This window comes from Salmo salar, chromosome ssa06 (assembly GCF_905237065.1).
Source record: "Salmo salar chromosome ssa06, Ssal_v3.1, whole genome shotgun sequence".
Lineage (NCBI taxonomy): Eukaryota > Metazoa > Chordata > Actinopteri > Salmoniformes > Salmonidae > Salmo > Salmo salar.
The window spans coordinates 75,901,098-76,021,269 of NC_059447.1; the positions used below are offsets into that span (position 1 = coordinate 75,901,098).

General features: G+C 43.8%; 6 protein-coding genes across 11 annotated transcripts; 2 read left to right on the forward strand and 4 right to left on the reverse strand.

Annotated features, from left to right (window-relative positions):
* Positions 1-4,756: 4,756 nt before the first annotated feature.
* Positions 4,757-28,833, reverse strand: LOC106608095 (leucine-rich repeat and fibronectin type-III domain-containing protein 5). Of its 2 annotated transcripts, none has more exons than XM_014205801.2 (6): positions 28,161-28,833; positions 10,752-11,668; positions 10,281-10,455; positions 9,730-10,069; positions 6,584-6,884; positions 4,757-6,466 (listed from the first exon to the last, which is right to left on the reverse strand). In XM_014205801.2, exons 2-6 carry the CDS (start codon positions 11,640-11,642, stop codon positions 5,852-5,854), a joined length of 2,322 nt encoding a protein of 773 aa, XP_014061276.1. In that variant the 5' UTR covers positions 11,643-11,668; positions 28,161-28,833; the 3' UTR covers positions 4,757-5,851. The 2 variants fall into 2 exon arrangements, with proteins under 2 accessions (XP_014061276.1, XP_014061277.1); XM_014205802.2 differs by lacking the exon at positions 28,161-28,833 and adding an exon at positions 25,351-26,136.
* Positions 28,834-34,167: 5,334 nt separating this feature from the next.
* Positions 34,168-36,113, reverse strand: LOC106608094 (sterile alpha motif domain-containing protein 15). Its single transcript, XM_014205800.2, has 3 exons — positions 35,691-36,113; positions 35,390-35,488; positions 34,168-34,527 (listed from the first exon to the last, which is right to left on the reverse strand). The coding sequence occupies exons 1-3, from the start codon at positions 35,760-35,762 to the stop codon at positions 34,357-34,359; spliced, it is 342 nt and encodes a 113-aa protein (XP_014061275.2). The 5' UTR covers positions 35,763-36,113; the 3' UTR covers positions 34,168-34,356.
* A 376-nt stretch (positions 36,114-36,489) lies between these two features.
* On the forward strand, positions 36,490-62,148 carry mmsa (Methylmalonate-semialdehyde dehydrogenase). The gene is given in 12 exon segments (NM_001142716.1): positions 36,490-36,638; positions 44,166-44,207; positions 44,368-44,442; positions 49,194-49,355; positions 49,482-49,560; positions 49,864-50,166; positions 50,480-50,601; positions 51,211-51,400; positions 51,623-51,804; positions 60,659-60,838; positions 61,158-61,256; positions 61,420-62,148. Coding segments are annotated over 12 exon segments (1,575 nt in total). The 5' UTR covers positions 36,490-36,599; the 3' UTR covers positions 61,522-62,148.
* A 12,480-nt stretch (positions 62,149-74,628) lies between these two features.
* Positions 74,629-89,459, forward strand: LOC106608092 (ectonucleoside triphosphate diphosphohydrolase 5). Its single transcript, XM_014205798.2, has 13 exons — positions 74,629-75,158; positions 75,420-75,499; positions 75,614-75,757; positions 75,895-75,970; positions 76,466-76,501; positions 83,057-83,145; positions 83,383-83,462; positions 83,587-83,648; positions 83,934-84,035; positions 84,407-84,550; positions 85,493-85,549; positions 88,225-88,340; positions 88,508-89,459. Exons 1-13 carry the CDS (start codon positions 74,906-74,908, stop codon positions 88,589-88,591), a joined length of 1,323 nt encoding a protein of 440 aa, XP_014061273.1. The 5' UTR covers positions 74,629-74,905; the 3' UTR covers positions 88,592-89,459.
* On the reverse strand, positions 88,437-103,477 carry LOC106608091 (zinc finger protein 410). Of its 5 annotated transcripts, none has more exons than XM_014205796.1 (11): positions 103,387-103,477; positions 102,286-102,337; positions 102,004-102,136; positions 101,629-101,817; positions 99,161-99,400; positions 98,746-98,908; positions 98,395-98,576; positions 98,016-98,105; positions 97,322-97,441; positions 96,964-97,083; positions 88,437-89,914 (listed from the first exon to the last, which is right to left on the reverse strand). In XM_014205796.1, exons 2-11 carry the CDS (start codon positions 102,316-102,318, stop codon positions 89,814-89,816), a joined length of 1,371 nt encoding a protein of 456 aa, XP_014061271.1. In that variant the 5' UTR covers positions 102,319-102,337; positions 103,387-103,477; the 3' UTR covers positions 88,437-89,813. The 5 variants fall into 5 exon arrangements, with proteins under 5 accessions (XP_014061271.1, XP_014061269.1, XP_045576970.1 ...); XM_014205794.1 differs by having other exon boundaries at positions 101,629-101,820; XM_045721014.1 differs by having other exon boundaries at positions 103,363-103,462.
* A 2,865-nt stretch (positions 103,478-106,342) lies between these two features.
* On the reverse strand, positions 106,343-110,792 carry LOC106608090 (CLOCK-interacting pacemaker). Its single transcript, XM_014205793.2, has 3 exons — positions 110,480-110,792; positions 109,709-109,916; positions 106,343-109,530 (listed from the first exon to the last, which is right to left on the reverse strand). The coding sequence occupies exons 2-3, from the start codon at positions 109,818-109,820 to the stop codon at positions 108,518-108,520; spliced, it is 1,125 nt and encodes a 374-aa protein (XP_014061268.1). The 5' UTR covers positions 109,821-109,916; positions 110,480-110,792; the 3' UTR covers positions 106,343-108,517.
* Between the last annotated feature and the right edge of the window lie 9,380 nt (positions 110,793-120,172).

Here is a 120,172-nt window from a genome sequence, read left to right on the forward strand (position 1 = left end):
CACCACCCTCCTCACCCCTGCTGACCACCTCCTCACCACCCTCCTCACCCCTGCTGACCACCTCCTCACCCCCCTCCTCACCCCTGCTGACCACCTCCTCAACCTCTCCTCACCCCTGCTGACTACCTCCTCACCCCCCTCCTCACCCCTGCTGACCACCTCCTCAACCCCTCCCCACCCCCCTCCTCACCCCTGCTGAACACCTCCTCAACCCCTCCCCACCCCCTCCTCACCCCTGCTGAACACCTCCTCAACCCCTCCCCACCCCCCTCCTCACCCCTGCTGAACACCTCCTCAACCCCTCCCCACCCCCCTCCTCACCCCTGCTGACCACCTCCTCAACCCCTCCCCACCCCCCTCCTCACCCCTGCTGACCACCACCTCAACCCCTCCCCACCCCCTCCTCACCCCTGCTGACCACCTCCTCAACCCCTCCCCACCCCCTCCTCACCCCTGCTGACCACCTCCTCAACCCCTCCCCACCCCCTCCTCACCCCTGCTGACCACCACCTCAACCCCTCCCCACCCCCCTCCTCACCCCTGCTGACCACCTCCTCAACCCCTCCCCACCCCCCTCCTCACCCCTGCTGACCACCTCCTCAACCCCTCCCCACCCCCTCCTCACCCCTGCTGTCCACCTCCTCAACCCCTCCTCACCCCTGCTGACCACCACCTCAACCCCTCCCCACCCCCCTCCTCACCCCTGCTGACCACCTCCTCAACCCCTCCCCACCCCTGCTGACCACCTCCTCAACCCCTCCCCACCCCTGCTGACCACCTCCTCACCACCCTCCTCATCCCTGCTGACCACCTCCTCACCACCCTCCTCACCCCTGCTGACCACCTCCTCAACCCCTCCTCACCCCTGCTGACCACCTCCTCAACCCCTCCTCACCCCTGCTGACCACCTCCTCAACCCCTCCCCACCCCTGCTGACCACCTCCTCAACCCCTCCCCACCCCCCTCCTCACCCCTGCTGAACACCTCTTCACCACCCTCCTCACCCCTGCTGACCACCTCCCCACCCCCCTCCTCACCCCTGCTGACCACCTCCTCAACCCCTCCCCACCCCCTCCTCACCCCTGCTGACCACCTCCTCAACCCCTCCCCACCCCCCTCCTCACCCCTGCTGACCACCTCCTCAACCCCTCCCCACCCCCCCTCCTCACCCCTGCTGACCACCTCCTCAACCCCTCCCCACCCCTGCTGACCACCTCCTCAACCCCTCCCCACTCCCCTCCTCACCCCTGCTGACCACATCCTCAACCCCTCCCCACCCCCCTCCTCACCCCTGCTGACCACCTCCTCAACCCTTCCCCACCCCCCTCCTCACCCCTGCTGACCACCTCCTCAACCCTTCCCCACCCCCCTCCTCACCCCTGCTGACCACCTCCTCAACCCCTCCCCACTCCCCTCCTCACCCCTGCTGACCACCTCCTCAACCCCTCCCCACCCCCCTCCTCACTCCTGCTGACCACCTCCTCAACCCCTCCCCACCCCCCTCCTCACCCCTGCTGACCACCTCCTCAACCCCTCCCCACCCCCCTCCTCACCCCTGCTGACCACCTCCTCAACCCCTCCCCACCCCCCTCCTCACCCCTGCTGACCACCTCCTCAACCCCTCCCCACCCCCCTCCTCACCCCTGCTGACCACCTCCTCAACCCCTCCCCACCCCCTCCCCACCCCTGCTGACCACCTCCTCAACCCCTCCCCACCCCCCTCCCCACCCCTGCTGACTTTTCTTCTTTCTGTTTTTTTCTTTCTGGTATCTCCCTCTTTCTTTACCCCACACTCTCTCCCTCTCTTTCTCAAACCAACCCCCATTTCTCCACCTCTCCCTCTCTCTTCATCCATCTCTCTTTCCCTATCCCCAGAGACTGAGTCGAGGTCCGGGCCTTGCTCCTTCGCTACACATTTTAATCATCCATAATGAGAGAGAAATAATAAATACAAGTGCCTTTCGCTCCAGCCTGGCCTGTTTGGCTGACATACAGTACCAGTCAAAAGTTTGGACAAACCTACTCATTCCAGGGTTTTTCTTTATTTTTACTATTTTCTACATTGTAGAATAATAGTGAAGACATTAAAACTATGAAATAACACATAGTAACCAAAAATAGTAACATAGTAAAATAATCATGTAGTACACATAGTAACCATAATCATGTAGTAACCAAAAAAGTGTTCAATCAAAATATATTTTATATTTGAGATTCTTCTTAGTTGCCACCCTTTGCCTTGATGACGGCTTTGCACATTCTTGGTATTCTCTCAACCAGCTTCACGAGGTAGTCACCTGGAATGCATTTCAATTAACCGGTGTGCCTTGTTAAAAGTTAATTTGTGGAATTTCTTTCTTTCTTAATGCATTTGAGCCAATCAGTTGATAACCCTATTTGGTAAAAGGCCAAGTCCATATTATGGCAAGAACAGCTCAAATAAACAAAGAGAAATTACAGTCCATCATTACAATAAGACATGAAGGTCTGTAAGTCCATAAAATGTCAAGAACTTTGAACGTTCCTTCAAGTGCAATCGCAAAAACCATCAAGCGCTGTGATGAAACTGGCTCTCATGAGGACCACCACAGAAAGGCAAGACCCAGAGATACCTCTGCTGCAGAGGATAAGTTCATTAGAGTTACCAGCCCCAGAAATTGCAGGCCAAATAAATGCTTCACAGAGTTCAAGTAACAGACATATCTCAACATCAACTGTTCAGAGGAGACTGTGTGAATCAGGCCTTCGTGGTCGAATTGCTGCAAAGAAATTACTACTAAAGGACACCAATAAGAAGAAGAGACTTGCTTGGGCCAAGAAACACAAGTAATGGACAGTAGACGGGTTGAAATCTGTCCTTTGGTCTGATGAGTCCAAATATGAGATTTTTGGTTCCAACCACCGTCTCTTTGTGAGACGCAGAGTAGGTGAACGGATAATCTCCACATATGTGGTTCCCACAGTGAAGCATGGAGGAGGTGGTGTGGTGGTGTGGGGGTGCTTTGCTGGTGACACTGTCAGTGATTTATTTAGAATTCAAGGCACACTTACGGCTACCACACACTTATGGCTACCACAGCATTATGCAGCAATACGCCATCCCATCTGGTTTGAGCTTAGTGGGACTATCATTTGTTTTTCTACAGGACAATGACCCAACACACCTCCAGGCTGTGTAAGGGCTATTTGACCAAGAAGGAGAGTGATGGAGTGCTGCATCAGATGACCTGGTCTCCACAATCACCTGACCTCAACCCAATTGAGATGGTTTGGGATGAGTTGGACCGCAGAGTGAAGGAAAAGCAGCCAACAAGTGCTCAGCATATATGGGAACTACTGGTTGAGAGAATGCCAAGAGTGTGCAAAGCTGTCATCAAGGCAAAGGGTGGCTACTTTGAAGAATCTCAAATATAAAATATATTTTGATTTGTTTAACACTTTTTTTGGTTACTACATGATTCCATATGTGTTATTTCATAGATTTGATGTCTTCATTATTATTCTACAATGTAGAAAATAGTAAAAATAAAGAAAAACCTTGAATGAGTAGGTGTGTCAACTTTTGACTGGTACTGTATGTGCAGCACATATTAATAAACCTTTACTGTTCAACGCTCTACTATAGTTTACCTGAGAGTTTGAAAGCGAAGGTAATGGGGGGACTCTCTTTCTCAAGGTCCAGCTCTAATTCAGTGAGAGAGCCAGTCAGACCACATGTAGATATATATCCGCCATCAAAACCGCAGATTCAGCGCACATATAACAGCTCTCTTTCTCTCTCTCTCTCTCTCTATACACTGTCCCTGAGTCTGAGGGCAGAGGCTCTGTCAGACTAGCAACGTAGATGTGCGGGTGGGGAGAGGGAAAGGAGGGAGGGGGGTGACTAGGAAGGCCTCTTTCCATCATCTGCTTCCTGTTGCCTTTGAACAAACACAGGAGCCGAGAGCGGGGGGGGTAAAATGCTTTAAGATTATACTGAACCTTAATCTCATTTGTTTTTCAGTCGTGACTCGAGATTAAAGGTTGTTTGTAATGGAAACGACCTGTTTGTTTACATTTTCTTTGTTTACAAACATTGAAGTGAAACAAGCTTCTGTTTTGGGGTCTGATGGGCTACAGTTGAACTAAGCTGATGGGGCATTTATAAATTATATTCTTCAAGAATCAATGGGTACATTTCATTAACACAGAAGTCCAAATATTGATAAAGTAACTGCAGAGCGTCCCTTTAAGAAAGCAACAATAGAGCTTGACAGCTTGTAGTCCTAAAAAAACTGAAATTATTTACCTCTGTTTTGTTCAGTCATTACTATGAGCAAAATTAATGGAGAAAGAATAGGGTTTTGGAATAAATGCCGAAAATAAGATCTGAGGTTAACACAGGCTTATGAGATCTTATACGTTTTGTTCTATAAGATAATATGTCAGTTAACATGACCTTCATGAATTATGAAGACTTTATGTGCGTTGTTTTTAAATTACAGAAATGCTTCAAAAGTCACAAAAAGTGATGTTAGCTGATGAAGATTATGTCATAGATCAAAACGTTTAAGATCTCCTAAGCCTGTGTGTACCACAGACCTTATTTTCGGCATTTATCCAAAACCTATACATTTTCCCAGAGGCTTTGTTCAACGGACCATGGCGGAGTTAGTGCCTACAAATAGTCAACATTGCTCTCTATCGGTACCTGGTAAATGATGTCACAAGCATATCAATAACTGTACAGATATCATAAGGTTAAAACTACATCAGATTCCTTTTTCTCATTGGTTTATTTATACTGGTAAACATCAAACAGAAACAACAGTTAAATCAAGAGCTGACTTCTCATACCATTTTGTGGCTTTCGTTTTGTCTTCACGACAAGTCAATTTACAACGATTCTCAGCCTGGCATGACAAACGATGTTTTAATAATAGTAAAAAACATGAAAATGGACCACACATCCTTTATCGCTCGTCATCCTGTCTTTGTTTCAACTGTCATATCAGCTGTGACAATAATCCTATGAACATAAGTCTTTGTGTAATTATGTGATAAAAATGTATTGATTCAAACAAGAGGGCAGTATTAAGCTCAATCGATGCCGGCGGGTAACATGAATGCTGCATTGTGCTGTGTGTCTGGTGCGGCTTGATGAAAATATCCAGCTCTGTCGCCAGACTAAATGGCACCATATTCCCTATATAGTGCACTACTTTTGACCAGAGTGCACTATAGGCAATAGGGTGCTATGTCACACACAGCCTGGGTACATTCTGTTCTACTCTTCTGTCTGGGGCGTTCTGCACATTCACAATCCCTCCAAACGCCACTGATTTAATTAAGACGTCTTCAACTGTCTGGAAAACTGATGTCTACACAGTGATTGTAATCACTTTAAGTAACAGGCAATGTATGATCGTATGATACCAGTATGGACCAGTATGATCGTCCATCCCTTTCTCTCCCTCTCTCTCTCTCTAAATAATGCTAGACTTCCAACTGCATTCAATACCATGTGAACACTTACGGGTGTATCGCATAATACGTTAGACAACTTAACAATTTTGTACATGAAGTTGCTTTATACATTTTTTGGTGCCTTTCTTCAGTTCTATCCAAAGTCAATATAAAGATGACTTTGAGAGGATATTTGCTTTAAGGTCGAAAATCAAATGTTAAACATTTGCCCTTTAAAACTCTGTTCGGCTGCCTTGTCTTCAGAAATACAAGAGGAATCTGTGGGTCTTGCAGATAAAAGACCACAGTAACAGTCTGAACAAGGTATAAAGTCACTGTCTGCTCCACCACAGGCCACAAAACCAATCCAAGAAAATAAAAACCCTAGAAATCTGTCAAATCCTGATCATAGAGTGCTTTCGAGAAGCCACTCGGATCCATACAGCTTGTCTCTGCTTCTGCGTATGTTTGCCATTGCACTTTCCAACTGGGGCAGTTCTCCACTCATGGACAGACTGCGTTTGGAGCGCACACCCCCACCAGGCTTTGGCTGCTGCTGCTGTACCAGGCTGAAGTAGCAGCACTCCTTGTACGAGTCCATGTTCAGAGAGTGCCGCCGGTTCACCCTCACGCCCCCTGCTGGCACTGTCATGTAATGGCGGGAGGACCCTCCAGGGGGGCTTGGCTCTCTTGCGACCTTCGTCCATTTTGTGGAAACGGCAGAAACAACCATTTTAGCTTCCGCTGAGTTATTCCGGTTTGTGTTCTCTAACTCCACATCTGTCTGGCAGTCGGGAATGGAGAGCATGATGGATGTGGTGGTGGTCAGGACTGGGGGTCGCTGCTGCTTGAACAGCTCAGGGGGAGGAAGGCCCACCCTCAGATACTCCTTATCCACCTTCTCTGGTTTCTCCAGACAGAGAATCTGCTTGGACAGAGACTTGGACATGGACTTGGGGACGCCGCAGCCCTGGAGCTGACCATCACTGCTCAGAGACCGGATCTCACCCATTTCCAAAGCCTTATGAAAGAAAGAGATTTTATTGATCCCCAGGGAGAAATGACCTCATCTGCTGTACAATAACAACAGTACAGAGACAGTAGTAACAAAGAAAATAGCAATACTCAATACTCCTACCTTATCCTCATCACCTTGGTTACAGACTCGGTACCTCACTATGAGGAAGATGATGAAGGCTAAGACGGACGCCACGATGATCCCTCCGATGATGACCACGATGGTCCCTCCCAGGAACTGGGACTGCATGAAGTGGCAGCGGAGGTACTGGGGATCGGTGGTGAAGCGGATGCACCCCACCACCCGCGTGGCGGTCAGGGAGGTCACCAGGTCGTCGTAGATGGCCAGCACACACAGGTCGTACTGTGTACCGGCAGCCAGGTTGTTCACCAGGATACTCTTACTGCTCGGAGGGATCATTCTGAAAACAGACAGAGAGAGATAGTGTGGAATGAAACAGTTGAGAGCATACTAGGGCAATTGCAGACCAATTATAAATCATATTGCAAGAAGTGTTCAGGGATGAGAGAATGTTATGTCTCGGATTGTAACAGAATCACAATGAAAAGTTGAATTGCTAATGTGTTGTGAACGGGGTGGAAGATAAAAAAGAATACTTCATTGTCCTAATTGTGGAAACGGAGATTCGTCTTTTTTATTTTTACCCAAGCCCCTGAGACATAAAAACACCCAGTGAGAAGTCGGAAGCATGAATAATTGTATGCACACCCATTTCTCAGAAGAGACAGTCACAATAGGTCCAATGGCTCAGTTGTTGGGCCATGGCGCTGTATGCTTGAAAGACCAGAACTGTGTGTCATTCATTCACAAATGGACCTCATAAACACAATGTATGTAGAGTATGTGTAGACCAGGCCTGTTCAATGTCCGTCCTGGAGGGCCAAAACACTTCTGGTTTTCATCCTCTCCTTCTAATAAGGAACTAGTTCAGACCTAGAAAACCAGGTGAGCTCAATTAACTACCAGGTAGAAACAAAAAACAGAATGTTTCAGCCCTCCAGGACTGGAATTTAACAGCCCTGACGTAGACTGTAAGTCACTTTGTATAAAAGTGTGTGTTAAATGGTCATATTGTGTCATGAATATAAGCTTCAAATATGGAGTGAAAGGGTTGCCAGATGAAAGAGCCTTGTGTAGACTGGTTTCTCAGAAGAGGCCTGAAAGATCTTCTAAGGCTTTTTGTAACATGCTGCTTTCTCTTTCATCTTGGCTTTGCCCTACAGCTCAGTGCTGACATTTTGTTTTCATTCTGTTGATTAGGTATTATCATTGGTGTACATGTTGTGTGTACTTTATGCACACTGTTACCTAGGTGACTTTGTAAGTCACTGAATAAGAATGTCAGTAAATTAATTACTTTGCACAATTAGAGAAATAGCTAATCATGAATGAGAATTTGCACATTTGACATTCATTTTAAACAACATAACAGTCACTCAACACCAATCAGGAACTACTACAAAAGACCATTGTGCCTGGTTCTTGTTAGTTCTCATTCGAGCCTGGTTCTGAGCGTTTAAATGAGGCATCAATATCAATCATCAAGGACTCCAAAAACTGTCCCTATATACAGCAGCGGTGCGTGGGTAAAATCACTGGGGAAGCCAAGCCAGGAAAATAGCTATATTACAACCTTCTGTATGTGTTGTGATAATTGTGTTGTTTGCTCTATAACCTTTTAGTTCATATCCCTTGCCACCGTGATATATAGGTCTAAGGCCGAGACAATAGGAAGACACAGTGGCAGAATAAATTCAACCACACCTTTGTTTCATCACAAAACCGGAGAGCAAACAAACAGTTACATGACCTACTACAGTATGGTCAAGCAAGTTAATGTTTCCTACATTTTCGGACTACTAAACAACTATTGATTTAGAACCACAGAGAGTTGCAATGAAAAAGGAGCTGCCTCCACTATTCCAGCACCATTTCAACTTCAATATTTCAACATCATCAAATCACCTATAGACCTTAGACCTATAATTTTTCCGAATCCACATAAGCTAAATATGACAATGTATGAATCTACAGTGCATTCGGAAAGTATTCAGACCCCTTGACTTTTTCCACATTTTGTTACGTTAGAGCCTTCTTCTAAAAGGGATTAAATGAAGAAAAAAATCCTCAATCTATACACAATACCCTATAATGACAAAGCGAAAAATGTAATTGATTAGACATGATCTGGAAAGGCGCACACCTGTCTATATAAGGTCCCACAGTTGACAGTGCATGTCAAAGCAAAAACCAAGTCATGAGGTCGAAGGAATTGTCTGAAGAGCTCCGAGACAGGATCGTATCAAGCCAGGGATCTGGGGAAGGGTACCAAAAAATGTCTGAAGCATTGAAGGTCCCCAAGAACACAGTGGCCTCCATCATTCTTAAATAGAAGTAGTTTGAAACCACAAAGACCCTTCCTAGAGCTGGCCGCCTGGCCAAACTGAGCAATCTGTGGAGAAGGGCCTTGGTCAAAGAGGTGACCAAGAACCCGATGGTCACTCTGACAGAGCTCCAAAGTTCCTCTGTGGAGATGGGAGAACCTTCCAGAAGGACAACCATCTCTGCAGCACTCCACAAATCAGGCCTTCATGGTGGAGTGGCCAGATGGAAGCCACTCCTCAGTAAAAGGCACATGACCGCCCGCTTGGAGTTTGCCAAAAGGCACCTAAAGGACTCTCAGACCATGAGAAACAAGATTCTCTGGTCTGATGAAACCAAGATTGAACTCTTTGGCCTGAATGCCAAGCATCACATCTGGAGGAAACCTGGCACCATCCCTACGACACTATGAGATGCAACAATTCAAGTTCTTTCTGTTAATGACGTTTGGCTTGTGATTGGTGTGAAGCCAAATCCAAACTGGCTTCCCTTTACACTTTTTTTTTGGTGCACCAGGACCATTCACAGTTGAGCTCACTTAGTTAAGCTGATTAGCTATTATTTTATTTTAAAAATTATCAAGGGAAGTCAAATGTTCGCTGGCTTCATTTGTATTCAATGCTATGGATGGCAACAATGTCATATTCTTTTTGACCAGACAGCATCAGATAGACGGCCTACACATACTGAGACATAGGGACGCTGTTTCGCTCGCTCGGATGGTTTCTCCTGTGAGATACATTCAGCCTCTTGTGAATTGAAGGAAAATTATGAAACACAAAAAGGGACGAAAGATAAATTAACTTTTTTCTGGGTACGTGTTTTGGGGAAGCCTGGCTTCGCCACTGCCTATATAAGCTCACCTGTAAACCAGAGAGTCATCGTAGGTTCCGTTGTATTGGATCTGGAACATTCGAATGCCCGGTATACTTCTCTGGAAGCTGAACCTGACCAGGGCCGAGGTAGACGTGGCCTCAGCGATCACCACCTTCTTCTCCTGGCTCGTCTTTGTGTTTCCCAGTGGCACCACTCCTCCGCCTTCCCCACCACCACCTGTCCTCGTTACCGTGGCGATATCAGAAGAACCTGGGTCCTGTTCCTTCTCCACAGTACTGTTGGTGATGTGTGGGAGTTTAGCGATCACCAGGTCAACAGTTTGTTGGGCCTCCCCGGCCGGGTTGGAGGCAACACAGATGAAGGAGCCTGATGGAGCGATAGAGAACATTTATTTGCTTTTCTGTTTCCTTTCAAATGGGGGAAGCTAAATGTAACAAGAGAACAGAGTTCATCGAAGGATCATTTTTATTTGTATTAAATGGTCTGAAAAACTGGCCTCAGGGGCTGTTAAAACCCAAAGCATACAAACAGAAACACTCAATATAATCACCATAACAGACATTTCAATGACACCCACCTGAGTCCTTCACAGTGCTGATAAGGATGTCCAGGGTCCCATCACTGTGCACTGCAGCCCGGGAGGAGTTGGACATGAGCCGGCCGTCTGGGGCGATCCAGTGGATGATGGGGTCTGGATCGCCCCTGGCCTTACAGCGCAGAGCTACACTCTGACCCTCCAACGCTCGCAGCTCCTAGATGGTGTTAGGGTAAAATATATTACTTACTGTGATAATTATTGAGTTATCACGACAAAAGCAGTTATCATGATTTGCAATAGCACGATAATCAATGTTAGGCAATCATTGCAATAAAAGTGGTTATCTTGGAAAGGGAGGACATGATCAATATTTTATTATTGATCATGTTATAAAACAAAAGATGTGTTCAGTGACACGCTTGATAATGCATTTTTTGTCAGTTATCATGATACTGTTATCACGATACTATTTACCAATGATGTGTTGTGACTGTATAATCTCAGCCTTACCTGGGAGTGTCTGGTGATAAGAGGGGGCTCACAGAGGAACTCTTCTTCAGACACAGTCCAGAAGTATCGCCCAGCCAGGTGCTGCGGAGCCGCACATGTCTCCAGATCATCCTCCCTCCTCAGCCTCCTCAGCCACAGCAGCTCACAGTTACACCTCAGTGGGTTCCCCCCAAAACTCAACGCAAATGACGTCGGACCCAAGCTCCCTGATGTGGCTAAGACGCCGGCCCGTTGGAACACTGGGTCTGGCGGAAGCTTCTGGAGCTTGTTGGATGTGACGTCAAGGCGTTTAAGCTTCTGCAGGCCAGAGAAGGTTCCCTCAGGAATGTAGCTAAGCATGTTGTGGTCCAAGCCCAGGGTGTGGAGGCTGGTCATTCTCTGGATGGCCACCCAGGGGGCGCTTTCTAAGTTGTTGTAGGACAGATCTAACTCCTCTAGAGCTGTGAGATCATTGAAGGCCCCGATGTGGATGTGAATCAGCTGGTTGTTGTTGAGAATGAGATGTTGGAGCTTGGACATCCCACTGAAGGTGTCGTTGGTGAGCCTCATCAGACGGTTGCTGTCCAGATGCAAGGCTCTGAGGTTCTCCAGATCTTTAAAGGCGTGAGGCGAGATGGAGCCGATGGTGTTCCGAGACAATGTCATGTCTTGCAGTTTGGTCATGTTGGCGAAGTCCCGTCGTTTGATGCTCGTAACAAAGTTGTCACCCAGACGCATCTCCACGGTGTGACGGTCGATGTCGGGCGGGACGAAGAGGAGGCCCTTCTTGTCGCAGAGGGTTGCTAGGTTGGGGTTAAGCATCTGGCAGACACAGCGTTTTGGGCACACCTGGACCTTGTGGGCTTTTACAGCCATGCCAAGTACCATCACGTAAACTAACAGGGTCTCCATCAGGCTTTGCAGTTAGGCTAACACACCTGGACAGATAAGAAAGAGAAAGCATTTTAATATCCTACATGTTGAATGGAGATAACCCCAAGACACTGATCTACGGTCATTTCCCCCCAAATAGAAGACAAGAGAGAAAGTATTTTAATAACGTGCAAATTGGATGAAGTTGCACCAGACTGATCCAAGGTCAGTTTTTTCCCCTGACAGGATGGGAGCATTTGCCGAAGTAGAGACCGGAGAGATAATATTGTTTTAGTTTCTTTGGATACAGCTACACTTCCTGGATCCTGGGGTCCAGGGGTCCAATCAAATCACTAAACAAAGCCGTCATATACACCCACACAAAAACAATGAAGTAGAAACGAGAGACAGAATTTGATATTTTTATTTGGATTTCCATTAGCTGTTACTTTTTCCAGAGCTACTCCAAAGATATTTATAACTAACCCAAGACAGACCAGAGCCTGTGATTTCCAATGGGAGCAAATTAATCATAGTGGGCAGAACAAGCAAGGAGATGGGCAGAGCCAAGCATGAGCTAGTGAGATCCTATTGGCGCATTCCAGCATTTATTTCCATATTTCTGTTAGGGAACACCTACTCTGTGAAGTGCACGTGTGCAGTAACTCAATTCGCTCTTGCACTCCTGAACAACGCAATGTTTAGAAACTTTGGCAAAGGGTAAAGTCTACAAAGCAGGCTCTGCTTTGTTTGTTATAGATTCTAGTTTTCGAAACAGAAAAAAACTGCATGGAGATCGAATGTTTCGTTGATGAGAAAATTTGCAGAATGTCGGCCAAAATCCATCTTTCTCTATCTTCTCCAAATGCCTGCCACTGGGCTTCCTTTCATCACAATGTTTGGCAGTGAGTGGAAATGCCAACCGGATGCTTCACATTTATACATCTGGTAAAATATCTGGCTTATTGGTCTATTTGTGGCTACTCTTCCTGGGATTCAGACAAAACAATCATACAACAGGTGTCACACCCTGATCTGTTTCACCTGTCTTTGTGATTGTCTCCACCCCCCTCCAGGTGTCGCCCATCTTCCCCATTGTCCCGTGTGTATTCATACCGGTGTTCTCTGTTTGTCTGTTGCCAGTTCAACTTCTTTGTCAAGTCAACCAGCGTTTTTGAATCAGCTCCTGCTTTTCCCCAGTCTCTCTTTTCTCGTCTTCCTGGTTTTGACCATTGCCTGTCCTGAGCCTGCCCACCTGTCCACTCTGCCTGCCCCTGAATCTGAGCCTGCCTACCATCCTGTACCTTTGCACCGTCTCTGGATTAACGACCTCTGCCTGACCCTGAGCCTGCCTGCCATCCTGTACCTTTGCCCTGTTGCTGTAATAAATATTGTTACTTCGACACGGCCTGCATCTGGGTCTTACCTTATCCTGATAGTACGAACTGGCCATGACTAACCCAGCAGACCTGGGCCAGCTGCGCGACGCCATCTCCTCCCAAGGAGCCACCATTGGGAGGCACGAGGAACTGCTTCGTGGCCTTATGGAGGGGTCCAAACGTTGGCTCAACGCCATGACCAGGCATTGAACAGTTTGCTGGAGCAATTCCATGGGCTGTTTGGGAGGTAGCCTACCACGGTGGTAACCCCACAGCCCCTCAGTAACCCAGCTGCTAGCAGCAACATCTCATCAGCCACTCCACCTTCTCGGGAGCCCCGTTTAACCCCCCCGGAACGCTTCAATGGAGAGTCGAGCACCTGTCGGCATTTCTATCACAGTGTGCCCGCATTTTCGAGCTTCAGCCCTCCTCCTTCCCCTCGGATCGTTCCAAGCATCACGCTCATGTCCGGGAGGGCTCTCATGTGAGCTACTGCTGTATGGGAACAGGAGCCGGCCATATACGATAGTCTGGAGGGTTTCGTGGGAGAGGTGAAGATGTTTTTTTACGCCCCGTTCTCCAGGAGAGAAGCTGCCCGGGAGCTAATCCAGCTTCGGCAAGACTCTTGCAGTGTGGCTGACTATGCGGTGGATTTCCGCACGTTGGCAGCGGAGACTGGTTAGAACTAGGAAGCATTGTTCAATATGTTACTGCACGGCATCTCGTAGGAGGTCAAGGACGAGCTTGCTGCTCGGGAGTTACCTACAGATCTCGATTCCCTCGTCGCGTTGATCATATGAATCGATGAGCGATTATGGGAACGACAGAGGGAGAGGAAATTCGACTTTGCTCGCATGTCCAGGGATTCCACCTTGCCTCCGAGTCGTCATGGAAGTTCCCGACGATCCTGTTGCCGAGAGAACCCGAGGCCTCCCGACTTTCCCTGAGAGTCAAAGGAGACGGCTGAGTCACCGCTTCCCGAGCCTATGCAACTACGTAGAGCTGGGCTATTGCCAGCGGAACGGCAATACAGGATCTACACAAAGAGTTGTGGCTGGAAGGGGCGGAACTGGCTGGAAGGGGCAGAACATCCATTCATCGTATGGACCGACAACAAATATCTGGAGTATCTCCTCATCGCCAAATGCCTCAACTCATCCCGATAACCGGATATTCTTGCCTGATGCAGTCTACTCCGCGGTCCTGGAGTGAGCCCACTCCTCTAGACTGGCCTGCCACCTGGGGTCCCACCAGACCCTGGCATTTGTGCGACAACGCTTTTAGTGGCCCACCATAGTCCCTGACGTCTCCGCATTTGTCACTGCTTGCACAGTGTGTGCTCAGAACAAGACTCCTCGGCAAGCTCCGTCTGGCCTTCTGCAATCTCTGCCTGTCCCTCACCGTTCCTGGTCCCACATATCCCTGGATTTCGTCATGGGTCTCCCCCCGTCTGAGGGCAACACTGCCATCCTGACTGTGGTCGGCCAGTTTTCAAAGGCCACCCACTTAATTCCTCTCCCCAGACTACCCTTGGCCAAGGAGACGGCCCAGCTCATGGTGCAGCACGTCTTCCGGATCCATAGACTGCCCATGGATATGGTCACCGACCGGGGTCCTCAGTTCTCGTCCCAGTCCTGGAACACCTTCTCAGCAGCAGGGGTCCAGCATACATGCCAAGCCCTAGGTGAGTGCTGTCAATGGCGCAACCACCGAACTAAAGTCTTTCACAAATCTCCGGTAGAAGTAAGCAAAACCCCAAAAACACTGGACTTGCTTGACTGTGCTGGGCCGTGGCCAGTTGACCAACGATTCTACCTTTTGGGAGTCCATCCGTACACAGCCCTGAGACGATGTACCCCAGGAAGGAGATCTGAGGAATGGAAAACTCACACTTTTCGACCTTCACGAACAAGTGGTGAGATAGGAGTCTTTGAAAAACCTGTGGAACATGTTGGATGTGTTCAACCATGGACCGGGAGAAGATGAGGATGTCATCAAGGTACACAAACATGAACTGGTGAAGGAAGTCACGCAGCACATCATTAACCAGGGCCTGGAAAATGGCTGGAGCATTTGTAAGTCCAAACGGCATGACACGGTACTCATAATGTCCATTTGGGGTGTTGAACGCTGTCTTCTGCTCGTCTCCCTGTCTGATGCGCACCAGATTGCACGCCTTTCGTAAATCCAATTTTCCAACTCTCAAAGGCTGACAACATAAGAGGAAGAGGGTAACGGTGCTTCATGGTAATGTTATTTAAACTCCAGTAATCGATACAGGGACGTAATCCCCCATCCCTCTTTCCAACAAAGAAAAAACCCGCTCCTGCAGGTGAAGTGGACGGCCGAATAAAACCAGCCGCCAGCGCCTCCTTAATATAATTGTTCATGGCTGCGGTCTCTGGACCTGAGAGAGAATACAGCCCTCTTCTCTGAGGAATGGTGCCGGGCAGGAGGTCGATGGCACAATCGTAGGACCTGTGAGGAGGCAGTTCGCTGGCCCTTCATTTTCTAAAGACCTGACCCAGATCCCAGTAATCCCGAGGTACGCGGTTGGCCGGAAGCAAGGTGCGTAATGTGTCAGCAGCTGGAGACTGTATCTGACTCGCCAGTATTCTCCCATCTACTGACGAGTCATCCCGTTTCCCGTCAGCTCGGGACAGGAGGCACGGAAATGTCCAGACTGTCCACAGTATAGACAACGTTGCTCGTTAATCCTGTGCCTTCTCTCCAGAGCGGAAAGTCTTGTGCGTCCCAATTGCATCGGCTCCTCTGAAGGATATGAAGGAGAACCAGAGCCGAATTGAGAACTCTAACAGGGTACAGGACAAGCAGACGCAGCATAAGGCAGTGGAACAAACTAGAAATCGACTCCCTCAGCGGAACCCGAAACACTGGAAACAACTCGGAACCCCTCCTTCCTGTCACGACGACGTTCCCAAAGCCGGTTGTCAATCCGGCTGGCCAGAACGATAAGCTCCCCCAGAGTGTCAGGGTTGTCCAGGGAAGCCAGTTCATCCTTGAGAACCTCACTGAGTCCGTTCAGAAAGGCTGAGGGAAGAGCCTCTGTCTTCCAACAGCTCTCAGCGGCGACCGTCCGAAAGTCAATGGCGTAATCGGCTACGCTCCGGCTGCCCTGCCGAAGCACAAGGAGTCTTTGAGCAGTGTTCCTGCCACTGATGGGGTGATCAAAAACCCTCTTCATCTCCTGTGCGAAGCTTTGCCAATTAAAACAAATGTCTGATTGCTGCTCCCATATGGCTGTGGCCCAGTCCAGAGCAAGGAGATGACGTATGCCACTCTGGAACACTCTGTGGGAAACGTTGATGCCTGCAGCTTGAAGGCCAGCGAGCATTGGAGCAGGAGCCCATGACACTTCCGAGGATGCCCCTGATAGCGCTCCGGTGCCGGGAGATGGGGGTCCCGAGGGGATTCTGAGCTGGTAGGGAGTGGAAGGTTAGGAACAGCCACAGATGCAGCAGCCATCTGCTCCCATCTGTCCTGTCTGCAGAGCAGACACAAGAGTTCTTAAATCATCCGACAATATTTGCAGCTGCGCCTCATGGCGACCAATCGCAGTTCCATGGTGGGTGAGAGCCGACTGTAAATGGTGGAGTTCGGAATGTTCCTCGGACGACTGAGAAATCTCTGCTGGGTCCATTGTAGGCTTAGGTCTACTCTAGCAATAATGCTAGTATGAACTCGAACCCAGGCGCAGAGAAACACAGCAAGCAGAGATAAGGGTAAATCCAGAACTTTTACTTAGTCTTAACAGAAACAAGGCAACCGCACAAGAGCACACTAATAAAACATGAGCCCTAAGCAAAGATACAGGCCAACTGAGGAACCTAAATAACAAGGCAACCAGGGGAACAGAGAAGGTAATTAAACACAGGTGAATCCAATAAGTTATAATCTAGAAAACAGGAAACAGGAAACTAGAAAACAGGATAAGGGTGCCCTCCAGGGATAACCTAAGGAAACAACAATCAAATAACACAGAAACTGTGACACTTGGTGGTTCCAAACTTCTTCCATTTAAAAATGATCGAGGCCACTGTGTTCTTTGGGACTTTCAATGCTGCAGAAATTGTTTGGTACCCTTCCCCGGATCTGTGCCTTGACACAATCCTGTCTCGGAGCTCTATTGACAATTCCTTCGAACTCATGGCTTGGTTTGTGTTTTGACATGCACTGTCAACTGTGGGACCTTATATAGACACGGGTGCTCCTTTCCAAATCATGTAAAATCAATTGAATTTACCACAGGTGGACTCCAATCAAGCTGTAGAAACATTTCCAGAATGATCAATGGAAACAGGATGGACCTGAGCTCAATTTCGAGTCTCATAGCCAGTGGCGATTTTAGCATGTAAATCTAAAAAATCAAAAATAAATCTGGAATGCATGCCAGCAAAGCCACTACACAACACAACACTAAACAATACATTCATTGCACTAGGGCCTACATAACACTATCCCAACTGCAGAGTCCCAACAGCAGTCCCAACACCTTACCACTGCTACATCTGACTATCAGCGGAGCCTTGTCTGGCAGTGAAACAGTTCATTCAGCCTAATTTACTGCCTCTTAAAAAACATAACTGATATGGCTGACTTGTTAAACAAATGTGATGTCTACTGACAATTGAGATGTACAAACTATGGCATAAGGGAACGACAAGCGGATAAGAGACAATCCGTAATTTTGATTAAGACATTAATGAGCGAGCTAGGACGGACGTAGTCAATGTAACTATTTGTTCAGCACTTTTGAAATGTACAGCGACAGAATTCAGAACATGGGCCATTCTTACAGTGTTCTCCCTGTAAACCAAGTCAGAAACGTAGGATAAATAAAGGGGGAATATAGGCAGAAAATGAAACCTCTTACAATATTCAATGATTCCATTTCTCAAAAACAGGTTATAGGCTAGATGTGCACCACTAAGTCAGAACAGTAGGCGAAATTAAGAGGTGAAAATAGACCAAATTATTAGGATGAGGCACATGGGCTACTAACATTTTACTACACAACATACACTTCGTATTACTTTCTTAACTACAGTAAACACATCTCCCTGGCATATTACATAATTTATGCAGCAGCATACAAGACATTTTTGGACTCACCTTGTTGTGCTGTAACCACTTGAACAGGAAGGTGGTGCGGTGGTCCTTCGTGGGCAAATTTTGTCATCAAACACAGCGATATCATTTTAGAGAGAGCAGAGCACACACTGTCTCCCTGATCTGACATTCCAATGAACACCGCTGCTATGACTATGATGCATCAAATTCCCTTAGAGAACAGGTTTATGACCCTGTTTTATAGATATTTTTACCACTGCTGAGTACAACAGTTATAGAAATGTGTTGCCTCCCTGTCCTGTGTTGACTGCTTTGGTGGCTGGTGCTGGTGAAAGGGGTGTTGTTGCTCTAGCAGAGAAGTCCAAAGTAAAGTCAATGACAAAAGGACTGTGGTGTAATTGTTAAATGGACAAGTTATGACTCCTTAAGCATGGCAAATGATCTTGACCCAAAGTGGTTGTGTGTATATAAGGGTTTGCGTGTGTGTGCGTTTGTGTATGTGATAGAGATATAGTGAGTTAGTATGCATGTGTGAGTGTGTGTTTATGTGTGTGTGTGTGCCAACCAGCCTTCTGCTGTGCAATGAGGCGGGGCGGACCTGCTACTTTCCGACACAAATGGCACTGGAGACGTGATATTGATTCACTCCGTAGAGATGGGGATTTTTTCACCTGTGAAAACTCAGCCAAACATGAAGAGAACGGTTGCGACAGTAATCCCTGCTAATTTCGTTTTGTAAGGACAAATGGACAACCCCATCGCCGAGACATGGGGAGCAGCAGGAAACCCATTTCCGAGCCTTTCTACCTAATTTTGCCTTTAAAACTTCTTAGGGATAGCCCCTTTTTTTCCATTTTCGTCTAAAATGACATACCAAATCTAACTGCCTGTAACTCAGACCCTGAAGCAAGGATGTACATATTCTTGGTACCATTTCAAAGGAAACACTATAACACAATAGATCTGGTAGAAGAAAATACAAAGAAAAAAACAACCGTTTTTTTTCTACCACCATCTTTGAAATGCAAGAGAAAGGTCCCAGTTCTAGCCATCACTCTGGTTGTAATTCTGATGGTGTCCACAAGATGGCAGCAGCTGGATAACTTGAAGCATGAGCGAACTACATGATATTTTGTGTGAAGTCACCCAGGTACATTTGGGCAAATCGTAAAGGAGACACTGGCATTCATATTACATTTTTCTGCAAGAATATCGTCAAATCTGTAAACTTGGACTTTGATTTAGCTTTTCCAGTATTAGTAGCCCTATTATAAGTTCAACATTTGCAAAACAACCAGTTTTCATAACTTCATAACTGAATATTCTTATAATTTTTGTCCAAAAGGAAAAGGCATGCTGTCGCAAAAGGTTAGCACCTTCATTTTGCAACAGACACGGATATTCCTGTAGAGCCCAGCTCATTGGCTATCTAGCTAGCTTTGTTTGACCGCGATTGGTGCTTATTTGACAAAGATACAGTCGATAAAATGAAGACCGCCCGCGTCATCGGCGTGCCATGAAGGAGTCGCTCTCTGACCAAATATGGTGTCATATAGGATATACTACCCCCCTAATGATATAGAGAAGTCTGGGTATGCTCTAGGATCTCTGAGGAATACATACAAACGCGATTTGACTGGTTGAAACAACGTTTAGGGTGAAATTTTCACAGAGTCCTTTCTTTGCAAATTGAACGACTGGAAATTCAAAATTGATCGTGCATGCTATATGGACCTTTTTAGGATATGAAATAGGATTTCATCTAACAAAAAGACACGTTATGTTATCTCTGGGACCCTTTGGATGATAAATCAGAGCAAGATTTCAGAATGTAAGTACACATTTCACCTTCAGAGGTGAATTTATCAAAACTATCGCGGTGAAAAAAGTGTTTTGTTGTTAGGAGCTCTCCTCAAACAATAGCATGGCATTTTTTCGCAGTAATAGCTACTGTAAATTGGACAGTGCAGTTATATTAACAAGAATTTAAGCTTTCGGCCAATATAAGACACTTATATGTACCGACATTTGTTGTTTCTCTAAAATCTGCGATGGTGACAAAAGGCGCTGCATGATTTACAACTGTCCCGTTGACGGGACGCCGATCCCTTACATTGGGGTTTCTACACAGCAATTTGCATAGCAAGCCACACACATCACCTAAATGAACATATAACTTGATAATCAATCAATTTTTGAATGAATAATTTACTCAATCTTAGAATGTTAACCCTTAGAAAACATAGAGAACATATGCTCACACACACACACACACACACACACACACACACACACACACACACACACACACACACACACACACACACACACACACATGATCACTACTTGTCTTTGTGAGAGGTATTGACTAGTCGAAAGCACAGAAAACACACAACTCAGACACCCATACATACCCCACAAGACATGCCACCAGGGGTCTCTTCACAGTCCCCAAGTCAGAGCATTGACTACATGGAACTCTCTTCCACATCAAGTAACTCAATCGAGCAGTAAAATCAGATTTAAAAAAACACCTCATGGCACAACAAGGACTGTGAAGAGACACACACAGAAACACACACGCATACACACACACACTCTAACACATGTTCCTAATTGAAAGCAGCTTGCTAGACAGCCTCCAGCTATACAGAGACACTCAGGGGCAGCAGCAGCATACCATTGTTCTAGTAGAGGATATCTACTGTCTGCTTTCCCTGGGGCAGTGATCGCTCATAAAAAAAGCCTTATGCAGCATCATACACACACACACACACACACACACACACACACACACACACACACACACACACACACACACTTCCTTCTGCAGCAGGCCCAGTCAGGTCACGAGGGATCTGTTTTCAGATGGTCTAACGTATGCTGGGGCTCATGTAGAGAAAGCTACTGCATCATCACACTCTGCTGCTAGGCTGGGGGAGAGAGAGGGGGAGAGAAAGAGAGAGGGGGGAGAGAGAGACTTATACAGGATACTAACCTCAACATTAAAACCTTCAGTCAAAATCAAAATTCCATACCTAAAACCTTGATTTTGGACAAAATTACAATACAGTACCCCTGGATGTTAAAAATAACCCTGCAAGGAATATGTACAAAAAAAAGCTCCACAAGGACAATTCAGAGACACTATTTGCTGACTGCTACGAAGAGGGGAACGTAAGCAACTTCATTTTCCACGCAGACCATCCCCTGGCACAGTGCTATATTAACCAGACCATCCCCTGGCATGGCACAGTGCTATATTAACCAGACCATCCCCTGGCATGGCACAGTGCTATATTAACCAGACCATCCCCTGGCACAGTGCTATATTAACCAGACCATCCCCTGGCATGGCACAGTGCTATATTAACACAGACCATCCCCTGGCATGGCACAGTGCTATATTAACACAGACCATCCCCTGGCATGGCACAGTGCTATATTAACACAGACCAACCCCTGGCATGGCACAGTGCTATAAGAGCACACTACCCCTATGTCAAGAGAGAGGGTATTGGCCCAGGATGGAAACCATGAATACTAGACATTGAGGAAATTGAAACAACCTCTGTCAACGTGTACAAGTCTGGGACAGTAATGGTGCAGGGCATCTTCATACATTTCCAGCAGGAATTTTACGGGATCAACGAGAGAGCACAGCAGGAAAAGCTCTCGCTCTGTGATGACTCCCCCATCCTGAGTGAATCTGATCTCTTCAAACTGTCCTGCAGATGAGGAGAGTCACCCCCCAGCACTGAACACACCCAGGTCCCACAACTGCACTGCTCCCCCATCATTGAGAGGGATACATTCACAGAGCTGGAGAGAGACATGGTGGAGCTCAGAGAGCTAGTCCACACAATACAGACAGAAAAAGCCCACAAAACAGACCAGCACAACAACACCCCCCAAACAAGACCCGAAGGGCAGAAGGTGGAGATGGACGGCTGTCTGAGAGAGCTGGCTGCTATATGGACTGAGGGGAGAGAACTTCGAGAGGCACACGTGGCACTGAAGGACGAGGTCAGAAAGCTGAGGTGTGACAGAGAGCAGAACAGCCCACCACAGACCCGGACCACAACCTCAACACCACAATGGTACAGACAACAAGGACCCACCAACCCAACAGACCCCACCCCCCCTAACAGCCCTCCTGTCAGCTCCCCCGATAGCCCTCCTGACAACCCCCCCACATCCACTGAGGACACACAAAAGCCAGAGATTGTGCTCCTCATTGACTCAAAGAGAATAAACTTTTTCCCAAACACAAAGTGGCTAAACTCTGGTGCCTAAACACTAGGCATGCCCTGGAGCTATTGTCAGAGGACAGACTAGGGTCCCCAGCCACATCATAACTCACACGGGCACAAATGACCTGAGGGCCCAGCAGGAAAGGGTGTCAACAGCACTCAGGGGAGTGACTGAAAAAGCTTATTCCACTATCCCCAACGCACAAGTGGTTATCTCCACCTTGCTTGAAAAAATAAAGGAGAGCCGCACTCTCTCGGAGCTCAGATGCAAAAATGTAATGTCCAACATTTCGACAGACAAGCTGTCTTCGTCAGGGTATATCTCCACCCTGCTACCACAAAAATACTTTCACCCTGCCACCATACAGCAGGTGAATACAAGCATTTCATGAGACTATGCCTCAAAACCTAATGTATACCTGGCCCACCACTCCACCATGGACTTAAATAGCTTTTATGACCAGGTCCATCTCGACATGGCAGCAATCCCAACTTTTGCCAGGACGTCACCTTCAACCGTAGCCCCAGCACCTCACACAGGAGCAACAGAGCAACAGACACCCCTCCCACACCAGTGAGACACCCTCCCAGACCGGCAAGACCCCCTCTCGAAGGACCTGCAACGAGAGAATCCACACCAAGAGGATCTACACCCAAACCACAGCAACACCAGCCACACCCCAAGCAAACCCTGGCCACACCCAATATAGCCCCCCCCATATCAGACCTATGCCCCTTCTGCCCACTCCATGCCCCCCACCCCTGCGGCAAGGACCTCAACATGACAGCAGGACATATGCCCAGGCCGTGAGCAGAGCAACAGGCCCAACCCCCACTATTACACCCGCCCAAGCCCCATCCTGCGACCTAAGAAGTTGCCCTAGAGCACACAAAAAACTATACATACCTCGGCCTAAACATCAGCGCCACAGGTAACTTCCACAAAGCTGTGAACGATCTGAGCGAAAAGGATAGAAGGGCCTTCTATGCCATCAAATGGAACATAAATTCGACATACCAATTAGGATCTGGCAAAAAATACTTTAAGCAATTATAGAACCCATTGCCCTTTATGGTTGTGAGGTCTGGGGTCAACTCACATACCAAGAATTCATAAAATGGGACAAACACCAAATTGAGACTCTGCATGCAGAATTCTGCAAAATATCCTTTGTGTACAACGTAAAACACCAAATAATGCATGCAAAGCAGATACCCGCTAATGATCAAAATACAGAAAATAGCCTATAAATTCTACAATTACCTAAAAGGAAGCGATTCCTAAACCTTCCATAACCAAGCCATCACCTACAGAGAGATGAACCTGGAGAAGAGTCGCCTAAGCAAGCTGGTCCTGGGGCTCTGTTCACAAACACAGACTCCACAGAGCCCCAGGACAGCAATACAATTAGACCCAACCAAATCATGAGAAAACAAAAATATAATTAGTTGACACATTGGAAAGAATTTACAAAAATGCATAGCCTTGCTATTGAGAAAGGCCACTGAAGGCAGACCTGGTACTCAAGAGAAGACAGGCTATATGCACACTGCCACAAAATTAGGTGGAAACAGCTGCACTTCCTAACCTCCTGCCAAATGTAAAACCATATTAGAGACACATATTTCCCTCAGATTACACAGACCCACAAAGAATTTGGAAATTAATCAAATATTTATAAACTCCAATATCTATTGGGTGAAATACCACAGTGTGCAATCTCAGCAGCAAGATTTGTGACCTGTTGCCTTCCCTGTGGCTCAGTTGGTAGAGCATGGTGTTTGCAACACCAGGGTGGTGGGTTCAATTCCCACAGGGAACCAGTACCAAAAAAAAAAATGCATGAAATGTATGTATTCACTACTGTAAGTCGCTCTGGATAAGAGCATCTGCTAAATGACTCAAATGTAAAAGGGCAACCAGTGAAGAACAAACACCTTTATAAATACAACCTATGTTTATTTATTTCCCCTTTTGTACTTGTTGTTTCATATTTCTCAAGGAGAAACAGATTAAGGGCATGATAGCATTCCAAATACCCTTATACTGATCTAAACACTTTCCGATTTGTTGACCTGGAGGGAATTGTTCACCACATTAGATAGTTTGATTAAAAACATTCCTTAATTAAACTGTCAGGTTGGGTTTAAATGGTTTAAGTAGGTTAGACCTGATCACATCATCCTGTGTGTGCGCGTGCCTGAATGCGTGCGTGCGAGTGAGAGACAGAGAGAGAGTGAGTGAGAGTGTGTGTGTGTGCCTGCGGGTTTGTGAAACAGAGACTGTGTGTTTGTTGAAATAGCAATTTATATCAGTGTGTCTGCCAACCTTCATGCCAACGCGATTAAGGTTGGCAGCTCTTGGGTGACATTCTTGATACCATGGCAACAACGAAACAACACTTTGGGCTGGCACGTATTTAAAGGTTCATTCTCAGACAACCCAATACTGCATAAAGCCAGTACTATTGTATTTTATTAACCTTTTGGATTCCAATGCTACTATTGCAGAGAGGTATACTACGATTGAAGCTAGATCTACTCAGGGTTTTCTAAAGTTAGCCAGCTTCAGTTAGTTTCACATTCCAGCTCAGGCTTTATTCGTAATACGGCAGTGGATATTGCTTGTCCGCCTAACGCTAACTATAGCAGTCTTGTAACTGCGTGTGCAGGTCGCACATAAATAGTCGAACCCAACTCTTCATTGAAACAAGCGAGTCAGTGCCACATTTTTTGTATTTGTGCCGAAATCAAAATGAGAGAAGTTGTCTTGCAAATTCAGCAACTAGGTGTGAAATAGGCTTTTTGAAGTGTCGTCTTTACTTTATTACTTATCGTTAATGCCGTCTTTGGTGTGCTTATCAATGCACCAGCACCTTTTTCCCTCACTTCTATCAATACAAAATTGTATTAAGGCTCAAACAAGTTTTACTGTGTGTGAAGTTTCAAATGCATTCCCAATTGATAAACGTCTAATATGATAGGTATTCCTCAAATGAAGGAGGATGATAATGCAATCTTTACCAGATGGAGGGGATCTGATTCCATTGGTACTCAAACAAGGGGCCAGGTTTCCGGTCTGGAAGCACGCTTTGACTGCACCTACAGTATTGTTTCGGTACTGCAGTTTATCTGAATCACGGCCGAGAAAGACAATTCCCATTGACAGTCCCATAGAGGTCAAATTTGAAAATTCCTAATAAGACACTTTACTCGTCACCTTTGTACACAAAACATGCATTGAATTATTCAAATGATTGTCGCTGAGGCCGATTTTTTTCCCCCATCACTCACAACTGAAGATATTAACATTTTATATTCATGCTCTGATGTCATGACCCCAGCTAGCCAGTGTCCGTTCTGGTTGGCTTGTTTAGCTGTCGGCGTGCTCTGTCAGAGTCCCGGGGCATGTTCGCTAGAGCGCAGGCAGAGTAATCCCACTAAGAAAGATGGCAACAACCACGAAACAGCATATGCGAAGGTGAGTAGATTACATTGACAACAAAGGTCGGGCATCTTGGAGGCAGTCTCTAGTTGTTATTATACCTCACTGTCCTCAACTCGCAGCTCAGCCACTTCATTCAGGATAAATGGAGTTAGCCCTGTGTTAGCCTGCCCGGGAGCAGGTTAGTTCTGAAGGATTCGTTGCCATAGAAATGTACCTGGCTAAAAGGTGAGCCACTTCCGTTGTACCAGTTATCCAGAGTTGAACTCAGAGTTGACCAAAGTTACCTCACTAACTCCTTAAACCATGTGCATAGTATAGGGCTCTGGTCATATTCATAGATAACTGCTGGTGTTTTGTTTGCCATTGTGGTCCTACTTTATTGATTTCTGAATGATGGAGGAAAAAGTGAATTACATTTAGGGTGGCTGAATGAAGGGGGTGACTGAATCAAACTGATCTTATAGGTCTTTCTCTCTGACTTACACACACACACACACACACACACACACACACACACACACACACACACACACACACACACACACACACACCGTCAGACACGGAGGCATAAAATAATGCTTCATACCTTCCATTTTCTTCCCACTGATATAAGATAAGTAACCTGGCTGAAGTGAGCTTAACCCTGGATGTAATGAGCTGCGGGCTACGTTCTCTAGTGGATGAGATCCCAAAGGGCTGTGAGGTCTGGGGTGTTGCTGGTTCAGTTTCACCAAGGAGAAGGGAATCTTAGCATGCGGAGTGAACAGGCCCCGCTGTATCAATAGAACTGCCTTCAGAGCTTTCTGAATTGTTCATTGAGGTGTGAGCCTTCCTTTTCCCTTTGGCCTGAAGATTCAAAAATGCATCTGTTGTTTTTCACCTTTTAGAGAGAATGGCTTATTTCTCCTGGCAAAATACATCCAATCCTACGGGCCGAACGATCAATAGACCAACTGTTTACTTTCCTGTTGAATATGTTGTGCTTTCAGCAAGCTACTGTGGCGTAGGCAATGTACGTTTGGTCGATGTGCTCATTCTGCTTAAGCCCAAGCCACAGCTCTTTTTATGGGTTGGTGGTGGAAGGAACTATACTACTTTCTATGCACATCTCTCACTTTTTAGACTACGAATCATGTTTGTGAAAGACATAAGCATTGTCTTCAATGGGAAGGCTATGTGGTGATGAATATTGTTAATGTGTGATATTGAATATAGAAAGTGATCAAAGATTAAGTCGCTCTGGATAAGAGCGTCTGCTAAATGTCTTAAATGTAAATGTAAAAATTAAGTTGTAGCCTTTCTGGCAGTCAGCAAACAGAATCAGTGAAATTAGGCATTCAGAGGACATGGTGTGCCAGTCACAATGGTGCCTCTCAGGCTCCCATGAATAATAAGATAGATGATAACCAACACAGACACAAAAATAAGAAACACGTTTATAACTCATTAGGGTCACATATTCACATATCAGAGACCCGTATCAACATAAATCTGTTTGACTAACCTATACCTTGTCCAGGCGTGAATTTGGCTACTTTAGTCAATCCAGGATCATTTATTATATGCTATATAACAACATAACAAGTGAATGACAAATGCCTCATTTTCATTTTAGTAAGGGACGTTTATGCCATTAATTAAGCGTGGGCATATTTCCTTCTCTCTTAGCACTGCAAGTTATCTTGGTTGGACTGATAACAACTCATATCATGCCGAGCACGAGCGCAGTCATTTCATATCTTAATTCAATCTGATGTGATCCACCATGCATCTGTAAGTGGACAAGACGATAATGGGTACATTACATGATTCTCAATTTCACCTAGAAAAAGAAAATAAAAACCTCAACATGCAAGCAAGGGGGTTCTATAAATACACATTTAATCTGACCGCGCCTTTCTCATCATATGATGGGAATTTTTGACCTTGCAGTGTTATAGTTTTATGGGGCTCCCGAGTGCCGCAGCGGTCTAAGGCTCTGCATCTCAGTGCAAGAGGCGTCCTACAGTCCCTGGTTCGAATCCAGGCTGTTTCACATCCGGCCGTGATTGGGAGTCCCATAGGGCGGCGCACAATTGGCACAGCGTCGTCTGGGTAGGCCGTCATTGTAAATAAGAATTAGTTCATAACTGACTTGCCTAGCTAAATAAAAAAAATGTAAATAAGCTTTTCAACCATACTATTTAGGAGATTACTCACGTTTTCACATAGCCTACTCCAGCGTGAGAGAGGCAATTAGGATGGGAGCCTCATTGCACTAAAAACCGTACCGCTGCTCCCCATGCAATTTCTTCAAATGCGATTCCCCAAAAGAGTTCAACAGCAATGTGATGCAGAGGCTAACGTTTAATGTATGGTAGGCTATAAAATATAGGTAAAAGTTTACCTTGAAGACGGAACATCAGTTATGTTCGATTTAGGGTAGTACCGCGTACATTCTTCCCCAAATGCTGTTATGAGCGCCAAAGCATTTTGACAGAATTCTGTGTAATGTAAATGGGGTCCCTTGACTCAGGACGCAAAAAAATGTGCGCTGGATCCTACAATAATAGTCTGTGACAATGGCCTTCGAAACCGCCGATGCCCTTCAAGAAATCCATGACCAGCATACAAAGCAACATTCCAACGCTTTTCTTCCCCGGTTTATCTTCGTGGAAAATGCTCACTGGAAGTTGCCTATCTAAAAAAAAAAAAAAAAATGCAGGTGAATAGGGTCCCGCTATCGCTTTGAGGGTGCAGCTTTCCAGCTTCAACACAGTGGCTTGACTCTGCGCATTCCACCCGCATGCACCGTTTAGCAGAGAAAACGCCTTTGAAGAGACAGGCAGCTATCTATTCGGCGCTGTCTACTGACAGCGGGTGCTGAATTCGGATCGCGTTACAGCAGCCAAATGTTTGCATCGCTTTTTGTCGGAAGGTCCGCGGATGATATGCTGGCTCAACGCGACCTAATTCAGACGGACACCCCGCCAGATCCAATGTGTCCTCCGGTCTGGACGTCACAGAAGTCGTTGACTACTGTCAACCTTTCCCCGCCACCGAGCCAGCTCCATTTCGCGGGTGACTAGAGGTGCTGTGCTTGGAATGGTAATAGAGGGTGCCCCCAGCACTAGGGACCATTTGTGCATTTATCCAGACAGATGCAGTGCTTCCCAGCACAATCTTAAAACTGTAGTTTATTGATTCATTAATTTAGTCAGAACTCAACTGCACATCTGACAATGCAGTATCCCTATAGTATGCAAATATATATATAAAAAAAATGAATTACCATCTTATTTATCATCACAAATAATTATGAGCTCACCACATTTATGAGCAAGCACTAAGCCAATTAAGCTCAATGATTTGATGCAGTGAGACATACACACACACACACACACACACACAATCTAATTGGTGCATAATAAGAATAGATCTGCTGCAGCTCTGCAAACAAATAAAGCACACAAATAACAGCAACTGTAGTTTAGGCACCTGTGGTTAGGACTCTATATCTGTAGTTTAGGCACCTGTGGTTAGGACTCTATATCTGTAGTTTAGGCACCTGTGGTTAGGACTCTATATCTGTAGTTTAGGCACCTGTGGTTAGGACTCTATATCTGTAGTTTAGGCACCTGTGGTTAGGACTCTATAACTGTAGTTTAGGCACCTGTGGTTAGGACTCTATAACTGTAGTTTAGGCACCTGTGGTTAGGACTATATCTGTAGTTTAGGCACCTGTGGTTAGGACTCTATAACTGTAGTTTAGGCACCTGTGGTTAGGACTCTATATCTGTAGTTTAGGCACCTGTGGTTAGGACTCTATAACTGTAGTTTAGGCACCTGTGGTTAGGACTCTATAACTGTAGTTTAGGCACCTGTGGTTAGGACTCTATATCTGTAGTTTAGGCACCTGTGGTTAGGACTCTATAACTGTAGTTTAGGCACCTGTGGTTAGGACTCTATATCTGTAGTTTAGGCACCTGTGGTTAGGACTCTATATCTGTAGTTTAGGCACCTGTGGTTAGGACTCTATATCTGTAGTTTAGGCACCTGTGGTTAGGACTCTATATCTGTAGTTTAGGCACCTGTGGTTAGGACTCTATAACTGTAGTTTAGGCACCTGTGGTTAGGACTCTATAACTGTAGTTTAGGCACCTGTGGTTAGGACTCTATATCTGTAGTTTAGGCACCTGTGGTTAGGACTCTATATCTGTAGTTTAGGCACCTGTGGTTAGGACTCTATAACTGTAGTTTAGGCACCTGTGGTTAGGACTCTATAACTGTAGTTTAGGCACCTGTGGTTAGGACTCTATATCTGTAGTTTAGGCACCTGTGGTTAGGACTCTATATCTGTAGTTTAGGCACCTGTGGTTAGGACTCTATAACTGTAGTTTAGGCACCTGTGGTTAGGACTCTATAACTGTAGTTTAGGCACCTGTGGTTAGGACTCTATATCTGTAGTTTAGGCACCTGTGGTTAGGACTCTATAACTGTAGTTTAGGCACCTGTGGTTAGGACTCTATATCTGTAGTTTAGGCACCTGTGGTTAGGACTCTATATCTGTAGTTTAGGCACCTGTGGTTAGGACTCTATATCTGTAGTTTAGGCACCTGTGGTTAGGACTCTATAACTGTAGTTTAGGCACCTGTGGTTAGGACTCTATAACTGTAGTTTAGGCACCTGTGGTTAGGACTCTATATCTGTAGTTTAGGCACCTGTGGTTAGGACTCTATAACTGTAGTTTAGGCACCTGTGGTTAGGACTCTATAACTGTAGTTTAGGCACCTGTGGTTAGGACTCTATATCTGTAGTTTAGGCACCTGTGGTTAGGACTCTATAACTGTAGTTTAGGCACCTGTGGTTAGGACTCTATATCTGTAGTTTAGGCACCTGTGGTTAGGACTCTATATCTGTAGTTTAGGCACCTGTGGTTAGGACTCTATATCTGTAGTTTAGGCACCTGTGGTTAGGACTCTATATCTGTAGTTTAGGCACCTGTGGTTAGGACTCTATATCTGTAGTTTAGGCACCTGTGGTTTGGACTCTATATCTGTAGTTTAGGCACCTGTGGTTAGGACTCTATAACTGTAGTTTAGGCACCTGTGGTTAGGACTCTATAACTGTAGTTTAGGCACCTGTGGTTAGGACTCTATAACTGTAGTTTAGGCACCTGTGGTTAGGACTCTATATCTGTAGTTTAGGCACCTGTGGTTAGGACTCTATAACTGTAGTTTAGGCACCTGTGGTTAGGACTCTATATCTGTAGTTTAGGCACCTGTGGTTAGGACTCTATAACTGTAGTTTAGGCACCTGTGGTTAGGACTCTATAACTGTAGTTTAGGCACCTGTGGTTAGGACTCTATAACTGTAGTTTAGGCACCTGTGGTTAGGACTCTATAACTGTAGTTTAGGCACCTGTGGTTAGGACTCTATAACTGTAGTTTAGGCACCTGTGGTTAGGACTCTATATCTGTAGTTTAGGCACCTGTGGTTAGGACTCTATAACTGTAGTTTAGGCACCTGTGGTTAGGACTCTATATCTGTAGTTTAGGCACCTGTGGTTAGGACTCTATATCTGTAGTTTAGGCACCTGTGGTTAGGACTCTATAACTGTAGTTTAGGCACCTGTGGTTAGGACTCTATAACTGTAGTTTAGGCACCTGTGGTTAGGACTCTATAACTGTAGTTTAGGCACCTGTGGTTAGGACTCTATATCTGTAGTTTAGGCACCTGTGGTTAGGACTCTATAACTGTAGTTTAGGCACCTGTGGTTAGGACTCTATAACTGTAGTTTAGGCACCTGTGGTTAGGACTCTATAACTGTAGTTTAGGCACCTGTGGTTAGGACTCTATATCTGTAGTTTAGGCACCTGTGGTTAGGACTCTATAACTGTAGTTTAGGCACCTGTGGTTAGGACTCTATATCTGTAGTTTAGGCACCTGTGGTTAGGACTCTATATCTGTAGTTTAGGCACCTGTGGTTAGGACTCTATAACTGTAGTTTAGGCACCTGTGGTTAGGACTCTATAACTGTAGTTTAGGCACCTGTGGTTAGGACTCTATAACTGTAGTTTAGGCACCTGTGGTTAGGACTCTATATCTGTAGTTTAGGCACCTGTGGTTAGGACTCTATAACTGTAGTTTAGGCACCTGTGGTTAGGACTCTATATCTGTAGTTTAGGCACCTGTGGTTAGGACTCTATATCTGTAGTTTAGGCACCTGTGGTTAGGACTCTATAACTGTAGTTTAGGCACCTGTGGTTAGGACTCTATATCTGTAGTTTAGGCACCTGTGGTTAGGACTCTATAACTGTAGTTTAGGCACCTGTGGTTAGGACTCTATAATTGTAGTTTAGGCACCTGTGGTTAGGACTCTATATCTGTAGTTTAGGCACCTGTGGTTAGGACTCTATCTGTAGTTTAGGCACCTGTGGTTAGGACTCTATAACTGTAGTTTAGGCACCTGTGGTTAGGACTCTATAACTGTAGTTTAGGCACCTGTGGTTAGGACTCTATAACTGTAGTTTAGGCACCTGTGGTTAGGACTCTATATCTGTAGTTTAGGCACCTGTGGTTAGGACTCTATAACTGTAGTTTAGGCACCTGTGGTTAGGACTCTATATCTGTAGTTTAGGCACCTGTGGTTAGGACTCTATAACTGTAGTTTAGGCACCTGTGGTTAGGACTCTATAACTGTAGTTTAGGCACCTGTGGTTAGGACTCTATATCTGTAGTTTAGGCACCTGTGGTTAGGACTCTATATCTGTAGTTTAGGCACCTGTGGTTAGGACTCTATATCTGTAGTTTAGGCACCTGTGGTTAGGACTCTATAACTATAGTTTAGGCACCTGTGGTTAGGACTCTATAACTGTAGTTTAGGCACCTGTGGTTAGGACTCTATATCTGTAGTTTAGGCACCTGTGGTTAGGACTCTATATCTGTAGTTTAGGCACCTGTGGTTAGGACTCTATATCTGTAGTTTAGGCACCTGTGGTTAGGACTCTATATCTGTAGTTTAGGCACCTGTGGTTAGGACTCTATAACTATAGTTTAGGCACCTGTGGTTTGGACTCTATAACTGTAGTTTAGGCACCTGTGGTTAGAACTCTATAACTGTAGTTTAGGCACCTGTGGTTAGGACTCTATATCTGTAGTTTAGGCACCTGTGGTTAGGACTCTATATCTGCAGTTTAGGCACCTGTGGTTAGGACTCTATATCTGTAGTTTAGGCACCTGTGGTTAGGACTCTATATCTGCAGTTTAGGCACCTGTGGTTAGGACTCTATATCTGTAGTTTAGGCATCTGTGGTTAGGACTCTATATATAATATCCTTACAATGTGTATCATGTACTGGCAAATTGAAGAACAGCCTTATACTATATGCTAATTTCAGCATCTTTCAACTTGACTATTTCTGCATTATACAAGGCAACATCCTTCTCATGCCAAACAAGGGTGTATGGCAAAGAAAATGACAGGTTGGCTATAACTGCCATGGCACTCCCTGCTTTGCCTCTGGCACCTACTCCTCAGGCTAAAGCACAGGGCTAGCCACAGGCTATTGCTGATGTGTTCATGTAATGGAGGTGCTTCAGTGATTTACAACCTTGCTTGAGACCTGAAGACTTGCGTTAGCTACCTGAGCTAATGTGTAGGCTTTAGATCAGCGGGCTAACATGGTATTGTGGCATGAAGAAGTGATGAAGATGCCTGGGAATGATACCTCTGAGGTCATCTTATCATCTTCTGCACTTCTTCACGTTGAAAATGCACTTAGCACAGGTGTTCTCTGAGTGCGTTCTCTTAACAGGACATATGACTCTTCCTCAGAACAAATACTTTCCTGCCTCTTACCACAGCAATTCATAATACACAAAGTGTCGGGTTTCATCTAATACAGCACTACACTGAGGATCTCTACTGCAGATCAATACTGCCTCATTCAGCGACTGTATACAGGCACGGTTCAGATCAATAAGGACAGCTTGTGCCCAAGGTGTTGGAATGAAGGGATCTGTGGTAATTTCAAGAGCCTTTTGAGTTTTCCTCTTTCTAATACATTATTTTAGAATGCAGGAAACGACATCCTGTTGTTGTACCTTGCATTACCTAGTCAATAAAGGACATTGTAATGAGGAAACTGTGTGCCAACTGTTCATGGACCAATTGAGTATTCATTTCATTCAATAAACCTTCATACTCTGTCGGGCCATGCATAAGTGGAACATAGCCTTAAGGGGCCCTTGGCTTAGAATATTTATCTGTTTTTATGCACACTATGTCAGGAGGTCTAGACCCTTTGGCACAGCAGGTGCACTAACTACAGGGTCATAGTTCTAAGACCTTCACTTTACCAGCTGTTACCCCACAATCAGTTATTACAAATGAAATCATCTGAAAAACTAAATGCACACCCCAGAACACCAATTTAATCACAAAGTGCCTTACAAAACGCTGTCTTGACATAGTGTCTCAACATCTGTAATTGAATGGAACATTATTGTCTCATCATTCACAACTAACGTCATCTTACAAACAACACACTGACAGACAGCTCATTCATTCATGTTTCTTTTATCAGACAGACAGATTCCATTCACTGTTTCCTGTCGAGGAACTGTGTGTAGGTGAAGGAATCGGCCCAGTCCCCTGTTCTGCTCTTCTTCTCCAGGAACAGGCCCATGCTGTCTCTGGGAGGGTCTGCGATGCTGCGGCTCCACAGCGGCTCTGATGTCCCCAGCAGCTCACGCACATGGGCAGAGATGGCCTACAGGGGGGTATAACACAGGGAGGAGGAGCTGAGTCAAACCATAGGCTACTAAAATATATGTGTCACGTTCAATAGGGTACGCTGTAGAACATTCAGATAGAAATGTATTGCATTTTAGAATAGACATGCCCCTCTGAAATGTATACACTCTTAGAAAAAAAGGTGCTATCTAGAACCTAAAAGGGTTCTTTGGCTATCCCCATAGGAAAACCCGTTGAACAACCCTTTTTAGTTCCAGGTTCCACCCTTTCCACAGAGGGTTCTACCTGGAAGCTAAAAGGGTTCTCCTGTGGAGACTGCCGAAGAACCCGTTTGGAATCTAAGAGTGTAGAGTGAGGAAGAAATGGCAGCTCTATTCATAGTATTTCTATCTGCAATATTCAGTTCGTTGCCCACTCCTAATTACAGGGGTGTTCAGGGCTGATAACCCTAACTCCCACAAGCATTAATAATAGGCTATAAATGAGAGCATCACCATGCACATTAGCAGCTAAACTGGACCAGGGTTTATATTACTATCACCTGATGAGTTGGCCTATGAAATATGAATTATTATCTGTGCTGCATCTGATTTTCTACATTTGGCTTTGTATGATATAGTATGTTGTGCGGCCCATCATTAATAAATTAGCCTACAACTGAGATGGGAAGATTGTCCAATGCTTTCTTATTTGGGTTGGAACAATCTTGCACACATTCATGTTGGCGCTCCCAGGAAGTTTTAGTGCAGCGATTACTGGAGTCTAGCCTATTTCTACTTTCCATTCAGACTTTTTAATTCTAAAATAACTCTATTGAAATTAAAAGTAAGTCAAATAAAAGCTTAGAATTTGAAAGCTTTTTAGGACCATCTCCTTACCTTCATATCCTCAAAGTCTGTGATTCCTAATCTTGGCAGATAGCAGCAATTTACATAAATCAGCTTTTTACCTGTGATGAGGTTCTCAGTGAAACAGGCCTGGGGGGATAAAGACAGAGCTGTTGAATAAGTGGCTCTCTATCACCAAAGTAGCCTACGCCTAGACTGCTTCTGTCTAAGCCACATTATTATAAAGTTACTCTGATGTTAGGCTAGCTAAAATAAAACTGGAAAGTTACTTGGCATTGTGAAGAAGTTAGTAACTAAGTTACTAAATTGTTAACTTAATATGTTTACTCACTGTATAATGTGGATATCCTAAGGATCTTATCCATTTTGCCACGTCCTGGCAACTCCAGTGAAGGAACGCCATCTTGCCTGTGTGTCTGTTACCATAGAAACTGACACCTGTCAGAAAGGTGCTAATGTATCTATCTCATTGTTCCATTGGGACATATTCCTTTGCTCGCGCATAAATAACATGTTAGGTAAGCACTGAAATACTTTCAAATGTATCCTGATGTAACTTATTTATAGCAGTAAAACTCAGACCAAGGTCAATATAAAAAGTGTCTGTCACATTATAAATAGTGGAATCCGAAATAAGTAATAAGTAATTTCAAGTGACTAATTGAATATGCTCTATTCTATTTATATTCTACGATATTCAATAATATTCTAATGTATTCTACCATGTTTGAAAGAAGACACTTGTTCTCACGTCTTCGTTCGATAAGAAAAAAACTATGGTGTAAATTAGAATGATGGACTCTACTTGGGATCAATGAAAGAGATGTAACAGAGCACTCATTTTCCTGTCAGCGACGGCTGGTCGCAATCATTAAAGGCCAGCCAATGCGCTTCATACATTTGGGGGAGTTTTTTCGTTTTCGCCTACTGATTGGTTCTTTCCCAAGCTATTGTCCCGCCCAGATTGGGTCCTATTCACGGGAATCACGCATGCCAATTTCACAGATTGTTAAAGCATCTGCTGCGCTGGTTAATGTGGCCCAACCTCGCTGTCTCAGTGAAAGAGCAGATACAAATTTCAGCGTTTGCTCTTTCTACGTCCTCAGCCAGTTTGACGCCATGATTGTGTGACTGTTAATCGGCTAACCTTTTTCTAGTTTCTAGAGGTGTCTGTATTTTGGGTCTGACCAGCTGGGGAGTGCGTACTTTTGGGCTAAAAGCAATCACAGTTGCTTTAACCATGGCAGGGATTCTAGCAAGGTCGTTATGGAGCAAAAAGGTAAACCACATAACTCGTGCAACTTTTCTAAATGCATTGTTTGAAGCTTGAGTGGCTAACTAGCTATCCCGCTAGAATGGCACGTTAGTTAGCTCGCTAGTTGGTGCCACACTTTTCGATGTCGAAACATACACTTATAATTATTTACCCCCCTTGGCATTGCAACATATAGCTATTTTCTGTAGCATGCAATTGGACGAGTTAACGTTCGTTCTCGAGTTCAACTAGCTAGCTACAATGCCACATAGTTAGCTTAGCTAGTCGTCTTGCAGAAAGTTAGACTTTTGGATCTTAGCCAATGGAAACTAAACATTGAAAAGTGATCATTATGTGTTCTATATCGTGGAGCTCTGCTCCTAGTGGTTTACCCCGCTGCATAGGCAGCGAATAGCCTGAAATTATTATGTACACACCTGCAGCCAATAGGAGCACAGGTGACCCAATCAGCCTCCCATTATTACCTTCAGCGACAGTACTGGACTGAAGACGCCTAGAGAGAAGACTCAGGACAAACCCGCTGTCAATTACCTAGTCTCCACGTTGTCCTTCATGAGCATGCCTTTTCCACCCCAAAAGCTCTTTTATTAAGAGCTCAGTGTCGCTGCTCCACTATGGCGGCTACGGACCCACATGACTTATGTTTCGTGGGTTTGCAGCACGCTAGGGGCGGCCACACAGATCCCCGGAATGCCCTAGCTGCACCCTCCTTTCTTTAAAGGAAAGGAAACAGAGGTGGGCATTTTAAGGGAGATCTCCCTCTGGAAGATGCCATGTCTGTGCTAGACTCAGATTCTGTGGCATCATATGACGACGGCGTCTCCGACGAGGACGTTGGGAACTGACCAAAGCTGAAATGACCCCCCCCCCCGGGAGAGCGAGGGAAATTTCACATCCTTGGGCGAGGAAGAGACGGGCTCTGAATTTTCAGCAGCCGCCTCCTATGCAACGCCCTCTCTGCACTCTGACTATACAGGGCTCATTGAGCGGGCCACGAGCCGTCTGGAGATTACACGCCCCATTCCCTCCGTTCTGGAAGTGGATATGATGGTGGGCGGCCCCTACTATGGACAAAGACTGGTGGCTGTGCCTTCGGCACTGGCCATGCCCTCTCTCGCTAAATATGTGGAGGGTGCATGGGAGTCGCCTTTAATGGCCAGAGCGCCGGCGAAGGCGTACACCCCGTTCACCAAAGTGGACGGGAAATGGCCTCAGGAGATCCCTAGGCACGAGGACGCCCTAGCCGCATACCTCGCCCCAGGTTCGAGCTCCTGGCCGTCGTCCAGGAAACCCACACTACCTACGACTAAGGGCCGACTCACAGCACAGCTGGTAGAGAAGTCATTCGCTCTAGGTGTACAGGCTATAGCAGCAGCTAATAATATTGCCCTCCTGGCAGCCTCTATCCTGTCTCACCATGGGTAGGACTGAGCGGACGGGAGAGAGCGCAGCACTTCAGGTGACAACGCCCACTGTTCATCCCCCACCAGGGATGGAGGAGCCAATGTGTCCTTTGTTAATAAAGAATGTGTTCTATCTGACTTTGTCACAAGAGAACCTATTTTCCATAACAAAATTGAGACCGCTCAGGTTCCTTCTACCTTCCTCACCACTGTGTGTAGCACAGCCCACTACGAGTACGTAGCTGAGCACACACAGGAGGACGTTGTGAGTGGTAATGACATGAGGGAAGCGAGACGGACGTTCTTAATAAGCCGTCATGCTATACCTCATAAAAACCCTACACACTCTCAGGAGTGAGGTGGCTAGGGGTTTAAAGAACAGTCTGAGTACACAGCCCCATGTTGGGCCGATGACGCAATCACTGTTGGGAGACGGCACATTAACTCAGGCAGGTGTCCCAGTTAGTATAGCTCAGACCCGTGCTGCGTTCACGGAGGACTGGAACCACAAGGTTACGAGTATAACCAAAGGGTCGGCGCCCCCGTTTCTCATAGAACGTGTCAATAATTCCTCCCCCTTTCGTGCGGGGCCCACCCTGGGCTGTCCCACCACTTTAGTGTCGAGGTACAGCGACAGCTTGGGGCCATAGAGGAATACATGTCCTTCCTACAGCTTCTTGCTCTTCCGCTCTCGGAGCATTACTCGGAGTGGCAGCAAAGCCAGGAGGAGAGGGTGCAGCTAAGTCATTCGCTGGAGAAGGGTTATGCCATCTAATTCCACCGAACTCCTCCCCTGTTTTCGGGCGTGGTGGAGACGGTGATGAAGACGCCAGAGAAAGTAGCCGCTCTTGTGAAAGAGATTACGGAACTTTTGGCGAAGGAGGCGGTGACCGTAGTTCCCCAAGAGCAAAGGAGCAGTGGGCTATATTCGCCCTACTTCCTAGTGCCAAAGAAGATGGGGGGGGGGAATGAGGCCAATATTGGATTTACGCACTCTCAACGAGAGCGTAGCCAAACGGCCCTTTTGAATGCTTACGACAACGTCTGCTGGAATGTGTCCACAACAAAGACTTTTGTAGAAGCATAGACCTAAAGGACGCATACTTTCATGTGCCGGTGCATCTGCATCACAGGAAGTTTCTGCGTTTCGCCTTCCAAGGGGTGGCGTACGAGTATGCCGTTCGGGTACGCCCTGGCACCTCGCAACTTTTCCAAATGCGTGGAAGCGGCATTGGAACCATTGCTTCATCAAGGGATAAGGCTACTAGCCAATCTAGACGACCTACTGGTTCTCGCCCCGTCAGCGGAGCTGGTGATCATACACACGACACAGACAGTGATTCATCTCACACGTCTGGGGTTTGCTGTGAATTGGGAAAAGAGCACGCCTTGGCCCAGTCATCGGATTGTCTACCTGGGCTTATAGCTAGACACTGACTATGAAGGCTCGAATGGCAGATCCTTGGCAGGCTGCCTTGTTGCTAGCCCTATGAAGGTTTTATCCGAATCACATGGTGACGGCGCATTCCGTCATGACACTCATGGGTCTCATGTCGTCTGCCAACTCCGTGGTTCATCTGGGGACTTCTGCACATGCACAGAGCACAGCGAGGGTTTGCCCAACTATCACTGGACCCAGTGAGGCACCGTCATTTATTTTTTTTGGTAGTTACTCTCTCGCTCAGAGCAGACCTGAACTGTTGGAGAGACCCGTGCGTCCTGACGCAATAGGCAGAGTGTCCTCCTACATTCCAGTGTTTTACAGACACTTGTCTGACTGGATGGGAGGGACATGTCAGGCTCTGGCGGTAGGTGTGTGACCTCCCTCGGGACGCCACATCAGCCTCCTGGAGTTGGAGACAGTTCTACTGGTTCTGACCCACTTTGTGTCTACCCTATGGGGTCAGGACGTGCTGGTCTGGTCGAACAACCGAACCACAGCCTACATATATCGGCAAGGAGGAGTCAGGTCTCCTGCACTCCACGGGCTGGCGGAGGAATTGTGGCTGTGGGCTCACGAACACCTTTGCTTGTTGACAGCAGCACACATTCCAGGCTATCAGAATGTCGGAGCAGACCTCATGTCTCGAGGTGGTCCCCTAGACGACGAGTGGCAGCTGCACCTCGACATTGTTCTCCAAATGCAGTGTCCTCTATGGTTTTCCCTAAGAGCCCAGGACGAACCGCCACTAGGGATAGACGCTTTTGCGCACCAGTGGCCAGATGTTCTCCTGTATGCATTTCCACCGCTGTACTGCGTTCTCCCACTGCTAGCCCGCATGAGATCAGGAGGGCTCCGTGGTATGGGGGCTCCGTGGTATGCAGAGATGACTCAAATGTTGATTATGCCATCATGGCCAATTCCACATCGAGAGGACGCGATGTCTCAGGCGGCAGGCATGATAGAGCAATTGCCTCTAATCGGCCAGCCACTGGGGGTTTGGCCCCTGAGAGGGACAGGCTAGAGCGCAGTGGGTTATCTGATTCAGTAATCAGAACCATACAGGGCTCGCGTGCCAGTTCCACATTCAGGACGTATGCCAGCAGATGGAACGTGTTTTCACAATGGTGTGCCAAAGAGAATGTGGACTCCATGTGCTGTCAGGTTGAGAGCGTGCTCTCTTTCCTACAGTTCATGTTTGACAAGCAGCGCTCACCCGCCACCATTAAGGTATTCACTGCAGCGATTTCAGCATTTCATGAGGGGTTTGGCAGAGACACCGTCTTCAGCCACCCTTTAATGAAACGGTTTCTATTGGGAATGCGGCGGCTTAGGCCAGCGGCTAGAGCCATGCTGCTCCAGTGGGATTTAACTTTGGTACTCAAGGCGCTCTGCGACATGCCGTTCGAGCCATTGAATCAAATCCCCCTCAAGATGTTGTCTCTGAAGACGGCACTTTTGATTACCTTGACTACAGCCAAGCGTGTCAGTGACTTGTGTGCTCTTTCGATGAGACCCGACTGCCTTGCCATCAATGGCGACTTGAGCAGAGCGGTGTTATGTCTTAACCCGGCATTTATATAGAAGGTTATTAAGAGCTCATATAGGTCACAGACCGTTGAGCTATGGGCTTTCTCCCCCCGCCTCCCCATGCGAAGCCGAGAGAGGAGAGGCTTCATTGCCTGTGCCCGGTGCGCGCCTTGGCGTGCTACGTGCAGCACACGGCAATGAATAGGTCATCGCCTCAGCTGTTTGTGCGTCACGGTGCTAGTACACTTGGTAGACCACTTTCAAAACAGCTGCTGTCTCATTGGCTTTGTGAAGGAATTGAGACAGCTTATGAGGCGGCAGGGCGGCCACTGCCTCAGGGCGTCAGAGCCCACTCGTGGTGTAGCGGCGTCTGCGGCCCTTTTCAGAGGAACAGGGATAGAGGATATGTGCAGCGGCGTCTCGGTCGTCATGTCTCCTTTTATCCGATTTCACCTGTTAGACATGTCGTCTAAGTCTCTAGCTCGTTTTGTACTCAGTGTGGCTGAGGGGAGAACTTGAGTTAAGAAAAGATGCAGGACTATTGGGCAGGTTTCCCATTAGATCCACTCTCTTAGTTGTCAGAGAGTAAGACATGTGCCACATGACCTTTGTTTGACACTGTCAGTACAGCAGAGAATGTCTAGACTGCCCACCAGTGTATCACTGTGTAGGGGCGGAGTGATGAGGGAAATAGTGCTGTAGCTGGTGTTACTTTACTATTAGACCGGTCACTGGAATTGATGGAACATTGAGGTGTCATGTATCTGCTGAGGCAGAGTAGTTGGCCCATATTCTATTATCTGCCCACGAATCATTGGCTTTGCCTATAAATTGAGTGTGGTGGGTTACACTAAAGAATCAGTGAGTAGGTCTTCTAAATGGGTTCAGCCTGTACTCAGCTTTGCTGATGAGAAGGCTAGAATTAAGGCAAAAAAGGCAGGATCAATGGACAGGGTTTCCATCCGGTCCGCTTTCTCCTATTAGAATGACTACATGACATGACTCCTGGCTGGGATGGCACAGTAGAGTCATGTTTTTTGTCCTGCCCACAAGTCTATGACTGTGTTTGGGCGGATGGATTAGGGATATAGTTCCTTTAACCTGTTGGGGCTAGGGGGCAGTATTTGCACGGCCGGATAAAAAACGTACCCGATTTAATCTGGTTACTACTCCTGCCCAGAAACTAGAATATGCATATAATTAGTAGATTTGGATAGAAAACACTCTGAAGTTTCTAAAACTGTTTGAATGGTGTCTGTGAGTATAACAGAACTCATATGGCAGGCCAAAACCTGAGAAGATTCCATACAGGAAGTGCCCTGTCTGACAATTTGTTGTCCTTCTGTTGCATCTCTATCGAAAATACAGCATCTGTGCTGTAACGTGACACTTTCTAAGGCTCCCATTGGCTCTCTAAAGCCGCCAGAAAGTGTAATGGGGTGTCTGCTGTCTCTGGGCGAAGAACAGCAGAATTTGTGAGTGGTCAGCCTGGGGACAGTGACACTGGAGATGCGCGTTCATGAGAATTCTCAATTGTTTTTCTTTCAGCCTTTGAATGAATACAACATTGCCCGGTTGGAATATTATCGCTATTTTACGAGAAAAATAGCATAAAAATAGATTTTTAAACAGCGTTTGACATGCTTCTAAGTATGGTAATGGAATATTTTGAATTTTTTTGTCACGAAATGCGCTTCGGATAGTGACCTGAACGCACGAACAAAACGGAGCTATTTGAATATAACTATGGATTATTTGGAACCAAAACAGCATTTGTTGTTGAAGTAGAAGTCCTGGGAGTGCATTCTGACGAAGAACAGCAAAGGTAATCCAATTTTTCTAATAGTAATTCTGAGTTTAGGTTGTCCCAAACTTGGTGGGTGTCAAATAGCTAGCCGTGATGGCCGGCCTATGTACTCAGAATATTGCAAAATGTGCTTTCGCCGAAAAGCTATTTTAAAATCTGACACCGCAATTGCATAAAGGAGTTCTGTATCTATAATTCTTAAAATAATTATGTATTTAGTGAACGTTTATCATGAGTAATTTAGTAAATTCACCGGAAGTTTGCGGTGGGTGTGCTAGTTCTGAACATCACATGCTAATGTAAAAAGCTGGTTTTTGATATAAATATGAACTTGATTGAACAAAACATGCATGTATTGTATTACATAATGTCCTAGGAGTGTCATCTGATGAAGATCATCAAAGGTTAGTGCTGCATTTAGCTGTGGTTTTGGTTTTTGTGACATATATGCTTGCTTTGAAAATGGCTGTGTGATTATTTTTGGCACGGTACTCTCCTGACATAATCTAATGTTTTGCTTTCGCTGTAAAGACTTTTTGAAATCGGACAGTGTGGTTAGATTAACGAGAGTCTTGTCTTTAAAATGGTGTAAAATAGTCATATGTTTGAAAAATTGAAGTTATAGCATTTTTGAGGTATTTGTATTTCGCGCCACGCGATTCCACTGGCTGTTGACTAGGGTGGGAAGCTAGCCCAGGGAAGTTAACTGATGTTACAGTACTATTTGATTTGGGAAAAAAAATACGGATACAGTTTTGAGTTCATCTATCTGCTTGTACAGATTACTATGGCTCATATTCTGTTTTATCTGCCCCACTAGTCATTGGCGGTGCCTCTGGACTGAGTAGTGCGGATTAGACCGAGGACACAGTCTGTTTTCACAGTGTGTTAAAGTATTGCGGGATTTGGTCGCAGCCATTACTGGACCAGACCTTTTCATTAAGTTGGGAAGTGTTAGGTTCAGCAGGGAATATATTTTGGAGCGTTGCGTTCCACTTTAAAGCACTAGGAGTCCTATGGGCCGGAGCTCCACGATATAGAACGATAGTTACCGGAGTGGTAACTCCAGGTCTATGAGTGGAGCGGAGCCCCGTAGGACTTAAGGCCCTGCCGACCCCCAGTCTCGCTGAAGATCATTTTTCGGGAGGCTGATTGAGGGGAAGCGTCCCCTTATATAGGGACATCTATCTCCTATTGGCTGCAGATGTGTGCATCATTTTTTTTCTCAGGCTATTTGCTGCCTAGGCAGTGGGGTAAACCACAAGGAGCTGAGCTCCCCTGTGGGGCTCCACTCATACTGTAAAACTAGAGCTACAACTCCGATAACTATTGTTTTCTCTTGTTTACAGGCACCCCTTCAGATGGGTCGCATGTGTTATTCATCATCCGTGGTGAGTTAACATCATGCAATCATAACTACATTTATGAGTGTTTGTAACTACAGAAGACTTGTATTAGAATACATGCTCATACAATCTAGACATGTACATATATGATGATTTGATATGGTGGATGACCGCATTGTCCCCCTGTGCTTTTGCAACCTTGCAGCCCACCACCAAGTTGTTCATTGACGGCAAGTTTGTTGAGTCAAACACCTCAGAATGGCTGGACATTCACAACCCTGTAAGTATTTCTGCATTAACACACACCACAATGGGAGTTCATGCAAACACTAAAAAGCAATGTATAAACCGGTCGGAAGCTGGAGATGAAGAACTCTTTAGGGGGTCATTTAATATGTATGATTTGGAAAGTGAAGAAATGGGAGCCTATTCTTTGTAGCCAGTTCAATTTAACCTTGACATGTTTATGCACTCACATTCACTAACTCCGGCCTGGGGGGCCTGTTTGCATCTACTTCATGGAAACTTGTCATTGTCTTGCTCCAGGAAGTATGCCACACACACACACTATACATTTATTAAACATAAGAATGAGTGTGAGTTTTTGTCACAACCTGGCTCGTGGGTAGTGACAAAGAGCTCTTATAGGACCAGGGCACAAATTATAATAATCAATAATTTGGCTTTTTATTTTACTATCTTACATGCAGTTGAAGTCGGAAGTTTACATACACTTAGGTTGAAGTCATTAAAACGAATTTTTCAACCACTCCATACACTAAGTTGACTGCGCCTTTAAACAGCTTGGAAAATTCTAGAAAATGATGTTATGGCTTTAGAAGCTTCTGATAGGCTAATTGACATCATTTGAGTCAATTGGAGGTGTACCTGTGGATGTATATCAAGGCCTACCTTCAAACTTAGTGCCTCTTTGCTTGACATCATGGGAAAATCAAAAGAAATCAGTTAAGACCTCAGAAAAAAAATTGTAGACCTCCACAAGTCTGGTTCATCCTTGGGAGCAATTTCCAAATACCTGAAGGTACCACGTTCATCTGTACAAACAATAGTACGCAAGTATATTGGGACCACGCAGCCGTCATACCGCTCAGGAAGGAGACGCGTTCTGTCTCCTAGAGATGAACGTACTTTGGTGCAAAAAGTGCAAATCAATCCCAGAACAACAGCAAAGGACCTTTTATGTTTTGACCTTTATTTAACTAGGCAAGTCAGTTAAGAACAAATTCTTATTTTCAATGATGGCCAGAACGACAGATTCGTACCTTGTCAGCTCGGGGATTCGATCTTGCAACCTTTCGGTTACTAGTCCAACGCTCTAACCGCTGCCGCCCCTTGTGAAGATGCTGGAGGAAACAGGCAGAAAAGTATCTACATCCACAGTAAAACGAGTCCTATATCAACAGAACCTGAAAGGTCGCTCAGCAAGGAAGAAGCCACTGCTCCAAAACCGCCATAAAAAAGCCAGACTACGTTTTACAACTGCACATGGGGACAAAGATCATACTTTTTGGAGAAATGTCCTCTGGTCTGATGAAACAAAAAATATAACCGTTTGGCCATAATGACCATCATTATGTTTGAAGGAAAAAGGGGGAGGCTTGCAAGCCAAAGAACACCATCAAGCAAAGAGGCACTGAGTTTGAAGGTAGGCCTTGAAATACATCCACAGGTACACCTCCAATTGACTCAAATGATGTCAATTAGCCTATCAGAAGCTTTTAAAGCCATTACATAATTTTCTGGAATTTTCCAAACTGTTTAAAAGCACAGTCAACTTAGTGCATGTACACTTCTGACCCACTGGAATTGTGATTAAGTGAAATAATCTGTCTGTAAACAATTGTTGGGAAAATTACTTGTCATGCACAAAGTAGATGTCCTAACCGACTTGCCAAAACTATAGTTTGTTAACTAGAAATTTGTGGAGTGGTTGAAAAACAAGTTTTAATGACTCCAACCTAAGTGCATGTAAACTTCCGACTTCAACTGTACGTATCGTTAGTGGAACTCCTGCGAGAGAGTAACGGTTAATGTGATTGAATGCTAATTATTTGACTAAGCTACCTGTATTTGACATTGTTGTTATTTTGCTGAACACTAGATGTTACATTTTATTTTTGGCAGTGAAACGAGGCTACTAAGGCGAGGGGAGAAAACTCACCCAAATGTATAGACCTGTTGGAAAATATAAATGGACTGTTTGAAAATGTACAAAAATAAAGAAAAATATTATTTTTATTTATTATAATAAAAAAAAAAGTGTATCACATTTTTATTTGGCGTACCCCCGACGGCATTGCGCGTACCCCTGGGAGTACGCATACCCCAGTTTGGGAATACATGTTTTTAGGGTATTTCCCTGCTGAAATGTGAATTCATCTCTGAACCAGGTTTTTCTCTGGGATTTTGCCTGTGCTTAGCTCCATTTCTTTTTTTTGAATCCTGAAAGTCCCCAGTCGATAACGATTACGAGCATACCCATAACATGAACACAGCCACCACTATGCTTGAAAATATGGAGAGTGGTACTCAGTAATGTTTGGGGCAAATCCAATACAGGACAAGAAGTGAATTGCTTTGCCAGATTTGTTGCAGTGTTACTGTAGTGCCTTGTTGCAAACAGGATGCATGCTTTGGAATAGGTTTTATTCTGTACAGGCTTCCTTTTCACTGTCAATTAGGTTAGTGTTGTGGACTAACTACATTGTTGTCGATACATCCTCCGTTTTTCTCTTGTCACAGCCATTCAACTGTGTAATCAGGGCTTAAAATTAACACCTGGATATGCAAGTAGATTTTGGCATTGGTGGGTGAGATGTCTATTTCACCAGCCACGTTGGTGGGTGGTCAGGGATCCACATTGCAAGCATTTCACTCGCAATTGTGAATAAAAATAGTCAAGTGTGATCACATTTATAGTAAAATAAATGCTGCAGTAGCTGTTCAAAGAATTTATGCCGTTTTTGTTTCATAGCTATTAATCGCACAGTCAAAGCACTACGAATGAATAATGCTTGGCTGGAGCCTGTGCGGAAGTGAAGAGCTTAGTGAAAGATTCATTATTAGAAGCGCTGCGCGCAGGCATAAGAGTTGGTCTAATTTAGTTGAAACTAAAGTCTACTGAAGTGAGACTTTATCCTTGTTTCTTTCTATTTACATTTTGTTCACAAGCTAGGTTGTTTTTCTATTTGAGTTTCAACTGCTAGGGAAGAGAAGACAATGCTTCTACTAGTCAGACTCAATCTCACATGCACAAACATGACTCTAGTCGTGCTATTACAGTAACCTCTGCCCTTAAAGGGGCAGGTAAACGTTTTTGTATCTGATACTGTATTTTGGTTAAGACTCAGGTCACAAAAAATGTATCTAAACAATATACCACATTAGTTAGTTACTTACTATTAACGCATGTATTGTTTTAGAAACATTACAAAGCGTGTTCATCTTTTTTGGGGGGAGACATTTTTGAGGAAAAAAAAATATTCTGCCTGTTAAAAAAATGTGTGCCTGGTAGATTTTTATATCTACCTGCCACAGTGGCTGGTGAACCAGAAAGTACATTTTATGTCCTGTCTGTCACTGTTTTAAAGTCACAATTGGCCTCATGGTGAAATCCTTGAGCGTTTTCTTTCCTCTTTGGCAACTGAGTTAGGAAGGACACCTGTATCTTTGTAGTGACTGGGTTTATTGATACGCCATCCAAAGTGCAATTAATAACTTCACCATGCTCAAAGGGATATTCAATGCTAGCTTATTTTACCAATAGGTGCCCTTCTTCGCGAGGCATTAGAAAACCTCCCTGGTCTTTGTGGTTGAATCTGTGCTTGAAATTCACTGCTTGACTGAGGGACCTTACAATGTATGTGTGGGATACAGAGAAGAGGTAGCCATTAAAAAATTGTTACACTATTATTGCACACAGTGAGTCCATGCAACTTGTGACTTGTTAAGCACATTTTTACTCCTGAAGTTATTTAAGCTTGCCATAACAAAGTGGTTGAAAACTTATTGACTAAAGACAATCCAGCTTTTAATTTAAAGTTGGTCAAAATTTTCGACAAAATTTCTGACCAAATTCACATAGAAATGTTAGTTATAAATCTGTCATTCTCATTGAAAGCAAGTCTAAGAAGCGGTAGATCTGTTCTATGTGCGCTATTTCTATGCTTCTCGCAAAGATTCGTTTTTGCATCTTTTACTTTCGGTTTTGTACACCAGTTTCAAACAACTGAAAATACAATATTTTTGTTTGCCGAAATATATTTTCCATAAAAAGGCAAGTGGCTAAAAAATCCAAGGCAATAGCATGGTGGTAGAGCATGGCATAAAAGGCACATTTTCAACATTTATATAGTCATTCTGAATTACGTATACATGCCTCATTACAGATTTTGGTTGATTATAAACCTGATCACTTTCAATTGAACAGTGAGACATCTGATACTTTGAGTACAGAGTGAAAATTCAGTAGTTTAGTAAGTTCAAAATTGGATTGTCAGTCCCTGAGGCATATAGATTGAAAACACATGTATTCATTTTACTAAAGACCGTTTTTAAGTTGTGGAGGCAATTAAGCAGGCAAATCATATGATTATAACCAAACATTTGAGCATGTGGTGGTTGCCGATCTTGTTCGTCATCAGGCTGGTCCTGACAAATAGAACATTTTGAAATGCTATCGGACTCCCTATTCTACATGTCATGACACTTATCCCTGTACACGGTTCATTTTTATCTCAAGTTTCTTAAACTTTACACCCTTCTGGACAGGCCCCATTTAAAAAAATGTTTAGTCATTTAGCAGACGCTCTTATCCAGAGCGACTTACAGTAGTGAATCCATACATTTCATTTCATGCTTTTTTTTATTTTTTTTTGTACTAGCCCCCCTGTGGGAATCGAACCCAAACACCATGCTCTACCAACTGAGCCACAGGGAAGCCACAGATGTAGTTGATCTCTGTTCACAATGACCTGGTCATCTCTTGTCCCTCTTCTCTCCCTACTTCAGGCTACTAATGAGGTGGTGAGTCGTGTGCCCAAAGCCACCTACACGGAGATGCTGGCTGCAGTAGACTCCTGCTCCAGGGCTTATGCCTCCTGGTCCGAGACTTCCATCCTCACCCGCCAGCAGATCTTCCTCCGATACCAGCAGCTCATCAAGGAAAACATTGTAAGGAAAGCCCCTGGTCTGAAATCGGGCCTGCATACATGTTTCTTAATAATAACCGGGTCCTAAAACATTAATGTTTATCAAAGATGATTGGCTCATTTTATTTATTTTCTTCTATGTTTACAGAAAGAGCTGGCCAGGCTGATCACCCTGGAGCAAGGCAAGACTCTAGCCGACGCGGAGGGAGACGTCTTCAGAGGACTGCGTGAGTAGACAGTCCCCTTCAGTAGGCATGGGAAACGGGAGAACATGTTTATTTGAAACGGGGAGATGGCTACTACAAGAACTTGCCCAATAAATGATTATTTTAGTCTTCTCTATTCTGTGTCGGAGTCTCTGTATCGGAGTCTCTGTTTCTCTGATCTCTTGATCTCCTTTAGCAACACACGTATTTGACCCTCTGCCTACACTCTTTCACCCCTACTCTGATCTCTACCTCCACATGTACTGTGTTTGACCTTCAGCTCCCTGGCTTTTCTCACTGTCTCTGCTCCTCTCTGCCCCCTAGAGGTGGCAGAGCACGCCTGCAGCATCACCTCCCTGATGCTGGGGGAGACCCTGCCCTCCATCACAAAAGACATGGACACCTACACCTACCGCCTGCCCATCGGGGTGTGTGCCGGCATCGCCCCCTTCAACTTCCCCGCCATGATCCCTCTGTGGATGTTCCCCATGGGCATGGTGTGTGGCAACACCTACCTGATGAAGCCCTCCGAGCGCGTCCCAGGGTGCACCATGCTGCTGGCCAAGCTGCTGCAGGATGCAGGGTTGCCCGACGGGACCCTGAACATCATCCATGGACAGCACGCTGGTGAGACGGGGTTGTGTGTGCTTAGTATTTATAAAACATGCTATTGAAGTGTGTGTCCTGTTTCCCAGGATGCAATGAAGCAGGCTATGCTGATCATGTGTGTTAGTGCTGCATCTACAAGACCATTCAGACTACTGATATACCTCAAGCATTATGTTAAACGCTTTGCATAATGTGTGTAGGTAATGTATTTAAGTGCTTTAGGGGGAAGGAGTCCATATACGAAAGGTTGTTTGTTTCGTTTCCAAGGTGATTACACCGTGCCATTTTGTGCCCTTACAGTGCCGTGTAATGATGATGCCTCTTTCCGTAGCTGTGAACTTCATTTGTGACCACCCAGCCATCAAGGCCATCAGCTTTGTGGGCTCCAACCAGGCAGGAGAGTACATCTACGAGAGAGGATCCAAGAACGGCAAGAGAGTGCAGTCCAACATGGTAAATATGATGGGGATTAAATATCAATTGGGGATTAAATGATTGAAGAATCCCTTAAGCATTTAGGAAACATGTCTGCCTTAAAAGTGCAAAATGCAGAAATCGCTCCGCCATTTCCCGGTTGCAAAAAATAGAATAATTCACCTAATTTTTGTTTGTGACAAAACAAGTTTGTAGACAATCATTGTACCATCTAAACCGCTGTGAAATATATTTTCAATAACCAAAAATATTGTATTTTCAATTGTTTGTAGTGTTCAAAACCGGAAGACACAATAGCGAAACTTCAGAATGCAAAACATAGAAATAGTGCACATAGAAGATTTACCACTAAACCTGCTTTCAATTAGAATGACAGATCTATAACTCGCTTTTCTATGTGAATTTGGTCAGGTCGCCCAAAAAGTTACATAGCAGCTTTTAAATAGTTTACTGTGGCCTTAAGCATACTGCAACATGAATAGTTCTATCAAGACTGAGCCAATAGATGGCTGTCGATCCTTGAGTTTTGTTTCTTGAGATACTTATTGCTTAGGTCTACTGTATGTCTTTGCACGTTCCTAAAATGTATTGCAGTAAATGTAACAACCCATGTGTTCTGGCATGTAGGGAGCTAAGAACCACGGTGTGGTGATGCCTGACGCCAACAAGGAGAACACTCTGAACCAGCTGGTGGGCGCGGCCTTCGGCGCAGCAGGACAGCGTTGTATGGCTCTCTCAACTGCCATTCTGGTAGGCGAAGCTCGTGATTGGCTCCCAGAGCTGGTGGAGCGCTCCAAAGCCCTGCGCGTCAATGCAGGTACCTCACCCTTTTACCTAAAAGACTCACTAACCCCAGTGTGAATTTAAGACTTGCTAGTGTTTTTTCTCACACATCCAGTTTTCCCCCATTTGAAACAGTACATCCAATATGACCACAAGCTCCAGTCCACATACCGTATCATGCAACGTTTGCTCAGAATTGGAATGTCCATCCTATGAATTCTAATTCCGTGTTTTCTTCCTTTGTGGGTGTATCTAGGTGACCAGCCAGGTGCTGACGTTGGTCCACTGATCTCCCCTGAGGCCAGGGCCCGTGTTGAGATGTTGATCCAGAGTGGCGTGGACGAGGGAGCTACGCTGCTGCTGGATGGACGCAATGTCCACGTCAAAGGATACGAGAATGGAAACTTCGTAGGACCCACTATCATCGGCAACGTTACGGTAAGGGGGGCGGGGTCTATGAATTTTGGTCAGCTGAGTGATTGACTGTCAGTAGCTGAGCTAAAGCCAAGGTTTCCTCATCTACAAGTATTCCGGCTACATTATTACATTACGTCATGTAACTTTTGGTGAACCACCGCACCTCTATACTTAAGCAATAAGGGGTGTGATATATGGCCAATATAGCACGGCTAAGTGCTGTTCTCAGCCAAGGAACAACGCGGAGTGCCTGGATACAGCCCTTAGCCGTGGTATATTAGCTATATACCACAAACCCCCGCGGTGCCTTATTGCTATTATAAACTGTTACCAACGTAATTAGAAGAGTAAAAACAAATGTTTTGCCATACTGTACCCGTGATACTACACTAGACATTAGGAATATATTGATATTACACTAGACATTAGGAATATATTGATACTACACTAGACATTAGGAATATATTGATATTACACTAGACATTAGGAATATATTGATATTACACTAGACATTAGGAATATATTGATATTACACTAGACGGTAGGAATGTATTGATATTACACTAGACGGTAGGAATGTATTGATATTACACTAGACGGTAGGTAGGAATGTAATGATATTACACTAGACGGTAGGTAGGAATATATTGATATTACACTAGACGGTAGGTAGGAATATATTGATATTACACTAGACGGTAGGTAGGAATGTATTGATATTACACTAGACGGTAGGTAGGAATGTATTGATACTACACTAGACGGTAGGTAGGAATGTATTGATACTACACTAGACGGTAGGAATATATTGATACTACACTAGACGGTAGGTAGGAATATATTGATATTACACTAGACGGTAGGAATGTATTGATATTACACTAGACGGTAGGAATGTATTGATACTACACTAGACGGTAGGTAGGAATATATTGATATTACACTAGACGGTAGGTAGGAATATATTGATATTACACTAGACGGTAGGTAGGAATATATTGATATTACACTAGACGGTAGGTAGGAATATATTGATATTACACTAGACGGTAGGAATGTATTGATATTACACTAGACGGTAGGAATGTATTGATATTACACTAGACGGTAGAAATGTATTGATATTACACTAGACGGTAGGAATGTATTGATACTACACTAGACGGTAGGAATGTATTGATACTACACTAGACGGTAGGAATGTATTGATACTACACTAGACGGTAGGAATGTATTGATACTACACTAGACGGTAGGAATGTATTGATATTACACTAGACGGTAGGAATGTATTGATATTACACTAGACGGTAGGAATGTATTGATATTACACTAGACGGTAGGAATGTATTGATACTACACTAGACGGTAGGAATGTATTGATACTACACTAGACGGTAGGAATGTATTGATATTACACTAGACGGTAGGAATGTATTGATATTACACTAGACGGTAGGAATGTATTGATATTACACTAGACGGTAGGAATGTATTGATATTACACTAGACGGTAGGTAGGAATGTATTGATACTACACTAGACGGTAGGTAGGAATATATTGATATTACACTAGACGGTAGGTAGGAATATATTGATATTACACTAGACGGTAGGTAGGAATATATTGATATTACACTAGACGGTAGGTAGGAATATATTGATATTACACTAGACGGTAGGTAGGAATATATTGATATTACACTAGACGGTAGGAATGTATTGATATTACACTAGACGGTAGAAATGTATTGATATTACACTAGACGGTAGGAATGTATTGATATTACACTAGACGGTAGGAATGTATTGATATTACACTAGACGGTAGGAATGTATTGATATTACACTAGACGGTAGGAATGTATTGATATTACACTAGACGGTAGGTAGGAATGTATTGATATTACACTAGACGGTAGGAATGTATTGATATTACACTAGACGGTAGGAATGTATTGATATTACACTAGACGGTAGGAATGTATTGATATTACACTAGACGGTAGGTAGGAATGTATTGATACTACACTAGACGGTAGGAATATATTGATACTACGCTAGACGGTAGGAATGTATTGATATTACGCTAGACGGTAGAAATGTATTGATATTACGCTAGACGGTAGGAATGTATTGATATTACGCTAGACGGTAGGAATGTATTGATACTACGCTAGACGGTAGGAATGTATTGATACTACGCTAGACGGTAGGAATGTATTGATATTACGCTAGACGGTAGGAATATATTGATATTACGCTAGACGGTAGGTAGGAATATATTGATATTACACTAGACGGTAGGTAGGAATGTATTGATATTACACTAGACGGTAGGTAGGAATGTATTGATACTACACTAGACGGTAGGTAGGAATGTATTGATACTACACTAGACGGTAGGAATGTATTGATACTACACTAGACGGTAGGTAGGAATATATTGATATTACACTAGACGGTAGGAATGTATTGATATTACACTAGACGGTAGGTAGGAATGTATTGATATTACACTAGACGGTAGGTAGGAATATATTGATATTACACTAGACGGTAGGTAGGAATGTATTGATATTACACTAGACGGTAGGAATGTATTGATATTACACTAGACGGTAGGAATGTATTGATATTACACTAGACGGTAGAAATGTATTGATATTACACTAGACGGTAGGAATGTATTGATACTACACTAGACGGTAGGAATGTATTGATACTACACTAGACGGTAGGAATGTATTGATACTACACTAGACGGTAGGAATGTATTGATACTACACTAGACGGTAGGAATGTATTGATATTACACTAGACGGTAGGAATGTATTGATATTACACTAGACGGTAGGAATGTATTGATATTACACTAGACGGTAGGAATGTATTGATACTACACTAGACGGTAGGAATGTATTGATACTACACTAGACGGTAGGAATGTATTGATATTACACTAGACGGTAGGAATGTATTGATATTACACTAGACGGTAGGAATGTATTGATATTACACTAGACGGTAGGTAGGAATGTATTGATACTACACTAGACGGTAGGTAGGAATGTATTGATACTACACTAGACGGTAGGTAGGAATATATTGATATTACACTAGACGGTAGGTAGGAATATATTGATATTACACTAGACGGTAGGTAGGAATATATTGATATTACACTAGACGGTAGGTAGGAATATATTGATATTACACTAGACGGTAGGAATGTATTGATATTACACTAGACGGTAGGAATGTATTGATATTACACTAGACGGTAGGAATGTATTGATATTACACTAGACGGTAGGAATGTATTGATATTACACTAGACGGTAGGTAGGAATGTATTGATATTACACTAGACGGTAGGTAGGAATGTATTGATATTACACTAGACGGTAGGTAGGAATGTATTGATATTACACTAGACGGTAGGTAGGAATGTATTGATACTACACTAGACGGTAGGAATATATTGATACTACGCTAGACGGTAGGAATGTATTGATACTACGCTAGACGGTAGAAATGTATTGATACTACGCTAGACGGTAGAAATGTATTGATATTACACTAGACGGTAGGTAGAAATGTATTGATATTACACTAGACGGTAGGTAGGAATGTATTGATACTACACTAGACGGTAGGAATATATTGATACTACGCTAGACGGTAGAAATGTATTGATATTACGCTAGACGGTAGAAATGTATTGATATTACGCTAGACGGTAGGAATGTATTGATATTACGCTAGACGGTAGGAATGTATTGATACTACGCTAGACGGTAGGAATGTATTGATACTACGCTAGACGGTAGGAATGTATTGATATTACGCTAGACGGTAGGAATGTATTGATATTACGCTAGACGGTAGGAATGTATTGATATTACACTAGACGGTACGAATGTATTGATACTACACTAGACGGTAGGTAGGAATGTATTGATACTACACTAGACGGTAGGTAGGAATGTATTGATATTACACTAGACGGTAGGTAGGAATATATTGATATTACACTAGACGGTAGGTAGGAATACATTGATATTACACTAGACGGTAGGTAGGAATATATTGATATTACACTAGACGGTAGGTAGGAATATATTGATATTACACTAGACGGTAGGTAGGAATATATTGATATTACACTAGACGGTAGGTAGGAATATATTGATATTACACTAGACGGTAGGAATGTATTGATACTACACTAGACGGTAGGAATGTATTGATATTACACTAGACGGTAGGAATGTATTGATATTACACTAGACGGTAGGAATGTATTGATACTACACTAGACGGTAGGAATGTATTGATACTACACTAGACGGTAGGAATGTATTGATATTACACTAGACGGTAGGAATGTATTGATATTACACTAGACGGTAGGAATGTATTGATATTACACTAGACGGTAGGAATGTATTGATATTACACTAGACGGTAGGTAGGAATGTATTGATACTACACTAGACGGTAGGTAGGAATGTATTGATACTACACTAGACGGTAGGTAGGAATGTATTGATATTACACTAGACGGTAGGTAGGAATATATTGATATTACACTAGACGGTAGGTAGGAATACATTGATATTACACTAGACGGTAGGTAGGAATACATTGATATTACACTAGACGGTAGGTAGGAATATATTGATATTACACTAGACGGTAGGTAGGAATATATTGATATTACACTAGACGGTAGGTAGGAATATATTGATATTACACTAGACGGTAGGTAGGGATATATTGACATTACACTAGACGGTAGGTAGGAATATATTGATATTACACTAGACGGTAGGTAGGAATATATTGATATTACACTAGACGGTAGGTAGGAATATATTGATATTACACTAGACGGTAGGTAGGAATATATTGATATTACACTAGACGGTAGGAATGTATTGATACTACACTAGACGGTAGGAATGTATTGATACTACACTAGACGGTAGGAATGTATTGATATTACACTAGACGGTAGGAATGTATTGATATTACACTAGACGGTAGGTAGGAATGTATTGATATTACACTAGACGGTAGGTAGGAATGTATTGATATTACACTAGACGGTAGGTAGGAATGTATTGATACTACACTAGACGGTAGGTAGGAATGTATTGATACTACACTAGACGGTAGGTAGGAATGTATTGATACTACACTAGACGGTAGGTAGGAATGTATTGATACTACACTAGACGGTAGGAATGTATTGATACTACACTAGACGGTAGGAATGTATTGATACTACACTAGACGGTAGGAATGTATTGATATTACACTAGACGGTTGGAATGTATTGATATTACACTAGACGGTTGGAATGTATTGATATTACACTAGACGGTAGGAATGTATTGATACTACACTAGACGGTAGGTAGGAATGTATTGATACTACACTAGACGGTAGGTAGGAATGTATTGATACTACACTAGACGGTAGGTAGGAATGTATTGATATTACACTAGACGGTAGGTAGGAATGTATTGATACTACACTAGACGGTAGGAATGTATTGATACTACACTAGACGGTAGGAATATATTGATACTACACTAGACGGTAGGAATGTATTGATACTACACTAGACGGTAGGAATGTATTGATATTACACTAGACGGTAGGAATGTATTGATATTACACTAGACGGTAGGTAGGAATATATTGATATTACACTAGACGGTAGGAATGTATTGATACTACACTAGACGGTAGGAATGTATTGATATTACACTAGACGGTAGGAATGTATTGATATTACACTAGACGGTAGGAATGTATTGATATTACACTAGACGGTAGGAATGTATTGATACTACACTAGACGGTAGGAATGTATTGATACTACACTAGACGGTAGGAATGTATTGATACTACACTAGACGGTAGGAATGTATTGATACTACACTAGACGGTAGGAATGTATTGATATTACTCTAGACGGTAGGAATGTATTGATATTACTCTAGACGGTAGGAATGTATTGATACTACACTAGACGGTAGGTAGGAATGTATTGATATTACACTAGACGGTAGGTAGGAATGTATTGATACTACACTAGACGGTAGGTAGGAATGTATTGATACTACACTAGACGGTAGGTAGGAATGTATTGATACTACACTAGACGGTAGGAATGTATTGATACTACACTAGACGGTAGGAATATATTGATACTACACTAGACGGTAGGAATGTATTGATATTACACTAGACGGTAGGAATGTATTGATATTACACTAGACGGTAGGTAGGAATATATTGATATTACACTAGACGGTAGGAATGTATTGATATTACACTAGACGGTAGGAATGTATTGATACTACACTAGACGGTAGGAATGTATTGATATTACACTAGACGGTAGGAATGTATTGATATTACACTAGACGGTAGGAATGTATTGATATTACACTAGACGGTAGGAATGTATTGATACTACACTAGACGGTAGGAATGTATTGATACTACACTAGACGGTAGGAATGTATTGATACTACACTAGACGGTAGGAATGTATTGATATTACTCTAGACGGTAGGAATGTATTGATATTACTCTAGACGGTAGGAATGTATTGATATTACTCTAGACGGTAGGTAGGAATGTATTGATATTACACTAGACGGTAGGTAGGAATGTATTGATATTACACTAGACGGTAGGTAGGAATGTATTGATACTACACTAGACGGTAGGTAGGAATACATTGATACTACACTAGACGGTAGGTAGGAATACATTGATACTACACTAGACGGTAGGTAGGAATACATTGATACTACACTAGACGGTAGGTAGGAATACATTGATACTACACTAGACGGTAGGTAGGAATGTATTGATACTACACTAGACGGTAGGTAGGAATGTATTGATATTACACTAGACGGTAGGTAGGAATGTATTGATACTACACTAGACGGTAGGTAGGAATGTATTGATACTACACTAGACGGTAGGTAGGAATGTATTGATACTACACTAGACGGTAGGAATGTATTGATACTACACTAGACGGTAGGAATATATTGATACTACACTAGACGGTAGGAATGTATTGATATTACACTAGACGGTAGGAATGTATTGATATTACACTAGACGGTAGGTAGGAATATATTGATATTACACTAGACGGTAGGAATGTATTGATATTACACTAGACGGTAGGTAGGAATATATTGGTATTACACTAGACATTAGGAATGTATTGATATTACACTAGACGGTAGGAATGTATTGATATTACACTAGACGGTAGGAATGTATTGATATTACACTAGACGGTAGGAATGTATTGATACTACACTAGACGGTAGGAATGTATTGATATTACACTAGACGGTAGGAATGTATTGATATTACACTAGACGGTAGGAATGTATTGATATTACACTAGACGGTAGGAATGTATTGCTATTACACTAGACGGTAGGAATGTATTGCTATTACACTAGACGGTAGGAATGTATTGATATTACACTAGACGGTAGGAATGTATTGATACTACACTAGACGGTAGGAATGTATTGATACTACACTAGACGGTAGGAATGTATTGATACTACACTAGACGGTAGGAATGTATTGATACTACACTAGACGGTAGGAATGTATTGATACTACACTAGACGGTAGGAATGTATTGATACTACACTAGACGGTAGGAATGTATTGATACTACACTAGACGGTAGGAATGTATTGATACTACGCTAGACGGTAGGAATGTATTGATACTACGCTAGACGGTAGGAATGTATTGATACTACGCTAGACGGTAGGTAGGAATGTATTGATACTACGCTAGACGGTAGGTAGGAATATATTGATATTACGCTAGACATTAGGAATGTATTGATATTACACTAGACGGTAGGAATGTATTGATATTACACTAGACGGTAGGAATGTATTGATATTACACTAGACGGTAGGAATGTATTGATATTACACTAGACGGTAGGAATGTATTGATATTACACTAGACGGTAGGAATGTATTGATACTACACTAGACGGTAGGAATGTATTGATATTACACTAGACGGTAGGAATATATTGATATTACACTAGACGGTAGGATGTGTATTGATATTATACTAGACGGTAGGAATGTATTGATATTACACTAGACGGTAGGTAGGAATATATTGATATTACACTAGACGGTAGGTAGGAATATATTGATATTACACTAGACGGTAGGAATGTATTGATACTACACTAGACGGTAGGAATATTTTTGGAACAATAAATAACATTATTAACAGCTTCTCAAGATTTGAAAAAAAACAGTTCTGTTCTGAAATACTAGAGATCCATTTCCTTTCCTCAATGTTCTTCTTGTTTTTGGTTGGGTTCCCTGAAACGGTTCCAACCCCTGCTTGTAGGTTACTGTCTGGCTGGAGTTAAGAGGCCTGACTTGACCAGCGACGGCTGCCAATATGGAGATCTTGGCTGATCAACAATTAGTCACGTTGATGGTTGTGTAATATTGTCCATGTGGAGAGAAGATAACACAGTGCCTTTGTCAACATGACTGCAACTTTCCACTTTTTCTCACGTTCACTATCCTTCAGGTTTTCGGGTGTGAATCTTCAGCTCATACAGTACTGTGTATTCCCTTCCACAAGTCATACCACTTCACTTATTATATTGGATCTTTCCTTTCAAAGCTGATTTGCCTTCAACTCATTTGGAAGGCCTGCAATAATAATACATGATAGTCCACCAAATCTCTGTTCTTGACATAATATCCTGTAGAACACTGACATGGAGCTTAATCTCTTGCTTTTCCACTCCTCCTCCCCACCCCAGCCAGCGATGAAGTGCTACACAGAGGAGATCTTTGGGCCTGTACTGGTGGTTCTGGAGGCAGACACTCTGGACGATGCCATCTCCCTGGTCAACAACAACCAGTATGGCAATGGAACCGCCATCTTCACTACCAACGGAGCTACCGCCCGCAAGTACACACACGAGGTGGATGTCGGACAGGTGAGCCATAGTTCAACGTTCAGAGAATTCCGGTAGGTGCCTAGGAAAGTAAGACTTGTGTGATTCGATGTCAAGCATTGCAAGTAGTTTCCCATTGATCATTGGATGACTTCATTTCCTGATTTCCTCATAGCTTGTGGTTACTCAGTGGGGGTTTAATCTGCTTTTAATGGGATTTAAGATTCTGAGGGACAACCATCTATTGTTCACAGAACTATTTTGCAACGATGCACAAGGCTTTTTCATGGATCCTTCAAGCTGTAATTTCTCTGTCGACATTTATCTCCTTGATTCATAATGTGATCTGTATGTCTGTCAGATTGGAGTGAACGTGCCCATCCCCGTCCCCCTGCCCATGTTCTCCTTTACCGGCTCCAGGGGTTCCTTCAGGGGGGACACCAACTTCTACGGCAAACAGGTTAGCTCAACACCGGCAATGACCAGCACAAGCCCACAATTGTTTCTCACCCACCGATTTTATCATACGATCATATTGATCCTACATTTTTGTTTCAGACAACTATATATGAGGTGGAAGATTTCTGTGGTTGACTGTCTCCTCTTCTGTGTTCTCGCTACAGGGCATTCAGTTCTACACTCAGATCAAGACGGTGACATCACAGTGGAAGGCTGAGGACGCCACGACTAAGGCTGCAGCAGTTACCATGCCAACCATGCGCTAAACGGAATGTACGCTTGTAAATGTGGTGTTCTCTCCCTGGCACAACGTTCTACTGACTGACATTCACAAGGGGTTAGCAGCCAAGGGGCATGGATAACTGATACGACTTTATTGCAGTCCTGGAATATGTTTTATACAGAGTGTACTATGTGAGCAAAGTTTTTCTATTTTGGAGTTTGACCCTGTTAATGAAAGTAATGTTTCTTATAGGGTGGTGGCAGATTAGATCTGAAATGTACTGTTACTATAGCCTCAAACCCTTCTGTTTAAACATTAGACATGCTGCTCCTGGGAGTTCCATGAGAACGATGGACTAGGTGGAATGCAAAGGGTGAGAGAAGGCCTCTGTTGCCCATAGGCAAAGGGATCATAGGGATCAGTACTCCCCTCGCATCCTAACTATAACCATTAGGAGGGGAACAGCGGTACACTGACTGTAGATAAGCATCTAGAAGTGGCTTCGCCCCAGTCCCACAGCTATCATGGTCATTATTGTCCCCAACCTGTGGAACAGAGACACCGTCAAAGTGTTAGTATTTGTGTGAGTACATTCGAAAAATCCAATTTGTAACGTTAGTGAACGGTGTTCCTGTTTTACATGGAATAAAGATATCCATTGAATACTGTTGCTAAGCATACTACTTCCTATGCCTCAACACTGAGCTCTATATAACTAGACATTGTATTTTTGACATTTCTCTCTCTTGCATGAATATTGAACATGAATATGGCAACATTCAGGATGAATCAAACCACTATTTTTAATTCATCAATATATTTAGTGCGTAAAGTGTCTCCAAACACACTTTCATAACCCTAAAATTTGCCTAAATAATCTACAAGACCAGAGTATTTTTCAATCTACAAGTTGGTGCTTAAACGGACTAATATGGATACATTTAGATGGCTTTCCTTTGTTGAGGCCTACAGTGCATTTGGAAAGTATTCAGACCCCTTGACTTTTTCCACATTTTGTTACAGCTTTATTCTAAAATGGATTAAGTAGTTTTTTCCCCCCTATAATTATAAAGCAAAAACAGGTTTTTACATTTTTGATAATTTTATTTAAATGAATCTTAAATGCTTGTTTTCAGACCCTTTACTCAGTACTTTGTAGAAGCACCTTTGGCAGTGATTACAGCCTTGAGTCTTCTTGGGTATGATGTTACAAGCTCGGCACATCTGTATTTGGGGAGTTTCTCCCATTCTCTGCAGATCCTCAAATGTTGTATTTATTTTTATTTCACCTTTATTTAACCAGCTAGGCCAGTTGAGAACAAGTTGTCATTTAAAACTGCGACCTGGCCAAGATAAAGCAAAGCAGTGTGACCAAAAACAACACAGAGTTACACATGGGATGAACAAATGTACAGTCAATAACACAATAGAAAATCTATACAGTGTGTGCAAATGAAGTAAGGAGGTAAGGCCATATAGGCGAAAATAGGCCATATTGGTGAAGTAATTACAATTTAGCAATTAACACTGGAGTGATAGATGTTCAGATGAGGATGTGCAAGTAGAAATACTGGTGTGTAAAAGAGCAGAAAAAAACTAAAATATGGGGATGAGGTAGTTGGTTGGATGGGCTATTTACAGGTGGGCTGTGTATAGCTGCAGCGATCGGTAAGCTGCTCTGACAGCCAATGCTTGAAGTTAGTGAGGAAGATATAAGTCTCCAACTTCAGTGATTTTTGCAATTCGTCCAGTCATTGGCAGCAGAGAACTGGAAGGAATGGCAGCCAAAGGAGGTGTTGGCTTTGGGGGTGACCAGTGAAATATACCTGCTGGAGCGCGTGCTACGGGTGGGTGTTGCTATGGTGACCAGTGAGCTGAGATAAGGCGGGGCTTTACCTAGCAAAGACTTATAGATGACCTGGAGCCAGTGGGTTTGGCGACGAATATGTAGCGAGGACCAGCCAACGAGAGCATACAGGTTGCAATGGTGGGTAGTATATGAGGCTTTAGTGACAAAACGGATGGCACTGTTATAGACTGTCCAAATTGCTGAGTAGAGTGTTGGTGGCTATTTTGTAAATGACATCACCGAAGTCAAGGACCAGTAGGATAGTCCGTTTTACGAGGGTATATTTGGTAGCATGAGTGAAGGAGGCTTTGTTGCGAAATAGGAAGCCGATTCTAGATTGAATTTTGGATTGGAGATGCTTGGTATGAGTCTGGAAGGAGAGTTAACAGTCTAGCCAGACAGCTAGGAATTTATAGTTGTCCACATATTCTAAGTCAGAACCGTCCAGAGTAATGATGCTAGGCAGGTGGGCGCGTGCGGGCAGCGATCGGTTGAAGAGCATGCATTTAGTTTTACCTGCATTTAAGAGCAGTTGGAGGCCACAGGAGTGTTGTATGACATTGGTTTCCACTAGTAACCACAGCCACCATGTCAAAATTGGCTATATTGTAAACATTTATGGGGGAAAAAAGGCCTTTTTGGTTTGAATTTAACTTGAGGCATAATGTTACCAGTGGGGATAGGGTTAAGTTTAAAATCATATTTTAAGAAAAAAAAATTGAACTTGGTGGGATTTATGACTTTGTGGTTGTGGTGACCAGACACAACTCCGATATAGAAGTTTTTTTTTTTTATCTCAAAGTTGTCGGGGTGTCACGTGTCCTAGTTGTATCAGTACACTTGTAACAACCTAATCACTACGAAACTTCTAATCGACCAAATAAGCCATACGTAGCAAATAAGCCATTACATTTTGCTAACCAAATTCGACACGCATTGCCCTCTATACAAGAACTCCTTGCTTGGTGAGCAAAAAAAAAACAGCTGGTGAAGCCATATTTTGGGCCCAGTTATCCCTCACACTTCGCCTCTTCCTCTGAATTTATTCAGTGCCCGCAAGGTAGCCACACATGTAGAGCACGTTACATGCCTGCGTAAGGTAAGTCTGATTGGGCGTCTTCGAACGGATCACTTTTGTCATGTCGATGACCATCGTTGGTCACCGCCTTTCAAAGTGTGGTGCATGATGGGAATAAAATTGTCCGACTTGCCCCTACATGGAGTTGATGTTCTTTCTCACTAATTGATTGTACATTGTACAGACAGAGCCCCACATGTTTTGAGCCCCACATTTTTTGCTAAAATAACTACATATAATTATAACATTTTTGGGGGGGCTTGGGCATTAATACGTGTCACATATCAGTTTGCAAACAGGGTAAAAATAATATATCATTGCGTTAATAAAGCCGCATACAAACATGGTCTCTTTTTTGTTTTCTTGAGTAAGGCAGCTTTAAAATGCAGGTGTTTCAGCCTAGTTCAGTGCTTTCTGTGGTGGTGGGGCAAGCCAGCAGAAAATACAGAGCGTTGCGCAGTGATTGGCTCAGTGTTTTGTCACTCATGGGGACTTAACGTCACTGCCAAGTGTAAGAGCAGACCTTGAAAATTCTTGCGCTTTGGCTGCTGCCATAGAAGTGCCCATCCAAGAAGGCTCAAGGTCATTGGCCACAGATAAAATGACGTCAAATCACGTTATATGTACAGTAGCTTTGATTGGACTGAGCATGTCAACGTCATACTTTCAAAATATTAGCTTGCAGACATCATGAATCAAGTCGACAATCTACTGGTAAATCCTTTTTAATCCTTGTCATATGAAGAGAAATTATAGATAAGAGTATCGGTGCTCATTGGCCATTGGACATTAACATTACAAACGAGTGGTTTGGGAGGAATAAGTGACTAGCTGTGTGGTCCCAAATCTGGGATTAAGGAGCTCTTTTCCAAGTTTAAAATGATAAACATTCAACATTGGCCATGCTGTCAATGTTAACTCGGAGGACCATCGCACCACCTTCCTGTTCAAGTGAGCCGAGCACAACAATGTGAGTCAAAAAATTTCTTGTATGCTGCTGCATAAATGATGTAATATGTCTGGGAGATATGTATACTGTAGTTAAGAAAGTAATACCAAGTGTATGTTGTGTAGTAAAATGTTAGTAGCCCATTTGCCTCATCCTAATCATTTAGTCTATTAACCCCTCTAAATTTTGCCTACTGTTCTACTGTAGCCTATAACCTGTTTTAGAGAAATGGAATCATTGAATATTGTAAGAGCTTTCATTGTCTGCTTATATGCCCCCTTTATACGTTTCTAACTTGGTGTACATGGAGAGCACTGTAAGAACGACCCATGTTCTGAATTCTGCTGCTGTACATTTCAAAGGTGCTGAACAAATAGTTACATTGACTAACTAACCTCTTATGCGCTTGTCGTCCCCTTAATGCCATAGTTTGTCCATCTCAATTGTCATTAGAAACCACATTTGTTTAAGCAAGACAGCCATATTAGCTATGTTTCTTTTTTAAGGGTAGTAAATGAGGCTGAATTAACTGTTTCTCTGCCAGACAAGGCTCCTCTGATAGCCAGGTGTAGCAGTGGTAAGGTGTTGGGACAGCTGTTGGCCCTAACAGTTTGTGGACACCGTTTGTCACCGTTATAGTGCAATTAATATACTGCAAAAAAAAAAAAAGGGAACACTAAAATAACACATCTTAGATCTGAATGAATGAAATAATCTTATTAAATACTTTTTTCTTTACATAGTTGAATGTGCTGACAACAAAATCACACAAAAATAATCAATGGAAATCCAATTTATCAACCCATGGAGGTCTGGATTTGGAGTCACACTCAAAATTAAAGTGGAAAACCACACTACAGGGTGATCCAACTTTGATGTAATGTCCTTAAAACAAGTCAAAATGAGGCTCAGTAGTGTGTGTGGCCTCCACGTGCCTGTATGACCTCCCTACAATGCCTGGGCATGCTCTTGATGAGGTGGCGGATGGTCTCCTGAGGGATCTCCTCCCAGACTTGGACTAAAGCATCCGCCAACTCCTGGACAGTCTGTGGTGCAACGTGGCGTTGGTGGATGGAGCGAGACATGATGTCCCAGATGTGCTCAATTGGATTCAGGTCTGGGGAACGGGCGGGCCAGTCCATAGCATCAATGCCTTCCTCTTGCAGGAACTGCTGACACACTCCAGCCACATGAGGTCTAGCATTGTCTTGCATTAGGAGGAACCCAGGGCCAACTGCACCAGCATATGGTCTCACAAGGGGTCTGAGGATCTCATCTCAGTACCTAATGGCAGTCAGGCTACCTCTGGCGAGCACATGGAGGGCTGTGCAGCCCCCCAAAGAAATGCCACCCCACACCATGACTGACCCACCGCCAAACCGGTCATGCTGGAGGATGTTGCAGGCAGCAGAACGTTCTCCACAGCGTCTCCAGACTCGTCACGTCTGTCACATGTGCTCAGTGTGAACCTGCTTTCATCTGTGAAGAGCACAGGGCGCCAGTGGCGAATTTGCCAATCTTGGTGTTCTCTGGCAAATGCCAAACGTCCTGCACGGTGTTGGGCTGTAAGCACAACCCCCACCTGTGGACGTCGGGCCCTCATACCACCCTCATGGAGTCTGTTTCTGACCGTTTGAGCAGACACATGCACATTTGTGGCCTGCTGGAGGTCATTTTGCAGGGCTCTGGCAGTGCTCCTCCTGCTCCTCCTTGCACAAAGGCGGAGGTAGCGGTCCTGCTGCTGGGTTGTTGCCCTCCTACGGCCTCCTCCACGTCTCCTGATGTACTGGCCTGTCTCCTGGTAGCGCCTCCATGCTCTGGACACTACGCTGACAGACACAGCAAACCTTCTTGCCACAGCTCGCATTGATGTGCCATCCTGGATGAGCTGCACTACCTGAGCCACTTCTGTGGGTTGTAGACTCCGTCTCATGCTACCACTAGAGTGAAAGCACCGCCAGCATTCAAAAGTGACCAAAACATCAGCCAGGAAGCATAGGAACTGAGAAGTGGTCTGTGGTCACCACCTGCAGAACCACTCCTTTATTGGGGGTGTCTTGCTAATTGCCTATAATTTCCACCTGTTGTCTATTCCATTTGCACAACAGCATGTGACATTTATTGTCAATCAGTGTTGCTTCCTAAGTGGACAGTTTGATTTCACAGAAATGTGATTGACTTGGAGTTACATTGTGTTGTTTAAGTGTTCCCTTTATTTTTTTGAGCAGTGTATATTGTTTAGTGTTGTGTAGTGGCATTGCTGGCATGCATTCCACTTACAGTTGAAGTCGAATGTTTACATACACTTAGGATGGAGTCATTAACTCGTTTTTCAACCACTCCACAAATTTCTTGTTAAACTATAGTTTTGGTAAGTCGGTTAGGCCATCTACTTTGAGCATGACAAGTAATTTTTCCAACAATTGTTTACAGACAGATTATTTCACTTATAATTCACTATATCACAATTCCAGTGGGTCAGAAGTTTATATACACTAAGTTGACTGTGCCTTTTAACAGCTTGGAAAATTCCAGAAAATGATGTCATGGCTTCTGATAAGCTAATTGACATAATTTGAGTCAATTGGAGGTCTACCTGTGGATGTATTTCAAGGCCTACCTTCAAATTAAGTGCCTCTTTGCTTGACATCATGGGAAAATCCAAAGAAATCAGCCAAGACCTCCACAAGTCTGGTTCATCCTTGGGAGCAATTTCCAAACGCCTGAAGGTACCACGTTCATCTGTACAAACAATAGTACGCAAGTATAAACACCATGGGACCACGCAGCCGTCATACCGCTCAGGAAGGAGACACGTTCTGTCTACTAGAGATGAACGTACTTTGGTGTGAAAAGTACATGTCAATCCCAGAACAACAGCAAAGGACCTTGTGAAGATGCTGGGGGAAACAGGTACAAAAGTATCTATATCCACAGTAAAATGAATCCTATATCGACATAACCTGAATGTCCGCTCAGCAAGGAAGAAGCCACTGCTCCAAAACCGCCATAAAAATAGCCAGACTACGGTTTGCAACTGCACATGGTGACAAAGATTGCACTTTTTGGAGAAATGTCTTCTGGTCTGATGAAACAAAAATAGAACTGTTTAGCCATAATGAACATCGTTATGTTTGGATGAAAAAGGGGGCCGCTTGCAAGACGAAGAACACCATCCCAACCGTGAAGCACGGGGGTGGCAGCATCATGTTGTGGGGGTGCTTTGCTGCAGGAGGGTCTGGTGCACTTCACAAAATAGATGGCATCGTGAGGGGGGGAAATTATGTGGATATATTGAAGCAACATCTCAAGATATCAGTCAGGAAGTTAAAGCTTGGTCGCAAATGGGTCTTCCAAATGGACAATGACCCCAATCATACTTCCAAAGTTGTGGCAAAATGGCTTAAGGACAACAAAGTCAAGGTATTGGAGTGGCCATCACAAAGCCCTGACCTCAATCCCATAGACAATTTCTGGGCAGAACTGAAAAAGCGTGTGCGAGCAAGGAAGCCTACAAACCTGACTCAGTTACACCAGCTCTGTCAGGAGGAATGGGCCAAAATTCACCCAACTTATTGTGGGATGCTTGTGGAAGGCTACCCAAAACGTTTGACCCAAGTTAAACATTTTAAAGGCAATGCTACCAAATACTAATTGAGTGTATGTAAACTTCCGACCCACTGGGAATGTGATGAAAGAAATAAAAGCTGAAATAAATAATTATATTATTCTGACATTTCACATTCTTGAAATAAAGTGGTGATCCTAACTGACCTAAGACAGGGAAGTTTTACTAGGATTAAATGTCAGGAATTGTGAGAAACTGAGTTTAAATGTATTTGGCTAAGGTGTATATATTTGTTTTTTTGCCCCACCAAGATTTACATGCTAAAATCACCACTGACTGCAGGATTGAATTGAGCCTTGGTGTTGGAAAACCACATTAGAGTCCGACTTTCAGCTGTTGCAGTTGCAACTCCCCGGACCTCACCCCTCAACTTTCGTCTACTGTCGGTTGCTTTAGCCTTTCCACTCACGTGCCCAATACCAACTACTGGGATGTGTGTAGGAAAGGCATGCATACGACGTTTCCTAAGTCTGAATCGGCTCCTATGTGAACAGTAAAATGGCAGAGTTTCAAACTTTAAGATTATCTGTCCATAGACTAATCCTCACCCACAAACAATAGCTACATAAGGGAATGCTTAAAGCCTGGTATTTTGCTGCCTAAGAAATTCCTCTGTTTGACAGACAGATCATTATACTTGTTGCAAAATCAAAACAATAGAAATATGCTTCTGCTGGGCTGGCACAAAAATAATTACAGTGGGTTTCTCCTGACTGCATCGGACATGCTGAAAATGGGTGGGCTGATTGTTTTGTTTTCTCAGCATGTTCATTCTCTCTGGATTAACCTTTTATTGTCTTTATTTACATTGTCAGCAAGATTACCCTAATGTATGGAAAACAACAATCTACATTAGAATTATACATTTTTATTTGATCAGTAGTTCGACAGAGCCATAAGGTCACTTGTGTGATCGTAACATTGATGACGTATGACATCCAGCTGTGTGTAGCTGTCTAGCTTGATAACAGCTGGATGTCGAAATGAATAATGACATCCTAAGTGAGTGAGCTAGATCGATATGTGTGTTTATGGATGGGACTACATGTATTGCCCTAGAATAAATGTCAAAAAAATGTAAATGCACAATAATAGATTTAGTGGTTTCTTAGGAAGAAGTCACCGATTAGCTTGCTAGCAAGTTTGTCAATTGCAAGTCGTGCAACGGCCTGGGTCAACTTCAGAAATCAATTAAATAGCTATCAACTTTTGTACCCATTCGAATTCACCGAGGTAAAGACAGATTCAAGTTGGATATTCAACGGATATTCACCTGTAGTTTTCTCTACATCCACCAACAGCAGTTAGGGACCATCAACATAGTGACAAATAAAACATTTCAAATGTAAATAGCTCTTTAGCCATTACTCCTAAATCTAAAACTAACCGATGGAAAAGACACACATTGCACACTTATTTTTTGTCGATTTACATCTCGCACTATTTCAAATTATTTATAAAAGTTTTTGAATTTCAATAACTCCTTGGTCATGTGACCTACTGACTTCGAACAAAGTTCAGAGTGTACACTCAGTGGGCCTACACATTGCACACCCTTTAGTCTGTCCATTTTCATCTCACACAATTTGACATGAATTTTCAATGTTTTTCAACGTTTCTAATTTCAATAGCTCCTTGGTCATGTGACCTACTGACATCAAACAAGGTTCAGAATGTCCACTGACTACCCTTGTATATTGCACAACCTTTAGTTTGTCCATTTTCATCTCACACAATTTTTCATGAAGTTTGTAAACATTCTAATTTCAATAGCTATTTGGTCATGTGACCTACTGACCTTAAATAACTTTCAGAATGTCCACATACTGGCGGAGACGGGCGCCGCAAGGCATCCAGTGCGTTAATGCGACCGATTCCGGAGAAGCTGGCGAGAGTCCCGGGGAGAGTTCTCTTTTATTTGTGACGGGCAGGGTGCCCTGGAATGGGTTCGACCTGAGAGAGGGGCCCAAGCCCTGAAAAGCGTTGCGGTTTTGGCCGCGTCCGGTGTGCTCTCCCTGGCCCTTGAAAATCCGGGGGAGAGGGTGTAAATCTCACACCGGGCCGTACCCATATCCACAGCAGGTCTCCAAGGTGAAAAGCCTCTGGCATGTTATAAAAATGTAGGTAAGGGAAGTTGTCAAAAAAGATCCGTAACTTCGGGATAAGGATTGGCTCTAAGGGCTGGGTCGGTTGAGCTGGGGTGCGAAGCGGGGCTGGGCTCGAGCCGTGGCTGGGGAAGGAGTCGCTCCATCGCCATCCTCTCGCCACCATTGGAAGTTTGTTGTTCGGCCCATCTCGCATTCTCTCATGCGTGGTCTCGCAAGGGGCTGCGTGTGGGGGTTCGTCGGGGTGGTGTCCGTCAGGGGGCCGAAGTCGGACCGGTGGGTGGTTGGGTCCGGCGGTTGGCGACAGCAACTCTGGATGCGCGCCGGGCCCTTCTCGTGGATCTCCCCAGCTATGGCGCTCACCGGCCCCACACATTGTAGGTGGGGAGGTCTCCTCTACGCTCACTAGACTTGAGGCAGAGACTAAACCCATTGGCCCCGCAGTGATGGGGCATTGCATGGATTTGACTCATGCCCTACGAAGTGGGAGAGGTATCTCCAGCTTGTCTGGGGAGGGAGGCCTACATTTGATGTGGGTAGTACACGCCCATTGATTTGCTGCGGAACCATAAAATGGACGGAAGAAGCCTAGGTTCCCACTGGGCACGGATCACTGAATGTCAACTTGATGAAATTCAAAGGAGCATACCCACCTATCGCGGTCGCACTCAAATCACCCGTGGGGTAACTGTGACCCCCTCATGTCAAAGTGAGGAATATCGATGAAGCGCTGGTAAAGGTGGTTCCTATGGTTCTGTCCCGGAGGGCCACCTGGGCAAGCAAATGATTGAAAGGGGATGATTATTTTCTGTTGCTTCTACCGTCACCCGGTCGATGGTGCCGCTAGATACTGCGATGGGTATTTGGTTCTCAAGCCTATAAGTATTGGGCTGGCACTTGATGTCGATTGGGTGTAAAAACCCAGTTAAAGTCCGCTGAAGGTTAGTAGCGGCAACTGATGTCCAGTTTGTAAGACAGAAAAGCCTCTGATGATACCACCGGGCGTGACTCAAATGGATGTCAATTTGATGATATCTGACCGTTGCATGCTACCCTTCGCAGTCGCACTCAAACCACCTTTGGGGTGGCTGTGACCCCCTCATGTCAAAGTGAGGAAATTCGATGAAGCGGGGGTAAACGGTGGGACATAATTAAGAGTCTCTTGAGGTAGCCAAATGCCTCGTCATCTAATTAGTGATGCGCATGAATGGATGAACGAGATTCCCACTGTCCCTACCTACTATCTAGCGAAACCACAGCCAATGGAACAGGCTTGACGGAATCAGCGGGCAAAGAAGACACTGTTGAGCTTGACTCTAGTCTAACCTGGAAGTCAGGAAGGTCCCAGGGAGAAGGCCCAAGTGAATAGGTATGTGAGTGACACTGTCCTTCAGAGGGGCAGAGTAGGCAAATTCATGTATAATCGTGTGAGATGAAAATGGACAAACTAAAGGGTGTGCAATATAGAAGGGTAGTCAGTGGACATTCTGAACCTTGAGTCCAGTAGGTCACATGACCAAGGAGCTATTGAAATTAGAAAGTTTGAAACATTTATGTAAAAACGTGAGATGAAAATAGACAAGCTAAAGGGTGTGCAATGTGTAGGCCCACTGATTGTACATTCTGAACCTTGTTTGAGGTCAGTAGGTCACATGACCAAGGAGCTATTGAAATTCGAATGTAAAAAAAGTTGGTGCTTTGCTCATGCTCCCTAACTAATTCAACTAGGAATACAAAATGCTGCTCACATTTCCACATGTTTATTAGCTTTGCAAAGCGAATTAATGTCCAAATCATGAAAATAAGACCTGTGCAATGTTGTGCACAATTTTCCAACATCATGACACTTATTTGGAGTCTGTGGCTCAAGTGGTTTGAAAGCTATTGAGGGTTGAAAGCGCGAATATCCATCGAATATCCAACCTGAAACTGTCTTTACCTCTACCATGCCGCAATAAAGGTAGCAGCTAGCTTTCATTTCTTTGCATGCAGTGTAAGTTAGCAGCTGCTGTAGCTATCTATGTCCTTGGAAATTTGACAACACTACAATGGAAATTTGAACAGAGTTCTGTGTATATTCTTGACATCTCCAGCCCTAGTGAAAGCTGCTCTGTGGTTTCACCTGCAATACTGTTAGTTTTCTATGGGGTTAGCCAATATAACGTGGGGTTATATAACATGTTTATTCACAATTAAAAAACAACAGCTTAGGTACCATTTGAGATATTCCTGTAAACATTTCAACAAAATCAATCAATCAAATGTATTTTCTAAAGCCCTTTTTACATCAGCAGTTGTCACAAAGTGCTTTACAGATACCCAGCCTTAAACCCCAAACAGCAAGCAATGCAGAGGCCGAAGCACAGTTGCTAGGAAAAAGTCTCTAGAAGGCAGTAACCTAGGAAAAATCCTAGAGGAACCAGGCTCCGAGTGGTGGCCAGTAGGGCTGTGACGATTGTGGAATTTTGGGTAACGATTAATTATTATGCAAATGTTCATGGTTATTGTTATAATTGTCATTTTTGTGTGTATATATACAGTACCAGTCAAATGTTTGGAAACACCTACTCATTTAAAGGGTTTTCTTTATTTGTACTATTTTCTACATTGTAGAATAATAGTGAAGACATCAAAACTATGAAATAACACATGGAATAATGTCAAAATATATTTTAGATTTTAGATTCTTCAAAGTAGCCACCCTTCGCCTTGATGACAGCTTTGCACACTCTTGGCTTGTAAAGCATCATACTGCATCTTTGAAAATTAGCAGTAGTGTAAGTACTTAAGTAAGCATATTTTTAAGTACTAAAGTATTTTTTGGGGGGTATCTGTACTTTACTATTTATATTTTTGAGAACTTTTACTTTTACTTCACTACATTCCTAAAGATTTTTTTTTACTTTAAACTCCATATATTTTCCATGACACACAAAAGTACCTGTTACATTTTGAATGCTTAGTAGAACAGAAAATAGTCCAATTCACATACTTATCAAGAGAACATCCCTACTGCCTCTGATCTGGCAGACTCACTAAACACAGATGCTTTGTTTGTAAAGGATGTCTGAGTGTTGGAGTGTGCCCCTGGCTATCCGTAAATAAAAAAAAACAAGAACATTTTGCCATCTAGTTTGCTTAATTTAAGGAATTTTAAATTATTAGTACTTTTAGTTTTGATACTTAAGTATATTTTAGCAATTACATTTACTTTTGATACTTAAGTATATTTAAAACCAAATACTTGTAGAATTTTTTGTATTTTACTGGGTAACTTATTTTAGTCAAGTACTTTTACTCAAGACAATTGGGTACTTTTTTCACCACTGACAATTAGCTACAACATAGCTAATGAATATAACACATATTTGGTGACACCCCTGGCTCAAAAGCGAATGTAGGAACCATAGTAAGGGGGAGTACTGTACATTTGTCTAACATAATCCTGCTAATGGAAGTGTCAAGGTGGAAGTGTGTGCTTCAGCCTCCAGAGGGCTCACTTCTGATTGGTGAATGGCTAGTTGGGGTGTGGTCAAGGGGCATATAACTGCATGTTATTGCTTTGGGGCTCTTCTGTTGGTTGTTGCTTCTAGTTGTATCTTCTATCCAGTTAGGTCAGGACTCAGAAGTAGTGTCAATTAGGCTATCTAGCGTGCTGTTGGCTAAACTAAACTTTCCTCTTCACAACTGCCTCAGTCTCCACTCTCCTATTAGTTGAGTTGACTAAGATACCCATCAGTCCATCGGGTTTAGCCTAATCTCTTGGCTTCATACCCATCAGAGGGACACTCATCTCCTGCTCCTTCGCCAGAGTGAAGATGTCTCTCCAGGCTCCTCTCCTACCTGCAGTGGTCCTGTCTCTGGTTCTGGTTGTGTTGGCTCTGACAGGGCTGTCCCATGCCCAGCTCCAGCCCAAGGCTTCTGTCCTGGATTTCTCAGCCAGCCTGGGTAACCTCCTCCCCAGCCTCAGCCGTCCGGCCAACTCCAGCCGGATCTTCTACGGGGTAATGTTTGACGCTGGCAGCACTGGGACGCGCATCCATGTCTACACCTTCATACAGAAAGACCCTGGTGAGTTATGTTAAAATTCGGATGCTTCCAGATGTGTTACTGTATGCAATGTTGTGGTATTGAATTGCCCATTTATTAAACTTAATTAAATGTGTTTATTATTAGATGCTAGTCAATGAACATTACACTAAATGCCCATCTTCATAAAACATCATTAATGTTTGCAAATTGTAGATTAAATGCTTAATGATTCGAGTGGGTTTTGTAATTTCAACTGTATTTCTGTTGACTAATGGTTCATTTGTATATTTTGTCTGCCAGAGGAGTTACCAGTGTTGGATAATGAGATGTTCCATTCCATCAAGCCTGGTCTGTCGGCATACGCAGACATACCTGAAATGGTGAGTACAGCAGTGGTTGTAACTGTCGACGCAGCAAGTGATATTCCAATATTCCCAAAACACTTCAAATAGATTTTACTCAAATTCATCATCACAACCACATTGTCTCCCCAGGGTGGGTACACAGTGAGGCAGCTTCTGAAGGTGGCGAAGAAGACTGTCCCACAGCTGGATTGGAAGAGAACCCCACTGGTCCTGAAAGCTACAGCAGGACTCAGGCTGCTGCCCCCAGAGAAAGCCCAGGCTTTGCTGGAACAGGTACTGGCTAAGGCACTGCTAGATCTGATAGGGGGCTACAGTGTACAGCACTGTTAAATCAAATCACTGCTGAATGTGTTGACACTACATTCACTCTTTCTGTTGTCATCTCTCCATCTTCCCACTCCACCCCTCAGGTGCAGGACGTGTTTGATGAATCTCCCTTCTTCGTCCCAGACGACAGCGTCAGCATAATGGATGGTACAAATGAAGGTAACGTCTCGTCTCCCAATAACCCCCCAGTCAACCTCCAGTCAAACCTATTCATCAGCACTTCGGTTGCAGGCTTCAACAGTGCTCTCCTCCTGATAGCATCAGTCATTGTTCTCCTTCTACAGCTTGCTGTGCTCTTTCTTTTTCATTGTGTTGGTGTTCCTGAGGCTATTTTACTAAATTACTGTAGATTACCCTGATCTGTTATGATGACGCTATTGGAAAAAGAGGGTTGTTGTCGTTAGAGGCAATGTTAGTTACATCTCAAAAACGTGTAATTATGTGGTGAATGGATTTAGTGGCTTACCAAGCCTCGTGTGGTGTCATTGTGTAATTGATTTGTCAGCATTCTGACCACTTCTCTCAAATGATAGCCCTCTCACACATGTAAAACGAATGCTTATGCATGTCAAACAAGTTGTGAGTTAAGTGTACTAAACTGCATTGTCAGATCAGTATTAACCCCACTTCAATTTCACTTTTTTGTTCTCATAGGAATTTTGGCATGGGTTACTGTGAACTTTTTGACAGGTGAGACTTGTAACTTCTTGTCATAGTACATATTGTAATGCACTGTTGGTTAGACTATTCAATTATCAGGGTGTAGTGTTGGCCATATGTATATACACTACCGTTCAAAAGTTTGGGCTCACTTAGAAATGTCCTTGTTTTTGAAAGAAAAGCACATTATTTGCCCATTAAAATAACATCAAATTGATCAGAAATACAGTGTAGATATTGTTAATGTTGTAAATTACTATTGTAGCTGATTTTTCGTAGAATATCTACATAGGCGTACAGAGGCCCATTATCAGCAACCATCACTCCTGTGTTCCAATGGCACGTTGTGTTAGCTAATCCAAGTTTATCATTTTAAAAGGCTAATTGATCATTAGAAACCCCGTTTGAAATTATGTTAGCACAGCTGAAAACGGTTGTGCTGATTTAAAGAAGCAATAAAACTGTCCTTCTTTAGACTAGTTGAGTATCTGGAGCATCAGCATTTGTGGGTTCAATTACAGGCTCAAAATGTCCAGAAACAAAGGCCTTTCTTCTGAAACTCATCAGTCTATTCTAGTTCTGAGAAATGAAGGCTATTCCATGCGAGAAATTGCCGAGAAACTGAAGATCTCGAACAACACTGTGCACTACTCACTTTACAGAACAGCGCAAACTGCCTCTAACCAGAATAGAAAGAGGAGTGGGAGGCCCTGGTGCACAACTGAGCAAGAGGACAAGTACATCTCTGCCCAGGGGATGAACGCCACCCACTCCCTCGGCCGGTCCTGGCAATAAGACCGCAGAAACCTACCCACGTCCTGGTTTACTCTCTCCACCTGCCCGTTACTCTCGGGGTGAAAGCCCGAGATAAGGCTGACCGAGACCCCCCTTCCATGAACGCCCTCCAGACCCTTGACGTGAACTGGGGCCCTCAATCAGACACTATATCCTCAGGCATCCCGTAGTGCCAGAAGACGTGTGTAAACAGGGCCTCCGCAGTCTGTAGGGTCATAGGGAGACCGGGCAAAGGAAGGAGACAGCAGGACTTAGAGAACCGATCCACAACGACCAGGATCGGGGTGTTACCCTGTGAGGGAGGAAGATCCGTGAGGAAGTCCACCGATAGGTGCGACCACGGCCATTGTGGAACGGGTAAGGGCTGTAACCTCCCTCTGGGCAGGTTACTAGGGGCCTTGCACTGGGCACACACCGAGCAGGAGGAAACATAAACCCTCACGTCCTTGGCCAAGATGGACCACCAGTACTTCCCACTAAGACAGCGCACCGTCCGACCGATGCCAGGATGACCAGAGGAGGGTGACGTGTGGGCCCAATAGATCAAACGGTCGCGGACAGCAGACGGAACGTACAGACGCCCAGCTGGACACTGGGGGGGAGTGGGCTCTGTACGTAACGCCCGCTCGATGTCCGCGTTCAGCTCCCACACCACCGGTGTCACCAGGCAAGAGGCCGGAAGTATGGGGGGGTGATCCATGGACCGCTCCTCTGTGTCATACATCCGGGACAGTGCGTCTGCCTTAGCGTTCTGGGAACCTGGTCTGTAGGACAGGGTGAAAACAAAAGGGTAAAGAACATGGCCCACCTTGCCTGGCGAGGGTTCAGTCTCTTCACCGCCCGGATGTACTCCAGATTGCGGTGGTCAGTCCAGAAAATGGTGTTTAGCCCAGTCAAGCCAATGTCTCTACGCCTTCAGAGCCTTGACAACAGCGAACAGCTCCCGGTCCCCCACATTTATAGTTTTGCTCCGCCGGGCTGAGCTTTTTCGAAAAGAAAGCATGGGGCGGAGGAGCTTTGATGGCGTACCCGAGCGCTGAGAGAGTACGGCTCCTATCCCAGCGTCGGACGCGTCCACCTCCACTATGAACGCCAAAGAGGGATCCGGATGAGCCAGCACGGGAGCCGAGGTAAACAAAGCCTTCAGGTGACCAAAAGCCCTGTCCGCCTCAGCCGACCACTGCAGTCGCACCGGTCCCCCCTTCAGCAGTGAGGTAATGGGAGCCGCTACCTGACCAAAGCCCCGGATAAACCTCCGGTAGTAGTTGGCAAACCCTAGAAACCGCTGCACTTCCTTTACATTTACATTTACGTCATTTAGTAGACGCTCTTATCCAGAGCGATTTACAAATTGGTGCATTCACCTTATGATATCCAGTGGAACAACTACTTTACAATAGTACATCTATATATATTTATTTATTTTTTGAGGGGGGGGGTTAGAAGGATTACTATATCCTATCCCAGGTATTCCTTAAAGAGGTGGGGTTTCAGGTGTCTACGGAAGGTGGTGATTGACTCCGCTGTCCTGGCGTCGTGAGGGAGCTTGTTCCACCATTGGGGTGCCAGGGAAGCGAACAGTTTTGACTGGGCTGAGCGGGAACTGTGCTTCCGCAGAGATAGGGGGGCCAGCAGGCCAGAGGTGGATGAACGCAGTGCCCTTGTTTAGGTGTAGGGCCTGATCAGAGCCTGAAGGTACGGAGGTGCCGTTCCCCTCACAGCTCCGTAGGCAAGCACCATGGTCTTGTAGCAGATGCGAGCTTCAACTGGAAGCCAGTGGAGTGTGCGGAGGAGCGGGGTGACGTGAGAGAACTTGGGAAGGTTGAACACCAGACGGGCTGCGGCATTCTGGATGAGTTGTAGGGGTTTAATGGCACAGGCAGGGAGCCCCGCCAACAGGGAGTTGCAGTAATCCAGACGGGAGATGACAAGTGCCTGGATTAGGACCTGCGCCGCTTCCTGTGTAAGGCAGGGTCGTACTCTGCGAATGTTGTATAGCATGAACCTACAGGATCGGGTCACCGCCTTGATGTTAGCGGAGAACGACAGGGTGTTGTCCAGGGTCACGCCGAGGCTCTTAGCACTCTGGGAGGAGGACACAATGGAGTTGTCCACCGTGATGGCGAGATCATGGAAAGGGCAGTCCTTCCCCGGGAGGAAGAGCAGCTCCGTCTTGCCGAGGTTCAGCTTGAGGTGGTGATCCGTCATCCACACTGATATGTCTGCCAGACATGCAGAGATGCGATTCGCCACCTGGTTATCAGAAGATTAATTGTGTGTCGTCTGCGTAGCAATGATAGGAGAGACCATGTGAGGATATGACAGAGCCAAGTGACTTGGTTTATAGCGAGAATAGGAGAGGGCCTAGAACTGAGCCCTGGGGGACACCAGTGGTGAGAGCACGTGGTGCGGAGATGGATTCTCGCCACGCCACCTGGTAGGAGCGACCTGTCAGGTAGGACGCAATCCAAGAGTGAGCCGCGCCGGAGATACCTAACTCGGAGAGGGTGGAGAGGAGGATCTGATGGTTCACAGTATCAAAGGCAGCAGATAGGTCTAGAAGGATGAGAGCAGAGGAGAGAGAGTTAGCTTTAGCAGTGCGGAGAGCCTCCGTGACACAGAGAAGAGCAGTCTCGGTTGAATGACCAGCCTTGAAACCTGACTGATTTGGATCGAGAAGGTCATTCTGAGAGAGATAGCAGGAGAGCTGGCCAAGGACGGCACGTTCAAGAGTTTTGGAGAGAAAAGAAAGAAGGGATACTTGTCTGTAGTTGTTGACATCGGAGGGATCGAGTGTAGATTTTTTGAGAAGGGGTGCAACTCTCGCTCTCTTGAAGACAGAAGGGACGTAGCCAGCGGTCAAGGATGAGTTGATGAGCAAGGTGAGGTAAGGGAGAAGGTCTCCGGAAATGGTCTGGAGAAGAGAGGAGGGGATAGGGTCAAGCGGGCAGGTTGTTGGCCGGCCGTCACAAGACGCAAGATTTCATCTGGAGAGAGAGGGGAGAAAGAGGTCAAAGCATAGGGTAGGGCAATGTGAGCAGGACCAGCGGTGTCGTTTGACTTAACAAATGAGGATCGGATGTCGTTGACCTTCTTTTCAAAATGGTTGACGAAGTCATCCGCAGAGAGGGGGGAGGAGGATTCAGGAGGGAGGAGAAGGTGGCAAAGAGCTTTACCGTGGTGGGAGTCTGCCAATGCGGTCACTCTCCATCTCCACCCCTGAAGTGGAAATGTGGTACCCTAGGAAGGAGACGGACTGTTGGAAGAACAGACATTTCTCAGCCTTGACGTACAGGTCATGCTCCAACAGTCGACCAAGCACTCTGCGCACCAGGGACACATGCTAGGCGCGTGTAGCGGAGTATATCAGAATGTCGTCAATATACACCACTACACCCTGCCCGTACAGGTCCCGGAAAATCTCATCTACAAATGCCTGGAAGACTGATGGAGCATTCATCAACCCGTACGGCATGATGAGGTACTCATAGTGCCCTGAGGTGTTACTAAATGCCGTCTTCCACTCGTCCCCGTCCTGGATACGCACCAGGTTGTAAGCGCTCCTGAGATCCAATTTTGTGAAGAAGCGCGCCCCGTTCATTGACTCTATCACACTGGCTATGAGAGGCAGCGGGTAGCTGTACCTCACAGTGATTTGGTTGATACCTCGATAGTCAATGCACAGGCGCAGACCTCCGTCCTTCTTCTTCACAAAAAGAAACTCGAGGAGGCAGGTGAAGTGGAGGGCTGAATGTACCCCTGCCCCAGGGATTCGGAGACATATGTTTCCATAGCCGCCGTCTCCTCCTTTGACAGGGGATACACGTAACTCCTGGGAAGTGCTGCGTCTACCAGGAGATTTATCGCACAATCCCTCCATCAATGAGGTGGTAATTGAGTCGCCTTGAGAAGGCGAGAGCCAAATCGGCATATTCAGAGGGGATGCACACGGTGGAGACCTGGTCTGGACTTTCCACCGTAGTAGCACCGATGGAAACCCCTAAACACCTCCCCGAGCACTTTCGTGACCACCCCTTGAGAGCCCTCTGTTGCCACAAAATAGTGGGGTCATGACAGGCCAACCAGGGTAGGCCCAGCACCACGGGAAATGCAGGAGAATCAATAAGGAAAATACTAATTCTCTCCTTGTGACCCTCCTGCGTAACCATGCCCAGAGGAGCGGTGGCCTCCCTAATTAGCCCTGACCCTAATGGTCAACTATCTAGGGCGTGCACAGGGAAGGGCATATCCACAGGAACAATAGGGATCCCTAAATTATGGGCAAATGCTCTGTCAATAAAATTCCCAGCTGCGCCTGAATCTACGAGCGCCTTATTCTGGGAATGCGGGGAAAACTTAGGAAAATGTATAAACAAAAACATGTGAGCAACAGGGGGCTCTGAGTGAGCCTGGTGCCGACTCACCTGGGGTGACACGAGAGTGCCCTGCCTGCCATCTCGAGTCCTAGAAGAACCTCCCCAGCACCGACCAGCAGTGTGCCCTCTGCGGCCACAGATGGTACAGGGAACGGCCCCTCCTCCGGTCGCCCTATGCGCAGCACCTCCCAGCTCCATGGGCGTCAGAGTGGTGGTGCTCGGGGATGGAACTGACAGGCCCCGATCCGGACGTCCGCGGGTAGCCAGCAGGTTATCCAGCCGGATCGACAGGTCCACCAGCTGGTCAAACGTAAGAGTGGTGTCCCTGCAGGCCAACTCCCGACGGACGTCCTTGCGCAGACAGCACCGGTAGTGATTGATCAGGGCCTTGTCCTTCCATCCCGCGCTGGTGGCCTGGGTCCGGAAGTCCAAGGCGAACTCCTGTGCGCTCCTCGTCCCCTGCCTCAAGTGGAACAGATGTTCACCCGCCACTCTACCCTCAGGTGGGCGGTCGAAAACTGCCAGAAAGCGGCGGGTGAACTCCGCGTAATTGTCCATCACCGCTTCTCCTTCCCCCCCATACGGCATTGGCCCACTCCAGGCTTTCCCTGAGAGACAGGAGACGAGGGCGGACACGCTCTCACGTCCCAAAGGAGCCGGGTGGACGGTCGCCAGGTAGAGTTCCAGCTGGAGTAGGAACCCCTGGCATCCGGCAGCCGTCCCATCATACTCCCTCGGGAGTGCGAGCCAAGTCCCACTCGGACCGGGTGAAGGAGGGGTGAACTGTGGTGCCTGTTGTAGTGGTGCCGGTGGAGGCGCTGGCAGAACTCCTCCTCTCTCCCATCGGTCCATCGTCTGCAGCACGCGATCCATGGCGATGCCGAGACGTTGCAACATGGTCGCATGCTGCTGGATGCGCTCCTCGACCGCAAAAGGGGGGTTGTCTGCTCCTGCTGACTCCATTTTCGGGTGAGTGATTCTGTAAGGTTCTGGGTGTAGCTGGTGCAGAGGAGTCAGGCGCAGGACAGCAGAGATGAGTAACACAATGAACTTTACTAAAAATGTCCAAATAATACCAAGTCCACAAACATCGGACCGAACTTACAAAAAACAATCACTCACAAAAACCAAGGGGAAAACAGAGGGTTAAATAATGAACATGTAATTGGGGAATTGAAACCAGGTGTGTAAAACAAAGACAAAACAAATGGAAAATGAAAAGTGTATCGGCGATGGCTAGAAGGCCGGTGACGTCGACCACCGAACGCCGCCCGAACAAGAAGAGGGACCGACTTTGGCGGAAGTCGTGACACCTGGGCTGTACCAAATCACAAGTGTGACTGATTCCTGTCTCACCGTCTTCAGAGGGAACTTGTCAATAAAGTTGGTTCAAATGGGAAATTATTTTTTTTAGGTCACCTGTATGCTGACACCAGGGAGACAGTGGGGATTCTGGATCTGGGGGGTGGATCGACTCAAATCACTTTTCTACCCAAATTCAAGGTTAGGGTCCATTTGTACAAGCTGATTTATTTTCAATATTGTGCTTCTACACTATGTTGATACAGTGTTTATATTTGAATATGAATAATAAAATAATATATGCCATTTATCCAAAGCGACTTAGTCATGCATGCATACATTTCATTTGCCAGGCACAAGATCAGTTAGACATACATGCATAAAACATTTTCTGGAATGTTAATTACATTTGTTCACATATTTATTTTTCCTGTGCAGAAAACCATTGTAAGTTCTCCTGCTGACTACATTGCCAGATTTGACATGTTCAACTCTGCATATGAACTGTACACTCACAGGTAAACAATCTATATCCACTGATGTAGAAAGTATAAACTGTCTCAAGTAATTGTTCTATACAACAAACCCATAATGGTTTGTAAAAGTACTATCCAAATAACTATTGATTGATTTGATTGACAGCTACCTGGGTAATGGACTGATGGCAGCCAGACTGGCAGCCCTAGGAGCACTGGGGGCAGAAGGTGATGGCTCGATACACTTCGATAGAAATTTAAAGGCCGTGTTCTCGCGTTAGCGGACACTGCGTTCACACACAGTAAACGCGTCAGCTCAATCGGAAATGACCTTTAAATTTCAATTGCGCTATAACGCTGAACTTCAGCAATACAGATTGAATTGAGCCCAAACATCATCAGCATGTTAGAATCCCCAATTCACACACAATATAGGTTTTAGAACATGCTTTTTACTTTTCTATGTTATTCATAGACCCCCATTCATCATTATTTTGTTACTTTACGCTACAGGGTTGGAGTGGAGAGTGTTCAAAAGCTCCTGTCTGCCCAAGAAGTTCAGAGAGGAGTGGCGCTTTGGAGGACTCACCTACACAGTCAGCGGGATACCTGATGGTGAGAGTCAACCAACTCACTGGATCTGCTAGAACTACCATCAAATATGTACTGTAGTAGAACAACCTTAATAATAATATATCTGCCCTTTAGCAGACGCTTTTATCCAAAGCGACTTAGTCATGCGTGCATACATTTTACGTATGGTGTGGGTAAAATGTACCTTGGAACAGTTATTTGGGTGGTAACACAAAACGTAGCATGCTGAACTTGGTACCTCTCAAAGTGTCTTCCTATGCAGGGTACTAGGGTTTACCTGGGGTTGCTGTAAAGCAGTCTGTCACAAATGTGTATGAAAGTGCTATACAAATACATTTGATTGATTAAAAACTTGAGCTCATAACAGTATCCTGTTTTGGTCCCTGTCCCAGGTTATGCGGGATACAAGCTGTGTTACCAGGAGGTGTTGAAGGTAGTAAAGGGAATAGTTCACCAGCCCTATGAGTTGAAAAACACCAGTGTGCTCTACGCTTTCTCCTACTACTTTGACCGAGCCGTGGATGCAGGCCTTATTGGTGAGAACACACACACATACAACTTCAACTACAACCAAGCAGTGGATGCATTTGTAGCCCTGTTTATACCTGGTTCCGACAATCGTCCTTTATCCTGATCTTGTCCACATTCTGATTGTGCCCACAATTTTAGACAGGTGTAGACGATTAAGACACATTGTGATCAGACCTTCCTGACCACCTCCGGAGGTAGTGAGGCACGCATTGTTATAATTGCAGTGTCTCTACATAGGTAAAGAAAGGTTGCCACATTCGGGAGAATGTCAGAAGAGCCCCATAGGCTATATATTTTATCTCCTCCAATTTACTAAAGTGTAGAAAGATCGGGACAGTGAAACTATTTAAATCATCATTATCCTGCACTCTACAAACATTGACAGGTTATACCATTGATTTATGACATCAATATGTGTCTTAAAATAAATAAGTATTATTTTCAAATATCTGTAAAATCATTTTCATACAGAGCGGACCCGGATATCTAGTCACAATGCTGACACAGTGGACGGATAAGAGACACATTTTACTACCATGTGTAGATGCAATGGCTTCAATGTGGGAACAATTGGAATGTGGATAAGCTCAGGACAAAGGATGCATGTTAGAACCAGGTATAAACGGGGCTAGTGAGAGGACACAGTTAGTATAATGTCTCACTCCTAGAATGAGATTCATTCCCCTCCTCCCTCTCGACAGGGAAAAATGTCTCATTTCTGAAGTAAGTGACTCAGACTCAGTGGTGTGATGAGTTCTAGATTGTTATTAGAGTGGTGTCCGTGGTCGTCGACTCGTCAGTGAGTAACATGATGAGAAAGGTTGCAGGCCCTATTAGTATGATGGAGATGTACTGTGTATCCCTGCTCTCATTGTAATGAATGATACAGTGCAATGACAGTGTTTATGAAGGAAAGATTAACGACCCCTGTCATTCCAATCTTTCAGACGGGACCCAAGGAGGAATGCTGGAGGTCAGAGACTTTAAGAAGGGAGCTAAAGAGGGTGAGAACGAGGGTGAGGGTGAGAACGAGGGTGAGGGTGAGAAGTCTGATGAGTAATGATATGCATAGCCAGAGAGAGGCAAAAATGACAAAATACTATAAAGATCGATGTATCAAAATAAACAACAAAATACTTGTATTTTGAAATGAAGATAAAATACATATACAGTTGAAGTCGGAAGTTTACATACACCTTAGCCAAATACTTTTAAACTCAGTTTTTCACAATTCCAGACATTTAATCCGAGTAAAAACTCCCTGTCTTAGGTCAGTTAGGATCACCACTTTACTTTAAGAATGTGAAATGTCAGAATTATAGTAGAGAGAATGATTTATTTTAGCTTTTATTTTTTTCATCACATTCCCAGTGGGTCAGAAGTTTACAGACACTCAATTAGTATTTGGTAGCATTGCCTGTAAATTATTTAACTTGGGTCAAATGTTTCGTGTAGCCTTCCACAAGCTTCCCACATTAGGTTGGGTGAATTTCGGCTCATTCCTCCTGACAGAGCTGGCTGGTAGGCCTCCTTGCTCGCACATGCTTTTTCAGTTCTGCCCACAAATTTTCTATAGGATTTAGGTCAGGGCTTTGTAATGGCCACTCCAATACCTTGACTATCTTGTCCTTAAGCCATTTTGCCACAACTTTGGAAGTATGCTTGGGGTTGTCTATGCTTGGGGTTGTCCATAGTCCATTTGGAAGACCCATTTGCGACCAAGCTTTAACTTCCTGACTGATGTCTTGAATGTTGCTTCAATATATCCACAATTTCCCCTCCTCATGATGCCATCTATTTTGTGAAGTGCACCTGTCCCTCCTGCAGCAAAGCACCCCACAACATGATGCTGCCACCACCGTGCATCACAGTTGGGATGGTGTTCTTCGGCTTGCAAGCTTCCCCCTTTTTCTTCCAAACATAACGATGTTCATTATGGCCAAACAGTTCTATTTTTGTTTCATCAGACCAGAGGACATTTCTCCAAAAAGTACAATCTTTGTCCCCATGTGCAGTTGCACACCGTAGTCTGGCTTTTTTTTGGAGCAGTGGCTTCTTCCTTGCTGAGCGGCCTTTAGGTTATGTCGATGTAGGACTCATTTTACTGTGGCTATAGATACTTTTGTACCTGTTTCCTCCAGCATCTTCACAAGGTCCTTTCCTGTTGTTCTGGGATTGATTTGCACTTTTCACACCAAAGTACGTTCATCTCTAGGAGACCGAACACATCTCCTTCCTGAGCGGTATGACGGCTGCGTGGTCCCACGGTGTTTAAACTTGCGTACTATTGTTTGTACAGATGAACATGGTATTTTCAGGCATTTGGAAATTACTCCCAAGGATGAACCAGACTTGTGGAGGTCTACAATTTTTTGGGCTGATTTCTTTTGATTTTCCCATGATGCCAAGCAAAGAGGCACTGAGTTAGAAAGTAGGCCTTGAAATACAGCCACACCTCCAATTGAATCAAATGATGTCAATTAGCCTATCAGAAGCTTCTAAAGCCATGACATAATTTTCTGGGATTTTCCAAGCTGTTTAAAGGCACAGTCAATTTAGTGTATGTAAACGTCTGACCCACTGGAATTGTGATACAGTGAAATAATCTGTCTGTAAATAATTGTTGGAAAAATTACCTGTGTCATGCACAAAGTAGATGTCCTAACTGACTTGCCAAAACTATAGTTTGTTAACAAGAAATTTGTGGAGTGGTTGAAAAACTTCAACTGTATTTTGTATTTTAAAATGCATAAATACATTTGCAAGTAGCCGGCCCGAACAGCAACATTCTCAGTAACGTTTTACTTTATCTACCTTAGTTGAGTGCCCTGACTGTAAGTTACTCTGGATAAGTGTCTGCTAAAAGACCAAAATGTATATGCAAAATAATTATTAACATACCAAAATGAACTGCTTAGCATACTGGGTATTATTATTGGCCTTGTTTCATGGCGGATATCATTAGAATAATACTCTGCATGCTTTGCAATTGTTCATTTTTACATATACATTTCCATTGAGTTAATTTAGAGACTTGGACTCCTGATGCCAACTCCAGGTGAAAGGGAGCAACAAAATGGCCAACCGTTATGAAAATGGGATAGAAAACTATTTGGAAAATACAAATGACAGCTCTCGAAAGTATCTTGTTCCATAGCACATTGGAGTGTAGTTCAGCCCAAGGTGATACAAATTACTAAATACTCAGAAGTAATTGAAATACATATTTCAAATACCTGTAATAGAAATACTGTCCATAGCAATGGATTTATCATTACTGTGTTGTGCAGGGTTTCTCAACGTGGCCCCCAGGTTTTCTGAGCAAAAAATTATTAAAAAACACAATGCACGCACCGCAATCTGGCAGATGTGTCCCAGCTGTGTGAATTGCCTCCCATTGAAATGAATGGACTTCTGGCAGAACGCATACATACTGGTGGGCACAAGGCTTAGGTCTTGTATAATGCCGGGAGCTGCCTGTGGATTTGACTGCTCAAACGCAGTTTCCTTCCCACACCATCAAAACAACAGCTATGCGGGTGTTGGCTAGTGCAGCTCTGATAGTGCAGCAAGGGCTAGATTCTATGCTTGAGAAGTCTTAATGGCTTACAGGTGTCTTCCTCTCCTTGTTTCCCTTTACTGCACTGATCTGGCAATGGATTTCGGTTTCTTATTCCAGTGTGTAACAAGATGTCTAAGTACCGTCCTGTCAGCCCCTTCTTGTGTATGGACATGACCTACATCACCTGTCTGCTCAAAGATGGCTTCGGCTTCAAGGAGAACACTGTACTGCAGGTGAGACCGGAATAGTCCTGGAATAGTCCTTTTGGCAATTCAGTAATGCAAAACCACACTTTTTAAAGCTAGCAACAAAGAAATGGTCAGACAAGATCTGTTAAACATTTTTACTTAAATAAATACAAAAAGGCATGAGTAATTTGGTGTGTGTCTCCTTTCTCCAGCTGACTAAGAAGGTGAACAACGTTGAGACAAGCTGGGCTTTAGGTGCCATGTTCAAACACTTCCAGAACCTAAAGATCCACTGAGAGCCATAAGCCACAGGGTTGGGTGGGCAGGTGGGATCACATGGACTGTCAACAAGAAATGGACTGAGGAATACTTCTTTTAAACTAATAAGCCTTTGTGTCTTGTAATGTTTTAAAGATATGCCATATTTGGATTTTACATTTGAGATGACATTACAATTGTTACAACTATTTTGTTACCCAACACACATGACTGGTACTATAGTTCAGTAGGTCTGTTGTTTTCATGTGACTGGCTGCTATACTGTAGCCTTGTATTTTATATATAAAGCACTGGGGGCTGAAACTCAACATAGTTGTGTTACTGCAAATACTGTACAAATCTGGATATTTTGACCATCTGATATCAGTTAGGTCTGATCTTGATTTTCATAAAAAAAATAGAAGCTGGTATGTGTGTGTGTATAGAGTGTGTTTGGAAAAAAATAGTGTTCCAATAGCAGCTTGTGAGTTTGAAACTGTTTCCTTAATGATTGGGGACTGAGTACATTTCTGTGGAGTACATTTTCAAATAGTTTTGTCAGCTATTGAGTATTGCAGAAGTTCAGCTCCATAATGCGATTGAAATGGTCATTTCCGATTGAGCCGACATATGCAGCGTTTACCGTGAACAAAGTCTCAATGTGGATACATTGCCTTGAATTTCAAATCCCGCTTTAGTGCTAAACTTCAACGATAGAAATTGATTCGAGCTCTTGATTAATGTGAATTAAACTAAAAAGCATCAGCCTTAATATTGTTTAGCAAAAGATTACTGCATTTTAGCCTTATCTGCACCCAGGTAAGCTTACACAATTGATTTAGTATGTTGTTTAAACAATGACAAACACATACATTGTTAATTAAAACATTATTTGTATACATTTCTTTGGAAAGTCACCTGATAATTCCTTATATTTATAAACTACAGAAAAAGTTGTCTGTCTGTACAAGTTCTAGAACATTTTACACCGTCTTCTCATAAAACCCTCAGCAGCTAATTACATATCTACAGGGCTAAATCTGATCTTTTTTTCCCCACTAAATGGTCTTTTGACCAATCACATCAGATCTTTTTCAGATCTTATCTGATTGGTCAAAAGACCAATTAGTGAGAAAAAAAAATCAGAATTGGGCTGCCTGTCTTAACGCAGCCACAGTGAAGGATGCAGAGAGTACATGTAGAATTCTGCCACAAATGCCTTTCCTGAAGTGTGAACAGAGATTTGCACAACAGCCTTGACTACAGCAAAGCCACCACATCCTCTGCATACGTGTGGCTTGTCGTTGTCATGGTGACCAGGTCATGGGGTTGAGAGAGAACGACCACGGAGTCTGCCGAGCCTAAAACGAAGGGAAGAAGAGATGAGTTAGAAGGCACAGGGGGGTAATTAAATAACATGGCCATAGTTAGGCTATATATCCCCCTGTGGTTTTGGACGATGCCCTTGGTTTGAGTCCTGAAAAATAGAACACCATCGCTAACTGTTAAAGGGATAGTGCGAGATTCTGGCAAATAAACCGTTTTCTACTTACCCAGAGTCAGATGAACTCATGGATACAATTTGTATGTCTCTGCATCCAGTATGAAGGAAGTTCAGTTCTACACAGCTAGTGGTAGACTTCCAGTCATCGCGCTAATGCTAGTTATTATTAGCTCGCAAGCTAACTTCCATCATACTAGACAACATAAAAATGGTATCGACAAGTTCATCAAAAAAAAAAACACATTGATTTCCAGAATCTCGCACTATCCCTTTTAAAAAAAATGTATTTCAGTTACAGTAAACAATGCTTGAAATACACTACATTGCACATGTGGTTTTATACATTCGATATACCATGAGATCATGCATTTTGAACGAGGTAGGAATGTATACACCCATACGAAAAAAAAAAACTTAAGTATTACTTAAGACTAAAAAAATATTAAAATCTTCAAAACAAAGTGTTTAATATTAGCCTGTCTTATTATAATTTTTGTAAGGTAGATCAATTAAATACAAAGCTTAGGTAGGCAGTTTACTGTAGAGGGAAATTGCAATGTCTCTCCATAGGTAAAGAAAGGTTGCCACATTTGGTAGAATTTGTCAGAAGAACCCCTTAGGGTATATTATATCTTCTGAAATGTAAGACATCTTTAATCCACACAAAATCAGAGGGAGGAGAGGGCGACTTCAACAGATGTAAATTCAACCTTCTTGCCAACAAACTCACAAAGGCTACACAGTTAGATATGTATTTTGGAGGTCTTATAGTATCAGGTAATACCCCAAATGATGTTATGGAAGTAGGAGCAAAAGGCACTTGTAATACTTTAGGTGTGGTATCAAAGATGGCAGACCAATAGCTATGTAGAGAAGAACAGGACCAAAACATATGTATTAATGAAGCAGGAGCTTGCGGACACCTGTTGCTAACAGGGTGGACATCAGGATTGATGTTAGAAAGCCTGAGTTTTTTTACTTTATTTTTATTTCACCAGGTAGGCTAGTTGAGAACAGGTGCTCATTTACAACTGCGACCTGGCCAAGAATAAAGCAAAGCAGTTCGACACATACAACAACAGAGAGTTACACATGGAATAAACAAACATACAGTAGAAAACAATCTATATACAGTGTGTGCAAATGAGGTAAGATAAGGTAGGTAAGGCAATAAATAGGCCATGGTGGTGAAGTAATTACAATATACCAGTTAAACACTGGAGTGATTGATGTGCAGAAGATGAATGTGAAAGTGGAGATATTGGGGTGCAAAGGAGCAAGGTAAGTAAATAAATAAATAAATACAGTATGGGGATGAGGTAGTTGGGTGGGCTATATTACAGATGGGCTATGTACAGGTGCAGTGATCTGTGAGCTGCTCTGACAGCTGGTGCCTAAAGCTAGTCAGGGAGATATGAATCTCCAGCTTCAGTGATTTTTGCAGTTCGCTCCAGTCATTGGCAGCAGAGAACTGTAAGGAAAGGCGGCCAAAGGAGGAATTGGCTTTGGGGTGACTAGTGATATATACACCTGCTGGAGCGCGTGCTACGGGTGGGTGCTGCTATGGTGACCAGTGAGCTGAGATAAGGCGGGGCTTTACCTAGCAGAGACTTGTAGATGTCCTGGAGCCAGTGGGTTTGGCGACGAGTATGAAACGAGGGCCAGCCAACGAGAGCGTACAGGTCGCAGTGGTGGGTAGTGTATGGGGCTTTGGTGACAAAACGGATGGCACTGTGATAGACTGCATCCAATTTGTTGAGTAGAGTGTTGGAAGCTATTTTGTAAATTACATCGCCGAAGTCGAGGTTCGGTAGGATGGTCAGTTTTACGAAGGTATGTTTGGCAGCATGAGTGAAGGATGCTTTGATGCGAAATAGGAAGCAGATTCTAGATTTAATTTTGGATTGGAGATGCTTAATGTGAGTCTGGAAGGAGAGTTTACAGTCTAACCAGACACCTAGGTATTTGTAGTTGTCCACATATTCTAAGTAAGAACCGTCCAGAGTAGTGATGCTGGACAGGCGGGCAGCGATCGGTTGAAGAGCATGCATTTAGTTTTACTTACATTTAAGAGCAGTTGGAGGCCACGGAAGGAGAGTTGTATGGCATTGAAGCTCGTCTGGAGGTTAGTTAACACAGTGTCAAAAGAAGGGCCAGAAGAATACAGAATGGTGTCGTCTGCGTAGAGGTGGATCAGAGAATCACCAGCAGCAAGAGCGACAACATTGATGTATACAGAGAAGAGTCGGCCCGAGAATTGAACCCTGTGGCACCCCCATAGAGACTGCCAGAGGTCCAGACAACAGGCCCTCCGATTTGACACACAGAACTCTATCAGAGAAGTAGTTGGTGAACCAGGCGAGGCAGTCATTTGAGAAACCAAGGCTGTTTAGTCTGCCGATAAGAATGTGGTAATGGACGGAGTCGAAAGCCTTGGCCAGGTCGATGAATACGGCTGCACAGTAATGTCTCTTATCGATGGCGGTTATGATATCGTTTAGGACCTTGAGCGTGGCTGAGGTGCACCCATGACCAGCTCTGAAACCAGATTGCATAGCGGAGAAGGTACGGTGGGATTCGAAATGGTCGGTAATGTGTTTGTTAACTTGGCTTTCGAAGACCTTAGAAAGGCAGGGTAGGATAGATATAGGTCTGTAGCAGTTTGGGTCTAGAGTGTCTCCCCCTTTGAAGAGGGGGATGATGGCGCCAGCTTTCCAATCTTTGGGAATCTCAGACGATACGAAAGAGAGTTTGAACAGGCTAGTAATAGGGGTTGCAACAATTTCGGCAGATCATTTTAGAAAGAGAAGGTCCAGATTGTCTAGCCCGGCTGATTTGTAGGGGTCCAGATATTGAAGATCTTTCAGAGCATCAGCTATCTGGATTTGGGTGAAGGGGAAATGGGGGAGGCTTGGGTGAGTTGCTGTGGGGGGTGCCGGACAGTTGACCGGGGTAGGGTTAGCCAGATGGAAAGTGCTTATTGAAATTCTCAATTATAGTGGGTTTATCTGTGGTGACTAGCCTCAGTGCAGTGGGCAGCTGGGAGGAGATGCTCTTATTCTCCATGGACTTTACAGTGTCCCAGAACTTTTTTGAGTTTGTGCTACATGATGCAAATTTCTGTTTGAAAAAGCTAGCCTTAGCTTTCCTAACTGCCTGTGTATATTGGTTCCTAACTTCCCTGAAAAGTTGCATATCACGGGGGCTATTCGATGCTAATGCAGTACGCCACAGGATGTTTTTGTGCTGTTCAAGGGCAGTCAGGTCTGGAGTGAACCAAAGGCTATATCTGTTCCTGGTTCTACATTTTTTGAATGGAGCATTAAGATGGTGAGGAAGGCACTTTTAAAGAATAACCAGGCATCCTCTACTGACGGGATGAGGTCAATATCATTCCAGGATACCCCGGCCAGGTCGATTAGAAAGGCCTGCTCGCTGAAGTGTATTAGAGAGCGTTTGGCAGTGATGAGCCGTGGTCGTTTGACCGCAGACCCATTACGGATGCAGGCAATGAGGCAGTGATCGCTGAGATCTTGGTTGAAAACAGCAGAGGTGTATTTGGAGGGCAGGTTGCTTAGGATGATATCTATGAGGGTGCCCCGTGTTTACGGATTTGGGGTTGTACCTGGTAGGTTCATTGATAATTTGTGTGAGATTGAGGGCATCAAGCTTAGATTGTAGGATGGCCGGTGTGTTAAGCATGTCCCAGTTTAGGTCACCTAGCAGGACGGGTTCTGAGGATAGATCGGGGGCAATCAGTTCACATATGGTGTCCAGAGCACAGCTGAGGGCAGAAGGTGGTCTATAACAAGTGGCAACGGTGAGAGACTCGTTTCTGGAAAGGTGGATTTTTAAAAGTAGAAGCTCGAATTGTTTAGGTACAGACCTGGATAGTAAGACAGAACACTGCAGGCTAACTCCGTCCCCTTTGGCAGTTCAGACATGGCTAAGATATCCGGGTTGGCAGAGTGTGCTAAAGCAGTGAATAAAACAAACTTAGGGAGGAGGCTTCTAATGTTAACATGCATGAAACCAAGGCTTTTATGGTTACAGAAGTCAACAAATGAGAGCACCTGGGGAATAGGAGTGGAGCTAGGCACTGCAGGACCTGGATTAACCTCTACATCACCAGAGGAACAGAGGAGGAGTAGGATAAAGGTATGGCTAAAGGCTATAAGAACTGGTCGTCTAGCACGTTCGAAACAGAGTAAAAGGAGCAGGTTTCTGGGCACGATTGAATAGATTCAAGGCATGATGTACAGACAAAGGTATGGTAGGATGTGAGTACATTGGAGGTACACCTAGGCATTGAGTGATGAGATGTCTCTAGAAACATTTAAACCAGGTGATGTCATCGCATATGTGGGAGGTAGATTTAAATGGTTGGTTAAGGCATATTGAGCAGGGCTAGAGGCTCTACAATGAAATAAAACAATAATCACTAACCAGAACAGTAATGGACAAGACATATTGACATTAGGGAGAGGCATGCGTAGCCAAGTGATCAAAAGGGTTCAGTGAATGGTTGGGCTGGATGGAGACACGGCGATTCAGACAGCTAGCAGGCCGGGGCTAGCAAGATAGCAGAAGGGCCTTAAAGGGACGTCGTGATGGAGGAAAGTCTGTTTTAGCTTCCTCGTGCGGTTCCGTCGATAGACCAGTCATGATGGATTAGTAGGGTTCCGTGTAGCAGAGGGGTCCAGTCCAATTGGCAAATGGATCTATTCAGCTAACAGTCCAAAATGCTCTAGACAGCTAGCGGGCCGCGGCTAGCAGATGGGCATTCAGAGGATGTCGCGACGAAGAGGCCTGTTGGAAGAAAAAACCCTCGGCAGATTACGTCGGTAGTCCAGTCGTGATGGATAAGCAGGGCTTCGTATGGTAAAAGGGGCCCAGGCCGATTGGCAAAATAGGAATAGTGGCATGAGAATTTGGCCGATGGACCTATTAGCTAACAGTCCGATATGCTCTAGACAGCTAGCGGGCCGCGGCTAGCAGGCTAGCAGATGGGCATTCAGGGGACGTCGCGACGTAGGAGCCAGTTGAGTAACCCCCTCGAGCAGATCACGTCGGTAGTCCAGTCGTGAAGAATCGGCGGGGGTTCCGTACCCCGTACCGGCAGAAAAAGGGGTCCAGGAGGGAGTGGCTGATGGACCTCTTCAGCTAGCCGGGAGATGGGCCTAGCTCCAGGCTAATTGGTGCTTGCTTTGGGACAGAGTTTAGTCCAGTGAGTGCGGTGTAGGATGTTGCATTGGATCAAACCATGTTTGGCACAAATAGAAGAGTGGACACGGTGCAGAATATCTTCCCATGTGTCATCAGTAAACTCAAACTTTATGTTCCCATAAAGTTTTAATAGCTGCGAATGAAGGATTGTGAAGAGTAAATTTGACCATAGCTATAAGAACTGCATCAAATGAAATTTTATTTGTCACATGCGCCAAATACAACAGTAAAATGCTTACTTAGAAGCCCTAACCAACAAAGCAGTTAATAAGGAAAAATACCTAAAAAAAATAAGAAATAAAGTAACAAATTATTAAAAAGAGCAGCAGTAAAATAGCAATAGCGAGGCTATACACAAGGGGTACCGGTACAGAGTCAATGTGCGGGGCACCAGTTAGTCGAGGTAATTGAGGTGATATATACACATGTGGGTATAGTTATTAAAATGACTTATACATAGATAATAACAAGAGAGTAGCAGCAGCGTAAAAGAGGGAGGCAATGCAAGTAGACTGGGTAGCAATTTGATTAGATGTTCAGTAGTCTTAGGGCTTTTCTAAGGTATGAAAAAGGTAGCCCCACTCCACTCTATCAAAGGCCTTCTCAGCATCTAGCGAGATTAGAATATCTGGGAGCTTTGAGATAAAAGGATTATACATAACATTAAAGAGTCATCTGATATTTGAGAAAGAATGTCTATTTTTTTTTATAAAACCTGCCTGGTCAGAGGAAATAACAGATGGTAAGACCGACTCCAAACGCATAGCTAATAGTTTAGCCAAGAGCTTAACATCCACATTGAGCAGTGAGATTGGGCGATAGGACATGCAGGAGAGAGGGTCTTTATTCCTTTTCAATATCACTGAAATGGAGGCCTGTTTTAAGGATAGAGGGAGAGAGACTGATTCAAAGGATTCAATAAACATTCATCAAGAGCGGGGTCTCTTTTAGAGCGAGTGTCTCTTATCTGCCTAATCGAGGGATTTGTGGAACAGTGAAGAGTCAGATTATGTTGTTTCAGAAATGAAGCTAGGCAATAGAAGTCAAGTTGTAGACTAGACTGAGGTTTTAAATAACAGAAATATGACCATTTACTCAATTAGCGGCTGTGCTAGCTTGCTGATGAAATTTTAGTAACTGAATGCAGGCTTCTTATTTCAAGTCGCATTTACATCAACTATATCCTTTTTTAACTGTTACGAAGAGAGATGAAAAACCATGCCTCGGATATTCTGCCGACCAAGGCAACTGAAACTGTGTCAGGAGCAGACAAATATGCCCGCCACTCCAATTGGAAATCGTTCAGGAAAATCCAAGGCTTTGCTGCGGCCTACTTTAGCAATCCTCCATTCAGCAATTCACTGCCATTATTACCGTTCGGAAGAGCAACGAGATATGAAACTATGTCAACAATACTTAGTAAGTCGAAATGAAACAATTAAACTGTGCTCTAAATTAAATAAAGGTTGTCGCAAGTTGCAGGAGCATCGGGAAATGTGTGTTACGTCATTCGTGTCCCCAGATATCCCCACACTATCCCTTTAAGAGTATTGGGATTGGACTGTATTAAGAATTCAACGGTAAAGTCTACACCAGTTGATAAGCGCATTTGACAAATAAATGTGATTTATTGGGGTTTTGCATTTGTGAAATGTTTTGTATGACTGTGTGCGTGTCTACCTTGTTCTCGCAGCATGGCGTGGTGTAGGTTCATGGGCTCCACCCCCGTAGTCATGGTGACCATATTGTCGTCAGGTGACCCGTCAGCCTCCAGCAAACTGCTGTGTGTCAGAGCCTCGCCTGTCAATCACACAGAGGTGCCATACTGTTCATTACAGAGGTGTGTGTGTGTGTGTGTTATATCGAACATTCCAAATGGAAGACAATGAGCTGGTTATACATAGACACATACAGGTAAACTCCAAGGCTCCAGCTGAATTAGGTGTAGTGTGTTGGAATTGGAAGAAAAGCCTGTACACCCTGTAATGCTTGTAACCAGGGTTGGTGACCATTGGCGTAATGTGTGTGTCTGTGTTACCTGTTTCTCTGCCCTCGTTCCCCAGCACCTCCTCTCCGTGTCTCTTCCTCATGTGGACGTTCCTGCTGCCGCTCTGAGAGAACGTCTTTCCACAGACACCACACTGGTGGGGTTTCTCTCCTAGAACACAATCATACACAGGGACACTTATCACTGTCTCCAATGGCACCATATTCCCTATAAAGTGCACTACTTTTGAGCACAAGGCCATTGGGCTCTGATCAACAACAAAAAAAAGAGTGCACTATATAGGGAATAGGGTACCATTTGAGACACAGCCAGTGACACAAATTGAAGCTAAAGTTATCTAACTGACTGTTACCACAATTACATTTTTAAACTGAGCTCGTGTACAGTAGGAACTCGACTTCCACATATTCAGTTGTTGTTATACCGGTAGTTAACAAAGCAACTTAGCTGTTGTCATTTCACTACGTATAGAATGAAAAGCTGAAAGTGTGTTTAAATGCTAGTACAGGGGTGAGCAACCCTTTTCCTGGAGTGTCACAGGCACCACACCTGACCAACTGAGCGAATTGATCAGTTCAGTGATTGCCTAAATTCAAAACACCTGGTCTTCCAGGTCTGTTAAATCAAAAACATGAAGTGCCTGCGGCCCTCCAGGACCAAGGTTGCCTCCCCCTGTCCTAGTAGGTCAATTCGGATTTCATGAACCTATCTGTGGTGTTCTCACCGGAGTGTACGAGCATGTGTTTGCGTAGACTGGAGTACTCTGCAAAGGAACGACCACAGCCATCTGCTTCACACAAGAAAGGCTTCTCACCTATAGACAACACACACATCAATTAAAGATCACACGCTAGAAGGTACATATTAAAGGCTTCTCAAATGTAGACAACACACATTAATGATACACTTTCTGACAGAGCAAGCATTAAACCACTCTCCCACACTAAGCACATATCTTCCCACAGCACTGAAAACACCTGAAACATATGAAAGACATTCACGTCTATGCTGTACTACAGGATACAGAGCAGACTAAAACAGATGTCGCTCCGGTGTATGCGCTCTACTGCTGTGTACCTCTAAGTGTGTGTCACTGTCCCCACCTGTGTGTGTGCGTTTGTGGTTCTTGAGGTTTCCTGCGGTGGTGAACTTCTTGCCACAGTTCTTCTCCTTGCAGATAAAAGGCTTGTCTCCATTGTGAGTTCTCATGTGGACCTGAAGACGCTGCAGCACGTAGAAACTTTTCCCACAGCCCTCAGCCCCACACCGGAACATACGGTCGTTCCTGACACACACACACACACACACACATTAACATTAAAGGTGACATTTGAGAGTGTGTGTGTGTGTGTGTGTGTGTGTGTGTGTGTGTGTGTGTGTGTGTGTGTGTGTGTGTGTGTGTGTGTGTGTGTGTGTGTGTGTGTGTGTGTGTGTGTGTGTGTGTGTGTGTGTACCTGTGTGTTTTGAGGTGGTATTTGAGGTGAGCAGGCCAGGTGAAGGTTCTATAGCAGCCCTCAAAAGAGCAGCGGAGGTTCTGTTTAGACGAAAGCGTACGATTGGTCCTCGCCGGCTGCTCTCTCTTCACCCCCTCCAATGGGAAGCTGGGTAGGTGGTCACCTAGGCAACAAAAGCAGAGAGGGGATGTGATATCATAAACAGAAGTCTTCCTGTTATATAGTCAGTATCAGCTAAATGTCACACCTGCTCTTCAGTCAGTGATCTGTTGGTGGCATTAAACTACCATTAAAGTCAATTTACCCACCCCCATTAAAGTCAATTTACCCACCCCCATTAAAGTCAATTTACCCACCCCCATTAAAGTCAATTTACCCACAATTTACCCACCCCCATTAAAGTCAATTTACCCACCCCCATTAAAGTCAGTGACATTATTGTTGCTGCCATTCCCAGCCCTGGCGTCCTGGCTAGCCTTGGCATCTTTAGCCAGCTGTGCCCGCGTTGCTGCGATGAGGCTGTCGTGTGCCAACTCCTGTACCCGCAGGTACCAGGGGGCAGTGCCATCCACACAACAGTCCCCGGACGAGATCACCTCCTCTTCCTCTGTCCCATCTGCTGAAAAGATTAGTGGCTCAGAGGAGGCTGCTAGGCCTGGAGAGAGAGGGAGAAAGGGGGGAGAGGGATGGAGAGGACGAGGGGGAGAGAGAGAAAAGGAGAGGTGAAGGGAGAGGGAGACAAGGAAGGAGAGAGTTTGTCAGGGCATGATGAAGTGTCCTTGTCACATGTTCTCTCAGCCCTAAAATGTAAAGAAAACAAGGTCATAAGACAATAATTGTGATAATTTGCCCGGCAGAGACAGAGTCTTCCACAGACAGAGTGTGCAGAGGAGATGGATTTGCAAAGCTGCTTTGTCATACCACAGTACAGATAACGGTTAAATAAAGAATTCATTTCAATACATATATTCACATTACAGCACAACAATCAGGCATGCCCTGAAGGAAGGGGGGCTGTCTGTGTAGAAATAGAATTGATAGAACTGTTAAGTGTTACATAACAGTGCCTTCAGAAAGTATTCGCACTCGACATTTTCCACATTTTGTTGTATTACAGCCTGAAATTAAAATGAATGAAATTGAGATTTTTGGTCACTGGCCTACACACAATACCCCATAATGTCAAAGTGGAATTATTCTTTACAAATTAATTGAGAAAAGAAACCTGCACACTGCTCTTGCTAGTATCACTGCTCTTTATTAAGCTTTATGTATCGGCCTCAAGGCTTTCGCCAGAGCTTTAAAAAAAATAAAGGCCTTGAGGCCGACACAAAGCTTATTAAAGAGCAGTGACACTAGCAAGAGCAGCGTGCAGGTTTCTTTTTCTCTCTCATGTTATTACACTGTTACCATGCACGTGCAACAAAGACAGCTCAGATGTGTAAGTGCCTTTTGAATTTGTCTAATTAATTAAAAATGAAAAGCTGAAATGTCATGAGTCAATAAGTATTCAATCCCTTTGTTATGACAAGCCTAAATAAGTTAAGGAGTAAAAATGTGCTTAACAAGTCACGTAATAAGTTGCATGGACTCAATCTCTGTGTGCAATAATAGTGTTTAACATGATTTTTAATGACTATCTCCTCTTCGTACCCCACACAGTCAAGCAGTGAATTTATAACACAGATTCAACCAAAGACCAGGGAGGTTTTCCAGTGTCTCGCAAAGGCTACCTATTGGTAGATGGTAAAAAATGTAATATAGCAGACACGGAATATCCCTTTGAGCATGGTGAAGTTATTAATTACACTTTGGATGGTGTATCAATACACCCAGTCACTACAAAGATACAGGCATCCTTCCCAACTCAGTTGTCGAAGAGGAAGGAAACCACTCAGGGATTTCACCATGAGGCCAATACTGACTTTATAACAGTTACAGAGTTTAATGGCTGTGATAGGAGGAAACTGAGGATGGATCAACATTGTAGTTACTCCACAATACTTACCTAATTGACAGAGTGAAAAGAAGGAAGCCTGTACAGAATATAAACATGCATCCTGTTTGCAACGAGGCACTAAAGTAATACTGTAAAAAATGTGGCAAAGCAATTCACTTTTTGTCTTGAATACAAAGTGTTATGTTGGGGGAAAATCCAATACAACACATTACTCAGTACCACTCTCCACATTTTCAAACAGTGGTGGCTGCATCATGTTATGGGTATGCTTGTAATCATTAAGGACTGGGGAGCTAAATGGAGCTGAATGGAGCTAAGCACAGGCAAAATCCTAGAGAAAAACTGGTTCAGTCTGCTTTCCATCAGACACTGGGAGATTAATTCACCTTTCAGCAGAACAATAACTTAAAACAAAACCAAATCTACACTGGAGTTTCTTACCAAGAAGACAGTGTATGTTCCTGAGGGTGCGAGTTAGACTTTTGACTAAAATCTGCTTGAAAATGTGGCAAGATCTGAAAATGGTTGTCTAGCAATAGTCAACAACCAATTTGACAGAGCTTGAATATTTTTTTAAATAATATTGGGCATATATTGCACAATCCAGATGTGTAAAGCTCTTAGAGACTTAGCCAGAACGACACAGCTGTAATCACTGCCAAAGGTGTGTCTACAAAGTATTGAGGGGTGTGAATAGTTATGTAAATGAGATAGACTCACCAGGTGTATCCAGGTGAAAGCTATGATCCCCTATTGATGTCACTTGTTAAATCCACTTCAATCAGTGTACTTTTTAACTCTGCATTGTTGGGAATGGGCTCGTAAGTAAGCATTTCACTGTAAAGTCTACACCGTTTGTATTCGGCAAATGGGACCAATAAAATTGTATTTAATATGGTTGCTTGGGCCCTGCGTCTCCGTACCTTTGGCGAGGTTGAGGAGGACGTAGGAGGTGCTCTCTGACCGCTGCAGGTCATGGAGGACAGGAGATGGGCTGAGGGGTGTGTGAGGGCTGCGGGGATGGGGGTTGGGGTGCACCTCCATGGTGCTCTGCTCTGCTCCCCCAAACTCTGACAGGGACAGAGATCTCGCTGACACATGGCTGAGACCACCTTCTGGGGAAGCAATCAAAGATTACATTAGTGGAGTGATTAGTTGGCTAGAGAACCAATGAGAGAGTAGGTTCTTAGAGAGATTTAGTCCAAGTAGCAATATATAATCTGAAAAACACAAGGCTATTGTATGGCAGATTGTCTATGATGATTTCCAGTCATTGTGATGATTGCTGTCTGTCTGACCTGTCAGGGCCAGCTGTGTGCACAGGGAGCTATCTGCAGGGGCCTGCAGGGGAAGGCAGGTGTGTTTGGGATCAGAGTCCTCCAGACCCTGCCCCAGAGGGATGGAAGCGTTCTGGACAAACTGAACCAGCAGCTGCAGAAGCCGAGGAGAGAGGGAGAGGAAGCAAGATAATTCATCAAACAGTTCTGTAGCCAAGGGTGGATCTGTACGTGCAAATGGAAAACCACAAATACATACTACCACGTATTAGTGTTGGCAGGTGAACAATGTGGAGCGCTTACCTCGGGTTTGGAGTCAAGCTCATCTGAAAGCATGGATTACGCCTTGAGAGATCTGTAGGGATAAATCACACTTTCCATTACTGAGCAAAATTAGCTGTTAACTGAGATGTCCTATTAGAGTGGTGGTGAGAATAATCATCACCATCCAGTGCTTCCCATTCATTAAGTCATAGTCAACCTAAATAGACTAGCTAACTATATGACTTGTTGAAACTAGCAACCAACATTTCAACAAAACAATAAGTGCATGCTAGATACGAAGTTTATTAATTAACAACTGAGCTGTTAGTCCGTGTCATGAGTGTTAATCACGCAACAAGTTTTGCATAGTTGGAGGTATCTCTGTAAATTACCGAGTTAGCTGGCTAACTAGTACAGCCTCTGGCTTATGTTTAACTAATGCAGCATCAATAAAGACGGCCGCCTAGCTAACAACACCACCACTGTTCTCTCCAAAAAGGGTGGGTATAATGTGTTACGTTCCAACAGGAATCTGTTACAAAAACGTCGTAAATAACAAGGTTGCCAACAAACAACGCATACAAAGTTGAATAGCGGCATAATAAGATAGCAGGTAACGGTAGGGAGTGGGCTATTTAATTACGTTTTTCAGTAACCACGTTTATTCCGAAAAATGTCTGTCCTCACTCTGGTAGCCTATGGACAAACATTAAGAATAAGCTGTGGTGAGTTGATGCCTATTCGGCAGCTAGTTAGCTAGGTGAATTGATCATGCTACTTTGTATGCGTTTGTTGGCAACCTTGTACTTTACAAAGTTTTGGGAACATATTCCTGTTGAAACGTTCCACAAAGTATACCCACCCCTACAAAAATGAACAACTGTCACCAGCTACAATAGAGTACCTTTGTGTTACTGGCCAACATTCATTCCCATCTCAGCTAAAAAGGTCGATTGAAAACGATGGCTAGTTTAGATAGCCGGCGAGTTTGTTGTTAGCGTTTGATTTGTTGCCGTTAATAGCATGTTAGGTTCTTATGCCAAAACAAAGCTTCTCAACAGTCAGTATATGTCACACATATTCACTTTAACCAAAACACTAAGATAAATTACTTACGAAATATGAATTTATACGCTTTACCTTGTTTTCTTATTTGTACATAGAAATGTAGTAGACCCCAGTTCTACGGGAATTCTTGAGGGACAAAACGCGTACTTCCGGGTTTCGTTGCTAAAATATAAACGCAAAAGGCTTTTGATTACTGACATCTGCTGGTTCTTGTGTGGTAACATCAGCTGTTATAAATACTGTAGCTACTATACTCTCCCTTCGTCAGTAGGGGTCAGTATAATTCTCAATTTCCAGAGAAAAGTACGTGCTAAATGTGTTCGTCTGCTTTCTATTTTACTGTTTGTGATGCTTGAGTTTTTGCATCGCACTAGTAGCCACCGAGAATTACATTATTTCTAACAAATACAACTAAATGAATAAAAAAGATTAGGTTTCGATGTCTTGCTACGGCTGCACTGCAGCGGCTACTCACATGCGCTATCCCACTACTGGATGGCACGGGGGCTTTGACCTGCTCCGTTTCCGACCTGGGCCGGTGCACCCCTCCTTAGACGACCTGGTGGTCCCGGGCTCCCCCAGGAACACCATATCGGTACCGAACTTAGTGTGGACACCCGCTCGACATAGCACGCTACAGCCCAGAACTCCTCAGCTCACTCGATCCGCCAACCTCAGCCTCCCAGTGACTTGGATTACAGGCACGCGCCACCGCGCCCGGCGAGACACTCAACTGCAGGTAAAGGTGATAAAGGGTATGTGGCGTCATTTCGAATGAAGCTTAGGTTACAGTCCTTATTTGATCGAAATGTAACAACAGCCTCAGCAGGGCCCTCTTCCCCATCACTGAATTGTTACAGATTGGTTGTCTCTTGGTCTGGGTCATATTCTGTGTTGTCTTCAACTTCTGACACTTCCTCCTCTAATGCATCTTCACTGTCAGTTTCCTGGCCTTTCTCCTCCTCATGTCATAATCAAAGATATGATTAAGAGCCTCACATACGTTTGGTCATTGTGCTGCCACAGAATGAATTGTGAGCAAGGCCTCAAAAAAGCTTTATATACCAGAGCTGCGAGGAAAGTTCTATATATTATTTGCGATTGTTTGTGAGAATGCCATTAATTATCATACATTACAGTGCATTCGGAAAGTATTCCGACCCCTTTACTTTTTCCACATTTTGTTACATTACAGCTTTATTCTAAAATGTATTTCATTATTTTTTTCCCTCATCAATCTACACACAATACCCTATACTGCTGTGTGTGCATTGCTGGCTTACCACAAAGTAGTATAGCTTTCTTATGTAAATGTGGACTAACCTCTTGTCAACATGCTTGCCTACATTCCTGCTTTGAAGTGAGAGGAAGAACATTCACATCCCATCTCTGGATTATTAGTATGTTTTTCTTTTACTGTCAGTTGTCTGTTCACTTGGGATCTCATCCATTTTCTCTACTCAATTAGCTATATTGACTCAGATATTATCATGATTCATCACCAGAGATCATGTTCCTTGAAATAAAGTTTATTAAGCAAGCAATGCATCTTAAAAAAAGTACAAAAATGTTAACTTCAGCAACACAAACACAGATAATGCATTTACTGATCATCGTTCACCTAAAGGATGCTCTGATTTACTTAGCTGCAAAGAGTGTTTTCAAGGTCCATCCTTTTAGAAAATGTACAGTACCAGTCAAAAGTTTGGACACACCTACTCATTCAAGGTTTTTCTTTATCTTAACTATTTTCTACATTGTAGAATTATAGTGAAGACATCAAAACTATGAAAGAACACATATGGAATCATGTAGTAACCAAAAAACTGTTAAACAAATCAAAATATATTTTAGATTTTTCAAAGTAGCCACCCTTTGCCTTGATGACAGCTTTGCACTCTTGGCATTCTCTCAACCAGCTTCATGAAGAATGCTTTTCCAAAAGTCTTGAAGGAGTTCCCACATATGCTGAGCACTTGTTGGCTGCTTTTCCTTCACTGCGGTTCAACTCATCCCAAACCATCTCAACTGGGTTGAGGTTGGGTGATTGTGGAGGCCAGGTCATCTGATGCAGCACTCCATAACTCTCCTTCTTGGTCAAATAGCCCTTACACAGCCTGGAGGTGTGTTGGGTCATTGTCCTGTTGAAAATCAAATGATAGTCCCACTAAGCTCAAACCAGATGGGATGGTGTATCGCTGTAACATTCTGTGGTAGCCATGCTGGTTGAGTGTGCCTTGAATTCTAAATAAATTAAGTGTCACCAGCAAAGCACCCCCACACCTCCTCCTCCATGCTTCACGGTGGGAACCACACATGCAGAAATAATTTGTTCACCTACTCTGGGTCTCACAAAGGCACGGCGGTAGGAAACAAACATCTCAAATTTGGACTCATCCGACCAAAGGACAGATTTCCACCGATCTAATATCCATTGCTTGTGTTTCTTGGCCCAAACAAGTCTCTTATTATTATTGGTGTCCTTTAGTAGTGATTTCTTTGCAGCAATTCGACCATGAAGGCCTGAGTCACGCAGTCTCCTCTGAACAGTTGATGTTGAGATGTGTCTGTTACTTGAACTCTGTGAAGCATTTATTTAGGCTGCAATTTCTGAGATTGGTAACTCTAATGAACTCTCTTTGCTTACCATAATATGGACTTGGTCTTTTACCAAATACCTTCTGTATACCACCCATACCGTGTCACAAAACAAACTGATTGACTCAAACACATTAAGAAGGAAAGAAATTCCACAAATGAACTTTTAACAAGGCACACCTGTTAATTGAAATGCATTCCAGGTGACTACCTCATGAAGCTGGTTGAGAGAATGCCAATACTGTGCAAAGCAGTTATCAAGGCAAAGTGTGGCTACTTTAACAAATCTCAAATATTTTTGTTGTTTAACACATTTTTGGTTACTACATGATTGAATATGTGTTATTTCATAGTTGTAATGTCTTCACTATTATTCTACAATGTAGAAAATAGTAAAATAAAGAAAAACCCTTGAATGAGAAGGTGTGTCCAAACTTTTGACTGGTACTGTATAATTTAAAGAAGAATAGTAATAGAAAAACATTGGTACATAATTATCTGTTAGGGCTATGGACCATATGTCATCAATCACGAGCTATTACCAATGTGCTACTGAAACATTGAGAAATACAATCATAATTAATTGATGTCTTTGCGATAAGGAGGCAGGGTAAAATGATACAAAAAAGCTGCCAACATTTAAATACAAGACTCCCAATTTGAGTCAAGTTTCAAAATATGTATCCAATCAACAATAGCAAACATTTACACTTTTCACCTATTCAAACTGTGGTAAGAAGCAAATACATGCCTTATTCAGTTCTTAAAGATGATAAATTCAGGAAGCTCACATTTGAAAATGGCTGACCTGAGGCCTATTACTAGTATTTACACAAGATAACATCTAGCAAATGAGCAAATGATATCACATTCATTGTTTTTGTAACAACTCTGAGGCACACAAACCATTAAAGATGCTTTGCAGGACAAAATGTCAAGATGTGGCACTAAGGTATGTCTGAGAGTCTGTCTTCGTATAGAGAACTAATTTGTTTTTGTCCTTGACACCACATAATCAATTGTCTAAATAAGGCCATGAATGACCAAACATTGGAGAGAGATACTGTATGTTGGTGTATCTATTACAAAACACAAAGAATAACAGATAAAAAATAACTTAACCTTATAAGTAGTGCCAACTTAGTCTTACTTGGGAGTAACTTCCCACACCATTTTTTTATTTCAAGGCATTCATTTTATTAAGAGAAGTATATGTTATAAGCGCTTGGTTCAGCACAGTAAACACGCTTTTATTTATATTTAAATGAACATCGACTAAAAGGACAATGATTAAAACTATCAATAAAAAACATCCCTTTAGCAAAAAAAGAAGCTATGCAGGTTCGATGTTCTCAAATGAATCTTCATTTCTGCCTTGGAGAAAAGAAGCAACGCTCCATAGAAATTTCTTTGGAACTACCTTCTAATTATTTGAGTGCAAATACAATAAAATGTTTTAAATAAAATTCTGCTTTTGGATAAGGCCTTGACAATTCTCTTACAAAAAATGTTATGACAAAAAGATTTCAGCCCATCTTCCATTTGGGGGACTTTCATTAGTCTTTGTTGTATAAAAAAAAATGCTTTGATGAACAGTATCCTCACTAGAATCCTAAAGGAGTCTTTATGTAAATCACTGTCTTTAGTCCATGAATTCATGAGGGAAAAAAGAATTCTGTGCTGCTTGCTTTCCATTCTCCTTAGACGTGCTCCAGTGGAAACCTACTGTATAAGTGGCTACACACTGGGCACAGACGTCAATTCAACATCTATTCCACATTGGTTCCACGTAATTTCACTGAAACAATGTTGATTCAACCAGTGTGTGCCCAGTGGGTATTGTAAAACGTATCAATAAACATATTTGTTTGAGCCTAAATTAACACCATATATATTTAATCAAAAACGTGTGGTTTTGTTGGGTTTAATTCAGGTACCCACTCAGTACTCTTACTAACTATACCATGCAAGCCTTCTTCAATATAGGCCTATTTTACTCATCACGATGACGGCTACAAGTGTCAAGTGGTGGGCACTTTCAGCTTCCAGTAAAAAAGTCCCTTAGGGCTTATCTCAGAGATACTCAGAGCACAACAAGACTTCTTCTAAGAAGCAGGAAGGCGGTTTGACAGGATGAAGGCGAGCCAGGCTGGGTACAACAGAAAAGAGAGAATGCAACATCCACCACCCTATTCCCCATACACTATACATAGGATCAAAGTAGTGCACTATATAGAGTCAAGGTAGTGCACTATATAGGGAATAGAGCGATTTCATATCATACAGAAGCCTCCCATCCACCCTGGCCTGGTTTGGGGGGTAAGGCAGGCAGGCTACAGTGTTTACCAGGAGTATGCCTGGCCTGGTTTAGGGAAAAGCAGGCAGGCTAGTGTGTAGAGGGAGTTTGCCTGGCCTTGTTTAGGGTAGCTGAACCAGGCAGCAGTGCAGGGAGACTAGGTCAGAGTAACTGTCTGTTTGCGTGATCATTGTGGGCACATTACTGCCGGTCCAGCTTCCTCAGTCAGCCCAAGTCCCAGCCTCCCCCACCTCAACTCAGTCTCTCCCCAATCTAACAGATGAAACCCTGCTTTTACTTAGTCCAGGTCTAATCTGTATCTGCCTTTAAGATGCTCTGCTGCCCACTGCCCCTCCCTTTCTCTACGGTCTCTTTCTCTTCTTCCTGGAGGCTGGTTTGCAGCTTGCTCCAGATGCTGGTGTCTCCGGTCTGCAGGGCCTGCAGGAAGAGGTTGGTGTGCTCCTTGAGCCGGTCCAGGTCTCCCTGGGTTCTGCGGTTCTGACGGAGCAGGTCCTTGGTTCTTAGGGTGATGTCCAGCAGGCCAGACTTGGACAGGATGTTGTACGTGTTGCAGAAGCGCTTACGCTTGATGTCGTGGTCATCGCCATCGCCGTTGTCGGTTGTGCCGGCGTGTTTTGGGAGGGAGAGAGGCTGGGACTTGAGTTTCTCAGGGTGCTCAAAGTTGAGGGTGTGAGAAGGGGTTACGGTCAAGGACGTGGCGAGGTTGTACTCTGATCTACTGACGGCGGGGGAGGGTCTAGCAGGGCTACTACAGGCACTGGAGTCTGTGAGGGAGAGGGTGAGGGCGAGCCTGCGCTGGGGAGAGGGGGACAGAGAGCTAGTTGGAGGAGGGAGACTGAGGGTGCTGGAACCAGAAGAACCAGAGATAGAACTACCAGACTGCTGCTTCTGCTGTTTGTCTCTGTGGTTGTGATGGCGCTCCCGGTGGCTGGAGGACAAACCGCCTCTCTCTGACCCCGAGGAGGAAGAACAAGAGCTTCCTCTCCCAGAGGAACTCGAGCTGTCCCCAGGGTGAGGGGCAATCTTGGGGTAGGACCTGAGGATGGGAAGAAACTTTTTTGGGCGCCGGTGTTTAGAGGAGGCCTCCTTGGGGTTGGAGGTGGTGCAGTGGGAGACCACAGGTTGTAAGAAGACCACCTGAGGCTGCTGGATGATCATGGGGGGCATGTTAGAGTAGGACCCCCCCACCACAGCTAGCTGTGAGGACTGTGCCCCCAACACTGATCCAGGGCGCTGAACCTCTCTCTTGGACACCGAGTGCGATGAGCCCTCAGAATCTGTCGGGTCTATGGTGCTGGCATCTGTAGGGGGAAGGAGGAGAAGATTGATTCAGTATTTTCGGGACCAGAAAATAAAGACAACTTCAATGATATGGTGGGGGAAGACAGTTGGGAATCAATAAATGGAATTGTAGTAGAATGAAGATGATAAGGGTGGGAGTGAAGACATCAGAGTGAAAGAACCATGTGAAGGACAAACCTGAGAAGCCAGAGTCTCTCTCTGAGTCTGTTCTGGAGCTTCCAGACTTCATGGTTCGTAGTTTGCCCATGTTCCTAGAGTGCCCTTCTGCTTTCCTTTTGGTACTACTCATCTTGTCTCTGTTTCTTTTCAAAGGTCTTGTCACTCATCCAAACTACTACACCCACATCAGTGTAGTTAGTAGATGGATAGGAAACCTGGGATGCACCTAAATAAATGTCATCATTATGATATGGTTACTACATGCCTATTACTACTCCTTCGTTCTGTTCTAGGGGGTGCAATACTTTTGGACATCTAGCCGGTAGTAGCCAACTTGCTAGAAAACATTAACCAGTCTTGCAGCCAATCATAGCATGACGTTCCCACCCATATTGGACACTGAAAACGTCAGACCTGCGTTGGGTAGACTACTCTTTCTACTCTTATTCTGCTAGAATCTAGCTGTTTCTGTGTCCTTGCTGCTAGGATCATATTTCATATATTGTTATTGTCCTTGCTGCTAGGATCATATTTCAGTAGCTAGCTGCAGTTTTAGCATAACAGCTAGCTAGTTAACGTTACTCCAATTTCTAGCTATTGAAATTAGCTAGTTAGCTAACGTTACTTGGTTATTACGGAATACAACACCACCTAGTAAGTCTGGAAATAACGTAGCAAGCTACAGTTTTCTCAAACGTATTAGCTAGAAACGATTACATTACAGAACAATGCATAGACCTGATTGAAACAATACAAATGTACTTCGTGCCCTTGCCCAACCGACCCTACCTTGTGATCGAACGTTCCCAGTCTCCGCGGCCACAGTCTGTCTGGTGTGACTGTGTAGTGTCCGCAATATAAACGGTGCTGTACACGGGACTAGATTTATGGTACACCCCTGTCAGCTAGCGCACATGCAGGGAGGAATGCCACAAGAACCCGCTGTTACAATGTCTTGCTCGAGACCTTGCAATTTTCAGAATGACCATGAATGTTCTCCCCGCGGTGAAAAGCAGGAGCGGTCACAAGATAGTCTTCTATAACCGATGTTTTATACCTCACATATCCATATTTGGAAGTCTGTGGGCGTCTTGTCGTGTTCCAAGCGTGGAGAGTTGTGGATACGTCACATTCTTTTGTCTATGTAGTCCGCCCACTACTTAGATTTTGCGGCCTCTCATTGGTCGATGAGTTGGCACTAAACTCAGAAACGTGACCGTGTGCCAAGAGTGTGGCACGTTGATCACATTGTGTCGAACAGTAAACCATGTGAGTTGTACAGTACAAGCATTTCAAATGTATGGGGAATCCGTGACGTGAGACCTAGTCTTCTGTTACATTACATAATAGTTCTCAGCCACTGTGTCCCAAACCTAACCTTTGGCTGTCAAGGCTCCTCTTGCAAAGTAAACACATAACTGTACAAATTATTCTGTAATCACCTGCCACACCTGCAGTTATTTTACTTGATGAACACTATTTATAGGCTACATGTTTTCCCTGGTCATGCCATTATGTTATTATCATAACATAACATAACATAATTATAACATAATCATAACATATAATGTAAACGTCATAAAATCCCTATACTGCCCTACCAAGCAAAAAGGCAGTAACTGCTCATTTGGTAATAAATGAGTTAATGTAATTTTTGCTACATTAAATAGATGCTTAATCATGTGGACAAGTATCCTGCCTCTATTGTATTGTGTTTTGGAGAAAATGGGTGTCATGTTAGCAGTAACTGCATAAAGTTACCTTGAAACAATAATGTTTGTACCATGTTTTGTGCTGCTACCATGTTGTTGTCATGTTGTGTTGCTTCCATGCTATGTTGTTGTCTTAGGTCTCTCTTTATGTAGTGTTGTGTTGTCTCTCTTGTCATGATGTGTGTTTTGTCCTATATATATATATATATATATATATATATTATTATTTTTTTTATCCCAGCCCCCGTCCCCGCAGGAGGCCTTTTGGTAGGCTGTCATTGTTAATACTAATTTGTTCTTAAATGACTTGTCTAGTTAAATAAAGGTTAAATAAATAAATAAAAAACCAAGGTAAATAAAAGCCATTTTTCTCAGTTCCACGCTATGAGCAGTTACTGCCTTTTTGCTTGGTAGGGAAGTATAGTAGGCCTACATTATTTTAACAATAAAACAAACTGATGGGATGGAGGGGAAGTTCTCAGGACACAAACACAAACACAAACACACACACAAACACACACACACACAATCGAAACAACCCACATGAGGACAATCAGATCTTTTTTCCTCTACAAGAGTCAGTCAGACAACACATCATGACCCCAGTACAATGAACACATTCCCAAGACAAGGACACTTTTGTGTTAACAACTCAAAATGTCATTCACACATGCCATGTCTGATACAGATAAATAATGAGATACACAAGCCCATTGTTGTAAACTCATTTACATTTTAATACATTTCATTTTCAAATTTCATACAGAGGAATCCATATGGATTTGTTATTCTTTACTGTCTGATGAAAGTTACAACTTAGAACCCAAAGGAGTTATTTCATATTTCCAACCCTGTCAAGAGCATAATCCTACATATGAAGACACTTGCAGAGTGTAAATGTGTGTGTGTGTACAGCAGATGATATCCTCTTATAGGGACTCTCAGGTTCTGTTGTTAACACAGACATTATAAGTCTTTATATAACCTACAGGTAACTGCAAAAAGAAAGGAAACACTTGAGTAAATGAGGGATACAAAGTATATTGAAAGCAGGTGTTTCCACACAGGTGTAGCCTCCTGAGTTAATTAAGCAATTAACACTTATGGTCATGTGTAAAAATGCCCAGTTGACCATTATTTTGGCTACCATGGCAAGAAGAAGAGATCTTTGAAAGAGGGGTCTCCAATGAGCATGGGGGGGGTTTAAAGTGTGTGTGTGTGTGTGTGTGTGTCAGTCACTAGATCTCAAACCCAATTGAACACTTATGAGAGATTTTGGAGCGGCGCCTGAGACGGTGTTTTCCACCACCATCAACATTTCTCATGGAAGAATGATGTTGCATCCCTCCAATAGAGTTCCAGACACTTGTAGAATCTATGTCAAGGTGCTTTGAAGCTGTTCTGGCCGCGGCCCAATGCCCTATTAAGGAAGGTAATGCTGGTGTTTCCTTTATTTAGCAGTTGGTAAAAAAAAGAAAGTTACAATATTTTTATTTAAAAAAATACACTGAATGTACAAAACATGAACACTTTCCTAATGAGTTGCACCTACCCCTCAGAGACTGCCAGCAGCTCCATGGGCACATAGGCCATGTAGAATAGCTTGGATTGTTTTGCCAGCTACAGTTGAAGTCGGAAGTTTACATACACCTTAGCCAAATACATTTAAACTCAGTTTATGACAATTCCTGACATTTAATCCCAGTAAAGATTCCCTGTCTTAGGTCAGTTAGGATCACCACTTCATTTTAAGAATGTGAAATGTCGGAATAATAGTGGAGAGAATGATTTATTTCAGCTTTTATTTCTTTCATCACATTCCCAGTGGGTCAGAAGTTTACATACACTCAATTAGTATTTGGTAGCATTGCCTTTACATTTTTAACTTGGGTCAAACGTTTCAGGTAGCCTTCCACAATCTTCCCACAATAAGTTGGGTGAATTTTGGCCCATTCCTCCTGACAGAGCTGGTGTAAATGAGTCAGGTTTGTAGGCCTCCTTCTTGCACACGCTTTTTCAGTTCTGTCCACAAATTCTCTGTAGGATTGAGGTAAGGGCTTTGTGATGGCCACTCCAATACCTTGACTTTGTTGTCCTTAAGCCATTTAAGCCACAACTTTGGAAGTATGCTTGGGGTCATTGTCTATTTGGAAGATGCATTTGCAACCAAGCTTTAACTTCCTGACTGATGTCTTGATGTTACTTCAATATATCCACATAATTTTCCTCCCTCATGATGCCACCTATTTTGTGAAGTGCACCAGTCCCTCCTGCAGCAAAGCACCCCCACAACATGATACTGCCACCCCTGTGCTTTACGGTTGGGATGGTGTTCTTCAGCTTGCAAGCCTCCCCCTTTTTCCTCCAAACATAACGATGGTCATTATGGCCAAATAGTTCTTTTTTTGTTTCATCAGACCAGAGGACATTTCTCCAAAAAGTATGATCTTTGTCCCCATGTGCAGTTGCAAACTGTAGTCTGGCTTTTTTATGGTGGTTTTGGAGCAGTGGCTTCTTTCTTGCTGAGCGACCTTTCAGGTTATGTCGATATAGGACTCGTTTTACTGTGGATATAGATACTTTTGTACCTGTTTCCTCCAGCATCTTCACAGGGTCCTTTGCTGTTCTGGAATTAATTTGCACTCATCGCACCAAAGTACGTTCATCTCTAGGAGACAGAACGCATCTACTTCCTGAGCGGTATGACGGCTGTGTGGTCCCATGGTGTTTATACTTGCGTACTATTGTTTGTACAGATGAACGTGGTACCGACAAGGGGTTGGAAATTGCTCCCAAGGATGAACCAGACTTGTGGAGGTCTACAATTTTTTTCTGAGGTCTTGGCTGATTTCTTTTGATTTTCCCAGTGCAAAGAGGCACTGAGTTTGAAGGTAGGCCTTGAAATGCATCCACAGGTACACCTCCAATTGACTCAGATGATGTCAATTAGCCCATCAGAAGCTTCTAAATCAGTTTCTGGAATTTTCCAAAGTGTTTAAAGGCACAGTCAACTTAGTGTATGTAAACTTCTGACCCACTGGAATTGTGATACAGTGAATTATAAGTGAAATAATCTGTCTGTAAACAATTGTTGGAAAAATTACTTGTGTCATGCACAAGTAGATGTCCTAACCGACTTGCCAAAACTATAGTTTGTTAACTAGAAATTTGTGGAGTGGTTGAAAAACTAGTTTTAATGACTCCAACCTAAGTTTATGTAAACTTCCGACTTCAACTGTATTTGCTATGAGGGGTGAACTGCCCCAATGAAATCGCTGGATTTTATTGCATACATTTTAACAGCACAAAGTAAATGTACTGTCACGTGTCGCTCAAATGTGCGCTCAGTCAGAACTTCTGGGTCTGGTATCTCTCACAATGAGTCTCTTGTGCCAGACGGCTTACACGGAACCCAAACCGGCTGCGCGCATGCGCCATCGTGTGCATACATTTATTTTGTCCCCCTACACCAAACGCGATCACTACACGCAGGTTAAAATATCAAAACAAACTCTGAACCGATGACAATAATTTGGGGACAGGTCGAAAAGCATTAAACATTTATGGCAATTTAGCTAGTTAGCTTGCACTTGCTATCTAATTTGTCCTATTTAGCTAGCTTGCTGTTGCTAGCTAATTTGTCCTGGGATATAAACATTAGGTTGTTATTTTACCTGAAATGCACAAGGTCCTCTACTCTACTCTACAATTAATCCACACATAAAAACGGTCAACTGAATCCTTTCTAGTCATCTCTCCTCCTTCCAGGCTTTTTCATCATTTAACTTATATGGTGATTGGCATCTAAACTTTCATAGTATTACCACGACAACCGGCAACAGTTCATCTTTCAATCACCCACGTGGGTGTAAGCAATGAGGAGATGGCACGAGGGTACCTGCTTCTATAAACCAATGAGGAGATGGGAGAGGCAGGACTTGCATCGTGATCTGCATCAGAAATAGGAATGACTTCTATTTTAGCCCTTGGCAACGCAGACGCTCGTTGACGCCCGCGAGCGGTGTGGTCAGCCTATTATTCCATCCCTTTACTTAGATTTGTGTGTATTAGGTAGTTGTTGTGGAATTGTTAGATATTGCTGCACTGTCGTAACTAGAAGCACAAGCATTTCGCTACACTCGCAATAACATCTGTTAACCATGTGTATGTGACCAATAACATTTGATTTGATTTTGATTTGAAGTCATTTAGGGTCTCAACTTACTATTCAGAGTAAGAATAGTAGAATACACCAGGTGCAACTTCAACATTCCTGTATAAACTATTAAACCTGTAAATGTAAACTACATTTCCCAGAAAACCTAAAGAACTCCATGCAGGTGACGACGCCTCAGTTCAATGCATAGTTATACTGGAATGAGCTTCTTTTTTTTTTTTCCTTTTATTTAACTAGGCAAGTCAGTTAAGAACAAATTCTTATTTTCAATGACTGCCTAGGAACAGTGGGTTAACTGCCTTGTTCAGGGGCAGAACAACAGATTTGTACCTTGTTAGCTCGGAGATTCGATCTTGCAACCTTTCAGTTACTAGTCCAACACTCTAACCACTAGGCTAGCTTGCATGATGAACCTGACTAGTTGGTTAATCCCTGATTTCTCTTGGAGCCCTTCAGTATGAGCTATAGGAGAGGATTAACTCTATCTCCCTAATGGTGAACTTAATGTGACGCCAAAAAGTGAGTTACAGTATGAAAGAAAATAGCTCTAAATGTGACTCTCAGTGGTAATGGGAGTCATATCTTGGAGCCAGAGAATAAATTGGAGATACAGAAATATGAAGCGTTTATGCAGAACTTCACCCTTTTCAGAGAGCCCAGTATTTGGAACAAATTACATACAATAAAGACCCTTACAATTATTTGATGTGCTAGTTTTACTGTATTAAAAGTCATGGAATGATTGATAGCATATCATTCTTTCTGAGTAGCTGTTTTCAAGGAGTAGGCTATTAAACGATGATTTATGGAGTAGTAAAGCAGAATCATGACATCATCCCAAGATGACAAAATTGCTTGTCCATTTTTACAACACATGTTCCCTGTTGTCTCTTGATAGTGACATATATAAAAACAGTCATACTTTACCTGAGCAGGTTTTAAACGGAACAGAAGAGAGGCCAATATCTGCGAGACGCCGACACTGTGCATCTTGAAGGAAAATGTTGTCCTTTTTTTGTAGTCAAATTGTTTAAAAGAAAAATAGACTAGGCTAAATTTCACAAAACTGAGCGGCAGTGACAGTCGTGAGTCACGGTGAAGAGATGTGACCATTATCACGCGTTGTAGAAATGAGGACCGATTGAGCGCACCTCCGATGACCATCGCTGACCGTGAAGATCTGTCAGAGGAGAATTGACTTTTTGTTGGATCGGCTACCTACTATATTGCGGCGCTTGGACATAATCCAAAAGTGATAAGTGAAGTTATGTGCAGCTAAATGTTTGTCAGTCCACCTTGATGCTTATCACTTGTAGTTTTTTATGTGCAGTTTAATACAGCTAATGTGGTGTAATTATAAGTGATAGAGGATGATATTTGAGGAGGAGATACAGGAAGAGATGCAGTATGTCTCCATATATCAGTCCCCCCCTCACACTAAAGCCAGATTGATGACCTTCAGCATCTAAAGATTATCATCATTATTTATCTTAACAGATAATGAATTCATTATGATAATGAACTGGATTTGGTGCTTTTCCAAGTGCTCAAATCACTTCATAAGGGAGGAAAGCACCCCTTACATCCACTACCAATACAGTATTCTCCCACTGGGCAAAAACTGTCTGAATCAATATTTTTTTGTCATTTCAACCCCAAAAAATCAATGTGATGATGTTGAATCAACATGGAAACTGATTGGATTTGAAAAAAGTAATCAACATCAAAAAATGTTTTACCCAACCCAAGTCACCATGGTGACTTTTCACCTAAATCCAATGACATGGAGACTTTTAACCTAAATCCAATGACATGGTGACTTTTCACCTAAATCCAATGACATGGTGACTGTTAACCTAAATCCAATGACATGGAGACTTTTAACCTAAATCCAATGACATGGTGACTGTTAACCTAAATCCAATGACATGGAGACTGTTAACCTAAATCCAATGACATGGTGACTGTTAACCTAAATCCAATGACATGGAGACTTTTAACCTAAATCCAATGACATGGTGACTGTTAACCTAAATCCAATGACATGGAGACTTTTAACCTAAATCCAATGACATGGTGACTGTTAACCTAAATCCAATGACATGGTGACTTTTAACCTAAATCCAATGACATGGTGACTGTTAACCTAAATCCAATGACATGGTGACTTTTAACCTAAATCCAATGACATGGTGACTGTTAACCTAAATCCAATGACATGGTGACTGTTAACCTAAATCCAATGACATGGTGACTTTTCACCTAAATCCAATGACATGGAGACTTTTAACCTAAATCCAATGACATGGTGACTTTTCACCTAAATCCAATGACATGGTGACTGTTAACCTAAATCCAATGACATGGAGACTTTTAACCTAAATCCAATGACATGGTGACTGTTAACCTAAATCCAATGACATGGTGACTGTTAACCTAAATCCAATGACATGGTGACTGTTAACCTAAATCCAATGACATGGAGACTTTTAACCTAAATCCAATGACATGGTGACTGTTAACCTAAATCCAATGACATGGTGACTTTTCACCTAAATCCAATGACATGGTGACTGTTAACCTAAATCCAATGACATGGTGACTTTTAACCTAAATCCAATGACATGGTGACTTTTAACCTAAATCCAGTGACATGGTGACTGTTAACCTAAATCCAATGACATGGTGACTTTTAACCTAAATCCAATGACATGGTGACTGTTAACCTAAATCCAATGACATGGTGACTGTTAACCTAAATCCAATGACATGGTGACTTTTAACCTAAATCCAATGACATGGTGACTTTTAACCTAAATCCAATGACATGGTGACTTTTAACCTAAATCCAATGACATGGTGACTTTTTTGTGGTTGAATTCACATTAGTTGACCACTCAGCCAAATTTAATTCAAAACTAGATGTTAAACTGACGTCTGTGGGCTCAGAATAAAAGTTTTTACCACCCTAGTTAGAGTTTGCTGGTGCTTCTGACCCTGTGGCAGCAGCTAGTCTATAAAGTGGATGAAGATGAGTAGAACCCTGCAATAGACACAAACATTATCTGTCTGGACAACACTCTGCGGGCCAGTGTACATAAAACATCGACTTGGGGTGTGCAACTCATAGGCCATGCTACTCACACCTTAGGAGAGATATTACCTTCCATCTCCATTCATGATAATGGTACAGCCCTGTTATTAGTTGAAAAAACAACTCTCACACTGATGATGGTGATTACAGTACTGGTAGTGATTCTGTGCAATCATCATTTCTGTTATTAAAACCAGAGTGATTGACAACGAGTTAATTAGGGAGGTTTGTTTTGAATGTGTCTGGAGGAGAGACAAGCAGCGTAGAAGATTCCCTCCCTCTTTCTCCCTATCCTCCATCCTTCCCTCTATCCATACCTCCCTCTCTCTATCCCTCCCTCCCTCCTTTTCTCTATACCTCCCTCCTCCCTCCCTCCCTCCCTCCCTCCCTCCCTCCCTCCCTCTCTCCTTATCTCTATCCTTCCCTCCCTCCTTATCTCTATCCTTCCCTCCCTCCTTATCTTTATCCTTCCCTCCCTCCTTATCTCTTGCTCTCTCTCGCTCTCTCTCTCCATTATTCTCTCCCTTCCTCCCCCTCGCATCTCACTCTTCTCACATAACACTTACTCTGGGGAGTTGAATCACTTACTCTGGGGTGTTAAATCACTTACTCTGAGGAGTTGAATCACTTACTCTGGGGGTTAGTACCGTTTGGTTAGTATGCAGGATTGGTAAACTAGATACAGGATTGGTAGACTAGACACTGTTATACTTCAGTTCTATACCCATCTCCATATCTGAGAGAGAGTTTCCCAAGAAGTACTTAGTCAGATTTCTCCCAACATGGAGAGGCTCAGGGAGAGAACAGTAGTGTGACTGTTGTGTGGTCTGGCTCAGTGATGTCATGCTGGGTTCACTGCCACTAACATACAGTAGATGGTCCTGTAGGGCTGCAGGGGAGACCCCAACAGAGATAGCTCCGGGGAAGCCTTAAGAGAGTGAGGGAGACAGGGACGGTGGGTGTTTGTGTGTCCGCAATTGGTGTGTGCGTGTACAGGCAGAGATTAAGTCAAACTGGGGATACTCTGAGCTATATCAGATTTCCCAGTCTCTGCCAGCCTCTGGGCCCAGCTGCATTTTGGGTAATGACGCCACACCAGTTCCCAGACACACACAGTAACAACCGCCTAAACAGTTTATGATTTGGGACCTCTGAGGCACACTTTGGTTTCACTATGGCGCCTCCTTGTTGTACTCAAAACCTACCTGCCCGGCCAGCCAGAATTACCTACCAATGTCCATATTGGATCCATAATCCACTAGACTGGGACCAGGCCAGATCATACAGGTTCATTCAGGATTGATTTAAGAATAGTCACTCACAGGCACATGGTGATCTCAGCTGTATGATTACTAGTCATTGTGGGATTGGGGAATGTGTGTGTGTAAACTGATATGGGCCAAGGAGGATAGAAGACCTTGAATCAAATACAGCCACATTTCATGTATTCCAGTTCTGACTGCCGTCCTTTATTCATGCCAGAAATGGATGATAATTCA

What these genes read in the sequence shown, in the direction of transcription:
- LOC106608092 (XM_014205798.2), top strand. Translation starts at nt 74,906, where the DNA reads ATGTCTCTCCAGGCTCCTCTCCTACCTGCAGTGGTCCTGTCTCTGGTT. An exon ending in ACGCAGACATACCTGAAATG is followed by an intron (nt 75,500 to 75,613) that starts GTGAGTACAGCA and finishes TTGTCTCCCCAG; the next exon opens with GGTGGGTACACAGTGAGGCA. An exon ending in CGTGGATGCAGGCCTTATTG is followed by an intron (nt 84,551 to 85,492) that starts GTGAGAACACAC and finishes CCAATCTTTCAG; the next exon opens with ACGGGACCCAAGGAGGAATG.
- LOC106608094 (XM_014205800.2), bottom strand. Translation starts at nt 35,762, where the DNA reads ATGGCGTTCCTTCACTGGAGTTGCCAGGACGTGGCAAAATGGATAAGA. An exon ending in TAGGATATCCACATTATACA is followed by an intron (nt 35,489 to 35,690) that starts GTGAGTAAACAT and finishes TTATCCCCCCAG; the next exon opens with GCCTGTTTCACTGAGAACCT. An exon ending in CAGACTTTGAGGATATGAAG is followed by an intron (nt 34,528 to 35,389) that starts GTAAGGAGATGG and finishes ACCCCCCTGTAG; the next exon opens with GCCATCTCTGCCCATGTGCG.
- LOC106608095 (XM_014205801.2), bottom strand. Translation starts at nt 11,642, where the DNA reads ATGGAGACCCTGTTAGTTTACGTGATGGTACTTGGCATGGCTGTAAAA. An exon ending in CAGCACTGTGAAGGACTCAG is followed by an intron (nt 10,070 to 10,280) that starts GTGGGTGTCATT and finishes TCGCTCCATCAG; the next exon opens with GCTCCTTCATCTGTGTTGCC. An exon ending in ACCAAGGTGATGAGGATAAG is followed by an intron (nt 6,467 to 6,583) that starts GTAGGAGTATTG and finishes TTCTTTCATAAG; the next exon opens with GCTTTGGAAATGGGTGAGAT.
- LOC106608090 (XM_014205793.2), bottom strand. Translation starts at nt 109,820, where the DNA reads ATGAGTAGTACCAAAAGGAAAGCAGAAGGGCACTCTAGGAACATGGGC. An exon ending in GAGAGACTCTGGCTTCTCAG is followed by an intron (nt 109,531 to 109,708) that starts GTTTGTCCTTCA and finishes TTCCCCCTACAG; the next exon opens with ATGCCAGCACCATAGACCCG.
- LOC106608091 (XM_014205794.1), bottom strand. Translation starts at nt 102,318, where the DNA reads ATGCTTTCAGATGAGCTTGACTCCAAACCCGAG. An exon ending in CCTCCTCAACCTCGCCAAAG is followed by an intron (nt 99,401 to 101,628) that starts GTACGGAGACGC and finishes CTCTCTCTCCAG; the next exon opens with GCCTAGCAGCCTCCTCTGAG. An exon ending in CCACAAACGCACACACACAG is followed by an intron (nt 98,106 to 98,394) that starts GTGGGGACAGTG and finishes TGTTGTCTATAG; the next exon opens with GTGAGAAGCCTTTCTTGTGT.